Source organism: Notothenia rossii (genome assembly GCF_949606895.1).
Source record: "Notothenia rossii genome assembly, chromosome: 5".
NCBI lineage: Eukaryota > Metazoa > Chordata > Actinopteri > Perciformes > Nototheniidae > Notothenia > Notothenia rossii.
Window position 1 is genome coordinate 74,706,500 of NC_136903.1, and position 134,537 is coordinate 74,841,036.

Sequence of the window (134,537 nt, forward strand, 5' to 3'; positions counted from 1 at the left end):
CATATGCTTCTCTACCTTCTTTCCTCTCTGTTTTACCTCACAGTAGGCAATACATTTCTGTCGAACAACTGTTTTTTTCTCAGCCTCAAAGAAAAGATTGTGCCTATCCACCCAAACTCAGACCTCTCAAATGTAGCCTGTATGTCTGAATTCAATTCTCAGGAAACTTTCTTTAATTCAAAGACCGATGGTAACCCAAACCCAATAAAACATGTAATCATTCAATATGATGTTAAAGACCAAAAAGAAGTAGGAAAAATATATTGTTTACTGCCTTAATCACAGAAAATACTCATTCACTTTGCCATGTATACTATGCATAGATGCATTTTAGGACACACATTTTACTTTTACAGGGAATCAAAGCAACATTTTCACTCACCATGCAAATAGTCGGGGTAATGTAAAGCCAGCAATACTTCATTATTGGCCACGGACGATAGCCTACCATGTCCTCGATGTTGTCATAAAAACGATCTGCACCTGGTTATCAAAAGGGAAATATTAAGATATTAAACTTGAACTCTGTACATAACAAATGAACATAAACATATACATGATGTAACATGAATTGATGTGCTATGCTGATAACTAGAGATGTCCCGATCCGATCACGTGATCGGGGATCGGAGCCGATCACGTGATTTTCAAAAGATCGGAATCGGGAGGAAAAAAATCGGGGATCGGGATTTAAAAAAAAAAAAAAAAAAAAAATTATAAATACTTTTTTAAATTTTTTTATTCAATGTTACAAAACAAAAATTACCATGTTCAAGTCTTAAAGTCATCCTGAGGCCTTAGTTTTTGTTTCAAATTACACAACATCATGTATGTGTTGCTTCTTTGGGGCTTGTTTTCATAGACCTCGTTGCTTATTTCTCTCAAATCTGGCAACAGAGTGGGCAGGGCGCAGTGTCTAATTGTAGCAGTAAGCTAACGAGTACTGATAAGCTTTATTTGTTTTTGATCCAATGCTGCACAACTGAACTGATCCAATGCTGCTGTGAAAAAAAGAAGCTATATCCATGTTGGATAGAATATCCAATTTAAATAAAAAAATAACCTTAAGGGACAACTTGAATGCTTTTTTTCTTTTTTTTCTCTTAATGCATTGCATAAAGATCGGATCGGGAAAAATCGGTATCGGCAAATTGTCAAAATCAAATAATCGGAATCGGATCGGGAGCAAAAAAAGGTGATCGGGACATCCCTACTGATAACTCCTTTGACTTCATACCAGGCATGTGCGTAAATGGACACCGGTGGGATTTAAGAGTAAGTATTGTTGGTGCTAATGTTTCCATTCTAATATTTATCCTACTATAGGTGGCACCACATATATATTTTCTCACATTTATCCAAACAACTCTGAGGAAGCATTTAAATCCCTGTTGAGAAGGAGGCAGTGTGAAGGACTTGTTTTTCTAGAGTGAATGTATTGAGCTCTCTTACATCTTTTGTATTCATTCAAGAGGGCCAAAGAGATCAAACTCCCCTCCTCAGGGGGATCTAATGCCCATCAAGCTTAAACAAGATTAACAAGGAGTGAAAGCTGAATGTAGGGAGAACAAAGGAACGTAAATGTTGACAAAATCTAGTAAATCCACTGAAAAGCACCACACCTCATTTTTATGTTATACCATTTCCTATCAAAAACATAAATGCTAGTATATCTGTGATAAAATACCAGGCCAGTGTTTCTGCTGCTACAACCCAACAAAGACTACATATACTTGATTAATGTATATATATATTTATTATGGATTTGTAAGTGTTTTTTTTTTTTAAATATTGAACTAACAACACTTTCTATCACACAAATCTTTCTTTGAGACTTTTTGGGTTAGTTTTTTTGCCTTTATTAGATTGCAATAGCGGAGAGATGAAAGGAAATGAGGAGGATAGATTATCCAAATCCAACCTTTGAGATATCCTAACCCTTCAGATGCAGTGAAAACGTCCTTTTTGACACTAAGCAAAACTAAAGGTCTGATTGCGACGAACTGCCTCTCCAAAAAGAGGTTAATTTTAAATGAGAGAAGAAAACGGTCTCCTTTAGCCCACTACTTCAAATCATTTACAGGGAAATTTGATATTTTTTTGCAACCGGTCCTTCAAATGTAGATACCACACGATGTGGTCTAAGCCGTTTCAGTTAGCAATGTCCAAGGCACCATCCTATCCTAAATCAACCCCTTAGTCCAGTGCTCAACAGCTGAAGGTGCCAGCCTTCACACAGCTCATCTCTCTCCAGTTAGAAACAAGTCCAGGTACATTGCTCTGGTTGGGTAGACCAGTCCAAAAACATCACTAACCAAAGAATAAAACATACCACATTTATTTTTGTTTTTCATTAAAATGTTTGTTTTTTTACTTTACTTTAATTTACTTTACCGAGTCATAATGAAAAGCGACACAATGTTTTAAGACATACTATAATTAGGTAGAAGATCATTTAAATGGACATAAAACATCATCTGTTGTTTTGTTTAATTTAGTCAGGATAACCATAATGACTCACCATATATCCATCCGATTGCTATTGACTGAAACACTGAAAGAAGAAGAAGATTGCTGCCACTACAAACGTAATGGTCAAAAAGTTGAAGGAAATATAAGCCTCCCTGCAGGAAGAAAGAAGGTGGATTGTTAACGCACATTAAGCACAAAAATAACTTATCAAGCTTAATGTTCAGATCCCAAACATTTTTCTCTGATTAAATATATATGACTGATCCGAGTCAGTGTGCTACTGGTGTTGGGACTAACGCGTTACAAACTAACGCGTTACTGTAACGCAACTACCTTTTGTGGTAACTAATAACGTTACTAGTTACAAATTCCCATTCAGTAACGCCTTTATAGTTACTGTGATTTAAATAGGTGCGTTACTGCGTTACATTATGTGATCCAACCATCCAACTGAACCGAATCTCCCAATGGATGTAACTTACAGGCGAATACAGTGATGTTTTCTCACAGTGCCATGGAAAAGTGAGAGTGATGATTGGTTAACGCGGGGTAACATTTCAGGGTAAGCCAATCAGAGACAGAGTTGGGCGGCTCTTGCCTGATGGGGAAAATACATAGACACACAAACTATAGGTTACTTACGTAACCCCAGTTCTCAGAGTAACATGAAGTGAGATGTCTCACTATGGGATGCGCCTCAACGCATATGCAAACAGAAGCATCAATCTCATTACGCCAATCCTGATTGGCTGGTGATCTTGACGTCTACGTCAGGGAATCCACCCACTCTTTAAGTAGCTTGCGCTACGTCGCAGCGTCATTCAAAATAAGCACCTCTTCTCGCTTCGCCTTAGCAAGAAGGGCAGTCTGGTGAGACATCTCACTTCATGTTACTCTGAGAACTGGGGTTATGTAAGTAACCTATAGTTCTCATTCATAACACTCCGTTCGATGTCTCACTATGGGATATTGAAACTCCCGTATTGCTAGACATGCTTATCTCGAAAATCACCAAAACAACCAGAACTCAACAGGTAAAACCCTGTCTCAACACGGGGCCCAGCACTGCACGGGCCACACTTGGAGCCATGGGCGCGAGAAGGGGGGTGCTGAGGGCGCTGCAGCACCCCCTAGCGGCAGGCAGGGGGTGCGGAGCTCCCCTGTCTGAATTATTATTTGACGGTTATTTCTGCTTCCGCTGTGCATAATCTGTGTAATATGTAGCCAATAAATTCAACATTGTTGGTAAAATGATATTTTGGCCTGCCCCGAATGTTTTTTCTGTAGCCCCGGACAATTCTACCTCAATAATATAATACATTAACCGTGCTTTACCTGAACCTCATCAAGACACTAGAAAGGACGGCAGGACTGTGATTTCCCGTGTTCAGTGAATGCAACAGAGGCAAGACACCAGACCAATCAGAGAGTTGGATGGAAATAAAAGTGTGCTTGTGTCATTCAAGCTCGCGGCTTTGTGTGTGTGCGGAAATAGCGCATTTAGTGTGTGTGAGAGAGGGAGAGAGAGATAGGGACCGGTGCCAGCAGCAGGGACCGTGTTGTTAGCATCTGGTTAGCTAGCTGCACTAACGGACATACGGAGCTGTTTGTTCCACAACAAGCTGGAGGAGAGCTCTCCCCTCAGACTGAGAGGCTCAGGTGAGCTAAAGGACTCTGAGTGTTTAGATAGTTAACTTTAGTCTAAGTTATCTCAATGGGTCTCAAACGGTTTGGTCAAAAATTATTCAAAAGATTATTTCCGCGGCACACCTTCATATGATCATTATAGTTATAAAAAAAATTAAGAGAATAAAGGAAAAACAATTATGAAATACTATTATGGCAGTAAAACAAGAATACAGTTTGAAAGGGGAATGATTTGTAAAATATCCATAAAGAAAAAGAACATCTGCTTACAGTTTTGTTTCATCTGGGTGTTGAGAGATGTATCCATAGATCTCTTAATGTTGCTCTCAAAGTGCACCAGATTGATGCTTTTAACTTCAATATTTAAAAAAAATCTTCCCGGGGGAGCATCCCCCCGGACCCCCCTAGAGGAGGTGAGGTCCGTTCCCCACTCGTAAAAAATAGCACTTTACCCCTGCCTATATGCCGTGAGCTGATTATCGAGCCTTCATTGTAACAGTTGCGGGTTTACTGGGTGTTTGCGTGTGGGGATTTTTTTTTGTGCGTGCTCTATAGTGCCCGTAATAGTGTTCACTGGAGTCCAGCACCTCAGCACCCCCACTCAAAATACCTTCCCGTGCCTCTGCTTGGAGCAGAGACATCTAGCCTGTAAAGCGGACAAAAGTGAGCGGTGAGGACCAGCTCGCTGCTGCACAAATGTCTTGGATGGAAACACCCTTGAACAAAGCCCAGGATGTAGCCAGTCCATGAGTAGAATGAGCACGCAGGCCCGTTGGTGCCTGCAAACCCTGACTCGTATAAGCCAGAGCAATCGCTTCCACAATCCAGTGGGAGAGCCGTTGCCTGGTAACGGGCTTGCCCTTATGAGGGTTAGCCCAGGATACAAAGAGTTGGTCATTGCATCGAAACTCTTTTGACCTGTCCATATAGGTGCGTAAAGCACGGACTGGGCACAGCAAATTCGGCCGCTGTTCCTCAGAGGAACACAGTGGCGGAGGAAATGCCTCAATGTCAATGGGGGTACATGAGCCAACCACCTTAGGTACAAAGGCAGGGTTGGGCTTCAGCAACACTCTTGTTTGCCCCGGGGCAAACTGAGTGCATGAAGGATGTACAGAGAGCGCATGAATGTCACTGACTCGCTTCGCAGATGCCAGAGCCAGTAACAGCACTGTCTTCAGTGACAGGTGTTTCATGTCAGCTTCTTCCAGGGGTTCAAATGGAGGTCGAGTGAGCCCATCTAAAACCACTGCCGAGTCCCATAAGGGCACCAGTGACCTGGAAACAGGGAGGAGCCTGCGAGCCCCTTTCATAAAACGGCAGACCAAAGGATGTTGGCTAGCCGTCTTTCCCTCAAAGCCCACATGGCATGCAGCAATAGCAGCCAGGTACACTTTGATCGTAGAGAAAGCTCTGTGTTTATCAATTAGGTCCTGTAGAAATGATAGAATCACCTCGACAGGACATTGAAAATAGATGTGTCCCTCTTGAAGGCACCACTCCTCAAACACCCTCCACTTACAGTCATAGAGAGACCTGGTGGAGGAAGCTCTTGCACTCTGAATAGTGTTTATCACCTTCTGAGGGAGTCCCACGGTATACAGGTTATACCACTCACGGGCCAGGCCCATAGTACCAAGCGTTCTGGGTGTGGGTGAAAAATCGTCCCCCCCGCCTGAGACAGTATGTCCCTGCGTAGCGGGAGCTGCCACGGCTGCCCGCACAGCAGCTGATATATCTCCGCCAGCCAGTACATTGCAGGCCAGTGTGGAGCTATTAGGATCAGTGTGTGGCGTTGTTCTCTCACTCTGGCCAGAGTTGGGGGTATCAGAGCCAGGGGTGGGAACGCGTACAGAAGGACCGGAGGCCAAACGTGCGCGAGCGCGTCCACGCCTAACGGTGCGTTTAAATCGTGCATTGAAAAGAACAGCTGACATTGAGCGTTTTCTTTTGATGCGAACAGATCCACCGCGGCCCGGCCGTAACGCACCCACAGCTGACCCACAATTATTGGATGTAGAGTCCAGTCTGCATATAGTGGTGCACCTCTGGACAGCAGATCTGCCCCGAGGTTCATCACTCCTGGTACGTGCGTCGCTCTCAGAGAGAGGAGACGTCCGCAGCTCCATAAGATCAGTTTGCGTGCCAGTATGTGTAACTGGAGAGAACGCAAACCCCCTTGGTGGTTTATATACGATATTGTGGTCGTGTTGTCTGTCCTCACGAGGACATGATGTCCTCTGAGAAAAGGCAGAAAGCGTTTCAGGGTGAGGAACACCGCTAAAAGCTCCAGATAATTTATGTGTGACCGTTGGAGGTCTCTGCTCCAGAGACCCCTCACAGGTCGACCTTCGTATATACCCCCCCAGCCCGTCAGACATGCGTCTGTGGTGACCACCTTCCGCGATAGAACAGCACCCATAGGCACGCCCCGTACTAGAAAAGTCGGGTGCAGCCAGTGGCGCAGTGCCATTACGCATTTCATAGTGACCATCACTCTCCGCGCGCCATGACGCACGGGGTCCAGTCTGAGGGCAGCTACCCAGCGCTGAAACTCCCTCATGTGTAAGCATCCCAGTCGTACCACCAGGATGACTGACGCCATGAGCCCCAGTAACCGCAGACATGATCTGAAGAGAACATATTTGCGTGGCTGGAAATGAGCGAGGCAAGCCCTGAAGGCTTTCATTCTCTCTGCTGACAGGCGGGCTGTAAAGGGCACCGAATTCAGGCGTAGGCCCAGGAAGAGTACAGTCTGGGCTGGGGACAACATGCTCTTTTCTGTGTTTATTACGAAACCCAGGTCGAGCAGGTGTTTTACGAGGACATTCATCTGCGTAATAGCCTCTTGCTCCGACTGTGCGAGAAGCAGCCAATCGTCCAGATAAGTTGCCAGGCGAATACCCTGTTTTCTTAACGGGGCTATCGCGGCTTCTGTACACCGTACAAACACTTGTGGGTTGAGAGACAGACCGAAGGAAGTACTCTGTACTCGTAACAGACACCCTGAAAGGCGAACCTCAGATATTTCCTGTGTGGATAATATACTGGGATGTGGAAATACGCGTCTTTCAGGTCGACTGATGTGAACCAATCGTTTTGGCGCACGAGACGCAACAGAGATGTGTCAGTGAGCATTCTGAATTTGTACCTTTTGAGATATTTGTTCAGAGCCCTCAAATCTAGTATAGGCCGAATTCCGTTCCCTCCCCGTTTGGGAACGAGGAAATACTTGGAATAAAAGCCGCTCTGACTCTGTTCGGAGGGTATTATAGATATAGCCTTCTTTTCTAGTAGCGAGAGAATCTCTTGCTCCAGAATATGGGCCGACTCTCCCCGGGCTTGCGAATGCAGAATGCCCGAAAAGTGAGGGGGGGTGACAGTGAATTGGAGTCTGTAACCCCGTGCTATTGTCTTGAAAACCCAAGCAGAATCTGTGAGCATCCCCCACTTTTCGCTTCTCAGAGCGAGTGGAGATGTCACATCCCTGTCGTCTGCCCTCTGTGTCTTTATTTGTTGTGTTATGGGGCCCTCTAGTGTCTGAACACGGTGGTACCCCAGGTTGACAACCCCGGTCGACACTGCGCATGCGCGTGGCGGTGATGCCTTCACAGCCCCATCCATCGTCCGCCTTCTGAGAGAGGCAGCAGCCACTCTTAGAAGGGGGGTAGACGTCAGACTGTTTATTGTTTTTATTGTTTTTCTTTTCATTTTTATTGATTGCGCCCTTGGCTTTAAGCCTGGAAACAACAGTGGAAAATGATTTATTAAGAAACAATAGTGATGACATGTGTTTGTGTGACTTAAACGAGCAGCGGAGCTTGCTGTCTTTGATGTTAAGTCCATTTCCCTCATGGCGCGAACTGGAACGTGTTCTGGAGCTGGAGAACAGGGAACTTCCAGCTCTCTCGTCAAGGAGAGGAGAGGAGGCTGTCAGGCCGACCCGCTTCTTCTTCCTCGCCTGGTGGCTGAAAGTCTGGACCGGCTGTGCCTGAGCGGCTGTTGCCGGAACCGGAGACTTTCTTGGCCAGCTCGTCCTCGCCTCGTGTCTGGGCTGGAGACCCGGGGCGGGCTGTGGCCTCTGCTGTTTCGGGATCTTGAAACGGGCAGGACGTGAGGCAGCCTGAGCGAAGGACTGCCGTGGGGCCGTTGAAGGCGGCGGCTGGACCCTTCGGGGAAGACAAAGCTGGAGAGCCTCATCCTCCTTCTTTTTGGATTCACACCGCTGCTGCATCGAAGCTAGAGCGGAGCAAAATATGCCCTCGGGAACAATAGGCATGTGCAAGACGTCCTCTTTTTCCCGGTCTGGAAGGTTCGTCAGGTTAAGCCATCTGGCTCTCTCCTGTACCACCATTATCCCCAGTGTTTTGCCCGTGACTTGGACTGCACAGCGCAGCACACGGAGACAAATGTCCGTGATAGCTGCGATTTCGTCCCACACGGCAGGCTCAGGTTTGTTTGTCATGTCCTCGAAGAGCTCCGCCTGGTAGGCGGTCAGCAGCGAGGAGACGTTGAGTGCCCTGGCGGACAAAGCTGCGGCTTTATAGGCTCATTCGGTCATTGCTGACTGGAAGCGGTCTGCCTTTGCAGGTAGCATGGGGTTCCTGCTAGGTGCCGAAGCCAGCCGCGGTTGGAGGTGGGCTGCCACCGGCGGCTCCATGGGCGGCATGCGGAGCAGGCCGAGCTTCTCCATGCCGTCTCAGTCCAAAGAAGAAGCACCCTGGATTGGGGCCTTGTTGCTGAAAGGGCGGTCTCTCCACCAGCATCTCTGGAAAGACTGGGAGAAGCTGCCTCTTCATCCTCGCTGCTTGGGGCAAATTCTTCCCCTCATAGCGAGATCTGGAGGTCTCCTTGGCCACTTCAGGCCAGGGGATGTCCAGCCTGGACGCAGCGCGTTGGCACACAGCCTGCAAGTCCATACTGAGGCAGGGCGAAGCTGGTGTGCTTTCGCCCGGGGGAGCAGACATCGCCTCCAGCTTGGCAGCCTGGGCAGATGAAACGAAGATGTCATCTTCGTGCTCATCCGAGTCGGATAAGAGGAACTCAGAGGCATCCTCTTCATCCTCCTCCATATAATCCAGCTCTAGGACATCCTCCGCGGGTGGAACCACGGTGAGGTCCAGTTGGGAGCCCCAGCTTGACACAGCGCGGGGCTCCGCTCTCGCGGCTCTTGCCGCCACTGGGCCCCAGCCTGACACGGAGCGGGGCTCCGATTCCGCGGCTACCGCCGTTGTGGAGCCCCAGCCTGACACAGCGCGGGGCTCAATCTCCGCGGCGGTCGCCACCATGCCCCGATTGCCGGCCGGCGAATCAACGGACATGAAGGGGTCCTGTCCCGACAGGCTAGCTTGGCAGGCTAGCTTGGCGCGCTAGCCGTCGGCGGAGGCTCTTGATGGTGAAGCGGGCACAATGCCCGCACGAACCAGGGGTATCGATAGCTTCCTGGGCGTGTTCCAGCCCAAGGCAGGACGAGCAAACCTGGTGTGAGTCCGTGCCGAGCCTCCGAGCCGAGCCTCCGAGCCGAGTCTCCGAGCCTCCGAGCCTCCGACTCCTCTGGTGTAAGGGAGAGAAGGGTCCATCCTCGTTTGCCGGGGTGTCGGCGCGGAGGGACAAGCTTTTAACAGGTATGTTACCGAAAAGAATCCAACCTTATCGTTATTCTGAAAGGAAAAAACAACGGGGTAGATTTTTCTTTAAAAAATATTAACTGGTGTGTTAGTATCTTATCTCCGTCTCCTCTGGTGTGAGGGAGAGAAGAGTCCGTCCTCGCTCGCCGTGGTGTCGGCGCGGAGGGATAAACTAGCAACAGGTATGTTACTGTTTGAAGAAAAAAATCAAACCTTACCGTTATTTCGAAAGAAAAAAACGGCGGGGCAGATTACAATATTAACTGGTGTGTCAATATTTGTTCAATTCTTCTGCAAAGCAAAAAAGTAACCAGCAAGCGCCCGTCGACCGAATGTTAGCTTGGGTTCAGTCTGTGGACCATTAAGCTAGCCCAGCTACTGATATTCGAGATGTGCTCTGAAGCGAGAAGAGGTGTTTGAATGATGCTGCGATGTAGCGCAAGCTACTTAAAGGGTGGGTGGATTCCCTGACGTAGACGTCAAGATCACCAGCCAATCAGGATTGGCGTAATGAGATTGATGCTTCTGTTTGCATACGCGTTGAGACGCATCCCATAGTGAGACATCGAACGGAGTGTTATGAATGAGAACACTTGCTAACACACACACATACACGGCAATGCCCACCACCAGCACACACACACACACACACAATGGCAGATGCAAGTTTCAGCGAGAGCAGCAGCGCATTTACAACTTGAAGATATAACCACTATTTTCAATTTGTGGGGATAAAGGACGCAAAAAATATTACGGTTGAATGTAAACTGTGTGCAGGACAGAAAGCATTGTCCACATCGAATAACAGCAATGCCAATCTCCTGAAGCACCTAACAAATGTACATGTGGGGAGTTGTCTTTTCTCTTACGGTGCCACAGAACAACACAAAAACTTGTATTTGTATTGTTATTATTTTTAAAGTAAAGTAACGTGTTACTAGTTACTTTTATAATTTAGTAACTAATAAAGTAACTCGTTTTTTGAGAGCAGTAACTATAACTTACTACTTTTTAAAAGTAACTTGCCCAACACTGGCTACTGGTCCAGGAGGGTTTCATTTCGCCCATTTCTTTCCACTTTTATTCATTGTGAAGACACAGGTTCTCACCTCTGTCACGAGGAGGAGGCCGAGAAAGAAGCAAATGGTGCAGAGACAAAGCAGCAACAACTCTCGACGGTAAGCTCTTCGAAATACGGTGGGGAACATGTCTGTCACGGAGGTCATCAGGCACTCCAGACTCACAAACTAGAGACACAGAGCACACAAAAAGCTGAAACCAACAACTGTTTTAATAATAAAACGAATTAGAGGATTTAAAACTATCTCACCTGTGTGTCTGCGCCCAACAAGATGACCATGACGAAGAAACATATAGACCACAGCTGAGGGAACGGCATCATGGCCATTGCACGTGGATAAGCAATAAATGCCAAGCCAGGTCCTGTAATTGAGAACAAAGAGAGGAATTATTAATAAATTAAGAATGCTTTTACATAGACAATATTCCTCCTATTGTGTAATCACGCAGAAGATAAAATATGATCAGTTACTATTGTCTTCAAGCCTCCACTTGTGGAGTGTGGACCGCTATTTCCTGCTGATTTTGGCATCTTGTTAATTACAGCAAACTCAGATGTGAGGGAAAATGATGAAAAAAGCATCCATATGTTCCAAATGTTTTCATAAGCAACCTCTTAGATCTCAACCCTGTCTATATAACTCGTTGTAGATGGTGATGCATGTACCGTAACAGAGGGGCTGTATTGGGGATCTTACCAGAAGCTGCCACTTCAGATATTGGCACTCCTTGTTCGTAGGACATGAAGCCCAAAACTGAAAAGATTGCAAACCCTGCCACAAAGCTTGACGCGCCGTTCACCAAACACAGAACAAACGTGTCCCTGAGAAAAACAACAAAACAAAAAAGTATTTAGAATTTTAGATAATGATTGACTCTTTGGTAATTTAGTTTTCTGTTTTATAACTAATGGAATTGTGACATAATGTCACAATGAGAAGAAAACAATAGAGCATGATCTAAAAATCAACAGCGAGCTAAGACAATAAATATTGTTTGGGAAGAAAATGATTCTGTCTTTGTACGTTAATATAACAGATATTCAAATGCATTAATAGACAGGAGTGAAATGTAATCGGTTTACCGAGATGCCTTATATTTCTTCAAAGCAAAGGTATGCCAGCATTACAAATCACCTAACCTAGTACTACACTTAATGAAAAAACTGAAACGTTGACTTTAATTAACTCTATTATATAAACAAATGATAACATAATTGTATTAGGTTAGTTGAATTGTATTAAGTTTAACCTTATATTTTGATTTAAACTTAATGTTATTGCTTTTACCTAACCTAATACAATTATGTGTAGTTTGCTGACATAATACATTTAGTTAAAGTCAATGTTATGTCAATTTAGCAGACGTTTTTAAGTCATGATAGTAGATTTGACAAAAAAAAGAGTAAATATAACTGCTACAATCTCAGGCCTCAGGGATGCGTTAAAAAAATAAAAAGCAGGAGAAACACAGAGAACACTTACTTGTAACAATCATTGTTATACTGATTGTAACTGCCTAGAGCTGTCAAACTCCCCTGACAAATCCCAAAAGAGAAAAGAACTTGTGCACCTGCATCCATCCAAACCTGTAAAAATGGAAGCACAAGCTGTGAGATTGAAGTACTTTAAAGTATTTGTGGGAGGCCACTGAGCTTTCCTTAAAGGTGGGGTAGGTGAGTTTGAGAAACCGGCTCGAGATACACTTTTTGTTATATTCCATGGAATGCTCTTAACATCCCGATAGCAATGAATATCTTTGACAAAAGATCTGTGGAAGCCGTAGTACTGTAAAAAGCACGACCAAGGAAGTGGCAGATTTTTTCCTGCTGTGTATTTTCCAATTCTAGCGCACTCGAGCTGGTTTCTCCAAAATTACCCACCCCACCTTTAATTTTAATGCATGACTTGAAGTAATTACTTACTTGAGGGTCCACCAACCTTTTGGGGTCTGGATACAGGTAGAAAGAAATGCCATCAATAGCTCCTGGTAAAGTGAGTCCACGAGCCAACAAAACCACCAGCATCAGGTACGGAAAAGTGGCTGTGAAGTAGACTACCTGTCAACATGAGACAAAGGCAGGTTTATCATTTAAATAGCGTTTTTAATGACAATTGATTATTTGAAACAATCCAAAAGATGCAACAGGACAGCTACATAACAAACACGAGTCACATAAAAGAAACATGTAAAAGATCTAGGATACATTTGTCGGATATTGTTTCCTGAATGTGCAACGGACACACAATCTGACACACATGAAACCTCTCCCTGTTATAGCTTAAGTTTCAAACAAAGACACCAAACCACCACCAGTATGCTTTGTGTGTTTAATGTTTTTAAGGATTTGTCTTTTTGTTTGTAACCCGTACGCAGTTGAGATTGTTTCTGTGACATTTTGGGGCTTTCTGTCAGTGTTTTTTGGTAGTTCGTGGATAACATGGAGCAAATGTGGTTATATAGTTTGAAGCCTTTTCCACCTGTTCTCTCTATTTGTTTATGTTGTTAGTCAGAATGTAACTGTTAGTGGCTGACACAGCATAAGTGGTTAGGAAACACAACAATATGAAGAGAGATTTTTTGGTAATATACACTGAACAAAAATATAAATGCAACACTTTTGTTTTTGCTCCCATTTTTCATGAGATGAACTCAAAGATCTAAAACATTTTCTATATACACAAAATAACCATTTCTCTCAAATATTGTTCACAAATCTGAAAAAAATCTGTGATAGTGAGCACTTCTCCTTTGCCGAGATAATCCATCCCACCTCACAGGTGTGGCATATCAAGATGCTGATTAGACAGCATGATTATTGCACAGATGTGCCTTAGGCTGGCCACAATAAAAGGCCACTCTGAAACGTGCAGTTTTGCTTTATTGGGGGGGTCTGGGGGGGTCCGAAAACCAGTCAGTTTAACCCTAACCCTAACATGTCACTCATTGAGCATGTTTGGGATGCTCTGGATCGGCGTATACGACAGCGTGTTCCAGTTCCTGCCAATATCCAGCAACTTCGCACAGCCATTGAAGAGGAGTGGACCAACATTCCACAGGCCACAATCAACAACCTGATCAACTCTATGCGAAGGAGATGGGTGACATGTTAGGGTTAGGGTTAGGGTTTAACCCTAGGGTTTTCGGACCCCCCCAGACCCCCCCAATAGAGCAAAACTGCACGTTTCAGAGTGGCCTTTTATTGTGGCCAGCCTAAGGCACACCTGTGCAATAATCATGCTGTCTAATCAGCATCTTGATATGCCACAGCTGTGAGGTGGGATGGATTATCTCGGCAAAGGAGAAGTGCTCACTATCACAGATTTTTTCAGATTTGTGAACAATATTTGAGAGAAATGGTTATTTTGTGTATATAGAAAATGTTTTAGATCTTTGAGTTCATCTCATGAAAAATGGGAGCAAAAACCAAAGTGTTGCATTTATATTTTTGTTCAGTGTAGAATGGAGCTCCAGGGTCTGCTTTACATCCACACACGCGACCATGTTTGCTGTCCAAACGTATCCTCTGCTACAGGGTTGGTACAGTTCACATTTGAACCAATACCTTCACCTGATATCCTGTATCAGTAACAAACTGTAACTTTAAAGAAAAAAATCTGTTTGAAATCTAATATTCTCAATTTCAACGTACATTTTTTAGAGGACTTTAAAAGCCCGTCCATACTGTATCTCCCTCTCTTCTCGAGAAGCCTTCCTTACATCCTCCAGCCTGAGTCACGCGTGATATGACCTTACTAAGCTAAACAAACTAAACTCTCTGTACAGACAAGTCTTTGGGAGTTTCAGGTGTATTTGCCAACAATGTTATTGATGTAATTGGATTTAGTATATGTGAATAACTAGCTTCCTCATGTTCCGTTAAATCTCAAATCCCAGGTATGCGCTCCTCCTTAGGCAGAGGAATGTGAAAACAAACCGTCTGTAGTGACAAACCTTGCTACTAGTAGGTACATGTTGTTTAAATGGAAATACACATAACAACTTGTTTAAATGGAGGGGAACTTTACATTTGACACTAGGACAACCTACAAATATAAAGCCAAAAGATATAAATGAGGTTTGACAACATATGTGTCATTGTATTGGCATATTTGAGCATAACAGCTTACACATTTCAGTAGTGGGGGGGGGGCATTCTCTGTCCCCAAAGTGAAATGAGACCGCAGTCAGACCTGAACCCTGCTTCGGTATTTCTGTCAAAGTTTTGCCTTGCTCTGGTGACCTGCTGTGGCAGCTGTGATAATATGTTGTAATTGTTTCAAGGCCCCTAACACAACTTTCTTCTTCTGTTGTTCTTTTAAGTCATGTTTGACATTTTAGTCAATCAAATTCCCTTTTAAAAACAAATAAACTGCTGAGAAATTAGGGAAAAATAAATATATATGAATTCAGGTTCTGCTTAAGTATACTATTACCCCTGTTATATCTTTAAAAATGCTGAGCAGGTCCCATACTCTTCGATTTTGAATTTCCAATGTGTTTATCCACCATTATCATCACCAAATGAGGGTGTTTTGATACGTTGTATGGATTATTTTTCTTGTATCATTATTTTAAACATATAACCCATAAATGTGTAAAAGCTGCAACAGACGGAATGTGATCCCAAAGGTTTCAACAGAATTCTCACTCAAATCTAATAAACACACACAAAATCCAACATCATCTTCTAAAGAAAGGGTTTTCTTCACCTTCCCAGTAGATCTCACTCCTTTCCAAACACAGAAGTAGCACAGGGTCCACGCCAGTAAGAGACACAAGGCCAGATCCCATCTCAGGCTGCCAATCTCCTCAATCCCACTAGATATTCCCAGCACTCGTCTCCTGAAAAGAAACACATAATGTTAATGAAACAGGGCCCAGGAAAAACAGTTGTGGAGAACCTTTTTCAAGGCAAATAATAATGTTACGTAAGATAATGAAGTCTATACATTTGACTGATCAAACAGTGTTGTAACTATATTGCAAAAACATTCATATGAAAACAAGCAAATGTATTTAGTCATGGGGAAATGGAAATAAGTAGAGATGTTTCTGGAAACACTTAAAACAACAGTGATGCAACTTCACCTAAGTGATGCCTTGCAGACATAATATATTAACCCTGTACAAATGAATAAATGATTTGTTTGATTTTGTGTCACATTTTTAAATCTGGCTGGGGTGTGAATACATTTTTACATTCTTTAATTTTCAGCTCAACATGTGACATGAAAGAAAGACGGAAAAGGGTTTTATTGGCTCTGAAGCTGGCCAGCAAGTGTAGAGTGTCAAACAGAGTTTCAAACAGCATCACTCGACCTCATTAATCATGGATTTATTTCTGGGAAAACGTGAAAAACGTATAGCAAAACATTGTTCTCCCTTTGATGTATGCTTTGACATTAATTAAAAAATGTATCAACTCTGGAGAAATTGTTTTATAGTAAGTCAAAATGGCGCCTTTTTTATCGCCTGAACAACATTCATAGTGCATTGAATGTCCTACATCTTATCTATTTAGAAAGGTTGTCCATGACTTTGCAAAAACAATTCTTCACACCCTGTTTCTGTGTCTGCTGCCAAATTCATTTGTATGAAACAGCCAAATTCTTTGTGGAAAAAAAAGTCTGGTTATAGGTTGCAAATGACACACTAAAGAGAATATATTATAGCTTGGAAACTTGAAACTTTGTATAAAAATAATTAAAATATTGTTTCTTGAAATTTAAATTCAACATGACAGCCAAAAAACCCAATGTCGCGCCTGTCTTAACTTAAAAGAAGCTGACACAGTGAAAGAAAAGTTTGTTCTTGAAACATGAAGCAAGACTAAAGCCATGCCAGCCTCGCTGTGATGCTGTACTTTCAGCTTACACAATGTAAACATACTTTAATGCCAAGACACTTATACGCAAACCACATTTTGACGCTCAAAATGTTTCAAGTAGAAATGAACAGAAATTACAGAAGTGACTGATGGGAATGTAGTTTTTCTTGTAACAAGTCATCAATTGACGTACAGGATACAATCTAAATAGATATATGAAAAGTTAGGCACCACCGTTTTGAAATCTCATTCTGAGGGCATACACTTCTTATGCACACTCCTGTGTTTGATTTACAGTAAAATATTTGTTGATATTTTGACTAACCGCGACACTTAATTTATAAAATGTGCACAGTATGCTCATTTTAAGGTTCGCACTTGTATTTTTGGTGCATGTTTACATATATATATTTTTCTCATGCTATGTGTCTGAACATACCTGTATTCACCCACTGTCTGAAAGGCTTAGTTTTAGTGCCTGTCTCTTTAAGCCCCCTACTGAGAAGCTCATTACAGCCAGGCAATGAGCACAGCAGTGGCACTTTCTAGATTTTGTGAAGTTGTTACATAACCACTTTGGGGATGTTTGCATTTTCTCATTAGATTGGGCCTGTTTGATACTCTTACAATATTTAGATAGCACCTACGCATGCTTCATTCTAAAAAAAAATTGAGATTACAATAATTTGGGTCATTTTCATGTTGCAGCTTGCCTACGTTGGATGGACGTTTCTAAAAATATGAGGATAACAACAAGTGACCAATGTTTGTAACATGTGACCTGCTATAGACTCTCTTTACAAAAAGAGGAACAACAAAGAAAGACACAGAAACAGCAGGGTGCCAATGCACCTCTGGTTTTTGTGACTCCAATAAAAAGGGATATTAGTTAGTTAAAGACAGTTGTAAATTAAACTTACTCCCAGAATTCTGTTGCAGGCGTTGTTGCGTTTGCTGTCCAATTGGATGACGTGTTTGTTTTACCAAATTCGGCACAGGTCTCTGAGATAAAAACAGGAAAAAATGTAAAAGCGTAGATAAATATTTGAAAGCAAAGTACACAACATACAAAGTAAACATATATTAGACATTTGAGCAGTGATTGACCCTCAGCTGATCAATAATGCAAGCAGTTTTCAAGAAATTACCAACATCTCTGTATGCATTTCACATCAAGCTTGTGGACTTTTTTAAATCAATGCTGTTAAATGAAGATACAAGGTAAAGAAATAGGTATACAAAGACACACATGTCATGCACGCGGCTCATTTCTGTTGTGTCTCGGCAGATTTGTTAATATTATTTCTCTGTTTGGTTTATATTGTCAAGTCCGCGTCTGCTAACCCTTTTTGTTGTCTGCCATTTCCTGTTTTACTTTGTCATTTCCTTTCTCTTTTCATGTAGTTCGACTCCTACCTGGTCACTAGGCTCACTGACCTGATTACCTTATTAGTCCCTTATTTGTGTATATATTCTGTGTGTTCCCTGTGCCCAGTGCCAGATCGTTTTTGAACCTTGTCAATGTATTACCTTGCTTATCACCGCAAGTAAAAACCTTTTTTTTAAATCATCTTTTGTCTGGAGTCGTGCATTTGGATCCTATCAGTTTTTGCGTGCTCCAGTCATAACATTACGATCGGGCCAACAAATGGACTCAGCCAACTCTCAAACCCTGAGAGCAGCGCTCTTCTCTCAGACTCAACGCCTGCAGCAACAGGAGGAGGACATGAAGGCCTTAAACCAGGGAGTGATGACCCTGACTAACAGCCAGAGTGAGTTTCGTGGCGCGGTTACGATGCAAATCAATCACCTGGCTGAACGGGTCCATAATGTACTCGCACGTTTGGATAGTGTGCCCGCCACTCCTCCCGTCGTGGCTGCCCCAACCCCAGAGACTGCAGCTGATTTTCCCATGCCAACTTCCATGATTCGTCTTGCTCCTCCTGTGAAGTTTTCAGGCGAGTCTGGTAATTGCAGCTCTTTCCTAACGCAGTGTGACCTGCATTTTACCTGCCAGCCTGGTGCTTTCCCCAGCGATCCAGCCAAGGTAGCGTTCATTGTGTTCCACCTCAAGGGAAGAGCGGAAGCCTGGGCTACGGCGGAGTGGGCACGGAAGTCTCCGGTGTGTAAATCACTACAACTATTCACTGAGACTATAAAAGAAATCAGTGTCAGTGACAAAGCTGCCAGAGCCCTGACACAGACTCATAGAACCATGCCTCTTAAAATAGCTATTGATCATGAACACACAGAGCACATGACTTTCCATCTGTTTGAGTCTGCACAACATGCAGTCATTCTGGGCTATCCCTGGTTGTGTAAACATAACCCTCACATTGATTGGCGGACCGGTAAAGTTTTGGGGTGGGGAAGCGATTGTTCTCATTCGTGTTTTGTTTTTGTCTATCTTGATGATATTTTGATTTTTTCCTGTGATGAAGATTCACACGTTCCGCATGTTCGCCAAGTTTTAAGGAAGTTGTTGGACAATCAACTTTATGTAAAGGCTGAAAGATATGAGTTCCACGTCAGTTCCACTTCATTTCTGGGTTTCATCCTGGGTTCTGACCAGATAATGATGGATCCTGCTAAAGTAAGTGCTGTGGCTGATTGGCCCACACCCTCTTCCAGGAAAAAAGTCCAACAGTTCCTTGGATTTGCAAACTTCTACAGGAAGTTTGTTAGGAATTTTAGTGCTATTGCCGCACCTATGCATGTACTCACCTCTCCTTCTGTTCAGTTTGTGTGGACCCCACAGGCAGACCAAGCTTTCCAGAAGTTAAAAAAAGTGTTCACAACAGCTCGAATACTTACCATCCCGGATCCTCAACGGCAGTTCACGGTGGAGGTGGATGCCTCCAACGAGGGCATCAGGGCGGTCCTCTCACAGAGGGCAGAGAAAGACATTAAGCTCTATCCATGTGCCTACCTTTCACGTAAGTTGACTGCTGCTGAAAGAAACTTTGATGTAGGCAATAGAGAGTTATTAGCCGTGAAAGTAGCACTGGATGAGTGGAGGCACTGGCTAGAAGGGGCAAAACAGCCATTTATTGTGTGGACAGACCACAACAATTTGGAGTACATACGCAAGGCTAAGAGGTTAAACTCCAGACAGGCACGATGGACCTTATTTTTCAATAGGTTTAACTTCACTCTCTCCTACCGTCCTGGTTCACAGAACACCAAACCAGACGCGTTATCCAGGCTTTTTGACCCAGAGGCTCTTTCCAAGGAGACCGAATCCATTTTACCGCCCACTCAGATGATAGGAGGGGTGACATGGCCAATTGAGGCTAAGGTAAATCGAGCTTTAGAAGGAAAAACTGTACCCAACGGTGGTCCCCCTAACCGTCTCTTTGTCCCACCATCTGTCTGCTCTGACGTGATTCACTGGGCTCACACATCTGTACTAACATGTCATCCAGGTATCAAAAGAACTATGTACATAATAAAGCAAAGGTTTTGGTGGCCTAAAATGGAGAAGGAGGTTACTGAGTATGTGGCAGCCTGCACTACCTGTGCTCGGAATAAGACCTCTACCCAGTCTCCTATGGGTCTACTGCAACCTTTGTCCATTCCAAGCCGCCCATGGTCTGACATCTCGCTGGATTTTGTCACTGGTATGCCGCCCTCTGCAGGTAACACCACCATCTGCACTGTTGTTGACAGATTTACCAAAATGACTCACTTTAACCCCATGCCCAAATCGCCCTCTGCTAAAGAGACAGCAGAAGCGCTCTTATCTCATGTTTTCAGGCTGCATGGATTTTCTCGAGATGTGGTGTCAGACCGTGGGCCACAGTTCGTTTCCCAGTTTTGGAAGGAGTTCTGCAGCTTGATAGGAGCCACTCCCAGCCTCACATCTTGTTACCACCCACAGGCTAATGGTCAATCAGAGAGGATCAACCAGGAACTGGAGACGTGTTTAAGGTGTCTGGTGTCCCAGAAACCCACAACTTGGAGCAAGCAGCTGATATGGGTGGAGTATGCCCACAACTGCGCTTATGGTTACCAACCTCCTCTTTTTCCAGAAGTAGAGAAGGAAGTGACTGTACCATCAGTACATGCCCTGGTGAGGCGGTGTCGCAGAGTCTGGGCAGGAGCTCGCAAGATTCTCCTGAAGAGTGCTGCTCGCATGAAGAAGGCAGCAGATCGACATCGTCGTCCGGCACCTGCCTACAGACCCGTGCAGAAGGTTTGGCTATCTACAAGAGATCTACCCCTATGTGTGGCCTCCAGGAAGCTGGCTCCGAGGTTTGTGGGTCCGTTTCCTATAACTAAAGTTATTAAGCCGGTGGCTGTTCGCCTGCGCCTGCCCAGGTCCTTGAGAGTCCATCCTACCTTTCATGTTGCCAAAGTCAAACCGGTTCGGGAGAGTCGTTTGGTTCCTCCATCCAAGCCCCCTCCTCCCCCCCGGATGTTAGACGGTGGTCTGATCTACGACGTCAAGAAACTGCTAGCAGTCAGGAAGAGAGGACGCGGCCGACAGTTCCTTGTAGACTGGAAAGGATACGGTCCAGAACATCGGTCGTGGGTTCCCACAAGCTTTGTTGTGGATCAGAAGCTTATAAAGGACTTTTTTAGGCTTAATCCACAGGACTCTGGGCCGTCCGGAGTCGGCCGTAGAGGGGGGGGTTAGGTTGTGTCTCGGCAGATTTGTTAATATTATTTCTCCGTTTAGTTTATATTGTCAAGTCCGCGTCTGCTAACCCTTTTTGTTGTCCGCCATTTCCTGTTTTACTTTGTCATTTCCTTTCTCTTTTCAGGTAGTTTGACTCCTACCTTGTCACCATGCTCACTGACCTGACTACCTGCCACACCCTTATTGTTTGCACCTGTAGAGTCCATTGTTTGTGTATAGATTATGTGTGCTCCCTGTGCCCAGTGCCAGAACCTTGTGAATGTATTGCCTTGCTTATCACCGCAAGTAAAAACCTTTTTTTTTTAAATCATCTTTTGTCTGGAGTCGTGCATTTGGGTCCTATCAGTTTTTGTGTGCTCCAGTCGTAACAATTTCTCTCTGCAGGTCTACCTGTGTTCCAGAAGTTCCTGCAGCTTGCCCACGGGACCTCAACGCTGAAGGAGGAGAAGAGGTAGAAGAAAGCCCACGCCTGGATGACAATGTATGACACGGCCGCATATGCAATCACAACCTGGGTAGCATAGCCAATCCCTGAGAAGAAATAAAGAATGTGGTCAATGTAGATAATGGATAATTATAGGCAATAAAATACAAAATAAAGCAGAGATAACCTCTGAATCCTTAATAAAACTGGTGGTTGTTGTTCTGTCAGGGTTTTGGTGGTTGGTTATGTTACAATGTCAGTGGACCTTACCTTAGAGAGCGTTTAGAGTCCTAAAACCTGAAAATAAGTTCATAATTTCTGCTCTTCTGGTTCCAACATCTCAAAGCAAAAGGTTTTCCTGAATGAGGTTTTAGTGAGATGCTGGAAATAATCTCTTTATACATGTATAGCATTTTAATGTTTTGTTCTACAAAATTACACCACTAAAAACCCCAATTGTGAATTTTGAAGCTTTGACTTGGGACTACAGAGCTTTTCAGGGACATTGAACTCATCTACTCTGCAGTGGTGACGTTAAAGTCATGCAAAACTGCGACGTAGTTCCTTTTAAGCATAACGTTAGCTTTCTAATTGTCGTTGATTGATATATAATAAGTCGTCATTTGTGAATTATTTTCACGTATTTTCAAGTATTAAAGATTTGTGTGTGCCACAGAGTCTACTTTCTGCAGTTTTATTTTCCTAAAAATATGAAATAGATTAACCTTATGGATCAAAAAGCTTGGGACAACATCATTCCTATAACAATGCTGTTTAAATAATTCACGTATATTAATCAAGTGGTCCACTTACAGTGCTCAGATGGGATTAGATTTTATTAGAAATGTAGGCAGTTTATTTTCAGGCCAGTTAAAAATGCAGAATTTCCCGTAAACCACCTTATTAACCTTCTTACACTGACCTCATTGTAGTTCGTAAACAGGACTCTACTGTTTCAAATTAAAGCCCGATAATAACTTGCACCATATTTTACTTACAATAGTATTGGAAAAAAAAGGAAAATGTTTTTATGATAATCAACCACTAACATTAATCATATCGTTCCTGCAGTGAGCCGGAGTGTGTGCATAACAAAGTGCACAGAACAGGTGGGTGGGGATTCATATCATGAGTTACAGTATCTGACCCTCTTGGGATTTGTTTTTGGTAGGAATAAAGATTTCAACACTTTATAGCATGACCAATATACAGCCACCAATTGTGCAAGTTCTCCCACTTAAAAAGATGAGAGAGGCCTGTAATTTTCATCCTAGGTATACCTCAACTATGAGAGACAAAATGACAAACAAAAAAATCCAGAAAATCACATTGTCTGATTTTTAAAGAATCTATTTGCAAATTATGGTGGAAAATAAGTATTTGGTCACCTACAAACAAACAAGATTTCTGGCTCTCACAGACCTGTAACCTCTTCTTTAAGAGCCTCCTCTGTCCTCCACTCGTTAACTGTATTAATGGCACCTGTTTGAAGTCGTTATCAGTATAAAAGACACCTGTCCACAACCTCAAACAGTCACACTCCAAACTCCACTATGGCCAAGAACAAAGAGCTTTCAAAGGACACCAGAAACACAATTGTAGACCTGCACCAGGCTGGGAAGACTGAATCTGCAATAGGTAAGCAGCTTGGTGTGAAGAAATCAACTGTGGGAGCAATTATTAGAAAATGGAAGACATAAAAGACCACTGATAATCTCCCTCGATCTGGGGCTCCACGCAAGATCTCAACCCGTGGGGTCAAAATGATCACAAGAACGGTGGGCAAAAATCCCAGAACCACACGGGGGGACCTAATCAATGACCTGCAGAGAGCTGGGACCAAAGTAACAAAGGCTACCATCAGTAACACACTACGCCGCCAGGGACTCAAATCCTGCAGTGCCAGATGTGTCCCCCTGCTTAAGCCAGTACATGTCCAGGCCCGTCTGAAGTTTGCTAGAGAGCATTTAGGTGATCCAGAAGAGGATTGGGAGAATGTCATATGGTCAGATGAAACTAAAATATAACTTTTTGGTAAAAACTCAACTAGACTTGTTTGGAGGAGAAAGAATGCTGAGTTGCATCCAAAGAACACCATACCTACTGTGAAACATGGGGGTGGAAACATCATGCTTTGGGGCTGTTTTTCTGCAAAGGGACCAGGACGACTGATCCGTGTAAAGGAAAGAATTAATGGGGCCATGTATCGTGAGATTTTGAGTGACAACCTCCTTCCATCAGCAAGGGCATTGAAGATGAAACGTGGCTGGGTCTTTCAGCATAACAATGATCCCAAACACACCGCCCGGGCAACGAAGGAGTGGCTTCGTAAGAAGCATTTCAAGGTCCTGGAGTGGCCTAGCCAGTCTCCAGATCTCAACCCGATAGAAAATCTTTGGAGAGAGTTGAAAGTCTGTGTTGCCCAGCGACAGCCCCAAAACATCACTGCTCTAGAGGAGATCTGCATGGAGGAATGGGCCAAAATACCAGCAACAGTGTGTGAAAACCTTGTGAAGACTTACAGAAAACGTTTGACCTCTGTCATTGCCAACAAAGGGTATATAACAAAGTATTGAGATGAACTTTTGTTATTGACCAAATACTTATTTCCCACCATCATTTGCAAATAAATTCTTTAAAAATCAGACAATGTGATTTTCTGGATTCTTTCCCCCCATTCTGTCTCTCATAGTTGAAGTGTACCTAGGATGAAAATTACAGGCCTCTCTCATCTTTTTAAGTGGGAGAACTTCCACAATTGGTGGCTGACTAAATACTTTTTTGCCCCACTGTATCTCTATAGAGGACATTTTTTGGGTGCGTACCAGAGTTCCGGCTTATCTCTCACATACAGTGAGATCTAATATTGTGCAAACAAGCAGTGAGTGCCAAGCAGCAGCAGACACACCCCTGTGTGAAATGTATCATTCAGGTCATGAAACATTAAGTTGACACAGGCGTTAATTATTACAGCTGATTTTTGCACGGCTTATTTGCAACGAATTATATGTCTCTTGTTCTCAAGTAAACAACCACTTAATACCTGACTGGTTAATATACATCTGGTAAGGTTTGTTGTTCTTTTTTGTGTTTAAAATGTAATTTTGTTGGATGTGCTTAATGTTATATAACAGTTATAGAATAATCTGGTAAAATCAAAAGAAAAGAAGAAGAAAATAAGCCATTACTTATTTTTACTCACACATGTTTAACTGAACTATGTCTATACCGGGCCTAATGCCTGAACTTGACTCTTATTAATCCTAATGAAATGTTTTTTTTTGTTCCAGGTTTTTAAGGGATAGAGTTTTCACGAATTGTATACCTGATCTAAATCATTATTGAATGATCCAAATGTAGAAAAACAAGAACTTTTCAAACCTGCTCTTCTTCTTTAATGTTTTAGTATCTCGCATTTTCCAACAGTTTTCGAAAAAGGGAAGAAAAAAATTCAGACAAATGGGTGACACGACAAATACAAAAAACTTAGATGTATTGTGTGAGGATAAAAGGTTGAATCTTACACAATAAGTACTACTAAAAAAAAAATCTGTTCACTTTTATACACAGACCTTCAAACAAGGGGCAGAAGTGGCGCCAGCAGGTGATACATCCTTGAGATGTGTACTGTCCCATGGCCGTCTCCAGGAGGAACATGGGTATACCACATGAGAGCAGAAACAAGACGTATGGAACCAGAAATGCACCTGTTAAAAAACATGAAAAGCAAATACTGTTTCCCCTTTGAATCTGATAAAGAGCCACACTACACATGATCATCCCTGTTTTTGTTTATCCTTGTTTTGAAGCTCTGAGACTTTGATATCTTATGAAAGAGAGTGTTTACACAATCAATGTTTTAACATCAAGAATGTTATTCATGTCTTTTATAGTTTTGTCCTTTCCAGGGAAACATCTGGTAACCACTAGTGGGCCACGTGGGATCCTATAGTATTTATAACATAAATCTAAGAGGAACTAAAAGAAATTTGACACATATGTGGCTTTAAAAGATCCCACACTGCTGTAATGTGGCTGCAGAGTTTAAAGAGGCATAGCAAGAATTTCTAACCAATTACATTTATAATGCTGTTTATTTTATTGGCTATCTTCCAAAAAAGAACACAAACAATGGTGTCCTTGTTGTTGCCAGAGTTGCTTTCAGTTACAGGAAAAAAACAAGTTACTGACAACAAAAACCTGCTTTGAATATCGCCTGAGCAATTCCTTATCAGCAAAATCTATTTTAACGTCACAGCTCTTTTTCCTCATCCCTTGACATCACTTTGATTGGGTGCAGCAGTTCCACTTTGCGGGAACAGGAAAAGTATGTATAATTTTTGTAGTTTGGAAATCCTGCTTACCTCCCCCATTTTTGTAGCATAGATAGGGGAACCTCCAGAGGTTTCCCAGCCCAACAAGGGTCCCTGCTACGGCCAGAAGAAATTCCACCTTGTTTGCCCATTGACCTCGATCCAGAAGCTGAGCCTTCTTCAACTGACTGTTATCCTGCCCAGGCATGTCAATGCTGTTCACTTTGTGCAACTCTCTTGACATGTGCAAAAGAAGTAGGAGATTAAAATAAATGTCCCTCTTTCCTCCACATTAACAGGAAAAAGGACTGTCAAAGCTGTGTAGCTCTGGGTTATGCAGACACAAACCAACTCAGCTGTTTCCTCATGAACTTTGTTTTTTTTTATTTGTTGAAGTTAATCTTGTGGGATTATCATGAATGGAAAGTTTTCACAAGCAAGTGTTTATCAGAAAGCTGCACTTATCAGAAGACATTTTAGAATTAAAGTGATGCATTTAGCAGCCCAGTGCAAAACAAAAAAAGGTACTTACCGCTCCATCACAAAGCCCCCTCTCCAAATAGTTGCTTTCAGCAACAGCAAACTGATCAGTATTCTTCTCAGCTGGGTGCACCACAGGATCTCTACACAAACAACATGTCATGAGCAGAGCCAGAATGAGAAACAATGTAGCTATGGTTTCCTCTGGCCCCTCTATTACCTAATTATCCGTCGGATTGGTCTACCCACCATGCCGTCTCACTTGAAAAAGTGGTTGGCTCTGACAAAGGTCCAAGGTATACTACTTCCCTGCTGTATTTTTCCACTGAGACAGAGGCAGATTGAGTCATCAACATTAGCAGTTGCTAACAACTAAACCAAAGCAGCTGAGACTGTTATATTAGTGAAAAACAGGCTGCAGTTATTTGTAGCTTGAGCATATAGACAAAGAGACATGTTATAGATATTGTTGTTCAGGTCTTTCCCATGGATGGAATCCTATTACTGCTCAGCTTTGACATGTACATATGCATCTCTTGAACTCCTTCTATATCCTTGCAACATTTGCACATCTTTATTCTCAAACTACTAGGGCAAACTATTATTTATTTAGTTTAACAGTATTTTTTTTTTAAATATTACTTATTAACATTATTCCTATTTTTAGTTTTATGTTATTGACTTATTTGTAGTTTTTATAGTCATCCACTTTACTGTACTTCTCTTTCTACTGTACCTTGGCATCAATAAAGCTTCCCTTATCTCAGCGTCATAAATGACATCCAAAATAAAGACTGCGCTGTTGCGATAAGACTTTTTAACACTTTTACAGTAGTTGATTATAGGGAGACAGTAATGTGTTGCATTTAAACAAAGATAATAAATGGATGGATTTCATTTTTTGTTTGTTTATAATGCTTTAAATTACAATATACTGCATATGTTATCCAGTTTAAACATTTAAGCTAAAGTTACTCTTTGTGGATGGATGAAAAACAGCTTGTATATTTGAGTGAATGTGTTAGCTGCAGATGAGAGAGCAAATCTTGATACTCTTCTAGCTAGACGCACAGTGCGCTGTAATGGACATGATAAGAAATAGCTTGAACTCAATGATACCCTGACCTTTCCTCATCAGGTCATCATTTTTAGTGATCCAATACTTTGTTTTATGACCAAAAAAAATGCATTTTCAACCAGCCCTATTATAATTTGTGTTAATTGCTAATTATCAAAAGTAAGCATGCTAACAAACGCTAAACTATGGTAGTGTCCATTGTAACCAATATTACTTTGGCTAAATATCAGCAGGTTAACAATGACACTGATCAAGCCTACAAGCTTACATTAGGATTCATTTAGAGTTGTGTTTCTGGCCACCTTGTGAATTTAAGTATAATATTAACTTGCTGATAGCTCAGTTGTTGATCTCCAAATACTCCACCAGGGAAATATGTTCACTGCTTGTTGCTTAAGTGAACCAAAACAGCTATGTTTGGCTGAACCAATAGGCTGAAAGGCGCTGTGAATCTCAGACATTTGTATTTTCAATGTTTTCTAGTGTACGATACTGCAAGACAAGGATTTTAACCAATAAATCACTAGGAGCGTAATTACCATAATGGCTAGATAGGGCCATCAGCAAAGTTAGATTTCACAAATAACTACCGTTTATATCCTAGCTGTCTAATGTAAAATAGAGAAACTAAAGCATAACCTATTTGTTTTATATTAAATCTCTTCTCCTTTAAATGTACAGCCCCGCCCAAACTTCCTGTCACATGTATTTGCCCAGCCATTGTTTGTAGCCAAAACTCAAAGGGGGGAAACTGGAAATGTCAGATGATCATATTTCAGGGTACAGCGAGATTCATGACACCATATGCAGGCATTGTCTATCATCCTGTTTTATGTTACAACAAAATGAATTATTAAGGGCTCTAGTTAAGATAGGGTCCTTCAGACTTAACATTAGGGATGGCAAGTATAGAAACAATAAAAGCTCTGCTTTATTTGTGAGGCTTCTCCTTTGATACAATTACTCAATAACGATAAAACAAGACAGACATATGAACACAAGACAGCTACTATTTAAGGCATATATTTAGTTTGCTGTAAATCTCTCGAGCTAACCACGACCATGCTCTCTGTCAATTGTTTACACACCGGCAGACACTAATTACATGCTCAAAATAAGTTAATATTCAGCTTAAAAAACTATTGTGGAATAAAATCACAATTTAATTTCTGAGTTGAGCTCAAATGGAAAACATGATTACATCCACTTTGATTATAAGTAGTATATCCTGGGCAGGTAGTTGAGCTAGACAGCTGTAGACACTACTTTGAAAAGTGTTCACACAGTAACATAACTCCTCTCCTCAGGGTACAGTTATCCATCACAAAGCACTTTGTCTCAGCTGCTGGGCTGGAGGATGAATGACTGACCACAACGGTGTGGGTATGACACACATCTAAACAGGTCACGTCTGTCTTCAATGTTTCTTGAGATATTAATAAATACACCAGAGCAAACAAAGCGTTTCTGCTCTAAGTCATCAGGTTTGATCAGCCCGGAATGGACTGGTGTTCGCATATCTGTGTTGAACTGACCTGTGTGTTAAAGGATTAATAGTCTTGTTCTGTTCTGATTGTTAAACAGCCTGTTCTGGTATATTCTACAAAAATATTTAGCAAATACCTTAAAAAAAATAGCTTGTAAACCTTGTAATACATGTTACTGAAGAGGTGCATGATCCTGGAGGGGAAACCTTGGTTTTACTCAAATGCATCTATTGATTCTTTGAGGTTTGACCTAATGAACAAAAGAGACACTGTTTAGTGCGCAATAACATATTTTCATAGCTTCATTTTAATATTAGAATTACATTTACTTTTACATTTTGGACAAATCCACACTATAATTCAGGGTAAAATTCACCAAATGTCAGGCTCGCTTCGTTGTGGGACAGGGTGGGATGAAGAGTCAGATAACATATCTGTGAGGAATGATTCAAGAATGAAAATGATCCAAATGTTTCTTTTTGACACTCCAACAAATGAAGCAAATGTTTTATATTCACTGCATAATCATTTATAAGCAATGGGTAGAACCACAGAAACATACAACAAAAATGTTTCCCTCTTTCAGCAAAAATATTTAGCAAGATTCTACTTTCAGATGTGCATTCATATCACAAAAAGAGTCTACAACAGCAGCGAGACTCGCATCCTCGAGGTCAATGTTTTTATCATGCTTGAGCATATTTGGCACTCAATTTGAAAATTGATATAATAGTCACAAAGATAGGCCAATGCAGACTGTATGCAAATGCACAAACATGTACAGCTCAGACCTGGACATATGCATCACCCTCTGGTGGTGATCACATCCTCATACCAGACAAAAACAAACAAAATTTAAAAAAAACCTATACTAATAAAGAGATATTACAGTTTTCTGATACTTTCAGTATTTTAACAGAGATATATCTCAAAGCATGGGCAGGAAGTTGAGGTTTTACAATGTCACTAACGATGTTCTGTATTAAGAGAAGAAGATGGAGATGATAATGATGATGCTGATGAAGATGATGTGTAGCACTATGGTGCAAACCGAGTTGCTGGCCTTTGTTTCTGTCCTTACCATATTTTTGTCATCCGATTTATGCAAAAAAATTGGAGTTGTTGCAAATCAGAAAAAAAAGATCTGAAAGGAATTTTATTTTCACATACTTCAGCACTGAGAAGGCAGCTGATGAGGAATCATGCTGTGCACCACAGCCACGTGACTTTATAATGAAAAACACTCTGTAATGCACTCATCATTTATGTTATTTGCTACAGATCAAAGTGACTTAGCACCTTTTCAGTCACACTGAGTTTGGCTTTTTTCACTGTATCCCCTAAATCGATTGTACCAAAGACCTTGACGCATGTAATCTCCAAAAATTAGAACTCATTGCTACAAACCCTTAAGGAATAGATTAACATTTTTCTCCATCTTGCAAATACGAATGATAACACTGACATTTGGAATCAATCAAATTAAAAATGTTGTAAACGATTTGATGTAGAAGTAGGTCTTGATACATATTTGATCAGTATTGATATAAGTATTTGTAAGCCTTATTGTTGATTTAATCATTTGCTTATAGAGGAAAAACCTTTCTACCAAGACTGTCTTTTCTTTCTGTTAGCAGCGTGTTTCCTGCCGAGGAATTCTTAACGGTGACATTTCCATGTGAATGTGTACTTGGGGTGACAGAGAGTATAATACCAGATATAACATGATTTACGAAAAAGTCTTGCGAGACTGGCTGGCTAATGACCACAAGGTGCGCAATTCGAGGGTTAACACCCACCCTGACTTTTCCCCTAATTCCTGTCTTTAAGTTATCCCTCTGTGAGCTGAACCCTATATTTAGCAAAGAAACAGGAGTGACATTGATTTTATCTAATGCATCAAGAAAGCATGTTTCCGAAAATGTGCAAACATTAGTCTAAACTGACAACATTTTGAAAATACAGTATGGTGTAAAACAATCAGGAGTTGGCAATACAATTTAAAGTATGAAATACAGCTTGAAGCGTAAAACTACTTTGACTGAAGACTATTGGATTTGTCAATCTGGAGACGTTCAACAGGCGGTGTTTTTGTTCTTTTAAACGGGCCGCACTCACAACCAGCGATGAAATGTTTCTCGAGCTTGAATATGAAAGGCACAGTGAGACATTCCTTGATATGGACTACATAGCTTCATGTTTGTACAGTAGACACAGAGCAAGCCATTGTGTTCAGCAACCCATTCCATAAATTCAGTTTGAGGAACTTAATGACAGGAGTTGCCATCTCTACTTGTTGCTCCTTGCCCTGCGGATACCCATGAGCTCTGCTTAATGAATCTCAGAGAAAGCCGTTTGAATAACGCCTTGAGCATAAAAACTAAGGGTGTGAGATAGCATCAACCAAGCCAATCACAATGAGTTATGAGATGGGAGTGCACTTGATTTGAACTCAAGTGAAATGTCACATTTCTTTGAAAAACAATTATTTAACTATATATTTTGATTACTTTCAGTAAACATAGGAATCCGTTAATGATGCTGTGATCACTGTTAACATGTTTGGGACGTGGTGAGGCTACTGCGTTATAACAAAGATAGTTAGCACATTTCAACATGGAATTTTTATAAAAGACCATAAAACTACATGTAACAATATTCTGAGAAACTAGATGAAACACTTTCTGATTCTTGTAGGAAAGATTGCCACTGATTTCAAAGGTTTAATACAATAAAATGTAATTGGATGGCACTGTTAGTGTGAGTTTAAGCAAACACAGTGTCAGACAATCAAAGAAAAAAAACAAGCATCTTTTTTTTTTTACTTTCAAAGATGAAATTAAACGTAAAAGTAAACATCGTACCTGAAAAAAATATAAGACTGCTGACTCACAGAAGAACAGGCGATTCAATACATAAAGCCCACAGTTTTATAGACTACTATTTAAATGTCACACTTTACACATTGGTCTGATTTGAAATCCACAAAAAAATAATTCACTTATTATTGCAAAAATGTAAACATCCTTCGAATGTATAATGACAATATCTCTGCAAATACAGTCATAAATCTCTGCTTGAAAAAGGGCTTTTTCTTATTATAAGAGGCTTATTTCTTTAAATGTCATTTTAAAGTATGATGATCAAACCAAAATACAAATGATCAACCTTTGATTTGGGGTTATTTAAAGCTTCTGTGGGGAAGTGTCACATTGTTGTTGCCATTAAACAAGAACGGCTAAAATAAGTCAATACTCAATTGCCAATTTAGTTTTTTCGCTTGTCAATTACATTTAACATTCTTGTCAATAAAATATTTTTTGATTTTGGATTGTTTGTCACACAAAACAAGCAATTTCAAAGACATCACCTTGGGTTTAGGACCCAACATTTAACCAATAAATCCACAAAGAAATTATGAGGCTATTAATTAGCACATGAACATATTTGTAATATATTGGATAGTTTGAAAACCACCAAGCACAAACACCTGCTGGCTGCATCTTATTTATGAAGATTTCATACATTAAAAATGTACTATCTATAGATCAGGAAACTGCTGTGCATTATGGGACATTTGATTGACTGAAAAAGTCAACTGAGATTTTAACTTTTATACCGTATGTAATTTTTCTAAATAAATGATCGATCAGAAGCAAGAAATCCTCTTTGATTTGCACCTGATGTCCCACAGAAACCATAAAACCCTCCTTATCAGAAGTTGAGAATTTGTATTTGCGTCAACAATCTCTGCAAACTACAGCTTAATGCCACAATCTGAGAATCTAGAACATTTGGCCTTCCTCCGTCAGCTGAAAGTATCCCCTTGATATGAGCACTCGACAAAAAGATGACAGCATCAGTGCGCCTGAGCCCCTCCACTGCCACACAGCCAGTGTCAAGAAAACAATTGACAAAATTAAATATTGGCCAAAAGAAACATTTTCTGAAATGGTACATTAGATTTTTCTTCTGCTCAGAAGACAACAATGCTACCCCTATTAGCAATTAAACAACATGGTAAAATATCTGACATCGCATAGGTTCAAACACACAAGCTTTCATTTTGACGAGTCGCTGTAGCTTAAACGGGCTACTGTTAGTATGTACATGTAGCAGCATAAAACCACCCTGGCTGTGATTATCAGACTACAAGATTTCCATTCTTATATCTCGCACCCAAATGGCTGTCGATGTGGATGAGGTGGAATGTGCAGGTTTTGTAGTTTGAATTTATCCTTTAAAGTTGGATTTCTTTCTTCTTCTTTTTTTTAAGTGTGTCTCCCGACCTCTATAACCTCATCATGCCTCTCCGTCTTATTGTTTTCTATAAATCCTAATGGCACAATTGATTTTATTTATCATACAGTTTGAAAATAAGTTTTGGCACTTAAAATATAAATACAGTCTTCCTTTTTCTTTTATATATAATCAAGCACAGTTATTACAGCAATACACCAGAGCCCAGTGATAATTTGAGGTGAAACTTTGGTCTCTGTTTTACCAACTGGATTACAAAACGCTGGTCGTCACATGGATAACAAAATTATTACAATTGGAAATAAAAGAATGAATAAATAAATAAATATCTGACTATGGTTGATAAATAGCCTCACAAAAATCTTCACTGTAGACTTGATAACTCTTTAAAAAAACACACACCTGATAACTGACAAATTATAGATTCAGCTCTTTTTATGTGAGGTTACAGCTTAATGCCACTATTTGAGGTTGTTGATGTCTCCATCAAAACACGTAAATAATTCCCATCTACGATGCTGACTAAGAATGTCCATGAAATATTTGGCCCCATGCTTTTGGTAAAAAGGACACGATCGTTTTAGTGGCCTAGGGTCAAAAGTGCAACGTGACAAGCGTAAACCATGTGGACCCCCTGCAGGTCTGGGATGATGTGCGGGGGGGGGGGGGGGTGATTGAAGATGATATGCTACCTTTTTATTTGCTGCATGTGGATAGGAGGGAGCCAAAAGCTCGTTTAATCCATGTGTGCTACTTTTACCATAGTTTAGAATAATTCTGCAAATATCACCATCTCTTTTGTCCATTTAATCCAGTTTTTCTTGGACTGGACACATCCATTCCTTAAAATATGATAAAATACAATTCCATAGGATTGTGTGCAAAATGCTCTTTAGGCATATAGTATCAAATAATGGTCTCTTCTACTAGCCACAATGTAAGACTTAGATGCTTGTGATGAGGTATGAATATTGGCCAGTACCTTGGAGGAACCATTACCCTTTCCCTCATGCCAACAACTACTCTTCTTCTTCTGTGAAAAGAATCAAATTAGTGACTCATCATATTTAAGTAAAAACCACATGGATGTAGAATACTTAAATGATATAAACACTAATGTGTGTGAGTGGAGATGGGTTGATTAATTTAAATTTGCTAAAACAATATGGCAATGACTGCTTCTGCTGAAAACAGAGATCTCTGCTTTAAGTCATAGCCAAGCACAAAATCATATTTATGATTTTATGCTTATGTATAAATATCCAGCAAACCGTATTTGCAGTCAAAACTGCCAATTTCTTGAGAGAGCTTCACACCACATATCTAATAAATAACACAGAATAAAATGGCAAATTCTCCTCAGAGATTTCTCATTTCCTTTTATATTCACAGAAGTTTCTAATTAGGTACCTTTACTGTATTAGTCAGCCCGACAGTTGAATGGATGGATGACAGTGAAGGGTCCAGTGTGCTAAGATGAGGATAAGCCTTCATCCGTCTTCGTCGCTCCTCTTCAGTTTGAACACCGTTTACAGAGGCAGGTCTGTGCTGTTGTGGCGAGTCTTTCTGGAAGTCCCATCATCCCTGGGCAGAGCTTTCTGCAGGTTGGACATAGCAGCGGTCTTCTTTAGGTCAATGACTGCGTAGCATTCACTGCGCCGGGGTGCCTGTGGGCCACATTTTTTGGGTGGTAGGCGCTGGTGCTGTGGCTGTGGCTGTGGCTGGGCACCCCCACTGCTGAGGGCTTGGCAGGGAGGTTCTCCTTCTAGGTCCACCTGGATGTAATTCAACTGCCGCGATGGAGGCATGTGGCCGTGCTCACAGCCTCCAACCCCCGACCTTGACCGTCCGCGGAAATCAAAGCTAAATATTCGCCCCCCTCTGTCTGGCTGACACGACCGCGGATGCGGGGGGAAAGCGTGTCGAAGCCGGGGCGGCTGGACCTGCTCTGTGTTGACGTAGTTCTGTAGGGCGTCTCTATGGATGCCACGACCATCCTGGTGGTACCCATTGGGTGTCCCTGGGCCTTCTGAGAACTCATACTCATCAAAGTCTTCCTCTTCCTCCTCGTATTCCTCTTCATCCTGCTCATCATCTTCCTCTTCCTGTTCATCATCCCGTTGCAGAGCTCTGTACTCCCACACCGGTGGTAGAGAGGGAAGGTTCTCGTAGTTGAGCAGAGCTGTCCGACGATGACCTCCGCCCATGCCCCTCTCACAGGGGTATCCCTGGGGGGGAAGTGAAGAGGGGCCGAGGGCGTGTGGGTGCAGGAGGGAGTGGGTGTGACTGTCCCCGGTGCTGCTGCTGCTGCTCGAACCCACAGACTGCGACACGCTGCTGGGACTCAGCCGCTGCTTCCGGCCGCTCCTCAGCCCGTTGATGTTCTCGTAGGTGAGCTCGCCGCTCTGGCAGCTGTCCGTGTGCTCCAGGCCCGGGTGCCGGTGTGTGTGGTGATGGAAATGGGGATAGGAGTGAGAGTTGCACATGTGCATTGTGGGCTCGTCTCCCTCCGTCTCTGAGCCTGTGGCTCCCTCTGCTGGCTGAAGGCTGTGAGGATTGTGGCCATGCCTGTCCCTCTCTCTGTCCCTCTCTCTCTCCAGCAAATGACGCTGAGCCGGAGTAGGGCCCAGCATGAATTTGACCTCCTGCGAAGATGGCTGTAAGAACACCTGAGGGTCATTATGCTCCTCAAGGGGACAGCACCGCAGGTTGGGCTGCGGATTTCCTTGCACCCCGACAGGCATGGCTCCTCGGGGTGTTTCAGGGAAAGGGTTCGGCCGCACCTCAGGCAGAGAGTGCACACAGTGACGCATAGAGAGATCCCCCTCCATACTAACAGTATTTACATAGGTGTGGGTCTATTGAGGGAAATACAAACAGTAGTAAGTAAAGTTGTGAACTACCACAAATGCAGTGAACTTTAGGTAAGAAGAAGAGGCCTTACCTGGTCTTCCAACCCCATGAGACCATTTCCGTGGTCGTCAGCAAGAGAGGGTTGGGAGGATTCCCCTCTGATTGGATAACCAGGGTATCCATTAGGAAAAGCCTGAACAGGGAACGCTGGAGCTGAAAAGTATTAACATAAGTAAGTATAGCTTAATTTATGTAAGACTTCAATCAATTAATTAAGTAAAAATACAAAACAAAACACAGAACAATGAGACAAACCAAACAAGAACAAATAAAAACATAAAACAGGGATGAGATCTGAAAAAGACCTGTCTATAAAGACTGGTTTTAGAAGACACAGAGGGTCTAAAGAAGTGGTTCTCAAACTTTTTCTGTCAGGCCCCCCTTTGGAGGAAAAAAAAAGTCGGGCCCCCCCAACACAAATAGTCACGTAATGGGCCAAATTAACATTTATTAAAATACATCAATATGAACGTGAGCATTCCTTTGCTAGAACAGTGATAATAAAACAATGCTCCATAAGTCTGTGTGCTAAAAAAATACATAATACAATTGTGCAATCCCTTTGCTAGAACAATAAGTTATAATACTTTGCAATCTGTGCAAAAAAATGAAAAGAAAGAAAATGATGATATTTGGCAAAGAAGTGTGTCTTATCACAGCATTAGGGGCTGCAATGAGCCTGTTTTGCACTGCACATTTCTTCAGAACTGAGTTGCAGGCTCAGTGGCGGTGCCAGATTTATTTTGGGGGTGCTGTAGGGTAGCTTGACGTTGAGTTGAGTTTTGTATAACTATAATGATCATATAAACGTGTGCCTCGGAAATAATTGTTTACATTAGTGGTGACCAAAACGTTTGAGACCCGGCCATTAGCTCGCTAGCACCAGAAGCTAACAACAACGATTTCCGGTACCGGTGAGCTCTCTTTCTCTCTCTCGCTTGCGCACGCATACAAAATGGCTCGTTCCACACACACACAGAGCCGAGCTTGAGTGAAACACCGAGACCCAGACATACTTGTACTGTACTGTATCATATTATTTTCGAATCAATAATCTTTCAAATTAGTCTGAAGCAGATTGGGGCGCACCCCCCACTTTGAGAAACACTGGTCTAAAGCAACACAGAAGCAGGGGATGGATAAAAGGCCAATATCTGAGGATCAAGAGGCAGACAGAGTTACAAGGAGAACAGAAATGTGTCTTGGGGCAAAATCATTTAATGCCTTATATGTAATGAACAGGATCTCAGAGTTAATTTAGAATTTCCAGGAAGCCAGTGGAAGGATGCAAAAACAGACGGCTTGTTATTGTTAAAAACCTGGCAGCTGCATTTTGATTTAGAGCAGCTTGACTGACGCACATGTAGAGTGAATAACAATTACATAGACGGGAGAAAACCAAAGTGTGAATTCTTTCAGAGAAAATTTTCATCAGCTGCTATATGTTTTGCAATCCACCAGATGTCACTCTTTTTGCTGCATTTGAAGCCCTTAAGCTTCTAATCTCTTGCTGTACAAACAGAAAGAAAGTTCAGTGTTTTTCCAAAGCACTTGTGGACTAGAGTAGCTGGGGATCAAACCACCATCCCTAATAATACTCTCTACCTCCTGTGCCACAGCCGCTGGATAAAATTATACTTTTAAACAGGTAAGCTATAGGATCAAAAGAATCTCAAAATGAAACATTTTTACCCACACAGGGCGTCCAAGACCTTCTTGAACTTTAAATGAAAAGACTTTCTAAGCCCAATCTTCTCAAATTGAAGGATCTAACATGGCATAGTAACAGTTACAACACTGAAAACAGTGGCACAGAGAAATAAATAACACAAATGAAATGTCTATTTTTTTAAACTTTTAACAGTCAAGGATTGTTGCAAAGGATTGTGCATGGTTCCCCATGGGAATACAACCTTCCAGAAGGTATAATAGACATAGCTGCAACTTCCAAGCACTAACAGGCCATTTGAAGCGCCCATGGCCGTTTCTGCTTTACTTGGTGTTGAAGAAAACTTTTGTTCCTGTGACTCAGTATATTTTGTTTAGCTGTGTTGATGAACAACTTTACAAATTCTGCTAAATTGCTGCATTGCAAGCATGTCCTACAATTAATCTCAAGTTTATAATTAGCTTTTCTTGTTACTCGTGCATGTGCGTGTGGGATGTGCGCGTGTGTGTGTGTGTGTGTGTGTGTGTGTGTGTGTGTGTGTGTGTGTGTGTGTGTGTGTGTGTGTGTGTGTGTGTGTGTGTGTGTGTGTGTGTGTGTGTGTGTGTGTGTGTGTGTGTGTGTGTGTGTGTGTGTGTGTGTGTGTGTGAGTGACTCACTGTTGGGAGTCTGTGGTGTGCGAGACATTTCCATCTCTGGTGTGTGACCGCTGCGACTCATCATCATCGACTCTTCCACCACGTTGATGCTGTTACATTGCATCAGCTCCTGAAGCAGATTGAAGATCTCTTCTGCCCGGGAACACTTGAATGCAAATATTCCTAAAAGAAAACAGGATAAACGAGAGCATTGGTAGGCTTCACTTGACCACCAGTAACATTGAAAAAGACACGGGAAGCTATGGCTAAAGGATAGATGTTATAATAGTTCAAATAATTTCCTTAATGCTGATAACACATCATATTTGCTTTGTGTTTAGAGTTATGTTAGGGCCTTATACCCTAGAAAACAACATTCCTGTTGTGTCATTTAACATCTTAAATTAACATTAGGTTATTTTCAGCAACTAGCGGTCTCTCAATGAAAACAATAACAAAAGGATTTCTGTGGTGTGGTGGAGTAGCTCGGGATCATGAAATCTTTGCAGGGAACTCCTTCTTGTTAGAATTAAATTGTACATGTTAAAAATCTGAATTTCTCCAATGCTGTTGTGACCGTTTGCTCAGCTTGTTTCTCCAAAATCCTTTTCCTCTGTTAATTATATATGGGAAGCTGAACACCTGCTGGCAGACAACCACAACACTACTGCATGTGCAACTGATATGCACTGTTACCTTGATTAATAAGACTGAATTATCTACAAAGATATCAACAGACAAGCATAGCTGCTTACCCTGCCCAGTCTGACAGCGACGACCGCTCTCGAAAGAAAAGAGGTTGGAGTCGTAGCCGTAGCGGCGCAGGCAGAGATATGGCCACCGGATGGCGTCTCGTTTACGTGTGTGGAGAATGAGTTCTGTCTGGGTGAGCTCCATGATCCCAGATCCCAGCTCATTACCCTCATCGTCCACATTGGTGACCTAGGACATGGGAAGGGAATATAACATGGATCATAAGAGATTGTAAATGCAGATTATTGCATTACTATGTAAATTACAATGGGTATATTGATCTGGATTGATTAAGTGATTAACGATGCAATATCATTGACACAAAGTGAAAACATCAATACATCTCATTATCTTTGAGATACAACTTTATTTTTAAAAGGTCCATGGCACGTCTGTGTCACCATTTCTGCCCAAACTCATCTCCTACCTAAACATTCAAACAGTGTTAGCATCCAAGCACTAGCCAGATAATGAACAGCAGCTGTGAAAAAGACAAGGAGGATGTGTACTCCCCTCTTGGAGATAAATTAGCGGTGTGAAAAAAAATTGGGATTTCAGGGAAAGGGCGGCAAAGTACATGCCATATGCCAAAAATTGCCCTGTAAGATAAAATACTTAGGAACCATGATTAACCTGACCATTAAGATAAAACAGAAACATCTGTGCTCTAGTTATATAAACAGTTGTACTTAAACATTAGAAACGGTGGCAGTTTATATTAAACAACAAGGTGTCATTTGTACTCTCTTTGTTAAAAGGTAGATAGGTAGGTAACTTTCAGACCAACTTGTAGTTTGATAGCAGGCCCTTGAAATGAATTGATTCAAAAGCGCATAATATTTCCAAATATTTTATTGCTGTCCAAACATTATATGTGATAAAATGTGTTTTCACACCCCTATCTAAATGATTAGTTAATGACAGCATTCTCGCACATGAAAAGAAATGCTAAATGTAGCGGTGGTAAACAGGTGGGTGCCAGACCAATGATCACAATACATGATCACGCATCAGATCCAAATAAATGTGTTGAACTTAAAGTAGGATTGTTTACCTTAAATTTGGTAAGATGGTTGTCTCGGATGGGGTCTCTGTACAGACAGCTCCAACAGCTCCCCATAGCTTCAGCAGGCCAGCTGAAACCTGACACAGAGACAAAACTCATCATCAACTGCCACCATTATCAGCAACTTGATGCCAGTTATCCATCTCAGAAAGCACTGAATGTGCAGCTTCAGGGAACAGGCACACACAAACGTCTTACTTAGTCCAGGCCATCAGTTTAAAGGGATTTACGGATCAATCCCAGGATCTTCGACTGGGCATCGTCGTCACAAGCCAGTTAGATTGTTGGACAGACATCTTCAAGAGAAGCTTCATGTTATCCCCCCTAAAACCGTCAAAACAATTCTGCATTAGCCAAATGTACAAATATTAATGTGTATCTTATTTTGCAAGACTATATGTGGACACAGGGAATCCTGAACCTGTTGCATATCATCATTCCTCTTTCTCACCTATTTTACAATTTTCCTTAACTCTGTCCTATCTGATGTCAAAATGAAATCAAACAGGAAAACCAGCATTTAACAGATTACTTTTAGTGAGTATTGAACTGAGAATATTGGATCTCACATTTTATATTTAATCACAAATATTCAGAAAAATACGAAAAATGATAATTAGAACAATAGCCTATCGTTTTCTTTTTTTGAATAGCCTACAGTGACTTTTTTCACAAGTGATTTATGGCAATAACAAACTATGTGTTTGCATTTTTAAATGAATTAAACAAAAAAGAGCGGATTATCAGGACACATTTTCAAAACAATCTTACACACTGTGTTTTGATCTCTAAAAAACTAAACACACAACAACATCTCATGTATCCTTTGCCACACCAATGACTATCCTGTGATTTATAAATCTCCTGGACACTCGGCTCACAGAGCTATTCAAACTGATTTCAGATCAACACCGCCGCATTATATGTGCTCTAACCTGGGCCTCCCTCCACATCTGACTGGAGATGCCAGGCAGGACTCCACACCACCAATTCACAGCTACCTTCAATCAATGTAGAAAACAAAAATAAGAACGGGATAGTTTACAGTACACACACTTATCACACAGCCCAGTGATTAAATGGGCTTTCCCTCTATCTGGGCTATTTACAGCACGAAAATCACAGCGTTTGGCTCAATTAGCCAAGCCGACGCAGAGCCCCCCAAAACAATCCGCCAGCGAGGCTCCATCTGCGGCGTCAGAGTGCGGGGAGCCCGGCTCAGCCACCGTGGAAGCAGCACACTGACACTAAATGCACAACAACACGGTTCAATGACCATTTGTTCGCATTGGTGTAGGATACAATAGCGTGTGAGCACATAGCAGTCAGGACGACAGCGATGGTTTGCTACTCACATGTCTGGCACGGATTTTTTTATATTAGCCTAATGCGAAATAAGCATTGAGACTGCGATTAGGAATCGGCGGCGGCTGCTGCTGCTGCTGCTGCTGGTGGTATTGGGATGTGGCACTTGCACGGTAGAGACGCGGATAAAAGATGCAGTGAGAGCAGTACAAAAATGTTGTTATTTTTTCCTCCTATTACGCCCCCCTACTGCAGCACGGGCCTCTGCCTGTATGACATTTCCCAAGCAGCTGGGGTGAGAGTTCACCGCCAGACAACGAGGCTGAGAGCCGACAAGAAGGTAGGAAACGCTGGAGGACCAGAGAGGAAAGGTGTGCCTGGCTCACTGGAGGAGGGGCGAAACAGCAACAGAGAACTGTGGGGAAATAGCCCCTGTCTCTGCCCGTGGTTTAACTGTAAATATAATCCCCTCATGAGTGTGTGCATTATATTTTTGATTCAAAGCTTTCTCTCTTAATAAAAGTCTTTCCCACTTAAAATTAGGTTTTGCATATTTCTGACCTTCACTATAGGCCTATAAGTGTTTGATGTAAAAGGCTGGTTTCCCAAGGAAATGTTTTTTTTATCCAAAGCAACATCTGTCCCATATCAACACTATTTAAGTCAAACAACTCTGCCCACTTCTGGTTTAAAGTCATGAGAAAACTATGTGACATTTTATATTTGTTCCTCCCTGTATGAGTCATTATTGCACTGCTCAGAGACATCTCTGCTCTACAACTTTCCCTACACTTCAAAGCTTTCTCATTCAGTTAACAGATAAAATGTACAGGTTGTTTTTCTTTTACGAGACTAACGACAATATTCCTTAATTTCAAAAGCTTTCGTTAAAATAACCATATCAAGTTTATTTGTTTATTTGTTTATGTTCGTAAGGACTAGTGTCAGAATCAGAATTGTATTGCGGTGGGTTTCACGTGGTTGGGTGTATTGATGCCTAACTTAAACTAATTGAAAAAAATCAAGATACACAATCATGAAACAATGAATATGGATATAAAAAATGAATATGCAATGTACAGAAATATAGTATAGCAAACCGTACAATATGTTCCTCCATATTTCCTTAAAATGTACACTTAATTGTTGCTTTTATTTCTTTTAAATGGTCTATTGTTTTATGGCTGGTAATATTTTATTCACGATTACTTTTGTTTTTACCTTTTTTATTTGTATTTTTACTTATTTTACGGTTTGTGAATGGAGCAGTGTGGTTTTTGTCTTTTATTTCTTAATTTCTCTGTACAGCAATTTGGTCTTAAAGGTCCCATGTCATGCTTTTCCGGTTATTACCGGGTCTGTGTGTAGCCCGGTCCGAGCACACGCACAGACCCACAGTCAGGCTGCGGGCCTCGCCATGTCCTGCAGATCCCACGCAGCAACCAGGAAACAACACCAGCAAGCCAGCTCACACTGTCCGCTCCAGCAGCGAGCCCCGCAACGTCCCGCCAACACGGCACCCAGACCCCACGCAGCATCCTCATCTGTTTGTGATTACTGGTGTCATTTTCTGGTAACCATTGCCATTCGTGGTGGACTCATCAGAACAGAGTGGGCGAGCTGACCAATCAGAGCACACTGGGCTCACAAGGCTCTATACAGAGATGCTGTATGAGAAACCAATGTGAGTTTGGAACATTGCACAATATAAATCTATTCTAGTACCTCAACAATGGAATTATGATCAGTAGAAATGGCCATGACATGGGACCTTTAAAATGCTTTACAAATAAAGCTGTATTATATTGTATTGTAAAATAAAAAAACTCAAGTGAATTACAATTTATTTAAAGTTGAGCAGTACTTGAGTAAATGTTAGTTACTTCTTACAAATCGTCATCGGATGCATTGTTGAAATAAACATGTTTATGAGAGCAGCTTTAAGTGAAAGAAAAGATCCAAATTCAGTAGGAGCTTGGGCTGTGAGCCGTAGGGTCGCCGGTTCAAGTCCCCGAACAGACCTAAATATGGAGTGTGGACTGCTACTTGGAGAGGTTCACCTCCTGGGCCCTGCCGTGGTGCCCTTGAGCAAGGCACCGGCCAATGGTGGAACTGACTACATACAAATATCCAACTTAAGTATATGTATACTGTATATAAGATTGCATTCTAGGTTACCCAGCATACAAAGTTACTCAAATTCACCCCACACTAAAGTACTACCACAATAAAATGCCCTCATATCAGAATCAGAATCAGAAACGGGTTTATTGCCAGGTAGGTTCACACAGACGAGGAACTTGACTTGATGTCATGGTGCATACATAAAATATAAAACAAAGAATCTCCATATAAAACAAGAAATCTAATATAAAACCAAAAATCTTTAAGGACATTGTAATAAAATAATTAAATAGCAATAAAATAAAGCAGTAATTTACAGTGAAATGGAATACAATGAGTTATCGAACATAAATATGAAATAAGAATATGTGTAGCAGTGTTTCCCACAGAATTTGATTATATTTGTGGGGACACCGCACCGCACCAAGTAAAGGCCCCTCAACCTATTCGGGTGGCCCATGCATCCACCCCCCCCCCTCAAATAAGTAAATACATGCAAGTTCATGGCTACTGTAGACAATGTTCTTGTTGCTCTGTGTTGCGTTGTTAATGAGTGAGACACACCGGAGTTGAGGATCTGTGGGGTTTATTCTCCCAAAAATATAATTTACAATTTAGGCATTTAGCAGACGCCTTATTCCAAAGTGACTTACAATGACTGATTACATTCTCCCTGAGTAACTGAGGGCTAAGTGCCTTACTCAAGGGCACACTAGTAGTGGTGTTCCAGGCGGGATTTGAACTCGCTACCTTACCATCATCAGCCCACCTCACTATCCATTAGACCACCAACAAAATTTGAATAATAAATGTATGGGAAACGCTGAGTAGGCCTAAGCAGTATTTGAACATTGTGTGCATTAATGTAATGCATATAGAGTCTACGTTGTGTCAGTGGGGGGGCCGGGGCTTGTTTAAGAGGCCGGTAGCGGAGGGGAAGAAACTGTTCAGGTGGCGAGAGGTTTTTGGTCCTGATGGAGCGCAGCCTCCTGCCAGAGGGGAGGGGGGTGAACAGTTTGTGTCCAGGGTGGGAGGGGTCGGCCACTATCTTCCCTGCCCGCCTCAGGGTTCTGGAGGCGTGCAGGTCGTGGAGGCATGGCAGATTACAGCCGACCACCTTCTCTGCAGAGCGGATGACCCGCTGCAGCCTGCCCTTATCCTTGGCTGTGGCTGCAGCGTACCAGATGGTGATGGAGGAGGTTACGATGGACTCGATGATGGAGGTGTAGAAGTTCACCATCATTGTCTTTGGCAGGTTGAATTTCTTCATCTACCTCAGGAAGAACATCCTCTGCTGTGCTTTTTTGATGAGGGAGCAGATGTTCTGCTCCCATTTGAGGTCCTGGGCGATGATGGTGCCCAGGAATTGGAATGACTCCACAGCAGTTACTGCAGTCACACAGAGTGATGGAGCTCCAGGTGGTTGTCCCTACACCAGGTCACCAGATGGTCCATCTCCCACCTGTAGGCAGACTCATCCCCACCAGAGATGAGTCCGATGAGGGTGGTGTCGTCTGCGAACTTCAGGAGCTTGACAGACTGGGGACTGGAGGTGCAGCTGTTGGTGTATAGGGAGAAGAGCAGAGGGGAGAACGCAGCCTTGAGGGGAACCGGTGCTGATGGTCAGGGATCAGAGACGTGTTTCCCCAGCCTCACGTGCTGCTTCCATTCAGACAGGAAGTCTGTGATCCACCTATGTATTTGTTTGTGATAAAAAGAGAATACAAAATAACTATACAAGACATAACACATGACATATTGAAAATACTATGGCTACACCTAGTTTTTCATATAGTCTAGCTCTACTTGTGAAGCACTTGTGTAACACAAGTGGGGGAAACTGGAGGCTATTATGTATTCTACACAAATTGTGTAATACTGTGACGAAGGTAACTTCAGGCCTTGTAATATTACACATGTGGTTTGGTTTGGGGGTGTTCCCCAAACCCGTTTTGTCTGTTGTTCCTGATTGTGTTCATCTGGTGCCCTGTGTTGTCTCCTCCCCCCTCACCTGTGTCTTGTTGGGTTAATTAGTGTGGGTATTTAGGCTCTGTGTTTCCTGTTTTGTTTGGTGTGTGAGATCCTTGTGGCTGGTGACTGTGCTCACGTGAACAGCAAGATTGAGGCTGTGTCATGTGCCCGTGAGTAATAAATGCCCACACCGGGTTGTATTTTGGACGTTCTGCCTCTGCCTCCTTGCTTGGTCGGGCCGCTCAACGGTCAGCTTCACAAATACACTTACACAACTTTTGTTATAATTACAATTATACAAATAGTCTTGTCTATTTCTTTAGCAGGATAGGTCCAGTGTTTTTGTTCTAATTGTTATGTCCATTTTTTCTTTATAGAATATATAGGCCTACATTAAGAAATTCTAATTGAGTCAACTTCATGATACCTTTTCCACTATAGTTTTGTGAATAATTATCATTCTAGTGACCTCACATGTTTGTACGTTTGCTTACTATTTTAACATATTTGTAAATGTTACTAGCAAGAGGCATATTTTATTAAAGCTTTCCATAGTAACCTGAGATTTTTTGTTTTATATTAGATTTCTTGTTTTTTTATATTTGATGTATGCACGATGACAAGTCAAATTCCTAGTAGCCTATGTGCGAACCTACCTGGCAATAAACCTGTTTCTGATTCTGATAAACTTAGTACACACTGGAACAAAAAGCTACCAATGAAAAAAAACCCGGAACTATCTCGACGCTTTCATAATCTTTGCTGTCCATCCCGGTATCCAGACCAGTTGGGTGTGTGTTTTGTAATTTTTTTGTAATTGTGTAACTGCTCGAAGAGGAAGGACGGTAAGCTAGTGTGTTTTGTGACCTTATTGGGACTTTCTACTACTGAATTATTTAGCTACCAAAACACTTCACCACAAACCGTCAATCTCTATCTCGTCCTCTCGACCGACCAATACCACACTGTGACGTCACAGTGTTTGTCTTTGCACGGGGAGTGTCAGCAGCACTGACCCCACTGATAAGATAACACACAGCCCAGCCTGCTACACAAACTAATATCACAATACAGCAGCATGCATGAGGTGTTCACTGTCAGTGTATAGTATACGTCAACGTTAGTCCGATAAAAAAAAATACATTAGCCTTGCTGTGCTGAGGAGAAGGCAACTGAGTGAGAGGTGAGTAGCTTGTTATATCAACCTACAAACAAGACGACGTAAATGTCACTACAATCTTATTAAACTGCATATTTGACCTAACGTTAGCTAGAGCTTATCAGTCCTGTGACATTATGACTCCTACAAAGCGAAAACACTACAGATTTGCTTTAAACCTACGTTAGCATGTCTTGCTGTTGTTCTGAAACATTCGGATATGTTGTCGCATGTTGAACCTCAGTCGTGACTCGTAACTCTGAAAAGTGTTGCCAAACAACCATACATGTTAACTATTTGATTGAATCTAGGTTAATGGTTGCAGTTTTACACCTTAATTAGACAACGTTTTCCTTTAAGGCAGCATGAAAATAAACTTCAGGAAACACGAAACAAAATTCACAATTTGTTAACATCATGTGATTTTGAATCAAACAAAAAACGCGTTTGAAGGATGATGCTGAAATTGCTATGCATTCCACTGCACTGCTGCAAACACTGGCAGAATTAGAAGATGATCTGCTTAAAGTTACCTGAAGAAGCTTAGAGCTGAATTACATTGCTACTAAAGCTGGAAGATAGGTAATTTGAGTTTATACACACATTAATGTACTTAAAAGGCTTTTTTTATTGGGTAAACTGCCAGTCATGTAGCTCTGTCAAGTTTTGCTAAACTGCCATATCTGTACCTGTTGTATACGGCTTATAAACCTAGGTTTATGACTGCAATTGTACATGTTGTTATCTTTATATGCCATTGGACGTTATGTTTTTTAGGACAGGGATTTTTCAAGAAAGTCTGCTTGCAGTAATAACTGACAAAAAAATGACCTTAATCGTCCTAAAGGTACCTAATACCCTAAGCACCAATTTTGGATTACCGAGGCAGATACTGATATAGGTATTTGAGAGTTTAAAGCATCTGTAACATACATCTCTCATATTAACAATGGATCACGTAAACACTTGTATTATCATCTGACTCTGCAGTTCTCCTCAACTCTTTGGTGCTTTCAGTGTGTCCATAATGTTTTCCCGTTCTTATCACAGAACATGTGGCTGCCCATGCTTGGGATGACCGCCCTGCCGCACCTGGGGGGGCTTTACGGCGGTTTCATTACACGCAAAGAGGTGAAGAGCTGGTACCCAACCCTGAAGAAACCCTCATGGCGCCCACCAAATGCTGCATTCCCTGTAGTGTGGACCTGTCTGTACACAGGCATGGGGTAAGCATCGCGTTGACAGACTCCTACAGTCTCTCAGATCCACAGCTGCAGTCTTTCAAGCTCCTTTCCCACCAAAACCTGTCTTTGTACACTTTTCAAACTAGTCTTCCAGTAGTAGTCTGTGAAGTCGAAAGTGACTAACCTAATTAACATAGGGCATACTTGTCTATACTGGCAATGTTTAAGGAGTCAATCGCCTACTTTTCCCGTGTTTAAAAACCCTCAAATAACATTGTATCTTAAAGGTGGGGTATGCAATTTATTTCAGAATCACTTTTTGTTATATTCCATGGAATGCGATAGCAATGAATATATTAAATGCTTTGACAATAAATACATAAAAAAATGTCATCTGTGGAAGTCGTGGCGCTGTAAAAAGCACGACCAATCATTTTAGCCGGCCCAGCTAAAATAACTGCGTGGCCTACCTGCCTGTCAGCCTTCCATCTGTGCACAAACTTATCTCGTGCCCTCATTGGTCATGTGCACGTTCGTGTGTGTTGGAGGAGGGGCTCTGTAAGGAAGTCTGAAGGAAAAGGAAGATTTTCAAATTCTAGCACACTCAAGCTGGTTTTTCCAAAATTACATACCCCACCTTTAATAACCATTTTTACATGTTATGTAGGTATAGCTCCTACCTGGTGTGGAAGGAGCTGGGCGGTTTCACTGAGGAAGCGCTGGTTCCTCTAGGACTTTATGGGCTGCAGCTTGCTCTCAACTGGATCTGGACTCCCATCTTCTTTGGTGCACATAAGCTGAAATTGGTAAGCTTCACACATAAATGTGATTATTTCTTTACACTGCGAGATAACAGCTCAACGGCCCTCTCTCTGCCCATATAGGCACTCGTAGACATTGTGCTTCTCACTGGGACCGTGGGGGCCACCATGGTGTCTTGGTATCCTATCAGCAGAACGGCCACTCTGCTGATGGCCCCGTACCTGGCCTGGCTTTGCCTCGCCACCTGCCTCAACTACCGCATATGGAGGGACAACAGAGAGGAGAAGGAAGAGTAGCTTTTTTTTATTTGAAAAAAGGGCTTTTCTTTTGTATGCATTCATGATTAAGAGTTTTGTGTTGTAGTAACTGCTATAACTCAATTAAAAATAAAGATTTATATCCAATCCATCACTCTTGAATAAATTCTTTCTCGCACAACAGGCCAACAACTCAAGTTTTTTTTTTTTTTTTTTTAAAGCTTGGAGGCTTTAAATGCTGCTGTGTAATGTTTTGAGCACCAAGCCTTTCCTCAGACTTTAAAGGGGACCTATCATGCTAAATGCACTTTTTGACTTTTATACATAAACATGTGTCCCCGGTGTGTCAGGGAACTCACGCAGCGTCAGAAAATAAAACCCTCTCTCTTTTCCTCTGTACCCAAATCTCTAAAAACGGGGGTACAACGGAGCTGATCCAGATTTGTGTCCGATATTACGTCAAATCGGCCATGCAGACCCACAGCACTATCAGAAACAATGCCCGACTGTTATGGACGTAATATGGTCGGTGTTTACATTAGCATCGCTAACACTCAGAGCTAACCTGTACTGAAGAGAGCATGTGTGTGAATAAGCAGGAACTCACCTTGTGGTATAACTGGCAAGAGAGAAAGCCTTTGAGCTCCATACTGTTTCAGAAATAATCCTTGATAATCCATGATATGGCGTTTCATCACGGCAGTATCTGCCGGTAGAATCTCCCACATGAGCAGGCATAAGCTCCGCCCCTCTTATCATTTTTTTTAAAGCTTTATACCCAAAATCAGCACTTTTGAAACAGGAAGTGAAATAGAGGGATCTAAGGCATGGCTAGAATCTGTGATCTGTTTGGTATTTTGAGCAAAACACTTCATAGACATGTTTTTTATATATATATATATATTTGTATACATCTGAGACCTATTGCCTAAAAATAGCATGATAGGTGACCCTTAAATAACATACTTAGTCATTGGTGTTGAGACTTATGTTCCCAAATTTGTCACCCAGTCCACGACTACAAGTTGGAGACAATTATAGGATACATTTGAATTTTTTTTCCTTTAAGTGTATTCTGTCAGGCATGAGAACATAATGAAAAAAGCAAAGAACATCCTCAACAAGGCGGAAAAAACAACTATTTAGTTCAAGGGCCACAACTAATCAAAGCTTTTAAAAAACTGCTAACACATGTGAACAAAAAGAAAATGAACACAGACAAACTTTCTTGGTGAAAGTAGAAATTATGTATCTACTTGAAAGTATTTAGAATGTTATTTATGTTTTTGGAGAGACTTTCTTGTTGAAGTGTTTTGATCCCTTCAAATGTGAAACCATTACCATCTACATAGTTAAACGTTTGTAATAACGAACAACATGGTAGTAAAAACAACATAAGAATCCATAAAGATATGAACAATAAGCTTTATTTATTATACATGCATGAGACAAGAAAGGAACAGTCAGAAAAGATTAAGGGAAGTTATTTTTCAGGGGCTTTCTCTGGAACCTCTTCGGGGGATTTGGAAAATCTCTCCGATAGTTTCTTCCACAATCCCTTTTTCTCCTCATCCATCTGGTGCAGATTTCCTGTAAGTAAATATAAAGTTAACTGTAATGAAAATGTATTTCATAATTAGTTATAAAGATAAATGCGATATTGTGGATTCTTACCCGACAAAAGCAATTTACATTCTTCAACCGTAACGCCAGTAAAGCTTGTGTCTCTTACACGAGGAAACTGAGAAGATAAAAGACATGTTTGCATAAAATAAGGGTAGGTTGTATACATAAAGGTTTCACCCAGAAATACACACTTATAATGTAATAATCACAAATGTCTTTTTTGAAAGGAGTATCTTTTAATGTGACTATGGTCTATATCCAAGGTATTGGTAACACGTAACAACCTCTGGACTAATCATAAAGTATATTATTATCCGCATTAAAGAATAAATGCTAAAAGCCACAGATTTTTCTTTATAGTCTCGAAGATGACAAACATGTTTCCTCAGCTGATACACTTCATCCTACACACAGATGTTTTCAGGCAAGAACATTTTTTATTTATAGATGCTGTAAAGTGTGTTTAAGATTATGGAGTTTTTATGCTTGAAAATGATCATAAAGAGAACCTAAGACAAACGCAATACAAATTATGTTAGACTTGCACACAGAAACACTTTGTACTAAATGTTTTCAATTGGTTGTCAACTCTCCGTAATCCAAAGATGCCTGTTACAAAAATATATATTTTTTAGACCAGTTGTTTTATTTCTTAGAAACTTGCCAAAATAAAAATTGTTTACTAAACAACATTTAAAACTGGTAGATTATTGTGGGATTTGTAGATACATCAGTCAATAATTGTGGACACAACTTTGGAGTAATATAGTTTCTCAGTAGCAATATTTAGGTTATATTGTAGGGAAAAAAGCATTTTAAATAACCGTTTTTTGGAAGTTGTGAATCAATTATACTGTACTTACTCGTTGTCTGTAGTAGTTGCTGTTAATGCGCGCCAAACTTTCATACATCTGGTCACACTTCTCTGGATCTGAGATCTGGCGGGAAACATGGATAAATTGGACAAGTTTCAAATGCTAGGTACAAAACAATGTATTATTGATAACAATGAGAAGGCTGGTATAAATACATTTGAGAAGACAATTAACCAATAAATGATATTAAGTGCAAACCAATGAAATGTGGGTTATTTTGTACAATGTAAAACATTTTTTGGCAAAACACTAAATAAAAGCAGTGAATTGAAAATATAAAACCACTCTAGAAAATTATCAGCTGATCAATAATCTAAAATATGAGTTATTTGTAGTCCTAATACAAGTGTTAACTTAAAAGATCAGATATCAGTAGTATTATAATCAATTTGGTGAATACAAAGTATAAACATTTTTAATGAAATGAAATCAAGGATATACTTTAAAGTTACAACCAAACAGAACTAGTAGTATACTTTGAAATAGACCACAGTGAAGTTGGTTTTAGGTTGGATATTTGACAAACAGCTGTATTATTTTTAGGTCACATCAGAAATGTCAACAAAAAAAATGCTTAATCTCAATAACATTTATTAAAAAAAAAAATAGGAAAAGGACTACAATTCTAAAAATAAAAAGAGATGTCTTCAACTGGAGCCATTGGATCACATGACATGGAACATGATGAAAAAGAGGCATTTAATGTTCACAAAAGATCCTCCTTGTCCTGTGTGGTTACACAATTCTACATTGATATGGAGTAATTACATCACTAGATATGGAAGCTATTGAAAGGAAATATATTTTTCAATAAAGAAACGGCTGAATTGTCAAAGCAGTGTATTCATATCAAATGAAAAAAGCAGTGAAGTCCTATCTTCAGTCCTATCCGTCCTACTTGTTCAGTGTAGTTACTCAATTTCGCAGTGATTTGTCACTGGGTTACTTGCAATTGAAAACAATGAAATTATATTAAAATATGTTTTATAAACAAATTGATGACAGCAAAGGTTTGCCACATTATACACATTTAAGCATAATTATTTTACCATCATTTGAACCAATATGGGAAAGTTTACCAGGAGGACTCGTAAATAACATTTCTCATGAGTCTGTAATTTGGTGATGGTTCCTAAACCTCCGGGTTAAGAGCAGAACTTCACCACAAAGGGTACTTGTACCACTGATGCAACACGGTTTACATTACGACAGCTTTTCTAGCCGTCCTATAAAAGTTATGTGATGAGGTACAAACTTAAGCCCAGATAAACATTGCCTTGCAGAGCTGTATGTATAATGTTAAATAAAATAAAAAGAGGCTCAATCCACGATCTGTGCAGACAAGGTCGGCAGCGGTTAGCCTTGTTATCCAATTAGCTTAGCTTGCTGTATTTTTGTCAGTAAAACTAACCTGTGTGTTTTCACCCTCACGGAAGGCAGAAGCTACTTTCTGCCGCAGAAACGTTCCCAAATCCCGGGCCTTCTTGCCCTCGTCACGGGGCCATTCCTCACACAGCTTCAGGAACCGACGGTACCTGGTGGCAGACATCTTTGGATTTCAATGAATATCGCCTTTGGGAAGTTTGAGCTTTATCGCACTCCGTACTTCTTGTGTCACATCTAAAGTGTTCCCCCTGGTGTCGGTGTCCCTTGCTTTTTCTGCTTCTCTTGTTACGTTCCACCGCACTTTATCTGCAAGATGAGCGGAGCAGGCGCTAAAAAGGGTCCCACCGCCAGTGTGGTGGAGTGGGTCGGTTCAGCTTGTAAGTTCGCAACAGACAGAACCGACTTCAGAAGGTGAGATAATGTGGATATTCAAAAATGAGTTTAAATGTGTGGTGGTTAGCTGTGTTGCTAACGTTAGCACACGCTGCGTCCGTCAGGGAGATTTGCCCTTGCCTCGTCCAGTCATGCTTTCTGGTTTCTGGACCAGTCAACCCGCTTTATTTTTGCCTGTTTTGTACCGACCAAGGCTGGGTTGAAAAGTAAGCTTAGGTGGAAAAGCCCCAGCGACCAGTAGTACCATGGCCACCTAAAAGCTCCAGGCCTACTTTATGTAGACTGGTACTTCATGGATTTGAAAGGGAAAGCTGCACCACTAGGTGAACTACCACTCATTTGTTCAACATGATACAGATTCCCTATACAGTTGACAGCTTACAGAAATAACAATAACAAAAGATACAGTGGAAAATCACACTAGATAAAGATACTATAAAACAAACATATTTGTAAGTTGCTTGATAGCCTCATAGTTGAATTTGAAAGCAGTTTAACATATTGCTGGAGATCATTGTATTACATTTTATGAATACCTTGCCAACTCCTTTATCAATTTCAAAAATAACACGTATCTTCTTTTCATTTTGTTTTTGAATAAACCAATCACGAAATGTTCCCATAATAAGGTGATGTCATTATATATATGATACATTACAAGGTATTTGACATAATTTCTTTGTGGGAAGTATATTAAAATACTTTATTACTTCGATCTTAGGTACCCTGTTTCTATATCTACAGTGAGACATTATCAAATACCCAGTACTGTTCAAGCTATGGCATTTATAAATGAATGTGTTTTTAAAGCTTTAGTCTTGTAAGAATAAATTGTAACTCAGTGCATGTCTTATCATATTCATCTTTCAGGAATCTTCTGGTCAACCTGGGTCTGTTTGTGGCGGGTGTCTGGGTTGCGAGAAACCTCTCAGATTTCGACCTGCTGGTTCCTCAGCCCTTGGCATAATTTACATAACTTATAACCAGGATAATGGTGAGATCATCTTTATCAAAGACAGAGGAATGTGTTGATACGTTTACAAAATGATGTGTATTTAGGTGCACTTCTTCCATCATGAACATCTCTGCTTAAAGTTACAATTGTTATATTTCATATGCAAACTGATGTCACAAATAAATAGCTTCAAGAGATGCGTGTTTGTAATTAACATAATCTATATGTTCCTTTAGGCGCCTTGGACCAACAGAGAAGAAACAAGGGATTTAAATGACAGACTTTTCCATTACTAGTTTTATTTTTGAAAACAAATCATCTTGTCGAACCAAATCAGCTTCACCTTTATGTCGATTTTTTTGTTGTTATTGTTGAATCAGTACCTCCTTACTTTTTCCCATAGATTGTGAAATAGCTCTTATTTAACTTTCAAATTTGAATCTTGTGAGAGGTGATTTCAGCAGCTATGTCCACTCAGGAGCTCTTAGTTGCTGCTGCTCGTAAACATCTGTCTGCTGGTAGAAAATCTCTCTCCGTCCCTCAGAGTCTGGACCTGGCGGCTCAGGTCTTGGCTGTTGATCTGGGATTGAAGCCCGCTTTGTTGTATGACAGCAACGGCGCCGGTGCAGGTCAGCTGCAGCAGTATTTGAGCTCTTTGCAGTGTTCCCAGCTTGTTTCTAAATCACTTCTCACACTGGATTTAAATGGAAACACTCTCATTGTTAACCCTCTTACTGTCAGGGCGAAAGTAGAACAGATTATAAATGATCAAAACGTGGCTGTTATCGACGTCTGCCACTCCCTGGAGAAGCCCACCATCGCTGACCCGCTCAGAGGAGAGCTGAGGAGCCTGACACACGATGTACTGCTCCTCCTAAAGAGGTTAGAACAACTGAAGGAGGCTGAGAAACCGTGTTCTGTTGGAGAGAAGTCAGAGGAGTGGAACCTGTGCACAGTGTTTGGTATTTTATTGGGTTTCCCCGTCACTTACTGGTTTGATCAGACGAAGAGCTTTGAGAACTGCCTGTCTCTGACTCCCCTGATGGTGACTGCAGCGTCAGCAACATGGCAGGGCGACTCCTCCGGGCACAGATGTTGTCTTTACTCCTTCAGCGTCCCGGCTGCTCTGCTCCAAGCGGTGCAGTCCAGCCTGGAAAACTGGAAGCGGTCTTTACAAGAAAGATTTCAGCAGCAAAATGTCTTTAAGGATCTTACAGTTCGTCAATCTACAGTCACTCTGCCCTCTGTCTGTTTGTGATGCTACCATGATGTTTGTCTTAAAAATAAACAGTTAAAAAATGATGTGGGTTTTTACTTTATCACTGCATTAAACTATCAAAATAGCAAATTAGTTCTTAACGTCGGTGTTATTCAAACTTGGGTTAACCAATACCACTGGTCAAGACGGTACACAAACACAGCCTACATTCTGTGTGGGAAGATCGAAACATTTAGGGGGACACATTTACAAGATTTTTGATGGGTGCTATTAATAAAAACAATTGGTCTACTCTAGAGTGGTGCAGTGTCGCATCCTAAAACCCGGAAATAAGCTTCTTCCGGTTCGCTCTACAAAAAAGCAACGTAATTTCTCCATAGGATTTTGGAAAATAGCTAGAAATAAAGTCTGGTTGACACACATTTAAGAGACGGATCAAGTTTTGTTCCATCGGATAATCTCCACACGTCTACCCTACTTTTATAATTTTTTATAATCTGGGTTTTAGGACGTGTCACTGCACCACTCTATAACGATACCTTTTTTTAATATGAAAGTATCCCAGTGTTAGAAACATACAGGATACCTTGTGCCACATGAATACATAGACATATTTCGGGTGTCCCAAAGATAAGTGTTTGAGAAAGAAAGTCATGGCAATTTCAACTTTTTGAGAATAATTACAAAGACAATAGGCTCGATATATTGAACATTGCATTGTTGGTTAGTGGCCTGACTTTTCTGCCAGGTATCGTCACAACAGCAAAGTGTGAAGAACAGCGCTGTTTGAGTCAAATATATGTATTTTAAAATCTTTGCCCCTTTTACACAGTTTTTAGGAGCATTCCGATATTTATTTGAGCATTTTTGCCATACCACATTACTGACAGTTCATTTAGACTGAAGTAACAGTTGAAAGTGGCCAACTACATTTCAATCTCTTTCAATGTGTGAATTTAAGATACAATGCTTTATTTAAAAGGAACATTGTCTATTTTTGTAGTTACACAACACGTTACATTTGCATCAGTTGAAACATAAGCCTTGCATTATTAAACAAATTGATAAAAGGTCAATTCTATTGATTGTTAGTTTAAAATGTATACCTGTCAATGTTAGCACCATTATATAAAAAGAGTATAAATCATTCCAGGATAGCACAGATTACACCTTTTAAAATCAGCTGATTGCAGTACATTATGTATATTTTAAATATGTTTCCACTAAACCTTGTGGTTGGGTTTAATGCAAACCAGAAAGCATATTTAAATTGTTACGTTTAGATTATTTAATTTAAATCAAAACAGCATTAGGGTACAACAGAGCCTGGACTTCCAGATGTCACGACACATACTTTGTGATCTACTGCACGTTTTGTATTATGCCAAAACCCACAGCAGCAATACTCACTACAGACTTTCTGTTTATCTTGGTTGAGACATTGATCTTGTGATACCAATCTGAGGTGTGCAGAGAAATCGAATCTTAAAGACAACTTTCCTTTTACTTGTAAACTGCATAAAATAGGTGATTAGAAGTTTCAGGTTTTACTCTACTGATGTACTGATAATAGCAGCAATTTCCTTTGGAGGAGAAGTGGAAATGCCTCTTTCTCCTTTGACATTACAAAAAAAAATTCAAAACCGTTTATGAAGTAAATTATGTTGTTGACATGTTTAAGTCTGAGGTAGTTCTGACCAGCTGAAAGTAGCAACAGACAATGTGGTTACAGGGGGGTTGAAAAGTAGTCCATTTCCATTTTAACGTAGAATATCCAAACTGCATGTCCATGACAGTCAGACAGAATGAATAGCTGACAGCACTTCACCGCAGCGGCCGCTCACTTTCAGTTCAGCCAGGTGATCTGCCCTCGTAGGCCCGATGTTCAAGATGGCGACCGACATCTTCCGATCACCCGCTGCCAGTAAAAACCTGTATCCTGAATATACCTTAAACATAACAGAGAGGGTCACAATTAAATAAAAAAAGTTCAGAAGAATTGTGTAGTAAACTGGTGATATTTCAACCAAGTTTATTTTTAAATGTTCTAAAATCCTACCTGTAACGATGACCCTGCGACGAGCAGCGCATCTGACTCTGCCAGCCGGTCGCGCACAAACTGTACTGTTGCTTTGTTCACATTGTCTCCAAAAAAGGTGACCTCGGGCTTCAGTATCCCTCCACATGCCTCGCAGGAGGGGACTCTGAAATGGAGGACCTGCTCGTCCTCGATGAACACATCCCCGTCCGGAGCCACGCCGCTCGTCTGTACCCTCCATTCTGGGTTTAGTGCAATGAATCTCGCCTGCAACTCCTCCCTCTCTGAGACTGCCCCACAGCCAAGACACATCACCCTTTGGAGGAAGAATATCAACACAAAAGGTCAAACAATGGTAACAAAAACATCCATCCCAGTTACTGACAGTTTAGCACTATGTTTTTGTTTAAACAAAACCCTTAGATTTATATTGTAACTTAAAGTTACAATTATTCCTTTTCCACTTTCCTGGAGCAAATAGGAAGACCACAACCTTGATTATTATGTATGGAAGACTTTAAGGGCCCGGCACATAGTAAGGGGAAATAATGATGTTGTTGTTTTGATATAGAATTTGGAGGGTTAAGTCTTATGAATTCAACCTAGTAGTTCCACGTTTATTCTCAACATTTCTACCTATCCTCAAAAGTAAGAAACTAATCTTCCTCCCCTAATTGTTCCACTTATGCCTGACCCTAATACTCTTCCGTAACTCTCAGAGCAGGTTGACGATTAATGTGTCAGGTGTTTCCTCACCTGTGAGCACAGCCATGTAGCTCAGTCAGTCTTTTTTGTCCGGCCTTAGAATGAAGAGAATCCACATTCTGTGTCACCAGCCAGTGCAGCTTCCCCCTCTCCTCCCACCGCTGCAGGGCCCTATGTGCAGAATTTGGGAGATGTGAAGAGAACTGCGGCCACCCGACAAAGTTTCTGGCCCAGTAGCGTTGGCGGGCCTTTGCACTGCGGACAAACTCTGAATACTGCATGGGTCTTCTGTCAGTCCGAGCATACAGGCCCACACCCTCTGAGCGGTAATCAGGGATCCCCGACTCGGTGGACAGTCCTGCTCCGGTGATGACAAAAAGGCGTCTGGCTCGGGACACAAAGTCCTGCAGCAGCTCCAGGGAGTGGGCGTCAGCGGTGCTGCAGGCCGGGACAAAGCTCACCATCCCTGCAGGGACCGAGGAGGCCCTCCTCACAGAGTGCAATGTGAGGACCTGCAGTGGCAATCTCATCTGGACAGGCAAACAGATGATTAGAAATCAAAACAAACATGTTCTGTACACCTCCTGCTCCATTTTCCTCTGCTATAGGTGTTGCCAGAGCACACATCGAAAACTAAGACATTTAGAGACATCACCTTGGACATTGAGAAAATTGAAAGGATATTTTTCATTTTTTAAAAACATTTTACTAAACACACAATTTATAATGAATGTAATCAAAAAATAAATAACTATAATGACAACACAAAATCTACCGAAATGAAAATATGAAAGTAATAACATGAATGGATCTTAATATGATACAAGAAGACAGCCTATGATTAACAATATAAAAAAAAAGGTTACACTACAAGTGAACAACAGTCTGACAGCTACACAGCAAACGAACACTTTTTATGAGGGTCAATAACGAATAGTGCACTGTGTCACCGGTAAATTAGCATTAGCCGGTTTAAGTAACAGTCACTATGAAATATTGTTTTTCTATTATAATATTACCTTGTCTACCGGGAGTTACGGTGGTGGCCACAGTTTAACGGTGTTGTTAATAACTGGAACAACAACAAACAGTCGGCAGCTCAACGGCGTGGGTTAAATAACAGACTGATATAAGATGGGAACCTTTGTCAGAGGGACAGAAACAGGAAACACCATGTTTTACGTAACACCAAACACACACGCGCTGCAGTCTGGGAGTAGTAGTCAACAACTGAAATATCAGGATGGTTTTCAGCTTTATTTGCTTAAAATAAACTCATTTATTTTGACTTTTAAAAAAAAAAACATATAAGATATACCTGCAATTCTCATCGATACATCAGCTCTGGCTTGAATTATACCTTTAGTAAGTTGTTAATGTTCAGTTCTTGTTGACTTTGTCGGGATATAGTACATTATTGCTATTTCAATACAACTCCACCACTTTGACCACAGTGGTTTCACATTGTATTTGTTTTTAGGTAACACATTATTACAGTATAAGAAACACACATTGTAAGCATAATACAAGTAGATTCATTTATTTATGTGTTTTTTTTGTTGACATACTGTGGCACAAAGGAATCAATACCTTTACATTATCTATAAAAGTTTTACCTTAACAGCAGACACAGATACTATGGGACAAAAGATGACTGAATAACCTTGCACCACCTTAACTACATACACTGCATTACATGTTGGTACAAAACATAGATTGTGTTAACTAATTTTGTGCAAAAATGATGTATACATTTCTATATAAATATATTGCAGTAGTCTTAGATGTGTCAGCTGTTTTTATATTCTACACACACTGTTCTATCATATTATCTTAACTTCGTTGTTTGAGCCTTTATAATAGCAAGATGCTGTGTTGATGATTAGATGTGTGGGAACCACGTGTTACAACAGGAGGAGTACACACCTGTATGTTTATAATATATTTTTCACATTTTGGTAAGGTACATTTCGATTCTATATTTGTGTTCTCTACTTTTCTGTATATCCTATTTAAACCATATTTTGATTTTGATTATTTTCAGTCCTTAAAAGTGTTTTGTGTTTTTGAAAGACACAGATGATTCTCAACATTTGATGTTGAAATGGCATCTAAATGCTGAAATTCATCAGTTCAGTCAGGCAACAGTGTTTTGAAATTCATGTCGGCTGTCAACCAGGGATGGTTTTGTAGTTGAGATTCTGGATGAAGTATTGATCCACTGAGCAGCAGAGAGAAATGTGTCCTTTAGAATATGCTGCACACATCCTGATTACAAAACTCCAAGATATCTGTTGAAAGGGAAATGAATGTGAATACATTAGCATTATCAACAGGAATGAGGTTTAACATAATCTGGTGATTCATCAGAGTAGTACCAGAGTGTGTGCAGTTGAAAGCCGCTTCCGCCTGACTGTAAAACTCCTCTCCTAGGATGGAGCGGGGGTCCATGTGGCTCGTGTGGACGAAACACTGAGTAGCGTCTTTGAAAAGCAGATCACTTTCTCCATATTCCTGAGACTGAAAGAGCTTGAACTCTGCGTTTGGGTTGGCGGATAAAGTTTCCTATAAAGATACAAAAAAAGTAAATATGCAACTAAACACTTTTTCCTTTCTGCAATGCCAAAGACTATTATTTAAATTTCTCCTTAATCTCCTTAATTTTTCATCTGAAGCAAATACATTTTAATCCTGACTAGAGATGCTATTGGACCTGAACTATTTTTATTTATTTTTCAACAGTGTTGGAAAGTAAATATAAAAGTAAGCAAATATACTTAAATATAATTTTCGATACTTGTCCTATACTCAAGTAATACCATTTTATAAGTTTTAATCCTCTATATTTATGTGTCAGTCACTTGGATATTTCAAAATAAGGTCATTTTTTCAGTGTCTAAAATACATTTTCGGACACCCCTATACATAATAGTACATTGCTTTGCCCCCATGCAGTAACTTCGCTCTTCTTCTCCAAAATGCCATTTACTTTAGATTTTACCCTGACTATGAATGAGTATTTATTCCATTTCCACTTCAAACTATCCAAACTGTCCCTTTGAATGTTGGGGGTACTACTGAGCAATAATGTGATACAACTTGAAACCTACGTCTTCATGCAAAGTCCCATGTCTTCATTGTTTAAACGTAAAACCTGATTTAAAACAGTGTTCACAGAAGCTGACCTGTGACTTCATGAGGAAGTCGTACACTCGTGCTGTGAGCACCGGCCGCGTCATGACGCTGTTCGGGGGGATGACTCCCAGGTTGCAGCTCTCCCACTCTGCCAGCGGGGCCCGACGACCGTCCCCACACAGCAGCTCGTAGTCTGACAGCGTCCAGCCCTCTGCCCAACCGCTGGAGTTCAAACCTGAAGAACAACATGACGAACAATATAATGAAGAATACTAAACATAGAGTTCATGTCTGCGTGTGTGTGTGTGTGTGTGTGTGTGTGTGTGTGTGTGTGTGTGTGTGTGTGTGTGTGTGTGTGTGTGTGTGTGTGTGTGTGTGTGTGTGTGTGTGTGTGTGTGTGTGTGTGTGTGTGTGTGTGTGTGTGTGTGTGTGTGTGTGTGTGTGTGTGTGTCAAAACTTTATCTTATATATCTCACTGAGGATGTTGTCAAGAAGGGTGTGTTGCTCGAGGAAGGCCACGTCGCCATAGCTTTTCCCACTGGGATCTCCAACCAGACACCTTTAATAACAAGTCAAGATTAAAGATTAAAAATTTTACAATACAATGGAGGTGGAGGCGGGACAATTCATATTGAAACTACTTTATATGAAAAGAATAGTCCTATGGCATCATAGAACTATTGAATGAATGAACGTCAACATTCCTTCATTGAATACATGTTGAAGTTACTCTGATAGGCTGATTCTTTGCCTACTATTTATACAGTGTACTGTATACAAAGGATGTGAAAAAATGTCAAGTCCTGTGTGTACAGGTTCCCCAATGTTGCCAAAAAAAAAAGCTGGTATTTTGAATTTACATGCCATTTAATAAAGGCTCTGAGCACCAATCAAATTCCCTTTATATCATTTCTACTAGGCGGGTGTCATATATCAACAAAAATGTCTTACAACCAGGTTGAATAAACCAAAACGATCTTAATGTTCCCATTTTCTTGTACTTAACCTCTGACTACAGGCTGAGTTCAGCATCTGGCTGCCACCTGCAGACGATTCCTCACTCGTAAGTATTTCATATTGAGTTGCTCAAAAAAGAAGGGAAAATATAAGCTTTCCACTTCAGAAAACCCAGATGAACAGAAACTAGTTCAGGGGAGAGACTCCACTTACCTTAATGCCCCAGTGTTGCCATAGTAACGCTCATTGTGGTTGTCAGCGCAGCGTTTGGTGGTGGCCTCCCCCGTGCCTCCCAGACACACTTTACACAGATTCCCCTGAGAGCCCGGGAGGCAACCTTTCCAAAACACGTCGTTGTACACTGAGGAAACACGAAGCATGACACAGCAGCTGAGGCCTGTCAGAACAACCACTTTGTTGGATGATATATTGTCCAATTGGATAACTATCATGTTTTATTTAAGTACCATTATATTTCACTGATATAATGATACAATAATGGCATATTATTGCAAGTTAACTCTTTATAAAAAGCAATGGAGTTTTTAATCTTAAAAATATTTAGATATCGTAACGTTAAAAAAATCCTAAATAAAACCACACAGACAAAAAAATGAATAAAGTGGACTCTCAGAATCTGTTCAAACGGTGCAATAAGTGCACAATGCACATTTCCAAAAGATAGATATCATTATTTTAAAAAATTCAAATATATAACAAAAAGTTCTGCTTCACTCGATATTTGTTGTCGGCCTGCCCTTGTCCTTGCTGCACATAAAGGAAAGCATGCATTTATCCATTAAAGAAAGCTACTTTTGTTTTGTCATACCGGCTTGTGTCTGCTCTTTTACTTATATCTGACCCTGTTTTTTTTGTACCTGTCCTGAAATTAATATATCTCTCGATAAAAAGAAAGTTGATTTAATTAAAAAAGATTGATTAATTTAATTCAGTTAATCAATTTATTCATACATTCAAAACGTTATTCTAAAACCTCAGCAAAAGCTTTGAAAGTACGAAAGAAAAGGAGACGTTGGGCTCAGCATTAGTTCTGGTTTAGTAAAGTATATATATATATAGACATTTTTATTCATTGGGATGAACCATCTCGTTTTCAAGGGGGTCCAGACAATAGCAACAACTTACAGACAGACATACATAAACAAAAAGACAAAATGCCAAATATGACACACAAGACAAACCACATACAGTCTGTGCAGCCCTGCTTCCCGTGGTTGTCTGTACTGCACTGATCCTAACACTAGGAACCGGTCAATTGTATATTTCCCCTCTGTGGGACGATTAAGGTTAGCAAAAAAAAGTATATATGTGAGCAGTACCTCGGTCGGGGCCACAGGGGGCGCTGCTGTTGTGCTCCAGGCTCAGCGGGTGTCTGTAGGGCAGCAGCCAGCCGGCCGGGCTGTACATGTGTCCGTGACAGGAGCGCCGGCCCCCCAGGTTCCCCATGAAAACACTTCTGCTCGAGCGCCTCGCCACGGCCACGGCAACCACTGAGGGCAACACTGAGGGCAACAATGAGGGGGGAGAGGGGGAGAGGGGGGAGGTTTTAAAGACAACACTCACATCAGATACAAAGATTATTTCATGCAGTTTGTAAAATGTGCTGTGGTACCGTCCGTCTCCAAGTGGGTCGATCCCTCAGCAGGCTCACACCTTTCTCCTCCTGAGAGTCCAAGAGAACACACAGGAAACTGATCAATGTTTATTTTTAATTAATGAAGACTAGTACTGCAACAAATGCACTTTTAAATTATTTAATCAATTTATTTATAAAATGTCAGAGAATTGTAGAAAATCAAAAGTGAATACCGTATCATATCCTTATTGTGGATCTGAATGATTAACTATCTCTACAACAATGCAAGAGAAGAGTTTTCGTAAGGGACAAGTTGAGATACCTTTTGAAATTAAAAGAGAATACATTCAAATAAAACTGCAAAATATATTTGTATGGAGCACTCCACACACTAAATGATGCCTAACTAAATATATTTTTGTTACAATATTGTTATACTCCCAGACAACTTATTTTGATTGCTTTTCATTTATTCATATCTATTTTGTGGGTTTTATTTATATATATAATTGTTGTGTAAATGTTGTTGTGCTTGCTTATATCTCTTAGATCTCCTACTCGAAAAGCCTTAAATATGTTTTGAGAATGCTCAGAGTCTTACCATAATATTCTGTAACTACAGGAACAAGACCACATTTTCCTGCGATGAAAGAGTGAGTAGCATCCAGCGAGACGGCGTCCACCTCGTCCCTCTGTGGGAGACACAGGCGGGTACTTGCTGTCTTTAAGAGTGATGGAACTTTAATATTACTAACAGTCTGTAATTATACTTCTTGAATGACTTACCTTGATTTTCTCGATACAGTCACGCATTGAGACCGCTCTGACACACACCAGAGGGTCCGACTTTATATTGAGAGCCCACTGCTCACATTTCTTCTGCTCTGCGTGGCTAATACAGCACCATCGCACGACACTGTCCTCCAGGGAGCTTCCTGCACACAATCACGCTGTAAGAGGTCCCGCGTAATGAGGTCTGTTTCGAATATACAAAAATACAATGTGGGCGTAAGCACCTTCATGTCCAAGACCTTTGAGCAGCGCCACATAATCCAGCCCCAGCAGCTGGCTGACGTCCATGTCGTCTGGCAGAACGACCAGTTTATCCGTGGCGTCTTTGAAGAGAAGGTCGTTTTCTCCAAAAGAAGAGGAGTTGAAGAGTTGGAAACGCTGCCTCTCTTTTCCTCGTTTACCAAACAGCATCTAAACAACAATAAAGAATGCCTTACGAATCTTATATTCAGGCACTATGGGCACGTGAATCTGAAACAAAAAGAGTGATGTGTGCAGACAAATGTGGGAAATGATTGAACAAATGAATATAAAGCTACCTGCACCGTCGATAGGAATTTGCGAGCAGTCTTGCGCAAATTTAATCTGGTGACCATGCCGCCTCCTGGACCCCGGCCCAGGTTACAGATCCTGTAGTGGCTGAGAGGAGCCTGTGAGCCGTCTGCACACAGCAGCCTGAACTCATCTCTATCACTGTCTGAGAGAACAAATGGAATATTAGGAGGGAGCTGATGTTACAATTAGGGATATTTATTCTACTAAATGTTGCACAATGCACATTTCCAAAAGATAGATGTCATTATTTTAAAAAAATCCAAATATATAACAAAAAGTTCTGCTTCACTTGATATTTGTTGTATACTTAAAGTTCAGGGTAATCAACTGTTAAAAACATACTGTTCAACATTTTTTTCTCCAATAAATGGATGTTTTCAAAGTCAATGAATAATCGCAATTGCAATTATTGACCCAAATAATCGAGATTATGATGTTTGCCATAATCGAGCAGCCCTACAAGAAAGCTTACCTTCAATACTTTCAAGAGCTAAATGATCCACAAATGCAACATCCCCAGCCCCCCTCCTGAGACATCTGTGACAGGGCGAAAGATGTAATAGGAGAAATGAATGTCTATGCTGTTCAGACCGTGTACATATTGTAGAATAGGTTTAAAGTGAAGTTGTTGAGTTCGACCTGAGGGCCCCCTGGTTGTTGTAGAAGGGCTCATTATGGGATGTTTCGCAGTGGTAATTCTTCTGGCGAATATATGACTTCTGGCCTTGGCACAGAGCACACAGAGGGGGGGCAATGGCAGCAGCTCCGGGAACACAGCTGGCACTAAAAAAAGTACTGACGTCTGCTCGAGAGGGGAAAAAGAAATCAGGCACCTTAAAACCATTAGACCATAAACGCCAAAATATAAAACATTATGAAACACCTCTCCACACGGCTCGGTTTTCTCTGGGAGCTGATAATAATGCGGTTACCCTGACTGAGCGGCTGCTCCTTGGACCAGCTCAGATAGTTTCTGGAGAGCAGGAAGCCGAGGGGGAGACTCCAGCCGGCCGTCCACCGGACCCCGCTGTGGCAGCTCCTGAGGCCCTTCAGGGACCGGACGTCCAGACTGATGTTCCTCACCACAGCTACAGACAGAACACAGCCTCCTGCAGACACACACAGCTCACTGACACTCTGACACTCTGAAGTCTCTCAGAAAGCTGAAGGGAAACCTACCGTCGCTGTATATCTCCTTGGCGATGGCTCCAAGGCCAAACTGCTTCACAGCAGAATACACTTCTCCTGCATCCAACGTCACGATATCAGCACGGTTCGCCTGCAGTAAATATGGGACTTTATGAACAGGTGGTAGCCAGTGTGGGGAGGGTTACTTTTCAAATGTAATGGGTTACAGATGACCTGGTACTCTGTCAAATATGTGTTGAGGAATTTTATTTATTTTGAATTTCCTCATCAAAGTAATGTATTTATTACGTTTGATTATTTTTGATCAAGCAAAAAACTTCTAACCTAAACGTAGACCAGGCAGTGTTAACCTCAAAACACTGATTATTGTAAAAAGAAATAAAAATGTTTTTGCACCGTGCCTCATCCAAACAATCATTCGTGGTCTATTCAATCGATGAAAGTCTCTTTTTTATGCATTTGTTAAGCAATTTGTATTATTTATTTTATGAATATAAGCTCTATTTTACATTCAGTAACACACATTGACATGAGCTCATGTGAGTGCATTCTGCTAGTCAGTTGTTTTTGTTTGTTTTACAGCTTATAAACCAGAGCTAAAGTCATGACACTGCATTTAAGGTAAAGGTTGCTCGCCCTGATCCGATCGATGCAGTCGGTCGTGCTGGACGCTCGGATGCAGGAGAGTCTGGCGAAAGCTGCCACAGCCGCCGGCGGCAGCACGGCCACCAGAGCTTTAGCCAGCTCTGCACACTTCTTCTGCTCAGGATCTGACACTGTGCACCACCGCATCTTCTTAGCTAACATGGAAGACATCATTCAGAAGATCAGATGAGGAAGGAATATTTTCTATTGAATTTCATTTGTGAACATCTTAGTCAATGATTTAATGAATTTCTATTCACTCTTAACAATTAAGAACATCTAAAACCAACTTTGCATGTTGTTAAACTTTGAAAGGATTTTACAGTGCTTCAATTCTTTGTTTGAGTTTTAATAATGTCCACAAAAAGCTCCAGAAAGACAGCAGCAATATTTCCAACCACAACTAAAAAGGATAAAACACTCAACAACACAAACAGTCAGAATATGAACAGGAAATAACTTAACAATGGACATAAATAAAGTAACTCAGAAACATAACTCACCCCTGATGCAGTTGACTAAGAGGAAAAAGAGGAAAATGGCATAAACTCCACGCATTCTGATCTGATGTTGATCAAATATTTGGACACATCTATTGAATATAGCCTGCAGAGCTCAACAGACAGCTGTGCTTCCTTTGAGTCTGAATCCCTGAAACTCCTGAAGTATTGCAGCCACTGGTTCTAACGAATAAATAGAAAGACTCTTGTGCAAGGGCAGCCTCTCTGAAAACTGTAAAGTGACTATTTGCACACACATGGAAAATAATGATCACCATCTGTCTCAAGGACGACCCCTATCCAGTGTTTTCACAGATTTCAGGTGTGGAAGTAGCCGTGAAAGCTGCTGTAAGGAACTTTGCTTTAGTGCTTTAGGATTTGCTCTGTCAATTTGACAACCATTTACATGATAGTCAACAGGAATACAAATGAATATGTGTATTTAAGGATATCAGTCTTTTCCTCAAAGCTGAGGACAAGTTGGGTCCAAAATATGTATCGGCCGGTGAGCTGTTCTCTCATTCAATTCTGAGGTGAGTCTTAGTGTTGTTTTAAGAGATGGCAGATGACCGACAGTCCAGACATTCAGCAGGTTTAATCCGTTTTGAGTGTGAGGCTCTATTTCTTCAACACAGAGGGATCTGTTTCCATCTCGTCTGCTCTCCGACGGAGGAAAGAAACTCCTGAGTCCTGGAGGGCGGTCTTTAAATGGCGGATCCTCTCCGCATGCAGCCGCATCGAGGGTTTACGCTTTGCCAGTTCAGCGGACAGCCTGTCAATGCGTTCCTCCAACTGTTAACATCAAAAGCATCGACTGTGATACATGTCAAATTACTTTGAGTTGTATACTGCTTCCTCTCATGTGACCTCTGTATGCAGAATTGTTCACAGCCCATCACTTATCATTTAAACGAGACCTCCAAAGAATGTATGCCAAATCTAAGCCCCCTAAGTTACCTTTAAATAACTTTTATTTAAAGATCAGGACCGAGCCCTGTCTCTTTCCTTAATATAAGAAACATGTACTATTACAATTACTACAATCCATTGAGGCTCATCTCCTTTGTTTGGACACAACACGTATTTCTCTAATCTACTGTTATGTATTTGTTACTCAGTTGGTTGTAGTTATAAGTGGTCTAACACTTTACATAAACATGTTATAAATCATGCTTAGAGAACCGTAATAACCTGAGGAGATAATAGAGTAAAAAATAAACGTTTAAACAAAATGAAGACACACTTTATTGATGTTCTCTTTCTGGAGATTCAAGTTGTTGCACCTAAATCAGTACATCAATCATCAATACAGTATCTTCACTCAAGTGTTCATACTAACTTACCAGTTTACCATGTGAGTGCTGAGACGTTACGTTTTGATTTAATATAAATACAATGACATAATTCTCTTCACTTCTTACCTCCTTCAACTCTTCACAAACTGCATTTCTTTCCATTTGCTCACCCGCTCCACTGGTCTGCACCCAACTCTGTAATACCTCTTTCAGTTTCTGCCATGCCCTGAGTTCAAACACACAATCAAACATTATTTTAACGGAGGGCTGTGTTCAAGAACGGGAGAACAAATGGATACCACAGAATTTGTACCGGAGCTGTTTCCTGTCCCGTTGGTATGTCATCATGTCCAGCTGGATGCCGAGCAGCTCTTCAGTGAGAGCGGAAGCTGAATCTGTCGCTGCGTCTTCTAAAGATCCTCCACCGGATGATACGTCTTGATAAAGCAAAACAAATAAATATCTTGTCATTTGTTCGGAGTAATCCAAGCTGGACAGGCATCGTGTTTTAAGGTCAATTTGTACAATAACACATGCAGGTGAAGAAAAGTGCAGGTAACCTACCTGAATGAGCTGACGAGTGTTCAAACGGAGGAACAAACCGATGAAGGGAAGCATCTCCAAAACCTGAGCAGTTACTCTTCCCCAACTTTTGAAAAAAAAGAAGCCCAAGTCAAGTTATTAAATGTAGCTTTTATCACATTGCTGATATCTGGTGAAATGGAACAGGAGATTATTACCGTTTCTTTGGCCCCGGTAGTCATGAAGGCAGAGGGGGGTAGAAGAACGTCTTTATTTTGGGTTCGGTGTTCACAGGGTGACACATTAGATATGATGGTGCTCTGATGTGTGGAAGGAAAAGAGACGGTAGGAGGATGGAGGCGAGACAACGCAGTTTGATGGCCTTCTGGTGCAGGAAGGCTGAAAAGTGAGGGGTTTGGAGCTTTGGTGACGGCCGTCTGCTTCTGGGTGCTAGGAAAACAAGACAAACAGCTTCTGTGAGGGCTTCCTGCTGAGGGGGGAGGACTTTTTTTTTAAGCTTATTTCTCATTTGAAATACATGCTTACTTAAAAAAAAAAAATGAATGGTGTATTGATTATATTGAAAATGTACTTTATTGTTATTGTAGACTCAAACAGTTCCTTGCAGCGTCGTGGCTGACGTCGATGCCTGCGGCTGAGTGCAAACATAAAGAAACAATCTGTCAGACCGAGGCTCACTGAGGAACACAGATCCCCGGCCTGAGAGGGAGTCAGACTCACAGCTCGCTACGCCCTCCATCTTCAGCTTCCTGCCCCTCTGAGTCAGACGGGGAAACCCTCTTCCGCCCAGATGTAGTCAAACAGAAGCTAACACTCTTCTTCGGTGGTTGATCTTTGACCTCTTGCTCTCTTCGGGGTGTACACAGCGCCCGCTGCTTCCAACGCATCGCACAACGCCTCACCACTCTCTGGAGGTGGCGGGACCGCTGCAGGACGCAGGCAGACATGATGATCAGAATCAGAAACAGGTCTATTATCAGGTAGGTTGACACGCACGAGGAATTTGACTAGCTGTCGTGGTGCACACATGAAAGTAACCTTGGTCGGTTATTGGCTAATGGTAACACAAGCCAAACATCGTTATGGCATAAAGTGGCTAAAGTGGCCAAAATCAGGTTTTTATATAAATGGATCAGGACAAAAAGAGAGAGAATCTTTTTTCCTGAACGGTTCAGAATCTCTTTACACAGAGGGGACACATGTTGATGTATAAAATACATGGAAAAGTGGATTTTGCATAATAGGTGACCTTTAGGAAAACTATAATAACATTAAATAAATATAGTAAAATATAGCAGTATTTAACTTGAAATGGAATTGGAATAAAATATGTGCAGTAATAAAAAAACAAGATATTTGTAATGATACTCAATGTAATATCTGAACTAACACAAAATGAACACCCACCTGCTCTTGGCTGTGCTGTGTTAGGCTCGTTGTGAGGCTGTTCATGTGAGCAGCGTAAGTGAGGATACACGTCACGCCCTCCCTCAGCAGCTGGTCTCTGTACACCTCTGCAGCTCTGACCGCCTGCTCTTGTTTTCTGCGCTGCTCTGTCACCGTCTGCCTCCACCCGTACAACACCTATAGCAAGTTCACAAAATAACATCAAGACCATGAGGACCAAAGGTTTACTGTTCAAAGGTAGAAAAGGTTGCATAGACAAGTGTTACCTTGGCCTGAAGAGAAAGGGACCAGTGCCAGAGCGCTCGCTCCGTCTGCTTCGCCTCTCTCCGTCTGTGCTGCAGCTGTTTAGTGGGGAAAGGAAACCAGATTCATGGCCGGTTTAAACTGAACTAAATCAAAGCACATATATTGTACATTAGTTTTATCTCTATGTGTAGCAGCCATAAAGAGGCTGAAATGTTTAGGTGTTAAAAAGAGACAAACCTTTATTCTCCACTGCTCAAAGTACGTCTGATACATCTTCAATCTCAGCAGGAAGACTCCCTGTCTTCTCATTACCTATGAGGTAATTGCATTTTTTTTAAAGCACGACAAAACAGATTGGCTTTATATAACAGTTAAGGGATAATAAGTAACAACCTTATTTTTATGATGTTGATTGTGATGCTCATTCCAGGCTTTCAGTGCTTTAGAAAGGAGTTTGGATTCATGGTACCTCCTGGCTCTTTCCATGCATACCCTCTCTCTCCGAGCCTCCCTGGTCTGCGTCCTCCAGTGTCTGAAAGACCGCAGCAGCCGCACTAAACACAGAAAACATCAAGCTAACAGTCTAGAACAATTTAGCAACACGTGTCTAATCTTAACTGTATTTTTGACACAATATCTTAATTTCAAATCTGAGGTGTAATGCTATGACAGCAGTGCTACAATGGACACAAGTTGATGACTTTGACTGTCATTTGGTTTTTGGATACAAGAAAGAAATGAATAAAGAATTGAATTATTTAGAGAAAATAAAGACATTTTGTATTATATGTTTAAACCTTCAAGTTTCATTTGTAATACACTGTTTTAGGGGTCTTTATGATTTGAGTTTCCTTGTGTGAGAGTCTCTCTTAAATGTAACCTTGTGTTGTGTATTATTTTTCAGCTTTCGGCCAAAAAAGTAAGAGCAAATCAAATCGCTTAAAACTAACACTTTCCAACCGTCAAGCTGTAAGAAATATACATTTACGACCAATAATCTTATTAAACAGTAACATTCAGGGAACTGAAGGGACATTAACATAAAAACATGATCTGAAAACAGAAAATAAATGTTAAAAATGACCTGAAACAAACAGCATATGGAGTTTTGATGTTACCTTGATTGATGGACCTCTGAGCCTTGTTGACTGCTTCCCCCTGCTGGTGGCACTTGGACACTGAACATGCTGCTGCCTCCCTCCACCCCAGAAACACCTTAGAAGATTTAGTGAAGAGGCAGCAATGAGCAAAGTCTCTCACAAATGTAAAACTATGATATTTAGGGATATGAGGGAAATGGACTGCTGAACAACCTTAAGTAGAAGAAAACGCTGGAAGTGATTTTGTGCTTCTTGCTCCTGGAGCCTGACCTCTGTCAGCAGCACAGCGTTCTCCCTCCAAACACACAGGGCCGTCCTGGAGAGACAGCATTGAGACGGAGAAGAGAAAGGTGACACGGGTCATATGGAAGGAAAAAGTAAACAGGAACACTATGCAGATGGAAGAGAATGTCAGGGGGTTTCCAAAGAAATTCTTAAATCGACTTGCACATGTCAAATTGATTTTCTGTACAAAAAAAAATTTTTTTAACATGAAAGCATTTTCGGGGACTAAGACCATACCATTAGTCAACTAATTGACAAAGAGGGGGCAGTCATAGAGAATATAAACAACATTTTGTGTTTGTTACCTGAGAAAGTTCTGTTTTTGTTGTCTGTGAAGTCCCTCTGCGTGTCGATAGGTCTGACACATCTGCAGGTGGTGCTTCTGTGAATGCAGCATCAGCCTTATATGTATTACTCCTCATCTTAAGAAATCCTGCGATAACAAATGCTGACGTACCTTCCAGGCCAAAAACGTGCGGCTCAAAAGTTGAACTTCATAGATTTGCTGCATCTGCTTCAGTCTGCTTTTCTTCTCTCTCTGGCTCTGAACATACTGACCGAACACACATGTGATTATTTCATTATTTTCTTTGAGCTGTTTAACTGAGTATCTCGATATAGTTGGACATACACACCATTTGTATTTCAATAAATACAAAAATTGGATTATAAACCCATGTGAGCTGTGTTACAGTCCAGTAATGAGCTTTCAGATGAGCTGCATGTGTAGGTAATTTGACATTGGACCAACAAAAAGGAGAATGGTTTCAAGTCTACAAGTTTCCAGACCTAAACAGGTTTGTCCCTCTTTACACCTTGAAGCCAAAACAACAGACGCCTCAGATATTGTGTGAACAGATGTGAATAATAACCAGTTACCTTTTTCCAATTTTCCACAGCCCATCTCAAGCAGCGCATGTCACCCCGAAGATAAGCCTGCTGCTCACGATTTCTCCTGACATGCAAACAAACGTGTTCAGCAGTAAGTGTTAGCCAACAGATCGGCAGGTTACACCACTCTACTCAAACTTCTGTATCCTTTCACCTGTCTTGCATCTCAGTGCTGTTGTCCTTCAGCTGTTTCATCGTCTTGTCAAGAATTCTGTGTCTGTAGAGATGCTCTGAAGCTTTCCATTTCTGCTCTTCATCCATTTGCTGCTCTGTCCGCAGCTTCCAGCGACTCCAGGCTCTCTGCAGGAGGCAGCGCTCCTCGTGTAGGATAGCCTGACAACAGCAAGTTCCCAGTCAGTATGGGATACACAGCAGCCCTCCTCGTTAACAACATGCAGCAGTTTGTGTTTCTCTTTACAGCCGACATACCAAACGCTCAGAAAGCATCTGCCCTTTGTGTTTCTCCGATTCCCCCCACCAGGTGTAAAACACCAACGAGTACTGACGCTGCCTGAAAACACAGGAAGAGACGACACACAGTTCAGCTGTTGCTGGTTTGGAAATGACTAGCTGATTAAATGATAGTCACTCCACAGAATTATTTTTGCTAAAAATCCTATTTATATTAAAAAAATTCATAAAACACGAATATAAATATTTCTCTCTTTTTTACATTTTATAGAACTAATGACTAAAACAAAAAATAATCATCGGATTTTTTAATAATTAAAATATTTGTTATTTGCGGCCCAAAAGTCATGGGGTTGGTAACTCACCGATTATAGACTTCTGCCTTGTGTTTCCTCTGTTTATGGAGTCTTCTCTGCAGAGTAAACTCAACCCACGAGTTGAAACAGTGAGGCAACATGCGTTCAGCAAACCAAATGTCTGCACGGTGCTCCAGTACCTGCGGGAAAGCATGGAGCGTTTGAGTTGGCAATCAAACTGTGTTTTAAGAGATAGCATCACACAGATACAACCCATATTCTCACCTATTGTTTCCTACAGTTTGAACTGATTTATACGTTTTCACATTAGGTTTCGTTTTCTCTATTCTGTCATTGGATCCCAAAACAGTACCTGCATGCGTTGCTGTTTGGTAAGTTTCTCTCTCCAGTGTTGTAAACAGCTGCTTAACAGGGACGTGCTGTAGAGAGAAGTCCAAATGCATACACCAATCAGGTAACAGGAAAAGTCTTTACATCAAATAAGCAACTTGTTTGAACTACAAAGCATTTCATATCTGTTCCACTTATATGTAAATGTAAGCACCTGTATTTAGTCAACGCCATTTTTGTTAGTGGTTGAAAACTCTTGTCTTCTGCCTCCTCCTGATGGTCCCGCCACAGATTCCAATACCTACATGTCATCTAGGAAAAACAGAAGCATTACATCTTTGGAAACGTTAGTTAATGTTTGGCATTGACACTGTTGTTGTAGGGATGATTGTTTGTTTATTAGTTACAGTTTGACGGTAATGTTGGACGGCCATGTTGTTGTTCAGACGGTGTGTTCTGTTCCTGATGATGTTAACAGAAAGGCCCTGCAATCCAGCGCGCTGCAAAAAGAGCGCACGATGAACAAAACAATGAATGATTGCACGCTCTATTCACATGCAGTTGCTTAATGTACTCTTTTTCTTACCAGTAGCTGATGATAATGATGTTGACTTGCAGTCCTGTGTCTCTCAGCCTGTTCTCTACGCAACGACACATCTGCTGACAGGCTCAAGTATCAAACTACTTTACTGAGAATCATAAACACATACTAGTCTACTCATAATGCAGGAGCTGGATGAAAATGAAAGGTATGTTTATTTTAGGTTTGGACTAGGATACAAGCTCTCCAGCGCTCCAATGTTCTTCGCTGGGTGCTCCGTATGGCCAAGTGCTCTGCTGTTTGCAAACGTTCGTCCTCATTCCGTTTACGATCCAACGCACTGCTCCACTCACTCCAACATGTCATCATCAGGCGGAGATCAAAGGCACGCTGAGCCAAAGCTAACACAAAAAGAAAATGTAGTCATCACGTTTAAAAAAGACAAATGTGAACATGAGACATATAGATCGAATGTGCTTGTGGTTATTGTGAAATGAAGAAAGACCTTGTGATGTTTTCTTGGTTTGGAGACGCAACACATCACTCTTCCAACGAGCTAGTGTTTTTCTTTTCAGTCTGAGGATGAAGTGAAGTGCTGCTTTGGATTCTTTCTCTTTCTGGCAACAAGCAGCTCTTTGCATGTCTTTCCACTGAAGCCAAGTCTATAACAAAAAAGGCACATTGCCACATGAAACACAAAAGAAGGAGACCAGCCTCATCACAATGTTGAGAGTATGTGATTCATGGGTGTCTTGGATTATGCCTTTACCCTGCTCTGTAAAGTTAGTGCCCTCTGTTTCAGAGCTTGATCCTCTAAAGCGTGAAGGTCCTGATATCGTCGCAGCAGAGCCTGCCACAAGCTCCACGCTGAACTGAAGAGGTGAAAGACACACAAAAGCATTACAATCAATAATCCACAAAGAATTAAAAGTCTGAGTCAGGTTTGTAAATCAAATGATCTTACTGCAGGCTTGCGAGTCTGTGCCGCTCAACGGCCGATTCAAGCATCCTTCTCTTCTGTCGTCTCGTTTCTATGAAAACCTTCCATTGTTCCCAGACCAGACTCATTTGCTGCCGGTCAGCTAGTTAAGGAAATCATAATGATAAACAGCTGCTTCTGATATCTTACAAAACATAAATCTGTCATGATATGTCATTTTGCTGCATGGTATTAGGGAGTTATTAAAAGGACTCTCTGTTAACAACATTTGCAGATAAATACATAGTTTACATTTGGCCCATTTGGGTATAGAGAAACATTCATTCCTTAACAAACAATAAACTTCCATTCAAGTGAAATATTAGTTAGACATACAGTATGGTATCACTCCCATTTTTTTAAAACCGAAAATGTTCCCACAGCAGGACTGTGTATATAACAAAAGATTGAGGTCATGATCATATACTGCTGCCATAAGTCCAATAACATAATAATCGTGAGAGGCCTACTTTTAGAAATCCTTTCATTTTATGTGCATACCAAAAGATTGAGCTTTTTGGACTTTGCTTTTCTTTTCCCTCTGCAGCGACAAAAACCTTCGCCAGCCATGGAAAGCCAGGTTATACAGATAATACCTGAAACAAAAATGGCATGATTAGAAGACAAAACTACAATCTATATATCTGTGATCAGCAGACAGAGTGTACCTGTACCTGTAGTGACACTCAGCCCGCACTGAAAGACTCCACTCCCTCGTGGAGGTCCACCACTCATCTCTCCATCCCTCAAAGGCCCGTCGCAAAACCACGCTGTCACAGTGGGACCTGCAGCGTATCATAAAGAATATTATATTATATATATATATTACTTGGATTAGAGAACTCAGAGTCAGAAAGTACATTTGATATCAAAATAAGAATCTGGTTAGTTGCAAAGTAGCTTTTTACAACTTATGGAATGGCAAAACGTTATATTATAGATATTTAAAATGACAATTTAAACTAAAAATAATGCACAATCTAACTGTTTGGAAAGAAAATAGCAATACAACGAAAATAAAGTGGGAAACAGACTGTGCTCCTTTTGTTAAACAATACAATTATTTCTTATTTTAATGACGCTAGTTTGCTAAATGAATGTTACTTGGCTTTATTAGGAAGAATTCGGCCAAAGGTGTTCTGCATCCATATCCTTAGAAACTTCCTTGCCAAGTGCCTGCAATAAATGACAAATAATTGTTAATTATAACATAAGGAATGGATAATAATTAAATGTACTGTCTATGTATGTTTCAATTTGTATATGTGTTGTTATATAAGATTATATAAACATGTATTGATTGAGAAATGTAGTTGTAGCAGTGACAATACAACAAAGTTAGGTAAGATCACAAACCAAACAAAGAAATTGGAAATTACGATAAAGTTAAAACAGTGAGTAGCTGGTCCTAAATATAAGCACTATGTATTTAAAATGTAAATAAGTGAACACGTGTACAGTCCATCAAAACATAGCTGTAGGTTTCTGTCATGGACTAACAAACATTCCTCTGGAACAATGTATGTAATTGAATATAAGTGGTAATAAAGTAAATTGCACCTTATTCTCAGCTCTTTGAGTCTTCCGCCTTTGTTCCAGCTGTATCCCACTCTGTATGGTATCTTTCTGGTATGAACTTTGCGGACTTGTTTTCTTTCAGCACCAGAGCTGACACGGCTGCTCGTATCTCGCTTTCTGCCAACGGAACTCTGCATGATATTCACTCAGACCTGTGGCTTAAAGAACGAAATAAACCCGACATCACATCTGAAATAAAAGTTGGAATACTAACACATTGCGGAGTGATTATTATTTAGGTAACTGCCGCGCATTTGTTTTTCCTTGTCACATGACAGGGGGTGTGGCGTGTGGGTCGTCAACGGCAACAGGTGTACACTCAGCTGAGTTCACTTGGTGGTCGTTAAATGTGTGTGTTTTCACACTGTTTAATAATATTTCCCTCTGAATAGAAGGCAGTGGCTATATGAACTTATTCTATAAACAATACTATTTTAATTACGAGATATTTATATTGTCGCTGCCCCCGGGGTCCTTCCATAGTAAGGTCCACTCGTAATGTCAGTCCTGGACAGCTCGCGAGGGCGGGTTATCACAAATACACATTTATTTTTATTTATTATTTATTTGAGTTATAGAAAGCACAAATTAAAAGAAGTATGAAACAGATACATATATAGGCTACAGGGAAATAAAAATATATAAAACAAATTGTAATGTCTATTAAATTGAATGTAAAGCTTTTAAAAACATTTTTGTTTGTATTTTCTCTGTTGGCATATCATATGGTTCAATATATTTTCAGGTGAGACCCTACTTAAACAAATTAATATATAACAATGTAAACATTTTCAAACACTTAAATGTGGTTGATTAGAACGATTAGAACGTGGACTATTTATTTTTGTTGTTGTTGAACCTAGCTTAAAAAACAACCCATTTCTCAAAAACAAAACACAAAATGACAGACAGTAAATTCAAGATAAATGTGCAAGTCTGTTGCCTCAGCAAACAGGTAATGACTGTGTATATTTCCAGAGCAGACGGAACATTTTTTCACAAAGAATCACCGCAGACGGATATTACTGAGTAACAAATCGGGCAAACCCCAAGACAATGAGAGGCTGCCCAAAACAATGCCTTTTTCATGTTCTTACATTTAGTGTGAGTTGTACTCCTTCAAAGCAAGTCCGACTTATTTGACCAATGTTTATCAAGACTAGCACAATTATCTTACTCGTAACATACCATTTATATATCACAGTGTTAATATTAAAATACAACAAGGCCAATGCACACCACAGCATATACAATTCTACACAGGCGCGAAGGACACAATGTAATCTTTCCGAGGACCTTCTTAAAGCGGTGATCAGAGGAAAATTGGTGCTACGACTTAGAAAACATAGATAGAGCAGACAATACTTTGAGATTACACAGTCTCCGTGTAAATTAATTTGTTATTTTGACCTGTGTTGTTTTGTTTAGTTACCCCAGTTAAGTGTGCTTTTACTGAAATAACTGAAACAACTCGGCCGGCTTCGTATTTGGTACTCGCTGGGTGGGCTTTATCCCCATTTCCCAGCTAGTTAGCTAGCTAGCTGAAGGTGCTAGGTTAGCTAGCTAGCTAACTAACTAACCGTGAACTGCAGCTGCTCGACCGTTATCAGCCAGTATTCAACGCATCATTTGAACTGAGTGAGTTGACTGTGTTTTTATCAATATGTTTGCAAGCCAGTCGATTGTACACGGTTTATATCACGAATGATGTATAGAGTTAACTGTGTGGGACGCTAGCTTAGCTTTCCAATGTTGTAGCTAATTGTTAGCTCATATTTCCCTTGAACGGTAAACAAAATATTAATTTAGCAGAATTAACAATAACTGTCTGCAATTTTTCTAGCCGGAGATGTATCTCAAACGGTTTTATTCACAGCCTGGATATTAACTTTGCTTACAATTAATGCAAAGGCTAGGTAAATTATTTTAATTGACGTGTCACTTCTCTTGTCACCGGTTTCTGGCTGTTGTCAATTAACTCCCTAATTAGTATACAGCGTCCCAGTGTAAGTTAGCTCGACTTTATATAATTGTATTAATAATTTGTGTATAATTGTTTGCTTTTTGTTCACGTTTGAGGCATTAACTTATCCCCTTTGTTTTCATCTTTCCATGCAAAAATATCGGCTCTTTTTTTTCCGCAGCAAAACGTTGATTTAAATAAGACGTTCTGTTGTGTTATTTAAAGACTGCTTGTATTGAAGTATCCATTTGCGCTTTTAATGGCTTTATTCTAACACACTCCCAAAAAAGAAAGCCAGTGGAGCAATTGTATTAACCTAGAAACGTTGCATGTGTTTCCAACAGGAACAGAGTCATTGTTGGTCTGGAGAAAGTTTGTTCTGTGTCTGAAATCAGTCATGGAGAGCGATGCTGGCTTAGAACAGAAGAATGGAGATGTTGCCGTGGATAAAGTTGAACAGCCAGCAGCCACGACTCCTTTCAGATACTCCAAGGTGATGAGACATGAGTAAAATGACAGCAAAATAACCATGCAGAATTTTTCCGAACACAAATAAACCAATATTAATTATTATACAGGACGAGCTTTTGGAAATAAAAGAACTGCCAGTATCCAATGAACGGCCAGACTGTCTCTCTGATAAATATGACAGGTAAGAATTTATTTTCTGGATGCATTCCATATCATAAAAAATCCACACCGTGTTGTTTGGCTAATTATGTAAATGAGGCTGCCTCGATTTGCGTCAATGGCATATCATAGCGGTTTTTGTTTTTACAGTAAATGACTTAAATAGGTATGTGGTGAGCTGATTAGAATACAAACCCTACAGCATTCATTCAGAATGTACAACATCAGTATCTTTTCTTTATATGCTGGAAAGCCATATTGATGGACATTTAATCATTTGTAATTCTGGGACAAGTTTGATTATTAAAAACTAACACATTCCATTACAAGATTTATGTTGCTTTTTCTGGGGAAAATAGCCCATGTTTTCACATGCTGATGAGGTTCACTACGTCTCAGCATGGAGATCAAATTATGTATATGCAAGTAAAGATTTGTCTAGTTGTATATGCCTTTAGAAGTGTGTAAAGGGTATAGGATCAACATTTGTCTTATTCAATTAACTTTTAATCAATGGTTTTATGAGGTAAAGCTGTTTCTTACACACGTCCGAAATAATTAATACACAAAAAAAGGAATACCGTCAGGACCAGCTGTTTTAGTTTCATTAACTTCTTGAAACTTCTGAAAATATTGACCACGCAATGCTACAAGTAGTTAGACAAAGATGTGTTCTGATGTTAGCTGTTGTGATGTCTTTAAAATAATGTCACACACAAAGCAAGTCTTTGGTCGACATATCACTTGTATTAATGTAGTTAATGTGCTCTAAAAGCTGTTTAACATAAAAACATAATTTAACAAATGCTGTCTTTCACAATTTTTTATTTAAAGAAAGCATTGTGTAGCTTTCAGATATGGAGCAGATTTTCAGGACATCTGCTGATAAAATTCAATATTCTGACCTTCCAAGTCTAGCTGTTTGAAATGCCAAGCAAAGCTCTGCTTATGTGGCAATCTGAGAAGTACTTGTAGTCTTGTCTAAAACCTAATCATCACCCGATTTGTGTTTTCTACTGAAATGATTGTCCTTTCTGCAAAGAGCTTCTGTTTTTTGCATCTGAGTTATTCAGAAAGTGGTTTACTTTATAATTATTTTTTGAATGAGTGTTTGATTAACACATTAATAGTAGTAACACTTAAGTCAAATTCATATCAGAACTGCCTTCAATAGAATGATGCAGAACACAAGAAATGCAGCGTTAACTGTTTTATTTTGAACTTTGTTTTTTGAAATGGTCTTTTGATACAGTGAAGGTGTCTGGGATCCTGAGAAGTGGCATGCCTCCCTGTATCCCACGTCAGGGCGTAGCTCTCCAGTGGAAGGTTTTAAGAAGGACTATGTGGATGACAGAGTTCCTTTGAAACGAAGAATCCCAGGTAAAAGACCGAAAGCTAGAAACTTGACGATTAACGTTCAAAACCAAACATGGTGCATAAAATGATACCATTTTCCATTAGAGGAAGTTTGTCAGAAGTACTAATATGTTATGAAGCAGTACAATTATGAAGAAAAGGTTGCTGTTTTTTCAGACCTCCTAATCATTCAGCAGCCTCGAATCATACTTTAACACATATTTGAATAAGAAGACAATATAATAGAGGCAGGAATTAAATGAACAATTTCTCTTGAGAAAGTATTTTATGTAGGCTGACTTTGGATTGTTGGTTATGCGACTGAGTGTTAAACGAGTAAATCATCTAAAGCCGAGCCATTTTGCTGCCCTGTTTTCAGATCCTCGTGAGCGGTTAAAGGAGGATGATCTGGATGTCATACTGAGCCCACAGCGACGCAGCTTTGGAGGTGGATGTCAAGGCAACGCTGCACTTGCACCCCATGTCCGTCGCCCAATCAGCCCCCTTGAAAATAAGGAGAATGAGAGTCTCCGTCTAGGAGGAGCACGCAGGATCGGCAGCGGCCGCATAATTGCTGCACGCGCATTTGAGAGAGAAGCCCGGGTAGAGAAAGAGAGGGAACGAGAGAGAGACTTCAAAGATAAAAGATTCCGGGTTGGTGTTCTTTGCTTTTAGACAAACATTTGTTCCCAGTTGATTGAGATTAGCATTTCTTATAAATGTAAGTACGATTGCTCATAGATGTTTCAAGAGAAATTCACGTTTCAAAATGTGCTCTCTACTAGAGGAAGTCAACAGTCCTGCTTCATGACTGTGCTTGGTTCATGCAAAACGTTTATTTCAGGAGACGTCCCTATAACAAGCTTGTGAGGGTTTAACAGTCATGTTTCTCTTGTCTCATCCTTAGCAGAGGGATTTTGGGGACAAACGTGTGTTCAGTGAAAGGAGAAGGAATGACTCTTATGCAGAGGAGGAGCCCGAGTGGTTTTCAGCTGGTCCCACCAGCCAGTCTGAGACAATTGAGCTCATTGGATTTGACGACAAAATCCTTGAGGATGATAGGCGCAATAAGTCCAAGCGATCAAGAAAGCGGGCAGAGTCCATCAGAGAAGGCATGAGTTTTCAGAAGTTATTTAATTGCATTGTACTATTTGGATAACTAGCATACTTCAGGTGGATATTTAAGCTTTTGATTTTTGTTGTACAGCTGTGGAATGTAACGGTGGACAGTCAGAAGAGCAAGATTCAGGATTGCGTCCTACTGCCGATCAGGAGGTTCCCCACCCTGATGTCCTGCCTGAGCAGACCACTGGAGACTTTGACTTCAATGAGTTCTTCAATCTGGAGAAGACCATGCCAGGATTGGCCTCTGTAAGTACTGGGGTGCACTGTGTGGAATGTTGGGTGATTTTATATTCATTGTGAACATCACAGATGGGATGGCATTTATAACTCCTGTATCCTGTTGTAGTCTTCCAGTAAGTTGAACTTTAACAGTAGAGGTTTTCAAGCTACCCCCACACAAACCTGACCTCACAAATGACATGATCTTATAATACGGTCTTGTATAATTTTCAAATAAGTAATCGAAGTATTGCAGATTCTTGTGAGCACAGCATTACCTCTGCTGCACCGGCTTCAACTCACTAAACCTGATCTGTGGTGGTGGGTTATGTCACTTAAGGGTTAACTTTTCTAAATATTTTTGTCAGCAAACTATTGCATGGGGGTAAAGGGGTTTAAAAGGTATCATCAATCCAAATGTATGCCCATCATGATAGCTACATTAGACCTGCAAAAGAGCCAGTATAGAAACTAAATAAGAAAGGATTCGTGGCATTAAATCAACACAAGGCCAAACAGCAGTGTATTTAAAGTCTTCTATCTTCTGGCACATTTTGTGCTAAATCGATGAAAACCGCCCAAACGTAAGTGCCAGCTCTGTCCTTGTACCGTTCGGCCTTCAGTTATTTGTGTTTCTCACTCTGTTTCACAGGCGCCTTTTTCTGTCTTGCAGATGATCGAGGATGTTTTGGGGGATGGACCTGTATCGGCTAGCCGCTTCAGTCAGTGGTTCTCCAGCAGCCTGAGCCCTTCAGGAAGCCGGTCCAGCAGCCTGAGGTCCACTCCCCACGAGGAGCTGGAAAAACTTGCAGGTAAATGATTTGATTTTTGTCAAAGAAGCTAAATCTCATTATGTCGATTCCATCTCACTGTGTAGCTCAAAATGACTATTGGTTGAAACTAGAGCTGCTCAATTAATGATCATATTTTAATCGCAATTATGATTTTGGCTTGCAACGATTATGAAAACAACATAATCGAAATAAAACTATTATATATTCTTTACATAGGAAACGATTATATATTTTTTACTTTTTTTTTTTTTTTTCAGTTGAATTATACTTAAAGTTCAGGGTAATCAACTGTTTAAAACATACTGTTCCATTTTTATTTTTCAATAAATGGATGTTTTCAAAGTAAATGGATAATCGTTTTAATAATCGTGATATCAATTATTGACCCAAATAATCGAGATTATGATTTTTGCCATAATCGAGCAGCCCTAGTTGAAACTGTGTTTTGACATGCAAGTTATGAAAACATTAACATGAAAGACCCTGGTGACCCTGGTGACCCTGGTAACCCTAGTTAGATTTCAGGGGGCAGTAATGCTGCTTGCTACTCTACTTGCGTTTCTGAAACATTTTAATTTTAGAATGATGCAGTAACTTACTCACTGTTCATAATCTCAATCACCAGGGGGTCAAACTAAATGCCATTTCAAATCTTATTGTGTGGACACCAAACTCCAGTGCTATGTGATTACGGGCTTTTTGGACTCTTCCTTTGTAATGTTCATGCCCCCAAACCCTGTTTCTGTGAAATGTACTGAATGTTTGGACTATTTGCTCTCCTGAAGGGCTGGAGCCACGTGGCCCGTCCTCTAGCCAAGGCCCCGTCTCATACTTCACACCTATTCAATCATCGGAGTGCAAGGAGAAGGTGGACATCCTGGAGCTGCTGCACAAGGCCAAAATAGACCTGAAGCCTCTTCTTTCCACCCTGTCTGTGAACAAGGCTCGACTACGGGAAAGCAGTGAGTGAAACTTAACGTAAACATGTTCACAGTAGAGTTATACCCTCACAAAATTCAGCTAGAACGATAATGTGCACTAGACATCTTGTTCATGTATAGTTGGGTAGTATTGATATATGAGCATGCTTTCTCAAATTATCTTTAGTAGCAATACATGGCTAATATGCTACACAATTGTTAACACTTTTAGATGAATACAAAAAAAAGTGTTTAGCCGAAAACTGGACTAAGAAGACAATCACTTTGAATATTGTGTATTGCAATGCTGGCCAAGACACTGTCCTTTCTCTTGAAAGTGAAATGGTATATATGTGTCCCCAGCTAACTGTGGAGCGGTGCTCTCTCTGGAGGAAGTGGAGGGAGGGATGAAGGGGATGAAGCTGAGCTCAGAACCCCAGGTGCGAAAGGTGCCGCTTCCGCAGAGAGGAAACGGCACGCCCTTCATGGCGCAGCATCTAGAGGAGGCTTTAACAGGGCCCCCCAGCGTCCGGCCCCGCTCACGTGACACGGACATGTCAGCCTTTAATAATCTGGTCAGCAGCATGAAGGCAAGTGGAACTCTGCCAACTCACCCCAAAACCAACACAAACAACGTAAGTATTTGATTTATATGGTTTTATCTTAACACAGGCTTTCCCTGGATTCCTAACAGACAAATCTGTCTGAAGCTGCATGAAAGCTTTTACAACTCGGATAGGTCACATTTAAAAAGAACTGACAATCTACAGAGTGATGGGCATACATTTGTTTACATATCCTTTGTTTGAGTGATGTATACAAGCTGGAGGTTTCCTTCATCTCTAATCTAGTTTTGTCTTTATAATGTGACAAGAAGTGTCCGCTGTGTCATCGTGCAAAGATGAAAATATTGGGTATCCAAAGGCAGATCCGACTTGCCTGAGGGACATTTGGATTACAACTCTTGTGTACAAATCCATCGCAGTGGGTTTGCAGTTGAAAGGGTTTCACCAAATTCTGTAATTGATACAGTTCCACATTTTATCAGTTGATACCTGAAGGCCTCTATTCCAATTTTTGTTTTGACACTTCTAAATGTCTACCACAAGCTCTTACTGGGATGGATTTTTGCAGTGAAAGTGTTGTTTTGGCTTGCATTGAACGTGCCACTAATTGTTTCTCCCCTGTGTAAAGCAGCAACATTCAGACCCAGCTGTGGTTACACTGTCTGAAGCGCAGCAGCAGCAGCAGCAGCAGCAGCAGCAGCAGCAGCAGCAGCAGCAGCAGCAGCAGAAGAACATATTCCAGGTGTGTATGTTCACTATCCTGTCAGGCCAGGTCTGTTAAATGTTTAGTTTGCTAGAGGTGCTCAATGTCCAGTAGGTCACTATATACAAGAACAGAGCCAGGTGCAATTATATTCAGTCCAATCTGGTCTCAGTAGGGACACTGTATTTAAGGTCCCTTTTCCTGTGATTATTATTCCTGTTCCCAAACTAAATAGTTTTTGCAGTAGATGAAGTGTCAACTTGAATCCAGGGGGTAATGATGTGTGTTGTGGCCCTTTTCAACAGCGGCTGCTCAATGAATTGTGGCTCAATTATTCTGCTCCCAGTGTTTTTGTATTTGAAACTTCTGCATTTTGTATTGGGTCCTCATCTCCTCGAGACTATTTTCGAATTTCCAACCTTACTTCAGGCTGCCTAAAATGTCCCAATTGTTGTGCAGTTGAAATGATTGTATGTTCCCTGCTGGGAAGACGTCTATATGCACTGAGGAGGGCAGGTGTACTAGCCATTGGATGCTGCCACATTTTCTGAAGCACTCTGTAGACTCTCAAAACTTTGCATTACTTTTCTGTCAACTGCTGACAAAGTGTAAAAAGTCCTATAGCGGTCAGACTGAAACTCATTAATCCATGAATCCACCTTATTGCTGAATACAGTAATGGTCAGAAAAGAATGAATAAGAAACTATAAATGCACTTGTTCACTTTGTGTGCTGTATCTAAAAGGGTTCCTACGCCTGAGCTGTTGGGTGAAGGTTGGCACATAATATATAGGTTATATTTAATGTAGCTGTAATATAGCTCATAGTTTGGCTTTTGAAGCTCAATGCTGGATTAATCACATTAAAGTGAATTGTGACATTTTGAAATGTGTTTATATTGTAGGAGCTCCTGGGAGGGCCTCCTCGTAGTAACTCCCCTATACTGCTTGGACATCTATTGGGAAACTCTCAGGGCCCAACTGCACCGCCCTCTCTACATGGCCTGCTACACAAAGGCCCATCGCCCCCTCTTTTTCCACAGAGGGCCCCCTCACCTGAATACTACACCAGTCGCCTGCATCCTTCAGGAGGTAAGTGCATTGCATGTTGCAGCCTCTTTCTATCAATGGGCTTTAATCCATCCAACATGTGTTGCTCCAGTAGATAATATCTGTCAGACCAGCAGAGTGATTCTTTTTTTCCCCTCAAATCCAAGGCTTCTCTGTTAGTCATCAGCCCATGCTGCCAGAACACTTTGATGTACACAGGTCTATCAGTCCGGGATCTGCTGTACAGCAACAGGTAATTTTAACAATGGAAGTTGGTTGATAGTTACTGAAGCAGCCAATTAGAACTCATGATACAAAAGTAAGAACCACTGTTTGTTGACTCTAGTTCCGTAAACAGTTTTTGACCACATACACACATACGATGTGGTAAAGTTCGCCTACTGAAGTTATTGTGGTATTTTTTTTTGTATGATAGAAATCTGATTCAAGTTTAATGGACTAGTTAATGCCCAAACAATTTTCATTGGACTTTCATTCACCTAAAGCTTCCACATAGCAGCAACTTCTGTTCTTTGTTTTTGCTATAATAAAAATCAAACATTTTTGAGAAAAGTATCCCTTCAGCAGTGTTTTATTCGTTTGACCAGATGAGAGCGCTCTCCATGCCGGTGAATCAGGCGGATCTGGAAGCTCTGGCCTATCAACAGGACCTCGCTCTACATGGCCACCACTCCTTCCATCCTGGCTACAAGCAACAACAGGATAAATTATTTCGCAATAGGTATGTTTAAAAAATATATATATTTTGCACTCTATGTATTTAAAGTGAAATGATGAAGGTCTGAATATACAGTTTCTTTGTTTCCGTCAAGGAGATTTTAGTTTCTTCAACAGTGGAAATGTTTTTTTGTTTAAAGGCAAAATGGATTTTCATTTTAAACAAACTTATTTGTAATAGTGTGGCATTTTTATAAGTGTTGCAGTGCTCGCGGAGTCGATGAAGGGCAAGGTGGACTATTGCACTCATTCATTAATAACATAAATGAAGTTTAAACAAGTTGGTGAAGCCCTGAGCCACAAAACACCTTTCCAGCGAGGAAAAGGCCTTCAGATGAGGCAGTGTGGCTGAGGGTGAATAACTGGCACATGCTAATATCCTGAAGGAACACTGACTGGAGACGAGTACCGGGGTTTTACTTCAGACAATCTTTCTCCGGAATAGCAGACTTCAGCTTTACAATGCCTCCTTAGCTAATCAGTGATATTGATACTCTATAAAGAACTCACTCATATTGAGCCGTGTGTCTTGCTGGTTAATTTCAGCAACTGTTATGAATCGCAAATACAGCTTGGTGCATTTCATGATATTGCTGATGTGCTTGTCCTTCACAGACTGCAGCATGTCACTCGCTCCCCTGGTCCAGGCCCTCAGCCTGCTGGAAGAAACTCTCCAGGCAACCCTGTCACCAGCATGGTGAGCACACACTTTCTCTGTCCAGCTATCCTGGGAAGTTGGACTTTTCAAACTGTTTTTTTGTAACCTTTACACTGCTTGGCATTGCAAGTATTATTGTTTTTGTTCACTTATTTTTGTTTTTCTTACTACAGCTGTCTCCATCATTTACACCAACATCTGTGATCCGCAAAATGTACGCTACAAAAGAGAAAAACAGAGATGAACAATCGTGTCGTTCGGATAACAAGGAGGACCAGGCAGGACACCCTCAAGAAGGTACGAATAAACCATTTCCTGATTTGAACATGCTTCAAAGTTCTACAACACTAACGCTGATAATTGGTTCTATGATTACAGACTGCAGCTCCCCAAATCTATACCTGGAGGCGATGGACAGGAACAATTCCCATTCTGGGGATTCAAAGGTGGGCTCGCATAACATGCCAAGCAAGGACCAGGATTGTCTCAGGCCTGGCTCCGCTGGGCACCATCCTCACAGCATGGCTCCACCAGGACCCTCATCTTTCCCTCGTCCTATTTATTCGGTACCGCTGCTCCCCCATGTACCGATGGCGCGCCCTCCTCCACAGCTCCACCCAAACGTGGTTCAAAGGATGCTGGCACAAGGTATCCAGCCCCAGCAGCTTGGACCTGCTCTTGTTCAAGCAGGTAATTGTTTTGTATTTTTCCCTGTGCTTTATTCTTAATTGTAAATAAAATGGATGTTAAGACTCTTTTTGTTCACACAGGTATATTCCCACAACACATTGACCTTGCCCAACTCCAAGGCTTGCCTCCTGCCCTGCTTGGACAACAGCTGTACCCTCTAAGTGCAACAGGGCATCCCCTTCTACCTCCCAGAACCAATACTCAGATGCAGTTAGCAGCAATGCAGCAGCAGCTTCAGCAACAGAGACCAAGTGAGTGGAAGTCAATTGTTACGACTGAGTGTGGGCATGTATTTGTGGCGGCCTTACCTCCCCTCATAGGTTTAAGTCACTGAATACTGCCACAGGAGTAACCTAAAATAAAAGGTCCGGGAAAAAATAAAGAATGTTCCAGGACAAATATATAGATAGGCTAGAAAACGGCAGAAATGGGCAAGTTGGATGAGACGACTAATTTATTTTTCTTAACTTACTAATCTATGTTTTGTCTCATCTTGCAGTGCATCATGGTGTCCCAGGCTCTCAGACACAGAGCCATGGCCCTCACCGGACAAATGGCCCCCAGCAGCACGGAGGCCCTCCCCCTCCAGGCCTCGCCCAGTGGTTTGGGTCAGACATGCTGGAACAGCCACTCCCTTCCATGCCGGCCAAGGTCATAAGCGTAGATGAATTGGAGTTCCGGCCATAAGAAAATAAACACTGCTGGATAGCAAGATCTTTTTTTTCCTTTTTTCCCGTCTCCACCTCCTCGTTACCGTAAAAATGTGAACTTTAATTTGAATGACGGTGCACAGACCTAGACAGTCTAACCATGCCATGCTTTGTCTTCAACCTTGAAGTCACTGCTTTTTGAAGAAGCTTATCAGCAGGAAAGGGAAGACGAGTGATGGCCATTTGCTTTGCCGACTGAGTGAACATTTTTCTTTTGTATTAGGCTTTGCGCAGTAAATAATGTATAGGCCCAATTGTACAGACCATGGGAAAGAACCTTATTCTCCCTGTATATAGATTTTTTTTTTCTTGAAATGGGGAAGGTGAAACTGTCTCTCACAGCTTCCAATTGAACTGCAGGATAGAGTCCCCAAGAGTTGGTAGCATTCCTTTGTCTTTTCCAACTTGAACTTCCCTGCTGAACTGCACTGAGGAAGGGCTACTGCTTGTGAAACATGTTGGATTGATGAGTAACTCCAGTGTATACTCTTCCCCTTTTGTGGCATGGCTAGTGGCCCTTTTCTGTAGATGTGACTGGCTGGAGCATTTCAAAACAACTCCGCGGGATGCAGCGAGTGCAGGTTGTGCCTTTCTTTGTGGGTTTTTTTCTTCTGTTTAAACTGTATCCTCTCCCACCCATTCTGTCACTGAGGGGAGCAGCATTGCTCACATTGTCAATTTGTTGAGGGTGGTTGGGATTCAGTTTGTTTATGTGCTATTAAGTTATAAAAAGCACAAATAGAATTAATAAATAAATTCAGTAAACACAATTTGCTTTTTTCTTTTAAATTATTTTGAATTCCCCATATATGTACCCTCAGTGGCCACCTTGTTAGGTATCGTGTACAATCCAATATATAACAGCTCTCGCATACATTGGGACTTTCCCTTGTCGTGCTTGTTACAACATGTTTAGTAAAAATGTATTTTAGTACAAAATCAGACTACTGCTGCATTAATAACAAAGTGGCCACTTTGTGTTGATCTAAACTATGTACAAACTAGACGTGCTCGACAGTTGAAAATAGACTGGTCAAATGCACAGGAGAAATGCAAAAAAGTAGTCTTGCTCGCTTTCTAATATCAAAATGAACCAATTATTGCTTGAATGTAAAGGTACTCTGCACTTATCGTTGAGCTGCTCAAGACATTTAACAAAGTAAATTACTTGGTTGTTTGGAAATGTTTTATGTAGAGTGCGAAAAATGTATTTGGAAGCCAGTATTGGCTTGTTTGAGATTCTACAGCATCGGAACAAATTTGGGTCAAAAGGGCATGTCCGTGCAGTAATGTCAAAGATATGATTTGGGAAATATTGTCTTCTTAAAAAATGCACATATTCGTGATATGATTCGTGATCTGTTTTCGATTGGCATCTTCTTCAAAAACCTGTTTGATCAGGCAAGTCTTGAGCCGAAACAGTAAGTTGATAAATGGACAAAAAATATAATTGGCAACATAATTGGCAACTTTTGTGTATTTCAGTCTCTTTTATTTTTTTTGCAGTATTGGGACTTTTGGTCAAGCAAAACAGCATATTTGAAATGTCATGTTTGCCTCTGCACCTGTGGTGGTAATACCTATTTATTTATTTTTTTACTATAGGCTAAATTTTATATATTTTTTAATATGGATAATGAAAACAATTAGTTGTTGTAGCCTTAATCTAGTTCTGTACAATGGGCTGCAATAAGGCATATCTCAGTGAAGGTAGTTGTGTTCAGAATGTGTTGATACTGATAGGTGTTGATTCACTTATTTTCCAGCCTGTGTCACACCTCGGGTTAAGTTTATAATATTCTGCCCACCCCTTCCTTAGATGGGAATGGACAAAGTGTAATCTCAATATCTTTTATATTTATATATATATATATATATATATATATATATATATATATATATATATATATATATATATATATATATATATATATATATATATATATATATATATATATATATACACACACACTAGTAACAAGTGGATCTGAACCCTGTTCAAAAAGCCCAAAATCTCAATTTATTTAAGCATTATTTTAATGTTTACAATAATGCTGGATTGAGCGTTTGCATTGATTTTCTTGTCTTGTCAAACCACAACTTAATTCTAGTGACTTGTACAATACAATGATGCTTGCAGAATGCACTCGTACAGAGGAAGGTTTTTTTTCTCTTGGTATTACTGTTTGGTTGGGGGAGGGGATTTATAAACAGAGCAGACAGGAAGAGACCTGCGTGTTAACGTTTTGTAAAGAAGACGCGAGAGACCCCTGCTTTGCTGGGGCGCTACTCCTCTGACAGTCATTACAAAGAGAGAAATACAACAACAAAAAACATATTCAATATCAAACCCTAGGGAAATATTTTCCACCGAACAAGAGCGACCCCCACCCCTCAAGAAACCAGGGTCAAAGTTCACAGGAAGCTGGGGGGCTGCCATTTTCCCCCGCTGCTACTGCTAACGTTTAACGTTAGAAGCTAAAACGACGGGGAGGGGCGGTTGGTTTTGTATTTTGTAGCTAACTGCTCGAGACATCACACACGAATCTGCTGTTTCTCCGACCGTTGACGCTAACAACCATTGTTATTGGATGAATTCGGCATGGAGAAGGTAGCGGAGCCGTCTTGGACTTCTTCGTACACCTATCAGGTGAGCAAGCACAGTGCGGAGATGCTACACAACCTCAACGTTCAGAGGAAAGATGGAGGCAGGTTCTGCGATGTGATCCTACGCGTCGGCGAGGAGAGCTTCCCGGCACACAAAGCTGTGTTAGCGGCGTGCAGCGAGTATTTCGAGTCGGTGTTCAGTCGCCAGACGGAGGGCGAAGGCGACGCCAGAGAGCTGGAGATGCACACAATCAGCCCCAAAGTTTTTAAAGACGTTTTGGACTTCGCCTACACCTCCAGGATCGTGGTGCGACTCGAGTGCTTCCCGGAGTTGATGACAGCTGCCAAGTTCCTGCTGATGCGGTCCGTTATTGAGATATGTCAGGAGGTAATCAAACAATCAAACGTCCAGATCATGGTCCCCACGTCGCGGGGAGGAGACGCCAGCCTCTTCCAGGCCACAGCGGCCGCGGAGCTGGGTTTCCCGGTGGCGCAGCAGGATCTGGTGAACGGCACGGGGCTGCTGGTGAACGGTCAAAGCTTTGCTAACAATGCACAGATGCATGTGGACGGGAGTGAAGACCCCGGTATTGTGTTATTGGAGGACGGTGGCGATCCTTCGATGCCACTGTTGGAGCCTGTCGAAGGACTGTCCGTTTCCCCATCAACGGAAATACCGGGGAACACGTTTCAGCACGACGCTGCATCCCCAGGGTCGAAAAGAAACCGGGGGCGAGCAAAGAAAGCTAGCGGGGTTATGGAGGCTGTACACTTTAATCACAGCACTCCGAAAGACATTGGGCTGTTTCCATGTGGGACATGCGGTAAAGCGTTTACAGAGGCTTCCCGGTTAAAGAACCACGAAGCGCAACACGGAGCACACCTCGGTGTAAACAACGTCAGTGACAGCCTGTCAACAGCGGGCGACATTTCTTTAATGTCTCCGTCTGCTCTGGAGGAAAACGGCGTGCAGTTACACGGAGGGCTTGACAACGGTCGCAAACGGGAGAGGACCAGGCGGCATGTTGGCTGTGACATTTGCGGTAAAGTTTTCCGCGACGTTTACCACCTGAACCGACACAAGCTCTCCCATTCCGGGGAGAAGCCGTACGCATGCCATGTGTGCGGACTCCGGTTCAAACGTAAGGACAGGATGTCATACCATGTTCGCTCCCATGACGGCTCGGTCGGCAAACCTTATGTGTGCCAAAGCTGTGGTAAAGGTTTTTCAAGGTGAGTTTAACTTTATTCACATTGACAGCATGTCCTGTACTTAACAGTGTTGCTGTCACAATTATTAAATCCCCCTACCTGGACATTGTTTGTTACTATGCAGCTCTGTGTATCTGAATATAATACCTAAAGGACAGTACTAGCAGGTATAAATTGAGTACTCACAATCACACAACTGTAAAACCACATATTTGCAACAGAGCAGAAACTAATCAAAGCTGACAGCCTTGCTGTTCAGAAAGCGGTTAATCTACTTTATCTTTAGCAGAATAGATCCAGATCTTAGGTTCAAACACAGCAACATTAGTTCAGCAATAAGAAGTCATTGTGTGTTGATGCCAGTAAACAAAGAGAGGTTGGGGTTCAGTCTCTGAAAGGGTATGAGTGAAAGGCTGTATTATTAGCTAGTTTAAGGCCACTAACTGCAAACCTTGACACACTCTTAAGTGTTGTCATACATACACATTTTGGTTAGTGTTGTTAGAAAGCTGCTCATCCGTTACAGTGACCTGTCATCTGAGTCATTAGTCTTCAACCACACAAACCAGTTTCCCAGCTCTCAGGCCCTGCTTTAAACTCACTGTCACCACCTACTGATTAGGAGGTTCAAATGCATGCAGCTAATGGGCTAAATAATTCTCATTGTTATAATGATTTAGCAAAAAGTCCAAAAATGTGATGAGGGAGAGTTTCGAAATATACATTTATGACTATGTGGACATAATTCTATGCTCACAAAGCCGTATGCTTACTAACAATTGGTAATAGATGGGAGTTTTCACAAGATTATAAACTTGCACAAAAGTAGTGCATGAATACGTGCTTGCTAATGTTGAGTAATTAAGACTTATTTCCTACAATTTGAAAGGTGGGATGCTTATGATAAGACAGAGCCTGTTGAGCTGTGTAGAAATATCTTAGAAATGGTTAATATCTTGACAACACAGACATAACTTTTGTTCTTTTCTCTCCAGACCAGACCACCTGAATGGACATATCAAACAGGTTCACACAACAGAGAGACCCCACAAGTGCCAGGTAACAATCAGGATCTATATGTCAGTTCATGTCAAAGCTAGTGATGCTTTTTAAAAGATGATATTTGAGAAAGGTGTTAATGTCTTACCAATTTCTATATTACAGATTTGTAATGCCTCTTTTGCTACAAGAGATCGCCTCCGGTCACACCTTGCATGCCATGAGGACAAAATCCCCTGCAAGGTTTGCGGCAAGTTTCTGCGTGCTGCCTACATGACAGACCACCTCAAGAAACACAGCGAAGGGACGCATAACTACTGTGGCATTTGCAACAAAGGTAGTCATTTCAAATACTTCAACATACATCACAGTGTTAGAAGCCGTTGAACATTCAGAGGATACAAATGTGTAACATCCCGTTTTGGTATTTAACTGGCTTTGCTATGTCTCCTTAGACAAATAACAAAGGTGTCCTCTGTGTTGGCGCCTCAATTCTGTTTACTTTCTGCCGAACACAGGAGGAAGCCCCTGAGACTTACTAAAGCCTTGTCCAGGGTCTGTGTTGTCTCATTTCAGTGTCCTGTGCTACCTGATTTGATGGTGGCCCTCAAATCTATTGTTGTGTCTTTAAGGGATAGGTTGCATTGAGGTGTACAACATATTTATAATAAGTTGTTTGTTTGGTCTGTGGGAAAGTTGAAATGCACATGCTGAATGTGACAAATCCTTCAGAAAGATGGCTTTTACCTTGTACATACAGAGTCCAATACCGTTGGCTGGTGTTGACATCTTGTGGACCTGCACATGCCTCAAAAAGTACTATGATTGGTTCTTAAAGAACATGTCTTTAATGTGCACCTCCCTTTGTTTGCTTTAAACTGGAATTTAGATTGATGCTGTCTTGTCTATTAGAAAAGTAATGCTCTTCAATGTTGAGAAATAACACCCCCTACAGTAATCTCTAGTGTTCAAGACTTATTCTGATCATTAATAACAAGTAGCCAGGGTTCCCTTCGACATAGTCAAGGCCTTGAGTTTGTCAAACCACTGCCTTGTTCTTTGTTCTTCTGGTCCCAGGTTTCTCCAGTGCGTCCTACCTTAAGGTGCATATAAAGACACACCATGGCTCTCCACTGTTCCCCTCCGCCACAATGCACATCTTCCCTGAACCACGGGGGGAGCTGCAGATGCACAACGGCACCCCTTACCTCATGGGACGCCAGTGCTCGGTGGAAGGCAAGCAGCCGCCCGCCCCATCCCAAAACTTCATGTTTCAGGCTTTCATTTGCTCTGCTGCTATTTGGAGAAACATGCTGCTGCATCTTTGGTATATGTTCAAAGCACAAGCATATCACAACCTCTGCTGCCAAGCTTTGCGCTCAAACTATTGGTGCAATTTCATGTGCTTGTTGTCTTTCTGCTAGCTGTCAATGTCTTTCAGGTGGTGGCTGTATATACAGAACCTACCTTTGGTAATCACATAGAAGTGGAAGTATTCCTCACCTCTGAGGGCATTTTTCTAATTATTCTCGTAATCTGCAGATTTAGTTATATATCATAAGGCAGTTAATCCGTCTGTTGCTCCACACGCTAAAACATTTGGACTTATTGAACGAGAAATTTAAAATGTAATGCAGACAAATTCTTAGTGCCTATCTTCACGCACAGTATTTTAACACATAGACGTTGTCTGGAGACTTCAAAGTTGCCAGTTCTGCATGTAGGAACAGTAAAAAGTCCCTTTTATTTGGTGTGTGTCTGTCTAGCATGGCCATGGCGTCATATGGTGTCTGTTTCTGTTTGGCTGGTCCATCAGCAGTTGTTCAGCAATGCATAGTGCTGCATGAGTGTCATAGTGTGCTCCGTTTGCCCTGAATTAATCATCTTTGTAAAATCAGTACCATAAATACAGTGAGCCACAATTGATTTCATGGAAGACAATATTTAAATCTGTAGAATTGCTCTGGTACCTAAAATCCTGTTATCATAATAATAATAATCAGAAAAGCTCATGTGTACAGCGATTAAAACATATACTGTTTGGCTGATTCCCAAACTGACATTGACTATCAAAACAACTGAAATTAATCACTTTTTACATCCGCAATCCACAAAATATTAACAAATATAAATATTTAGTCGTTTTCCTTTTTTTATGTATTTAAAACAATCTACAAGCCTTTTTCTATGTAGTGGTAATATCATTTAATCAATAAGGATTTATAACCACCATATCTGGGATTAAGTTGAGAAATCACCTTTAGCTTTTGATGTTAAATGTTTCTCTGTGGTTTTTCTCTTACACAACAAATACATGAATACAAATAATGAGCCTTCTGGCCTTGCAGGTGAAAATAAATTAACTTTTTAGGAATCAGTACATTTCCTTTGAATTCAGGAATGTTAAAATCAATATTGTTTGCCAGCAGGGTTTTGATATGTCGTGTCACTAAGCAATGGCCCCCGGTCCTCTGGGCAGCATTTTGGTGTTATCTGCTTGCTCAGATTACGCCATGATGCAAGTATCTGCTTGTTGGGGGTTAGAGGACCTTTGATATTGGAGTCATTATCTGCTTATTCCCCCCAATCCTTCACTGGTATAAGTATCACTAAATGAGCACACCACTCTTTGCAGTGATATCAATTATTGTTCCATCAGCAATGCAACAGTTTAACTGATTGTCAAATGGCACGTCACACATATATATATGTATATGTGACGTGTTTGAAAAAGACGGAATATTTGTGTAGAAACAAGAGACACCAATAACTAATAAAAGTACATGTCGTTGTGAGCAAGCTTGCAAAGTAGCAGTTAATATACCCATATGTAATGGCAATAACTTAGTTGCTGTATGCTTGGTAAGTCGCTTTGGAGAAAAGCGTCAGCTAAATGCAATGTATTGTAATATTACATTTTTGCATCTCATCAAATACACCAAGTTGATAATAATAATAATAATAACAAACAAGACACATGAGTTTCTAAACTTAAAAAGTGGCTAATAGCTTAAATTATTTGTTATTGTCTGGACTTACTCTGTCCGCTGTGCACTTGTTTAAAATAAATTGATGTATCACGAAATAAATGTCCACAGGAAGTAATATAGAAATACTTAACTTTCTAAAAACAAAAAGCCGTTTATCTCAAATAGCTTTTTTGGCATTAGTCTTCCATAACCTTGCTCTTACAATCCAACACACAATTTATATATCTTTATAAAAGAAGATATTTAGTTATATGAAGGATTTTCTTCATATAGATTTTTGCAAATATCTAATAGCTGTTTCAGTAATTAATTACACCGCAAGCTAGTTGAATCAGAAATGTGGCATTTGCTAGAAGGGAAAGGAGAAAACCTGTCTAGGTTAGTTCACCAACAGCATTACAAGTACTATCAATGAAAATAAGGTAATTCTGTCCGTATGGTTTCCGCCGGCCTCTGATGTCCCCCCCCCTCCTTTCTCCCTGGCCGGGTGTTGTGTAGACCTGTGCGCCAGTCGCCAGCTGCTTCTCACCTCCACTGAGGCAGAGGGTCGCTTTCATGGGCTCTCTGGACCCCCAGTGCTCCCCCAGCCTGGCCCTCTGCAGCCTGAGCTCATGGGGAAGGCAGGTGGGGCTCCGTATTTCTGGGATTGTCGCTCTGGCGGGGTGCCTGGCTTCCCCGTCCATGGGCCTGCTGCAGGTCAGTATAGTCCAGCAGTAGGGTGGGTGGGTGGGTGGGGGCTTGGTGCTAGCGCGGCCCACTGGCTGGCTGATCTCGGCAGTCTGTGGACACTTTGCAAATGGACTGAGATGGATGATGGTATAGTTTAAAGCTGTGGCCACATTTTTGGTTTACAACTGATTGGTCAACTAATTGATGTAAACTGCCCTGCTTGTACCAGGTGCCTTCTCACTAAACTTCTCCAGTAAAATGTTTTAAATATTTCAGGTTCCAACAAACTACTGGATTAAAGTTGTATGTGACAAACCTGTTATATAATTCATTTGTCGTAATCCATTCCTTCCTTTCCTCCCATTTCCTTTTTTCTCTCTCTGTCTCACTCTCTCCTTTGCTATCCATGCTCTGTTTGCCACAGACGGGCAGGAGAACACTGGGAAGTGTCCTCATCTGGAATCAGAAGAATCCGATCCTTCATTTGGGGAATTGTCTAACGGTGACGAGCTTAAATCTCCTCAGAAACCTGACGAGCCGGAGCTGGAGATGCCCTCTTTGGCCTGTAATGGGGCCTCTACCGGGGCCCTCAGCTCCCCCGAGGGATCTAAAGCCAAGACGGACCCTGAGAAGAAGTTTATCTGCAGCATTTGCGGTCAGGCTTTCCGCACCAAGTCCTACCTCAACAAGCACCAGCACAGAGTTCACAAAGCCCAGAAGGCCCAGGGGACCTCAGGGCCGGCCTTAAACGAGCTAGGCCCCTCCCTGACCTCTCCCTTCTCCCCCCAACAGAACATGTCTCTGCTCGAGTCTTTTGGCTTTCAGATAGTCCAGTCTGCTTTTGCCTCTTCTCTGGTGGATGCTGAGGCGGGTCAGAGTGGAATTGACTTTGGAGCGAAGTGACTTATTTGCTAACGTTCATTTTAGGACAAAGAAGATGCTCTGTATTTGGGAATAACTTTTCCTCAAGGTAACTCTTTCAGTTTGTTACATCGCTTAATGTGTATCTTATATTTTTGTCACAGACTGCCATACGATTCCTACTTTTTCTACTTTTTCCAAGTATGAAAAGCGCGTGCACGGTGTTTAAAACGTTCTCTTAAAAGAAATGACATGAAGGTTTTATTTCCTTTATCTGATGTGGATCTGTTGAAGTCATGTTTGGTATTCTTATATTTGTTTCTTCGCTGGTGTGTTATTGAGCTTTCTTAGCTGCACAACATTTACTTGACATGAGATGTTTTATTTACTGCAAGCTTAAAACAAGTAATTGTCTGTATGCCCACTTTAACTGCTCTGATGTACTCGGTAAATTAACCTTTGGCCCTTACAGTGATTTTTATGTTTCATAATTCCTCTTTCTCTCGAAGGCTGTAAACAGATGTATTTACCTCAGATCAACCAGAGGGCTGAGTTATGTATCTATGTTGTTCTCTACTTCTTTTGACGAGGATTGTGATTTTCTTAAGGACAGGGATTTAATTGGTCCTCAATTTTGGTGGCAGATTTTCTTTAATCTATTAACTTTTCCCAAAAAAATCATAACAGGCCCACGGCATTTTTTATGACACGTTTATTCTAACCAACTCTCTTCAGCTTCATTCCCGAAAGTTTCCACACTTAAATTAATTACTAAAAGGGTTACAGTTAGAGCCGGAGATAAATGTACTTTTACTACAAATGCACATGCACAGTGTTTCCCCTAGGTTTTTTAGGGGGTGGCATTGGGATATATATATATTTTAAATCCTCTGGAGCAGAGAGAGGAGCTGTGGATTATTGTTATTGATTAATGCATCAGTGTTTCTTAGGGTCAAAAACACTAAACTCACAACTTAAAATGAAAGCGTTACGTAGTTTATTTAATAAAAGAGCACATGTTCAATGTGAAAAGTGACAGGAGATATAGATTAGTTGCTATTTGGTGCTATATATATAGATATATAGCGCAGCGCCCTTCCAAGACAATGGTAGGGGAAACACTGATCATGATAACTCGTTCACATTTTCTGTCTGTTTGCATTGTTGGTTGTGCCGGTCGTCAGAAATGAATGTGACGTATACCCTCTAGAATGCCTGGTTAAAAAGCAGGAAAGTGTCCGTCCTAAGAAGCACTTTTTTTCCCCACTGGATAAAATCCTTTTATTTTGTGATTTTTTACAACAAAATTATCTGCAGTGCAACATTATATATATATATATATAAAACAAAACATGTGCAATCATATAAACTTTTATTTAACATAACACTTTTTTTTCAAAAAAACAAAAGCAGTGATTTAAGTAAGAAACAGAAATAACAATAAAAACACACACACACTATAAACATCATCTGTGCAACCCATCATCAAAGGTACATCGAATTTGAGTTGCAGTGTTTTCACCACTCCAGCTTCATGAAGTCTGCTTTGCTCCACACATATTTCCCTCCTCTTTCTTTAAACATCTTTTCATCAAAGCCACTCAAACAAATGGCTTCCTTCACACCCACATCCAGGATGGACTTGGACGGGTCCTCCATTCCCTCTCGACAGTCCAGGAAACATATAGTCATCGAGGATTAAGTAGGAATTCCTCATCTTCTCATTGGACTCCGGACCAAGGCAGGGGAGGCTGCTGTGTCAATCCAGAAAATCCTGGAACATCTCATCGCTGATGACAAACCATTCTGCCTCTCTCAAGGCTTCATCTCCTGCATTTTCCCCGTCGATAAGCAGACACTGGAACACCTTCCAGCGGACTGGGTTGAGCTGGAGGATGTTCTCCTTCATGTCTTCGTCTATGTTGAAGTTGTTGATGACTGAGTTCATTTTGAATGCCACTTTGTACTGCTGGCACCAGTTTCGAATCTTGTGAAGGTTGTCAATGTGGCTTTTTCTGCCCTGAGTTCTGCCAATTCGCTGGTTTGTTGCTTCATCAAAGCTGTCACAGATGACGGCCAGGATGTCCAGATCTTCCCCATATTTCTGGAACCATTTTTCTTTGATCATGCTTCCATTGCTGACGATGCTGACACTTGGGAGCTGGAGGTCCTGTTTCCAGTACTGAACTAATTCCCCCAGAAAGTCTCCTTTATTGTGCAGGAATGGCTCTCCTCCAGAGAAGTTGATCTTTTCCATGCCTGATTCCTTCAGGAGTTTGAGCCCTCTTTTGGCTTCATCCAGTGTGGAAACAAAATCCACATTTGTAGTTACACTGTCTTGTAAAGTGATAATTTACACTTGTTGGAGCCATCGCATTTTTGTCTTTGCTTTGGTCCTCTTCTTTGTCAAGTTGTGAGACAGAGGATGTCGACGGGATGCAGACTCCGAGTGTCCAGCTAAAAACTTTAGAAAACCCATCTGACAGTGAAGGATAAGTTTCTCTGTTTAGCGGAGTTGACTTTCGTTTTCCCTTCAACGGCCATGATGCAATGCTACGCAGTTAGTATCCTTACCAAGAAGCACTTTTTAATCACGTCCTATTTGAACTCTTGCCGCACCCACACAAAGCTTATAATTTATTGTTAAACCATCATGAGATTTTAATAAAAAGCAAGAGCAAACCAACCCTTTGTACTGACAGAAAATTGAAATGACGAAATGCAAGGGGAACTAACTGATTTTAAAGATCTAATAGCACCTCATATTTCTTTCTTTTAGTTTGTATTTCTATCTCCAAGTCTTTAAAAAAGCTGGTAGAAGCATCTTTTTTCATTATTTGAAGCCTTTGGTGTTTCTATTCACTATTAACCTGAGCGATTATAAGTCTTAACCACAGAGCACAGTATATACCCTGATGCCATAGCTGATCCGAAGATATCTCTAATCTAAATGAATAAAATCTGCTAGCAGCTTGATATCAAAAGCTCTTAGTACGTTTCTGATTTGAACATTATTTATTTAAAAAAAGCTGGAGACAAAAGATAATGAAATACATTTTCCAAGGATAAAATTGGTTTAAACCTGCAAAATGTGTCTGGAAACATGCCTTGCGCTTGTTAGGGATGAGCTTTGTATCCCCCCCTACACTAACAATGTTTTAACGCTGTGGTGATTAGTCATTGATCAGCTGTGTACATTCAACAGGGACCAAGGTCAGGTATATATTTTCAGTATATATTTTGAGAAATGTAGATTATATTTTATTAACTTATTCATGCCCTGGTTTCGTGTACAGTTGTTTTTTTATTGTCAATCAAAAATCTTGTGATTTGCTTGTTTTGATAATTTTTCACTCTAAATTATGTTAAATAGAAATGTGTGGTGATGTGTGTTTTGCAACAGCTGGTGGGGTTAGGAGGAGCCTGATCCGCCAGCCTCTGGACCGACCAAACAAAATCCTAGTTTTATAGTCAAGTTATTAAGCTCACTTTCTTGTGTTCCTTCCTTTTCATCGCCTGCACTACTTGTATTGCTCACTCACATCCTGTCAGATACACTTGTGCTGTTAGAAGAAGACAAGTCTTGGGTTTGCACTAATGGCTACATCCAAGCTATCCATTTTTTGTAGTCAAATTGTGTTTCATTCAAAATGTTGGACAAAGACATTCCTGTAATGAGGACAGACTAGATTGGATGGTTCCTCAAATTGAAACGTCCCCTGTTTCTGCTTTGCTTTGTGTAATTAGAAATTTGACCCCACTGTAAAGAGGATATTTTTAGGCCGCTGAATTAGATTTGCATCTTAAGAAATCCGATTGGAGGTTACTGATAAGAAGAAACCAGGTCTGGAGATCAATTTCCTGTTAGTTAATATGAATATAGTTTTGGTTAAACAATCAGAATCGAAATTGCAGACCCTTTTCACTCATACTTCCTCTGTACATACTGAAACACAAAATAAGCCATCACAGTCCGAAAATCTAATCAGTGTCTTTTGTAAGAAGAGATCCAAACGAAAAGGATAAGATTGAGGAATACAATGCAATCATCTTTTATCTTATTGACCTCTCACAGAAATAACACATCAGGTGATTAACATGTATCCCAAATATCTGTTGTTTTTTTCTTATGTTGAAAAATCTGCATTACGACGCAAAACCCAATCAACAGTGCAGTAGCTAGAAGTGTCTGTGTGTGGTTAGAAAAGAGTACATACATGCGTGTCTTTTTCTGTTATATTCTGTGTTTCCTGCTTTGCTTAATTATTATTTGTGCATAATTTAGCCTCTTAAAATCCAGTACATTCCTATATTATTTATGGTTATTTTGTGATTGTAACAAGTGTATATACCATTCATATACACATTCTATAAATATATATATAAATATATATGAACCAACCAATATGAGCAGTGTTTGTCATGGTGGTCCTGTACATATATAGATTTTGTTTTTCTTGTCCATCATGTATGTGGAGGGATGTTAAGTTATGGCCATTTGATTGAAAGTGTAAACTGCATGTTCTAGCATGCGAGCCGAGCTTCGGACTGAATGTCAATCACTGGTTGGTGGCAGCGATGGTTTCCCTGCTCACCGCTCTGTCACTGGGCTCTGGTAGCGCTCACACTGCCAGTCGCACGATTCAAGTCTCTGACCAAGTGTTTTTTCTCCTTTTTTGATCCACTCTGCACTAGTATTTACTCCTTTAAAAGTTGATAAGGGTTGTTTTTATTATTGATTAAAAAGAAGTGGAAGATGCTGTAAGGAAATAATGTTCCTTTGTTGGTGTTCTCTACTGGGATTGTATGATTTTTTTTTTTTTTTTCACTCATGTTGGTACTCGAGTGTAAAAGGTGTTTTCATTGAGTATTTAGACCTAAATGTTTTTGCTTTTCTGCTTTTGGTCTGTTGCTAAGTGCCTTCCAAATACTGATTGTGCACAGCAGTGGATTAAAAAAAGGTCCTCTTTTCTAAAGGTTAGGAATTGTACAGAGTGACTTGCATTGACACTTTTGTATAAAAACACACAGAAAATGTACAATATGTTAACTTGGTATTTTATCATCGTACGCAACAGGATAGCTCTTATGATGTGTGAGCTACTTGATTTGTTATTTGGACATATTTCAATATACGCATAATTTTCTATAGATATCTGTTTTTGTACTCTGTTATTGAGTCTCATCTCTCTTGTTGGTACAGAGATGAGCAACAAATAAATTGCAATTGAAAAAGAGCCTAATTTTTGTCTTGTAGTTTTTCATGTTAAATAATGAATCAACCAATCCATTCATGCAATTTTACAACTAATCAATCAAATATTATTTATCTAGCCCAATATCACAAATTACAAACGTGTCTCTGGGGGTTTACAGTTTTTACAGGATATGACCCTTAGGTCCTTTTACCCTTGCATGGAACAAGGAAAAACACACGATTAATGTGGAAAAAACTGAAGAAGCCTTGTGAAGAGCAACAAATAGCATTCCCTCTCCCAGGATGGAAAGATGTGCAGTATAGGTCTCGTGAGTATAAATTACATTTATAATACACTTAGACGGTCCAAATGATAATGTGTGTATACACTAAAGTTAGTTGTGCTGCAATTCCGTTGTTGTGGTAAACAGGTTGACAAATATTTCAACTACTAATCGAGCAAGTACCGGTAATGTGATGTGAATCATTAATTGGGTAAAACCTGGGGTTTACAATTGTGGCCATAGACAACGTTTTAGCCCTTCACTTAAAGTATATGCTGCTCATAGAATAATGACACCGTATTTTCGGGATTGTTTACCAATAAACCTTGCTTTAAAATGTTGTTTGCGATTCCCTTTTACAATAAAAGCCCTATTGCATCACTGCTTTTACCAGAGATAATTGTGCTAAGATGCAAGTCAACAGAATAGCTTCCCTTTGCTATCCAGGTACCACAAGAGTATGTTTAACTGTGGATACCCTGTAAAAGATTCCCGTTAAAGGAGGAGGCAAGAAGGTGAAAAAGGAGTAATACAAAACTTACTTTTGGTGATTTCATATATAGAAGTGCAATTGAGATGTCAAAGGCAAATCTAAATATGATATCCTTGAAGATTTGGTGAGGCTTTGATTCATGTTGGATGAATGAGGTGCTGCAATTATTTCTAGCTGTAAATACAATTTATTTATACGTTTAAAACTGCTATTTCCCATATTATAGGGCAGGAGAACATATAACGCAAACAACCAAAACAAAAAGGTAATTTGATATTTTTTATACATCCAAAAATATATTTACAGATTTCACATTCAGCTCTCTGTATATAATGTGTCTTTGTGTTTAATAATCTGTCACTAGAGGTAATATGATTGTGTTGATGACATGGTTTATTCTTAAAATACAGTTTCACATTTGAACTTTAAAGTGAATGTTCAAAGCTTTATGCAGAACAATTTGCAGCTGATAAATAAAGTATAAAAAAACATGTTAAAATTTAGTAGCAAGATCAATGTCAGTCCTTTCAGTGTCAGCGCCCCTGTTCTTGTAATTCAGTTTGTTGAAATCCTCCATAATCTCTACCATTGTCTTTCCTTTGGTCTCTGGGACAAAATATAACAGGAACGCTGCACTGCAAATGCTGTAAGCAACGAAAATCAGGAAGCAGAACTGTCCAAGTGCATCCTGTTGGATACACAGAAAACATAGTCAAAATAGAGATATAATATATATGAATTATTTGAAATAATGATACATAGTAGGTTTCTCACCACAATGTAGCCGAACAACATCGCCACGAGGAACATGCTAATCCAGTTGACAGTCCCACTGATCACATAAGCAGAAGGACGCCATGCTTGTAGGAAGAGGTCAGCAGGAAGAGCCATAGACACTCCAGCTTAAATAAGATAAAAGAAAAATGTATAAAAACAAATGTAAAAGCTTTTTGTCAGGAGGAGAACTGGTAACAGGAAACTTACATGGTCCAAGTCCATAAATGCAGATGACACAGAATATCAGGCTAATGTTCACATAGGGGATCCAGGGATTCAGATCCTGTAGGATAAGAGAAAGAAATATACATTTGATGTTCTACAAAACATTTAATTTGGAGAAATGTGCACTATTAGAGTGCTTGTACCTTGATGGACAGCATGACAGTGAGTACACACATGGTGATACCCATCAGTAGATAGCCGTAGCCCATCAGCTTCTTTCTGCCGGCACGGTCTATCAAGAAAGACTGAGACACAACAGAAATGTCAATAAAGTATTGTATTTCTACAGTTAATATAATACTTTCTAACTTATGTAGTTTTCCAAGTGATGTACACATGTGGAACCTCAACATACAGAAAGAAAAGGCCCAAAAATAATGCACAGAATATTTTTCCTCCAGTAGAAATTAATATTTATTTTCTCCATTATCCTCTTGTCAGATCATGTGTACAATACATTATAGGAAACGTTCATAATCTAAAAACGTTTTTCGCGTGTCCATATTAAAACCTGGATTATTTTAACATCCTTCATGTGTCAGTGCATTTTCACGAGTCAGTTTCATTCTCCTTTGAAGAGATACTCACACACAGCGTCACTGTGAAAAGCTCTGTGGCTCCAAGGCCAATGGCCAAGTAATGCATCTGGTTCTCAGGCACTCCAGACTCACGGAAGAGGTCAAAGGCGTAAAAATACAGCTGGAGGAGAGAAAGAAAATATGAGAGGCCATTAACCGGATCAAGCTGTGTGTGAAAAAGAGATGCCAATGTATTTTTTAGGGGGAAAGCTGAGCTGAACATACAGCGTTGATGCCGCAGAACTGAACCCCGGCACAGGGGATGATGAGAGTCAGAAGCTGCCATCTCACACAGCGAGAGCAGAGGACATCCTTCACAGTCTTCGCCTTCTCTCCCTGAGTGCTCTCTCTCTCTTTCTTCATGTCGTCCAGCTCCAGTTTTAAGTCGTCCTCCTGCCACAGCCACTGCAAAGCTTTCACATAAACACACATCACGCATCATGCTAGAGTTTTAATACTGCGTTAAACCTGTCTGTGCTTGAAATGTTGGACAGTTCACCCAAAGAAAAGACACATTTTCACACATCTGACCTGGGGTGCTACTTATTAATGTAGATAGAACTAGTGCAAGTGGCTAGTTGTAGTAGTTGGGATATCTACTATAGTAATAATGGAAATAAGAAGCACTTGTTTGTGGTGGTCAAAGTGCAAAAACAGTTCATTTGAAAAACACAGCAGCAATATCTCTTTCCAGGATTCATGACCCAAGATTATTAACAGACCTTGTTTTGAGCTGTTTCATGTAGGAAGAGTTTGCAAATATTATTAGCAACATTCATTCATGCCATGATTTTTTTTTGCTACCATGGTTTCAACTCTATCACAGCGTTCAACAACACATCCTTGAATGCAACAGGATGTGTTTGTGACTGTTTTTTGTTTATTTGGATGAGGCAATGGATGAAAGCTCAGTGTCTAAACTTTAAAGGGTATCGATAAACTTTAGAATCCAGAATGGACACAGAGTCCACTCACCTTTTATGCTGCCTTCAGTGTCTCCTTTGTCAATGTAAAGGTATCTGGGTGACTCAGGGAAGAAAAGCAGCGTCACAAGCTGCAGGATGGCTGGAATACCACTGACAGCTAAGAGGTATGGCCACATGTCTTCTGTTCCCATTATCTCCCTAAACAGTGAAGAACAAAGAAAATCTGTTAAGTAGCAGGAAAAAGGAAATACTGTAGATATTCGAATTGGCCCTTACGTTACAGAAATTAAGATAGCTTACTACGTCACTTTTGCTGCTCTAATGCTGACTAATTATTAAAACAAAGTTGAAAGGTTATTGCGCTTTAGTCCGTTAATGAACAACTAGTATCATGGCATTTGACTGCGTAGGCAAATTTGTTATATATATATAGTTATTCATTTTCTTTCTTTCTTGAAAATGTGTTTTTCTCATAAATATTAGAGTGCCATAAATCAGTTCTTACTTGATGCCAATTATTTGACCAATGACCTTTCCAAATCCAATAAATATTGAGCCTGTGAGAGTCATGAAACCCCTGAGTTTCTTTGGAGAACTCTCTCCGAGGTACATGAGGTGCACACTCAAGCCAAGACCTGTGGGGAGAGACAAGGAGAAAAGAGCTATAAAACAATCTGACCAAAAATGCCAACTATACTTTTGATTAAATGAAAAGAGTAGGTCAAAAATAAATGAAAACTCTTGTAATAATTTGTCCCATTATGCCTGACACTCTTTCTCATAATCATAACATACCAACATTATATCCGTAGAGGAATCTGCCCAGCAAGATCATCTCAAAAGACTTGGCCATTCGACTGAAGAGCATGAGAATGGCAGCCACAATCGCCACTACATTGTTGAACAAGAGAGCTTTTTTCCTGCAAAAACAAAAGAAACAATAAAGATGTTTACACTGCTGACATAAGTTACCTTATGTGTTTTACCCACTTGTTGGCCAAATCTGGTCTGGTTAGCATATTCATTTAGCTTTTGCACAGAGCAAACTATTACATTTTCAACTTTTGTAGCTGAAGAAGGGGGATTTTGGGCAATTGTATTGTGTATAAATAGATTCAGTGGAAGAACAATCCAGAACTTTTATTAAGACTGCCACTCAGTCACTTTAAGATGCAATTTCTTTTTTGTTTGTATGGATTGTATGTTGTACTGTGTATTGTGAGTGTTGTTTTATTTAATTTGTCAGTACCAAACACACATTTCTGAATCTAATTGTCTTATTAAACATGAACATGAATGTTGGCCAACTCTTTTTTTTTGGCTCTCTGAGTCAGAGAGGTTTAAAAACCAAACATTTTAGCAAACATTCTGACGATATATCTCACCAAACAGATGTCTTTCAGATAATATAATTGGTTAAAAGTGTGTATCTCTATACCTGCCGTAAGTGACGGGAATGCTGCCGCTGTGAAGGGCCCCGGCCAAGGCCCCAAGACTCAACACGGCCACGATGAAGGACCAGATGAGCTGGTTGGAGGAGTCATCCACTGGAGATCCGTACCTCCACAACCAGGTGTGGTTCACAAAACTCTGAACATGCTGCAGAAAGGTCAAAGAGGTCAGGGGACAAGGTGATCTACTGATCAACCCTGTTTAAAAAAAATGCAATTTACAGTAAAAATAAGATTTTAAAATACCATCATTTTTCTAATACAATTGCAACACATGAGTTAACGTTTCCGTAACCACAACAACAACAAAAAGACAAAAACGAATAGAAATCTTACCACTGCTGGAGAAGCGATGACAGAAACTTGAATCCCATACTGAAACGAGCCCCCAATTCCCAACACCATCGACAGCAGATAAAGTCTCCAGTACTGAAGCTAAAATGGTAAATGGAAAATCATATATACAAATTAACCTCCTCTGTTTTTCAACTCGACAACTATAACTGTATTGATTTATCAAGACATATACATGATTTATGAAATGTAATGAGTGGGTAGATTAAAATACTCAAACTTTATTTAAAATGTTAAGGTCACTTTCACCTTGACCAACAAGTAGTGTCTTATGTGATATGTAAATGAAAACTAAGAGAGATCAAATGTACTCTTTCATGATTTGTTTACTGTTGATAATTCAAGTAAATGTTTGCTTATAGTACTAGGTAAAATATTAGGACTTTAACTATTATTTTGCAGTGTTATTACTTTTACTTTATTAAATAATCTGAATGCTTCCTTCACCACTGCATGTAAGTGCACACTATGTATTGCTATATACATTATTGTAATGAATGATTAAAAAAACAAATTCAATTGCATTTATTTAGTAATACTGTGGATTACAGGCAAAGATAATCTTATTTCAGAAACAGCACTGAAATCTAAGAAAATGCACCTACCTTTCCTGATGCATCTTCCATCTTTGGTGCTGGCTCCCTGGATGTTGGCTATAGGACAGAGCACGAGAGGACCAGCTGATTATATGCAGTATGGAAGTCAAGTTACACATAAACTCTGGTTGTCCATTCAGGATGTTAGATCAACATTGTCTTGTTCATGACGTGCGCGATAGGGATGAGCAGACGCTGAACTAGTTCCTCCTGGCATGTCTGGTTGATTGTTATAAGAAATATTTTCTCAAAGGTTTAGGCTTTAGTGGGAGGGGATTTTGTTGGAGGACAGAAGTCCAAGTCTGGGCCAGATTATAGGTGTGGGTCTATATAACAAATCCTGACCTCTGCACCAAGATGAATTCCTTAAACTCAGTTAAGCAGCAATTGATGTCATCACACACATTTCTTTGACGTCCTAATCTCTGACCCATAACAACAACTTAATTTCTATTCTAAATGCATGCTCGAACACAATTATGTCCTTAAAATAAGAAATAATACTCTTGTTAAAGAAGGCCCTATTGTGCTTTTGGGGGTTTTCCGTTTACTGGTGAGTGTGCGAAAAAGCACGTCCGATCGCCCGGGACGTGTTATTTACAATATCGGACAAGTACATATTTCCATTGACTTGTCCGACGGAAAAGTGACGTTTTTAGCTCATATTTATTGACAAATTATTAATAAATTCAGCTTACAAAAGGCAGAACTCATTCGGAAATTGTCCGTGTCCGCGCGGACCGCAGCTCTCTCCCTCTATGCTCCGGATCAGCTGATCTGTGTCCTCGCACTGTCCTCACAACCCCGGACCCCCAGACTCGGAGGAGCATAGGGATGTCAGTATTGTTTATTTATTGTTTTAAATTGAAGTTGTCTGAAGTCCTTACCACCAGCTGCTCTTGCAGTAATAAGTAGTGTACCTTTCTTACAAATGTGCATAATGTAGTGACGGCTTTTTCGTCTTTTGTTTTCTGTTCTCTGTCATTTATATGTTTGTGTTATGTGTTATGTGTAACGTTGCTGCCTTCTTGGCCAGGTCAGCATTGTAAATTAGATTTGATCTCAATGCTTTTTTATCTGGTTAAATAAAGGTTACATAAATTAAATAAATTATGAAGCAGGGTAAAGTACATTATTGAAATGAAAATACTATTTATTTACTTTTACAAACAGTGAGCAGCTGGGCAGCTGTAGCATGTATTGCAGGACATGTGTTGGATAGTCTGTATGGTTGGACTCTGTCTCACAGGCAAGATGCAGTATAACATCAGAGGAGACTGGGTCAGTTGTACATTCTCAAACTGCACCACTTAGAACTAACTAAACAATGCAGAGATCATTTTCATATAATTTTATTCAATAACCGTAACAACATTAAACAGTATGAAGTGATTTATAAATAGGAATACAGATTTGACTTAATGTTTTCATATATATTTTCTCCCTGTGAAATTGGCATGGGACTTATTTTTAACCTCTCCAAGAACCGGAATCAAGAACCGAAAAGAACCGTAATCGAAAAGCATAACCGGAATAGTTAAAATCCAAACGATACCCAACCATGGATGTATAATAAGAACCCAACCCTATGTGTGATGCTGTAAAATCTTAAAACCGTGGGAAAATGTAAAATACGATGCGAAGAAGAAGATTCCAGTGGCCCCAATGTTTCTCTTGTCCAGATTGGACAAGTGAAAAATGTATTCGGACAAGTAAATGGACAAGTACTCTCTAAAAACTTTTTCCTACACTGTGTGTTATATAGGGCTTTGTGCATGTATAATTGTTTGCAAAGGCAACAATCACAAAGTGCAGTGCTCCAACAGTATACATCAGGGGTCACCAACTACATTTGTCCAAGGGCCAAAATGTATCCAATAGACACTATCGCGGGCCAGCGGTTTTTATATAGTCCACAAGCACGCTCAGGTACTGCGGACCGCATAACTAGCAGACTCTTCACGCTAACGAAGGATCACTTCTAGGCAGGGTTGGGAGGGTTACTTTGTAAATGTAATCAGTTACTGAATACTGAATACATGCTCTGAAAGTAATCAGAATACAGTTAGTTACGTATTCAGATTACTTTTAGAATACTTTTGGAATACTTTCTTTTTCCATAACAGAAGGGTATGTTTTGGTGTACAGGAGACACTTATTTTACTGTTTTTATCAAGAGCACAAACACAACATCTTGGTGTCATTCTGGACAGCTCCCTCTCATCTGCACCCCACATAAAAAACATCACCCGGACTGCATTCTTTGTACTGTCTTAAAACATTTCCTAGGAATATGTTATGAATTGTAAGGTGTCCTTGGGTGCTTTGAAAGGCGCCACTAAATAGAATGAATTATCATTATTATTATCTGAAACGATGTAATAACTTTTAAAACTGTTTTCAGTCACTTGCCCCATGCATTCAGCAGCAGCAGGCCATTCACTTTGATTTGATCCCGTTATGAAATGTCATCATTTCGACAATAAATAAATGCTACATAAACGTTATCTTGCACATTTTATCTAACCATGTCCGTTTCTAACTTTCAATATATTTTAAACAACTCTCTTCAGTCTGCGTACAAATGACACGACTACATTGGAAAATGCGTGCAATAGATACGCTAAAGTCCGATTTTGCGTGCCGATCATACGCCAACTATTCCCATTGAATTCTGAGTCCGAGTTTTGCGTGCATATGAGACGCATGGATACGGTCGTGTCTGAGAAGACCGGAAGCTGTGTGGTCCATAAAACATGTTATTACTCAATATAAAGCCACGATTATTGATTTGATTTGTAATCGTATAATGTCGGACTTTTTTTTGCCGTCCGTGAGGAAAATAAATGGGGCTCAGAGCCTCAAAATACTGAAATCTGTATTGTTTTTAATCTTTTTTTCCTTCGAATTTGTTATCCTTTTCTAAATAACACACTGTTATTTACTCAACAATAACACACTATTATCCTTGTTTTTATTTATTCATTTAATTCTATAATATTGAGCCGTCCGTCAGGAACTGATTTTCAAAATAAAGTCACCGGAAACAGACGTAGGCCCGGTTCAAGCTCGATGATTTGTATGTTGTAGCCGCAATGCACGCTGGGATATGGTGTTTCCCACATAGCACGTTTCGTTAAAGGTCCACTGGACGCAGCGCAGTCCAATTCGAGAAGGCGAATCGCCATTAAAAGAAGAAGAAGAAGAAGAAGAAGAAGAAGAAGAAGAAGAACCTTCCTTGACACGAAGTTCCTCGAGGTAAACCCGTTTTCTGTAATGTAATAAAGACATTTACAGTGTTTTTTAAATGATTTCAGCTTTTGCATCACTTTACATAGCACCATGTGTCGACATACAAGCTTACGCGTGCGAATTATTTGCTAGTTAAACCGTGAACTGCTTAGCATCATTGAGTTAGCCTTAGCTAACGTCTGTCGTTTTACGGAGCTGTTGCAGTTTAAAATCAATCGATAGTAACATAGTTGATCATGTTTTAAATATAATGGGGCTTCTTCAGTTTTTTGACAGTATTTTGGGTTTTAAAGCTTAAATTCACTCTTCGAGCCGATCTGAGATCTGCTCAGATATTTGTCCCGTTGATATTGAAACAGACATTACTAGCCGCTAGCCGATACATGATCCAGTATATTCTGTGCATTAACCAAAAGTAAAAACGCATTAGCAGGTACAGGTTACCAAAAAACATGCATCTGAAGATGATATGTTAAACATTAGGAATTCATAATAACTGAATTATTGTTAAAACCAGGGGTGGGGTTTCAAAGGAGATCTACATACTCTTGTTCCTCCATTGCTAATAGAATAACATCAATGCCCTATACCAAAACATTTTAATCATACCTTTCCCTCATAATGCTGATGTTGATCTAAACTTTAATTCACTTAATATTAGCCTAGTTTAAATTACAGCTACATCTATGATCTAACTAACACCTTCTTTTTTTGTTTCAGCACAATGTCGAAAGAAACTGAAAAAACCAACAAACTAGAAGCTCTTCTTCTGCTTGGGGATGCATATGTTGAGGACACACAGGCAATTTTCTTGTTTTTTTTATACCCAAAGTGTCATTATTTAAATCCAGTTAGTTAATGCCCATTTTTTCTCCCTCTGTGTTTCATTACATTCCATGTCCATAAAGAAACTCAACAAGGACACTCAACAAGGAGACGCAAAAAGAAGACGCAAAAAGAAGACGAACCACTTCCAAAAGTGACCTGGTGGAAGAGAGACCAAGATGGGCAACGTGTGGCCAGCAGCAAACGAAGGAAAAAAAGTTCTTCTAATGGTTAGTCTACATTTTATGAATTTAATCGAAGTCAGTATATGTGATTTAAAGTAGCCACTGGTTTAATAATGCTGTTGATACTTCATATTTCTATATATTTGTACATCGATTTTGTCAGAGGACTAAAGACTAAAACCAATAAGCGGATGTAAATGACATGATAATGCAAAAAAAAATACATTGAGCTTTGATATTTTTCATGTTTGCTGAAGGTTGGTGTTTTTGTAACATTTCTTTAAATCTGTCAATTAGCTAAAATAATCTGTTTAATGGGTTTGAATAATTTCCCCCCCAAACAGATGGTACTCCTCCATGCAGTAGTTCCACCATAACAACACCATGTCTAAGCTACCAAGATCCTGGTAAGAATAAAGCTACTTTTGAAGACTTTTTCTAGATAAAGTATGTTTCATATGAAATGTTTTGCTCATGGTATGTATTTATATTTCTGTATTTAAAGATTTTAATATGCAGAGACTAGAAGACCTTCTACGGGACTCTGAGACCATTAAGGAGCAAGATGTTGGCGATGTGCCACCATTGTCATCTTGGACTCAAAGGCAGAAAGAGTTTCAACAGTGTTGGCAACAGGCGAGGCCACAGAACGTTGACAACTTATTAATAACTAAGAATATCGTCAAGATGAATTGCAATCACTGTCTCCTGGAAGAAGCTGTCATCCGTTGTGAGGAATGTATGCCATCAGAGTGGTTTTGTGCAGAGTGTGATATCTTGGTTCATACAAAACACACTCTGCACAGTAGGCAAACCACCTGTAATGGATTTTACAAGTACATTCCTCCAACAGATTCTGTGAAACTCCAGGATGGCAAATACATCATTTCTAAACAAGGTTAGTCTCCCATCTTTTAAAATTGATCAGCCTTTTCCCCCCCTCACAAAAAAACTCATTTTAATCTCAAATTGCATTCTGTTATCATAGTGCTTGCTTACAACATTGTTAAATCTCATCCTGATTGTACTTTGACCTTGCAGACCGTTTGCTTCCAACATCCTTTCCTTCAAGGATATGTTCTTGTGAAGTTTTCGATGTTGCAGTCTCTGTTGGTAGACCTATCATATTGGTGTGCATAAATGGTAGGTTTTGGTGAAATAGTTTTTTTTAAAGTATTTTTTAACTAATACATTACTCTAATTCATTGTTATTGTTTTTTTCTTTATGTGTTCTTAGGCCGTTACGATCTTAATGTTCCAGATCTAACATGCAAACATTGCACTAAGAAATGGGGTCCAGAATTCAATGACTTGGTTAGGAGTGGATATTGGCCAGCTACCATGCAAGCACAGACCCTGTTCCACCAAGATCTGTTCCATTCCCTTGAGGCTATGAAGACGGCAGCTCCAGGAATGTCTAGACAAGCCTTTACTGCAATGTTGGACCAGAGAACAAAGTAGTTTGGAAGAGTAAGTACAAATGTGAAGCTGAAAGACAAATACATGTATTATCATAACAAATATATTTATGGCCAAATATGGATGAGCGAGATATGATACAAAATATGATAACATATATAATGTATTTTTATTTCAGACTGGCAAGGTGAATGCAGATGCTTTTCAGAGAAGCTTTCTGCAGTATGTGCACTGCACATTTGAAGAGAATAAACTTCTGGGTAAAGAGCCATTTGTCTGTCCAGCCTGTAGCCCTGAAATGGTGGCTGTTTCAGTAGATGGCATTAGGAAACTTTACAGGTTCCAGAAAACAAACCAGTAAGTTTTTTTCATTGACACAGCAATTTTCCTTAGTCCTTGTATTTTAATTTGACATTGGGATTGCTATTTTTATTTATTTTTTACATGTATGTAAGTCGCTTTTATCCAAAGCGACTTACATACATTCAGTACAGTGGACAATCCCCACAGGAGCAATTAGTAGCTATAGTTCTTTCCTGTTATATAGCTGTTAAAACTACAGCTGTTGAATCTAAAATATTTCTGTTAGACTTTATAACCTTGTTTTGAAAGATGTTCTTTAAATATAATTATTATTATTACTATGTTCAATTTGTAACTAGAGTGGTTATCTATAATTCCTTTTTCTTATAGGAGTGAAGAGCCAGGCTTCTTTGACGGAGTGTTTTTAGACTAAGACTCTGAGGTTTCCACTTTTGTGGAGGATGTTCGAGGGGCTGTCAAAAGTGTGAGTTCTAAATTAAGCAGAGCAAAATGTATCTCACCTTTCTTAATAACTAATAGAAGTTAAAATGGTAGTAACAAAGTTGCCTTCATATTTTTTTGGAGATGGGATAGAAGTGTTGAGACCAGATGACAGGGTGATGAGGTTAGCAATGCGGTCAAACTGTCACTAACATTATTGCTGTAAAACTGGATTGAAAAAACAGCTAAATTCTAATCCAGAATATATTACACATTTGGAGCCTTCCAATTATCCAAAAACAGGTTTGTTATTATCCAGGGAGTTGCGTATCCGGGTGAATCTGGCAGTCGAGCACAAAACACTTGTGTGTAATAGTTTACATGTTTGCTAATACCGTCAGTTGGTCCCACTATCCAGTGTTTTGAAATAACTTCTGATAATGATTCTCTAAAAACGATTTACTTTGGTAGACTGCAGGAAAAGCAACGTGTGGTGAATCTCACTGGACAGCAGCAAGGGAGACCTCTAAGCGAGCCAACAAGTTGGATGAAGAAGGTGTTGAAATTGCTGTGTGTAGGCATGGATTTGTTCTCAAAGGTTGGTAGTTGCCTTGATCATTTTCAATTAAAATATTTGTAGATAATCTGAAGCCTTACCTTCAATCTGCTTTGTACTCACTATATATATATATATATTTAAAAAAAAAGCTTTAAATATGTATAGAGGAGAAATCTTTGCCTATCCGATGTTTCTCCAAAAAGAGTTCCAGAGTGCCTCATTTTTGGCAATGGACGTGACGTGTCGGTATGTACCATATCTTGACAAAGTGTCAGAAGCCTTGCCTCATCTTCAGCCCCTAAAGGAAATGAGACATTGCTTGTCTGTGATGCATGCCAAAGCCCACAACACCAAATGCGAGGTGAGGATTTGAATTACTTAAACAACAATTAATGGTAAATCTGACCACTACACATGAGTCTGTACTGATCCAACAGAATGTTTTAAGTTATGAGTTTTTGAATTGAGATTTGCATCAACATTGATTACCTCATGCTTTAGATTATTTGGAATGCACGGAACCAGGAGGGTGCTGGCACCACTCTTGGTGAAGAAGTGGAACAAGTTAACAGCTTCTTATCCAGATGTGGCCTAACAACTAAATACATGGCCAAGTCAGGTTTGTGAACTTGTTTGGGCCCTGCCTTCCTGTAAATGTACACATTTATATTTTATAACATTGTAATGAGATGTATTCTTCTTCACAGCAAGAACTGACATGCTCACAGCAGAGTCCTGCACGGGTCTGATTTTCAAGACCCGCTCCCGCCCCGCACCCGCGACGTGCAATACCGAACCCGCCCCGCTACCCGCACATATTGCCAATAGTTCCGCAACCCGACCCGACCCGCCGGCACAAGACCCGCAACCCGACCCGAACCCGCATATATATAAGCAGTGAAAACGTGCAATTATTAACACACGCAGTTGCATATTTGGCTCAAAAAGCCTGGGATGTTGGTTATTTTCTGCATCTAGGATGACACCAAAAGCCTCCCAGACGTTGGATTTCGCTCTTGAGGAAAAGTTATTGAAAATGCTGTATTCTCAGAGAGCTTCACCTCAGCCATTCAGAATGTGGCGCGCTCAGCAGCAGATAGATGCGCTGCAGAGGTTATGAATATGCTCGGTCCCGCGGCGGAGAGGTCTGAGGATTTAAACATTAAACTAAATTATTATTATTTAAATATATTTATTATGCAACACCCGCAACCCGACCCGCATCATCTTTGTTTTACCCAGAACCGAACCCGGAAAAAAGCGTTTGAAAAAATACCACCCGCAAATCACCTTTTTTGCGGGTCACCCGTCGGGTACCCGCGGATACCCGACCCGATGCAGGACTCTGGCTCACAGTCCATGCTATGGGCTGGAATCATCGCAAAGAGAATGGCCTACACATTGCCATGTCCTCTAGATTCAAAAAAGTATGTTTGTGTATTGAAATGGAGATAACTATTTTAAGCTGTAAAATTTGCAATTTAAGTCCACCTAATATATATAAAAATTACACCCCCATATAGATATTGCAGTGGTGCAGGACTAGAGCTACGAAATTCATTAAATATGTTATTGTGTTAATTTCCTCCTTAAAATGCATACTTTTGGTTTATTTTCATTGAATTATTTTATAAAATGGCATGATTCTGTTTTGCTATTTTGCAGACAGCAGAAAAGACAGAGGCTGTACCTGAGAGCCTGAAGAAAATGCAGGACCAGTTGAATTGCTCTGATGACATGCTAGAACTGTGGGTTGATGATGTCAAACAGTGGGCCAGTAAAGGTAAGAACAATGCTGTTTTGACGTATACATAGATGGAGTCGGTTCATAAAAACTAAATAATGCTGTCCAAATTAAACTTTGTCCTTTAGTGTGCCTGTTAGTGTGCGATGTGCAAATAACAGACCTTGATTTGTTTGAAACTTCTTCTTTTTATCTTATTCATTTAGGAAGTGCATCAGCCAGTCCTGCAGATGCTGGTTGTTTGCAAATCGAAATAGAAGCACTCTTTGTGAGCAATTGCCAGAAAAAGCACTACCTTTACAGACAAAATGGTAAGCATTTTGGAATATTTATTGGTTGTGTTGATTAAATCTTGTCAGCTCTTTTGTAATCTATGTTTTACTCTCATTACAGATCGTAACAAAAGGCGTCAAAAGATCGCCCAAAAGGTTGCCCAAGAAAAGAAAAGGTTGCTAGAGGACATCCACAAGTACAACCAGCAACCTGATGGTGACCTTATTGACACCAACTCGGTTGTGGAGAAACTCTCAACCAAATCTGCAGAGAGCATTATCTGGCCTTGGCAGGAACCCAACAGAGGTGCTGTGTAAAGATTTTACTTCTAATCTACAAAACTGTAGTAATAAAATGTGTTCATTAATGTGAAATGTTTATATTCATTCTCAGACGGTGTGGACATTCACACTAAGAAGGGGCTGTTTGACCAAAAAATGCTTCTGTCACGACTGACAGAAGAAAAGCAGATCCTTGTGAAGGAGATGATGCAGCACTCTCAGTACCTCAAGGACTCTGTATCAAAGGTCCAGACACTGAGGGCCCCAGTTTCATTGATCACACAGACAGGAAGTAAGTGAACCACATGGATTTATTCACTTTAAAATACATAAGCCAATGTTTTTCAAACCAGCAAAGGCAAACACACTTTAAAGAAGATTTTATCCATCTGTTTGTTTTTATTTGAGTCTGACTGCATTCTAGTCTTTCTTGACCTAAATACTTTTTCTCTGAATAATTTTCACAATTTATATGTTTGCTATATAACTTGTAGGTTATCCGAATGGAATCACAGAGGAGGGGTACAAGAGCCTTATGTGTCTTCTAAGGAGAAATCTGCATGACCTCAGACTCAAACAGCAGACAGTAGCAGGCGCCTACAGAGGAATTCTGGAACCCAGTCCTAGGCCGGTGGAGGAGGAGGACGAGGACATGGAAGAAGAAAAAGAAAAAGACTGGCAAAGTGACAACAGCTCAGATGATGAAGATGACGCAGAAGAAGGGACTTGACTCGTGGAAAGTTACTTGGTGCCCTTATGCAGTTCTATAGTTAAAGCGGACATATTATGCTTATTTTCAGGTTCATATTGTGTCCATATATCTGCCTTTACTGTTCTTCATTTTCACAGCTCCCTTCAGCCATTCTGACTTAATAATCAGATTTCAGCCAGCTGACTGTTTTAAGTGAATAAAAAGGTAGTAAAGTGACACCAAACACAAAGCAGTCTAACAACTAACCCGTGGTGTTTAGCTAGCTAACAGGCACAACACTAGCACGCTAACACAGCGAGCTAACATGTAGATGTTTCCGTCTGGATTTGATTAAGTGTGCAGTTTTTACATTAAAGCGGACATATTAAGCTTATTTGAGTTGGAAATGAGTGCTTCTACTGTGACATATTTCCATGCTTTAATGTTGAAAAATTACTTTTTTTCTCATATTACCTGTACTGCAGCACCTCTTTTCTATACTTTGTCATGTGCATGATCATATATTGTAACCTGTGTTTTGCTACATATGCTTTTTTATCTTACCAAAATAGTAATAAACTTGATTTTGTACATAACTGATGTCTGTAAATATTTACTGATACCCACTTGATATGTTATTACATTATAGATTTGTCTTCACACATCAAATAATTAGCTTGAACTGAGGTTACAATCATTTATAACAGAGATTGATATTGGATGTGTAACATAATTCATAACTAACTAGAACCTATGTTGAGGATCGGGAGAGGGACAACAGTTCTTCCAAAAAGCACTGGTAGTGTAAGGGACATCTTAAAGGGTCAGATAATAAAGACAGACATTGGCATTGTAACGTTGTTGTTGTAATTTGTAAAGCCATAACACTGAGTACATCAAAGTAACAATTCAACAATATTAACCACATAGTCACCACTTGTCATAGGCTACTATCGGCTATAAAGTGTAATACAAATATTACCAAAAATGTACCCAATACCCATTAAAACATCCAAGTTGGATCATTATTTTAAAAAGCTTACTAATCTGAGGCCATGCATAGGAAATATCTCCCATAGTAAAAACTCATCCACCAGTGGTAAACAAATGTAAATGTATTAAATCGATGTGTGTGGTTGTGGAAATACTGGACGTGACGTTGTCCGATTGCGTTGCCATGCAACAGCTTTGGTTCATGTTAATTTACAAACTCTTCAACTACAACCCTAGTTATATTTAAAACATTTTTAGATGGCCTCGCGAAATACTTTAATGTAAATTGAAATGTGAAGGAATGTGTGTATAACAAAATACATCCGTCATAAACACAATACCGGAAACAGACGTAGTGATGTGACGTGTAATCCTCAGCTGATGGGATGTTTTAGCCGCAAAGCATGTTGGGATATGGTGTTTATGCGATATGAAATCTGAAAACATGTTTTAAAAATAAAATAATACTTTATTCCGAGTGTGCTTGCTTTTCTCTTTGGAAGTCATCACATAAATGCATTATAATACACGGTTCGGCTGCATTAAATATTAAACATCTGCCGTTGTTCTCTCTTTATAGAGCCCTGATGAGAAGACTTCTGGACAAACTGAAGAACTGCCGCCGAAACATACGTGACGTGGATCATAAATATATCAGCAATTAAACAACATCTTCAATTTATTTTAACACAATGCGTCTCTTAGCAGTATCAACACTAATTCGGCTGACTTTTATATTTGATCCAATCGGTAGATAGACTGTATTTACACCATAATGGTGCACAGCTGACAGACAGGGACTTGTATTTTTATTTTTTTATATTTTTATATAATAATGTAATTACTGAGTTGAGAGAATATTCAGGGGTTTTGGGTGATGGGAGACACATCTATGGAATCAGAATTTCAATAGCTTACCGTTAAATGACGGATATACCTTTCTGTCTGCAAATCAGATATTAATGTGAAATATTATAGCAATATCCTGTAAAATTATGTGAAAACTTGAATAAAACTACACATATTCAGATGTTATACATGCATACGTGTCCTACACTAATAATACAAATTATGTTATTATGGCATTGTATGCTGTGTATTTATTTCACAATAAAGTTAATAGTAATATTATGTTTGATATTATGTTTTATTAACTAGACCACATTCTGATTAATGATGTGAAATATAAACAACCCTTAAATCAGACTTCAGTTACACCTGAGTACAATTCAGGGAAGGTGATTGTCAAGTGCCAACAATCAGGCGAGATATTTGATAGTTGGTGCTTGAAAAGACATTTATCTGCAGATCCCTATAAAGTATATTCATTACTTGTTATTCTCTACTAATAGTTCATTAAAGACTGTATATAATGGCTATTTTGCACATCCCTTTCAGGATTTCGGTTTATTGACGTACAGTATCATATACACAACTACATAAAAAACGTTGTGCAATGAATGAAAAGCTTGGGTTGCAGGTTCCTCAACAGTAAACTGTCATATTCTGCACATTCATTATACTATCTACCTACATCTTATAAGAGTAAAATACATATAGTGCCTTATTAGTTTGTCTGTTTTGCACATCCTCCTATTAATATCTGTGTATATCTGGCACTAAACAGTTTTATTGTAGAGATCACTTACAGCATCTTCTTGATTTTTTCTATTCTTTCTATATTTCTATCATTTCTACTTTCCCCCTAAAATATTCAATAGCGTGCTTTAACCACGAGGTGTCCTTTTCTATCTATCTACAGTAGCTGTGCACCATTATGGGGTAAATAAAGCCTATCTACCAAATATATATCAAATATAAAATTCAGCCGAATTAGTATTTATACTGCAAGGAGAGGTATTTTGTGAAAATAAATGTAAGATGTTGTTTAATTGTTGATATATTTATGATCCACGTCACGTATTCAGTTTCGGCGGCAGTTATTCAGTTTGTCCAGAAGTCTTCTCGTCAGGGCTCTATAAATAAAGAACTATGGCAGATGTGTAATATTTAATGCAGCCGAACCGTGTATTACAATGCATTTATGTTATTGTAATGGAAACTTCTGTAGCAAGGGAGAGTCAGGACTCAGAGAGACATGAGGAGAGCAGGAGCTTTGATGTCAAACACTGATGGTTTATTTAGGAGTAGGCTATCGCCCGGAGAATTCACATCACATGATGTCACAGCAGCCAGAGGTTCTGAGTTCACAGCAGAATTGCCACGTCAATTCTGAAGAACTCTACCCTAGACCCATGTATTTAGCTAGTTCAGAGAGAATAATCAACATTGTGCATAACAAGATATAATCATGATCCTCTATCAGCTGATCCAACAGGCAGGAACAGGGAGACAGAACACTGAGAGCACAGAAGCCAAGGTTACAGGTGCGTGTGCTCAGTCAGGACAGTTTTAACTGATAAACTGGGTCAAAGTTATGGACCTTGGAAAATATTTCCCCAACAGTGATGACTTCCAAAGAGAAAAGCAAGCACACTCGGAATAAAGTATTATTTTATTTGCTTTGGCACTTCCGGGTATTTCTCCATGTTCACAATACCGTGTAACTGTCACGTTTGAAGGGACGAAATCGTGACATCTTCACGTCTCCCAGCATGGTAAATCGTCACATGTTCACGTCTTGCCCTGATACCGGGTTGAATACAGCAGTGTTATCTAATCCTGACCCTCAGTGTATATTTTTGTGTATTTTGTAGTTATATAGTAGTATATAATAGTTGTAGGTATAAAGCCCACATCTGAAGGCATAAAATGTTTTTATACCTTAAAGATCTCCTACCATCAAACAATCAATTATTCAAAATACTTGAGGCTGGAGTCCCAAATGGTCTCAGAATCTACACCTGAAAGAGGCTTCTGCCGGACAGAGGTGAGCAATAAACTTTGTCCTATAAGATCTGTCGTTTTTGGAAAGTTCCTGACCCTGACCAGCTATGGTTGTCCCTATAAGTTAATTTCTTAATTGATATCAATAGCAATGAGGAAGAAAAACAGCCTACAAAGTTGGGTTGTTGTCTTCGGGTCAAATCTGACAGATTTACTAGTTTTATCAATCATAACTTGTGTCAATCACGACTGTATTGAACAATATGGTGAGTGCCTTGCTAACACTGTAAATGATGAAACAGATGTTTATAAACAAATACTTTTATTTTGATTTCAAATATATTTATATATGATTTATTTATGGGATTTTTTAAATGAACTAGTTCGTCAACAGAACTTCATAATTTACAACACAACAACGAACATTTAGGACACTGTCATGTTTATATTCATGTGCGGTTCCGAGGATGGTGGCCAGGTCTTTTTGTTGAAAGAAAAACAAGGCAAAAAAAAACAGTTAGACATTCTTTTTCAATTTCTGAAATACGTTGAGTATACAAAATCCTTTCAAATGTCTTCTCAACCCTAAGAAGGGCCATACACATAACGGTCTGTTTTCAAATCCTGGATGCTAGGCCTGTCGGTCGGGCCTTTAGTGCCTACTCTTGTTCCGACTTTCCAAGGAAACTGAGGGTGATCCTTATGCTGCTAAGCTTCCAACCACCGAAACGTATTCAGCGTGTTTTTTTTTTTTAATGTTGTCTGTGGGACAGCAGTGTTTTAAACGTTGTTTACCCCAAACCATACTGCATTATTTTAATTCTATGATAAGCAGTTCACCTGATTCCTTCAACAATAATGATGACCATAACTGCATATTGGACATTGTTGACATTCAAGCTGCTCACAATTTAGCATGTCATTTAAGTCTTCGTAACTATTATTAGTAAAAACACACTTAACAGTAGATTTAGGTGTTGACAAAGCTACATCTCTCTTTAGGCTATCACCAATGCCACATATTAAAAAGGACCCAATAGTGCTTTTTGGGTTTTTCCATTTCCAGTAGTGTGTTGATTACGTAATTGTGAATGTAAAGGGACTGCAAAAGCTTAATAGAAAAAGTTCCCCCAGAGTTTCTCTCCAACACACCTGACTGAAACTAATTCCTACATTAAACGTAATAGACTAAGGGGCGGGACGTATCCAAGCGGTTGGCTCTGGTTTCAGACAGAGGGTGAAAAGAGGTGCAGCAGCACAGGCAGTATGAGAACAATAAAGAGCTTTTTGAACATTTAAGCAGGAAAAACGTAATACTAATGAACCTGGAAATTAACAGACTATGTCCTCTTTAAGTTCTCTCAGTCTATAATTACAAAGCAACCCTGATTTCTCGGATTTCTGAACTTAAAATGGTGCAGGTGCTTATTACATGAACTTAAATAACTCACAATTCATGGCAAAACTGACTTCTTAAATAGATAGATAGAGATTTATTGTCTCCCTTGTGAGAGATTTGCCTTGGGCAGTCGAGAGAATACACATAAACACAGGTATACATATAGAACAACCAGAGTCAAAGATACACTACAAAGATCACATGGCATACATAAGGTATAAAAACATACAGGTGTACCTGTTACACTCCATTATTAATTAGGCCGAACTGTCAATTTATTGACAATTGAGTTAAACAAGAACTCTGAATTTACCATGCAGGGCAGGGCAACCAATGGACCAGCACTTCATTACAGCCCTTTGAAACAGAAGAGAGGACAAAAACTAAATATGAATTATTTTAATTTATAATTCAATACTTCATTGCATTTCATCCCCCAGGATTTTAAAATGGTAAATGTTTGGATTAATGTAAGACCTCCCAGAGAACAGCTCAACATGTAATTGTTGAATTTCTGACAAAATTCAACAATTTGAAAACTATTATGTTTGTTGTGTTGAAGGTCCATACCTGTTGTGTACTTCATGCAAACAATATAGCTACTAACCTTACTTTCACGTGTCTTTGACACAGATTGCACTGGAAATGCGTCCAGTTTGCTGTGATATTCACACACTATAAAGAAACATGAAATTAAATTGTCCATAAATCCAAAACTTGATATCATGTATGGTCTTGCGAACTTTTAAGTTGGATTTTCAAATTGAAAAACACCATTTGTAAGGCCTCAAACAAATGCATGTCATAATTTCCCCATACTTTATATGACATAATGCACCACAGATTATCTCCATGTGCCACAAAGCTTTTTTTAGGAATCAAAATAACTACTATTATGTCAAAAGTTGTATATCTTTTTTATTACAGATCCGTAATGCCTGTATTTTTTTTCATACCTTCCTCCTTGTTTTGTTTTTTCTTGCCTCGCTTCTTTTTTGCTGATATTTTAACAGCTCTCTTTCTATAAAGAGAAACAGAAAACAAGTGTTAATTGCAATAGTCATGTGGTGTGTGCTTTGCAAACCAGGGAAGTACTTGCGAGAACACTTACATTTTAAGAAAAAGTTGGAAAAGCAAAGAGTGAAAAATCTTCTGGCTTAGAGGCCAGTTGGTGGTACTACTTTTTTTTTTACACTGGCACTTTTTTTTAACCGTTCTGTATCTCATATTGTATAGAGTCAAGATTACCCTCATTGTTCTACATCATATATTCTATATTGATACCTACCTGTCGATTGCTTCTTTCTCTGCCTCAAACTCTTCTTTCTCCACTTCCACCACCTGTTCTTTCTCCTTGCCTGCCTCCATCTCTCCTGCCACCACCGGTCCAAACTCTTCCTCTGAGTCTTTCTGTCCCTCCAGCTCTCCTCTCTCCAGTCCTTCACTCGTTAATCTGTCTGTCTGTGTCTCTGTGTCCCCTTCTGTCTCCATCTCCTGCATCTCAGTAGTTCCCTCAGTCTCATTCATTTCACCTCCCTCCCCCTGTTCTGTCTGGTCATCTTCTTCTCCAGTCCTTTCATGCTGCCCTAGACCCTCTGCCTCAGGATCCCATGCTTTGAAGTTAAACAAAGCAGACAAACAAGACATTAAAGATGTAGTGCAGGGTTGAAAATATGATTAACCAAAAAATATTAAAGTTTAACAAAGAAAAAGGAATAAATGAATTGCCCAAAACCAATTTAGGTTCTCTAAAATATTATCTGACTGACATTTCTATCTGATCCATCTGGATAGGTACACAATACAGGATTAAACTTAATAAAGAATCATGAATGTGCTGTGAACTACCTTCTAAAAAGCCTTCAAAAAGGCAAACCATTTTTTCCAGGACCGCATGGGCTACCAGTGGCCGCTCGAAGGGGCACTGGAGCTGGGCCGTCCACTTCTTATTTTTATTGTGGTACTTCCCCCAGAAGAGGAGAGGAAAGTACCCAAGGGCCTTCAGTTTTTCGACCTTAAAAACAAAGAAAAACATATACACAAACATCACACAAATAGATACAGACAGAGATAGATTTTCCAGGCAGTGTTAAAAAGGCAAGACTTTAAAAAAAGAGAGTTGGCAGTCCACTCTCTATAGTGTGTCTTAATCAGAGAGAACCATCAGAGCAACACCACTACTATTTTCTAAAGAAACAATTGTGTTCCTGTTCTGTTTTGCCATTCATTAGCATCTGCCATGAAGTTATATTCACTCTACCACATTACAAGTGAACCAAAGGAGACACCTCTTAACCACACCGCATTGGCCGTCGGCCATGTTTTTGTGGTGTGTCCCGCATCATTGGCATTTTTTGCCATTCCCAACAACCGTTGCTGATGATTCAACATGTTGAATTGGCAGCAGAGCTGTCTGCAAAATAAACTAGCTTAAGGAAATCTGTGCACAAGAAGAAAAACGGACTTGAGGAAAACTAACTACTACAGTCCAAAGGCTGCACCTTACTCACGAGACGTTGTAAAAAAAAAACTGGGCGGGGGGCAAACGCTGTAACCACTCCGCCAACACCACAGTCACCCAAGTCGCGCGGGCCGGATGAGAATGTCTGGCGGGCCGGATGTGGCCCGCGGGCCGCCAGTTGGTGGTCACTGGTGTACATGATAGGCTAAGGCGTGGGACATCTCTAAGTGGTTGACCAATCACAACAGAGCCGGACAGCTAACCAATAAGAGCAGACTGGGCTCTGTTTCAGACAGATGGTGAAAAGACGTGCTGCAGCACAGGTGCAAATAAAGGACGTTTTCAAAATTAAATCATGTCAACATGTCATTGTAAAGGCACAAAATAAAAATATGAACCTGAAAATGAGCACAATATGTCCTCTTTAAACTGAATTTTATGATTCGGAGATAATCTTTAAAGAAAGCTATTAACAGTGTCTTAAAAAGTATTAAGCAAAAATGTAATGATGTTTTGTTTTCCATTTTAAACACTTTGCTAAAAAAAAAAAAAATCAGCATTACCTTTTAAAACTTTAAAACTTCAAGACCTTGACTATATTTGTTGAAATACTATGACATAAAAAAAGTTTCTGTGAGTTAGCCTGAACTCAGCCTGAGCAACATGGACGTGGGAATGGGGGGTGTTGAGGGGGCTGCAGCACCCCCATCTGCGAGGCTCCACTCGCACCCCCAAACGCGGCGCACCTACAGTGTAAGCGTGCCACAGTTTTGCCGTTGCAAGGCTCCACTAGCCCCCCCCCGCCCCAGCGCGTCACATTTTTGCCGCTGAGAGTGTGTGTGCGTGTGAGGAGCTCCACGGATTGGTCCATTGGGTCGTCGTTACGTCACTTGCGTTCTGGGGCAGCATAGACAGCTATTTTCTGTGTTAGAGTTTTACTCCCTACAGGGTGTACTTTGAGGGTTTGTGACTTTGCAGACCGTTTACATGCATAAAAACCTTCATAACACACAAGGGGACGGGTAATAACCGGAAAAGCATGACATGGGACCTTTAATACAAGACTTTAATTGGCTCAGGGTTAGATCATGAAAACATAATGTCGACATTCAACATAAACTATTGCACATATGTCAGTCATGTAAATACAGTAGATATCAGTACAAACTAAATGCATGAACGCTTTACATTATTACATTGTTTTTTTGAATGAGGTACACTGATGCATTCAGTTTATAATAAAAATGTTGAACTTAACTCTTTATTCTTATTTTAAGAGATTTATTTTGTTCTAGATTGATGTGCTGCTTTATTTAGCTAGAAGGCCTGATGTGCAACTCAGTCTGACCTTTGACCCATGAAAAGAGAAAAAAGGTCTGCCATGGTTGTTTATAGCTCTAAATATATTGGTGTTAATTAATTAAAAAACAAGAAACAACTAAAGAAAAGGCTTTATTTGTTAACTAAAAACAAGTGTTTTGTCTTCAGAAGAAGCAGATTACTTATATTCTGTGGATATACAGTGATTTGAATTACAATAAACAATAAAGAAATCAAAGAGCAGCACAGGATACTAGGATAGACACTATCTAGTCTTATTGATTTAGATGTAATAGATAGATGGTGTCTATCCTAGCTTTCAGGTACTGCTTTGTATGCAGTGTCTTCATGTTCAGTGGTTTTTGAGTAGCTTTTTTAACGTCATCAATGAGTGAACCATGCGAAGATATGATAGAAAAATCCTTTGGAATAGAACATACATTCAAGATAAAGGAGTAATAATTGCTCCAAGTTGTTTGTGGGGATGTGATAGTTCAGACATTCATGGGTTCTCCCAGCTCAAGCAGCTCGAGTCTCACAGTGGGCCATTTGTGTTTGATTTTCAGCAGTCAGTCTACAAGGCCGTTGAGAGACTCACTTCACCCAACTGATACTGAGTCGTAGTTTGCGACAAACACTTTTCGTCCTGGCCTTTGAAGTTGAGCTTGTGAAATTCACTTGTGATGGCTGACAGAGACTTCCCCTTTGTCTCAGGCAGGAAGAGGCCGACAAACAGCGCAGACAGCAGGCAGACGGCTCCGAAAGGCACAAAGCAGAACTCGCTCAACTCACTCTGTAAAATAAAGTAACAGAGAGCCATCAGACTGATGTGAAGATATATAAATGACTGAAAGGTCTGATGATGTGCTACAATTTGAAACAAGTTTGCCTGTTCTTTTGTTGTTTATGTACACAATTACAAAACATTATATTATTGGGAATGTTTGAACTAAAAGCTTAACTTCAAATTCCATATCAAGAAGGATCAGTAGGGGATAAAGCCTCAGTTTTAGACTATGAACTCTGGGTGGCGCTATACGATGACTTTTGGTATTTATAAGAAGTTAATCATTGGGCATTTTACCCTGCTTGTAGTCTTAAGTCACTTAATAATTAGATAAATCAACCCCCCCATCTCAAAAAAGGCAATTAAAGAGGTGATGTTTCATTTAATACTATAATAAATAGATTAACCATAAACCCTTTTTTTTTTTAAGCATGTTTGCTTGTTATTTTATATGGAAGTTATAATTACATTTGGTCTAACAATGACAATATTACAAAATGATATTAAAAAAAAACAACAACAATGAAGCATTCAATTTAAAGGAAACAACCAAGAAAAAATTTACCAAAAAAGGACTAGACTGAAAGTACAGCATACAATATCTTAATAATCTTTCACTACTAGGTGTTATGTGTTTACCACCTTATTTGCTCATTTTAATTTAATCATTTTTGTATTTGTTAATGGACCTACACACTCATCGTCTATCACATTCCAGCAGTAAACTCCTTTGACAGATATTGTTCATGTAAATATAGCAGAGTTGGAGATGGGAAACAAACAAGGAGCATGTTTAAAATAATGCTTTAATTTTCTCTTTTGATAATTTTGCACTCTACTTTTTAATTTCCTCAACGTGTGCGTATTTATTCATTGTCTTTACATGTGATGTGGATGTGAAGTGGCAGACTGACCATTAGAAAGGGAAAGATCATCCCCATGATGAAGAGGTTGAGCCACATCATGGAGCCCGCGATCATGTAGGCGGCCGGCCGAGCCGTCTGATCGAAGAGCTCCGTCGGCAGAATGCCAGTCACTCCAGCTAAGGAAAAACAAAAACACATAGAACAGAGCTTCATACCACATCTATATTATTAACAATATAAATATAATCTGTCTTTTATAGCCTGACCCGTACTGGTTTTTGATAACGCATAATAGTGATAAGTTGCTTCATTACAGTAAAACTCGAAATTGTCATTGTCAAAAAATTGTATTCAAAACATAATACGGAAATTTCTTATATAGTATTAGTAGTTAATTTATTTATCTGGAAGGCTGTGAGTATTTTAATTTCATGAATGCATCTTGATGTGAAATTGTATTTATTTATTTGTTTATTCCACACATGGCAGTTATTTTAAAACAAAACATGTACAACTTTACAACACATGTACACTTATACTGGTTTATTTTTATAGCGCATGATGGAAAGGAGCAGGGAGAAGAAAATCTTATTTTACCTACCCCTTCTTACAACAAAATAACAACAAAAAGAAAATGAAATAACCATTAAAAAGTCAAATAAAAGCAATATTCTTTCAGTCGCTTACAAATACTGAAACATAAAACCCGAAGACAATCAAAAGTCAACTTCATACTTTCTAATTGTGTTTGTATGTTTTAGATTTTACCATAGTATATAAAAAAAGGCTTCAAACAGACCTGGTCCCATGCCAAAGCTGAGGATGTATGTGAATATGCAGGCCATGCTCAGGTACGGCATCCAGGATGTATAGTGCTGTTTGCATGTGTACAGAAAAGAGAAAAATAAACAGTGAGCCTCTCAGAAAAAGAAACCAGCTCCCTTTCAAATTTCATTAATTAATGATAGACTTGTGATGCTCAGTTCACTGACGAAACCTCATATAATAATCACAACTATGAATTAGCATTGGACTAGTATAACATAGGTTATATGTGGGTAGGTTAAGTGATGTTAAATACCTCAAATGACAGAGCAATTGTGAATACCACAGCCCAGATTGTCATGAAGATGTAACCTCCCATCAGCATGAACCTGCGACCTTTACGCTCAATCAGCAGGTTCTGAAAAACATCAAAGAATGGACATCAGACTCTGCCCTTCACATACAAAATAAATCATATTTAAGATTTTAAAACACTAAAAACACTTGTTCAGCAACCAATTAACTTTTGGAAGAACATACATAACATTCATCTGTTTGCAACTCATATCAATATTCCAATTACTGTATAGTTTAAGAAACTTGTAATCCAAATCCTTGCTAGTCTTTGCCACACAGCAAACAAAGTTTGCACTGTTTCTATTATATTCTATTTTATTTACTTGCACTATTTTATCTGTGTTATTGTGTTGCACTGTTGGAGGAGCCTGTGACCAGAGATTTTCATCGTCATAAATACACTCAAGCTATGAACGAATGACAATAAAAGCCTTCAATCTTGAAAAAAAAATCATACTCTAATCAATATACATATATGGCAAACATTGTCTGAATATTAGAATACATATTTGTTTATTGCTTATGTAATTTATGAAAGTATGGTAACTTTTGCAGGAAAAACATAGAAGATGCTTGTCAGTTTTTATGTAATTCTCGTACAAATCATTATTCTCTAGACACTGCTTTTATTTATTGAACGAGTAGTTATATATATTAGACCAGTGGTTCTCAACCTGTGGTACGCCAGCTCCCGCTGGTGGTACGCGGGGGAATCTGAAATATAAAAAATATATATCTTTTTAAAAAAAAATGTATTTAACCTTTATTTAACCAGATGAAAACATTGAGACAACATCTCATTTAAAATGCTGACCTGGCCAAGACGGCAGCAACTTTACACGTTCTTACACATAACACAGACATGAAAAATACAAAAAACATAACTAAGTAAAGAAAAAGGTAAGAAAGGTACACTACTTATTAATGCAAGAGCAGCTGGTGGTAAGGACCTCAGACAACTTCAATTTAAAACTATAGGGACAAGTGCCATCAGTTTGAGGCTTGATTGAATAACATTAATTACAAAATAAATCATACTATCAAAATACTACAACGAATGAAAATAAGCTTGAAATAATTGAAACTGTGTTTTAAATAAGTTATAATAGGCTATTGTTGTTTTTAGATTTAAACACAGATTTAGATTAAACACATACAAAAAAATATTTTATTTCTGGCATTGCTAATGACGACCATTACCCGCGAACGATTAGCGAACGTTGCAAGCAAGCTAAAGAAAGAAGAAAGCTGAATGATGTTAAAAACGTGGCTCAAAACGGGGGGTATTCGGAAGAGAGGTACAGAGGAGAATATTACCTATATAATATATATAATATTATATAATATTATATAATTATATAATATAATATAACCTTATTGAATATTAATTATTATATTGATTGCATGTACAGTTGTCATTTGTTGTGTGAGAACAAGTTATTATTTTGCTCTTTATCGTGTGTCTGTGGGCACGTGCGTGCGTGTGCGTGCGTGAGTGAGAGAGAGAGACTGCTCTTTGTACATGTAGCTGTGGCTGACAATAAATAATGTTATTATGAATACATTTGCCTCTGAGTCCTGCATGAACTGTGCATGGACTGTATTTGAACATTGGTCATATGGTGGTACTTGGAGAGCCAACTATTTTCTCAGGTGGTACTTGGTGTAAAAAGGTTGAGAACCACTGTATTAGAGATTAGACAATATGCTTTCTTGGATAGCGTTGGAATAAAGGATTGACTTAAGTCTCGGAAGTAAATATGTAACTTGAGCATCATAAATGACAAACAGGGAAACAGTGACACTGTCTAAGAGTAACACATTTGGCTTTGTTGACACATTACTGTTATACATTATTTATGTTTTGTACGAATAAACTAAATCTGCAAAGTATTTGAAACTGTCAGAACAATTTAGTAGACTACAAGAACATGTAAAAAGCCCTTTAATAAAAAAAAAATCTCCATGGTCTATTTAAATATATCCACTACTTTTTTTCTATTCTCTACTTAGTTTAAGATCCTAACATTTCTTATTTCCTTGGTACTAAAGCTAATCTAGGAATTACTACTAAAAAAGCCAAACATCATATGTGTAAGTGTGGTCAACTGTTAAATAATATGTAACGCCTGTTGTTGTCACAGTACGCTACATGGGGCTGTTCTTAGTCCTTAGTCAGCATTAAAGCTTTAAGAGTAAACAAAAGTCTCTGGTTGCCTTTGGCGACTTAATCTGTTCTTGTTACTGATACTTACACACAATATACATGCTGTGAGTTCACATGTACCAGTGCCAATAGTGATATATTGGATTTTATCAGGAGATACTCCAGCCTCTTTAAAAACATATGATGCATAGAAGTAAATCTGAAAGAGAAAGAACATGAGAAAATGTAAGAGTGCTGCAGAGCTTCACTACAACTGCTTCAACTGTTACAGTAATAAGCGGATTAAGCCAGCCTTTTGTAAAATTACTAACTATGTTAATACCCTGCCTGCTCCATAGAACTGTTAAGCATGTGGTTAAAAGCTTTAAAACAAAGCAGTACTTGCTCAGCATTTTCTGATGAGAACAGACTTGTAGCTGCTCTGTAGGGTTAGACATTTCATCAATACTTAGTGAAAATGACAGACAAGACAAAGCCTTATAGTCAAAACAATAATTGGTTTTCCCACATTATTCAGTGCACATTAAAGCTTCATCATCAACATACATTATTAATACAACCTGCGGGAACACAAAGAGACACACACACAAGTCATCTCACATTTCTAGTCAACCTTCAACAGAGAACATCTGATACCTAACTGCAGCTCGGTACCGATTACACAGATCCCTGTG

General features: G+C 40.1%; 16 protein-coding genes across 39 annotated transcripts in view; 6 read left to right on the forward strand and 10 right to left on the reverse strand.

Annotated features, from left to right (window-relative positions):
- The window catches only part of LOC307042033 (sodium- and chloride-dependent GABA transporter 2-like), a 37,363-nt gene extending 2,594 nt beyond the window's left edge, over positions 1–34,769 (reverse strand). The window contains exons 1-14 of one of the 6 annotated variants that reach the window (XM_079685709.1): positions 26,736–26,987; positions 26,568–26,658; positions 26,087–26,231; positions 25,295–25,429; positions 21,689–21,829; positions 17,577–17,658; positions 15,539–15,671; positions 12,751–12,885; positions 12,311–12,414; positions 11,525–11,649; positions 11,077–11,189; positions 10,856–10,993; positions 2,522–2,624; positions 383–483 (exon numbers count right to left, since the gene is read on the reverse strand). In XM_079685709.1, coding sequence (XP_079541835.1) covers positions 383–483; positions 2,522–2,624; positions 10,856–10,993; positions 11,077–11,189; positions 11,525–11,649; positions 12,311–12,414; positions 12,751–12,885; positions 15,539–15,671; positions 17,577–17,658; positions 21,689–21,829; positions 25,295–25,429; positions 26,087–26,231; positions 26,568–26,658; positions 26,736–26,767 — 1,578 coding nt within the window. In that variant the 5' untranslated portion in view covers positions 26,768–26,987. The other 5 variants (XM_079685713.1, XM_079685712.1, XM_079685711.1 and 2 more) reach the window with 5 other exon arrangements.
- Positions 29,365–42,043, reverse strand: frs3 (fibroblast growth factor receptor substrate 3). 3 transcript variants are annotated; one of them, XM_079685716.1, is made up of 8 exons: positions 41,732–42,043; positions 41,312–41,373; positions 40,575–40,700; positions 40,365–40,453; positions 39,313–39,499; positions 38,579–38,740; positions 36,285–36,406; positions 29,365–36,198 (listed from the first exon to the last, which is right to left on the reverse strand). In XM_079685716.1, the coding sequence occupies exons 4-8, from the start codon at positions 40,428–40,430 to the stop codon at positions 34,870–34,872; spliced, it is 1,866 nt and encodes a 621-aa protein (XP_079541842.1). In that variant the 5' UTR covers positions 40,431–40,453; positions 40,575–40,700; positions 41,312–41,373; positions 41,732–42,043; the 3' UTR covers positions 29,365–34,869. The 3 variants fall into 3 exon arrangements, with proteins under 3 accessions (XP_079541842.1, XP_079541841.1, XP_079541843.1); XM_079685715.1 differs by having other exon boundaries at positions 41,312–41,377; XM_079685717.1 differs by lacking the exon at positions 41,312–41,373.
- A 3,829-nt stretch (positions 42,044–45,872) lies between these two features.
- On the forward strand, positions 45,873–49,285 carry tspo (translocator protein). 4 transcript variants are annotated; one of them, XM_079685745.1, is made up of 4 exons: positions 45,873–45,946; positions 47,986–48,161; positions 48,787–48,925; positions 49,004–49,285. In XM_079685745.1, the coding sequence occupies exons 2-4, from the start codon at positions 47,989–47,991 to the stop codon at positions 49,175–49,177; spliced, it is 486 nt and encodes a 161-aa protein (XP_079541871.1). In that variant the 5' UTR covers positions 45,873–45,946; positions 47,986–47,988; the 3' UTR covers positions 49,178–49,285. The 4 variants fall into 4 exon arrangements, with proteins under 4 accessions (XP_079541871.1, XP_079541872.1, XP_079541873.1 ...); XM_079685746.1 differs by having other exon boundaries at positions 45,886–46,024; XM_079685747.1 differs by lacking the exon at positions 45,873–45,946 and adding an exon at positions 46,507–46,621.
- A 1,258-nt stretch (positions 49,286–50,543) lies between these two features.
- On the reverse strand, positions 50,544–53,277 carry uqcc2 (ubiquinol-cytochrome c reductase complex assembly factor 2). Its single transcript, XM_079685748.1, has 4 exons — positions 53,051–53,277; positions 51,628–51,702; positions 50,813–50,879; positions 50,544–50,728 (listed from the first exon to the last, which is right to left on the reverse strand). The coding sequence occupies exons 1-4, from the start codon at positions 53,186–53,188 to the stop codon at positions 50,622–50,624; spliced, it is 387 nt and encodes a 128-aa protein (XP_079541874.1). The 5' UTR covers positions 53,189–53,277; the 3' UTR covers positions 50,544–50,621.
- tomm6 (translocase of outer mitochondrial membrane 6 homolog (yeast)) lies at positions 53,252–54,750 on the forward strand. Its single transcript, XM_079685749.1, has 3 exons — positions 53,252–53,436; positions 54,289–54,412; positions 54,610–54,750. The coding sequence occupies exons 1-2, from the start codon at positions 53,339–53,341 to the stop codon at positions 54,383–54,385; spliced, it is 195 nt and encodes a 64-aa protein (XP_079541875.1). The 5' UTR covers positions 53,252–53,338; the 3' UTR covers positions 54,386–54,412; positions 54,610–54,750.
- Positions 54,751–54,839: 89 nt separating this feature from the next.
- cUnh1orf74 (chromosome Un C1orf74 homolog) lies at positions 54,840–55,675 on the forward strand (the record flags this gene model as incomplete). The annotated part of the gene is made up of 1 exon (XM_079685739.1): positions 54,840–55,675. The coding sequence occupies one exon, from the start codon at positions 54,840–54,842 to the stop codon at positions 55,629–55,631; it is 792 nt and encodes a 263-aa protein (XP_079541865.1). The 3' UTR covers positions 55,632–55,675.
- Positions 55,676–56,543: 868 nt separating this feature from the next.
- Positions 56,544–59,501, reverse strand: sirt4 (sirtuin 4). The gene is made up of 4 exons (XM_079685727.1): positions 59,355–59,501; positions 58,387–58,865; positions 57,652–57,946; positions 56,544–57,541 (listed from the first exon to the last, which is right to left on the reverse strand). The coding sequence occupies exons 2-4, from the start codon at positions 58,863–58,865 to the stop codon at positions 57,389–57,391; spliced, it is 927 nt and encodes a 308-aa protein (XP_079541853.1). The 5' UTR covers positions 59,355–59,501; the 3' UTR covers positions 56,544–57,388.
- A 358-nt stretch (positions 59,502–59,859) lies between these two features.
- Positions 59,860–67,807, reverse strand: sxph (saxiphilin). The gene is made up of 17 exons (XM_079685708.1): positions 67,669–67,807; positions 67,157–67,320; positions 66,551–66,650; positions 66,304–66,480; positions 66,011–66,173; positions 65,844–65,908; positions 65,356–65,513; positions 65,041–65,227; positions 64,811–64,959; positions 64,626–64,716; positions 64,061–64,111; positions 63,768–63,950; positions 62,641–62,788; positions 61,947–62,029; positions 61,521–61,705; positions 60,714–60,900; positions 59,860–60,626 (listed from the first exon to the last, which is right to left on the reverse strand). The coding sequence occupies exons 1-17, from the start codon at positions 67,721–67,723 to the stop codon at positions 60,583–60,585; spliced, it is 2,190 nt and encodes a 729-aa protein (XP_079541834.1). The 5' UTR covers positions 67,724–67,807; the 3' UTR covers positions 59,860–60,582.
- sfi1 (SFI1 centrin binding protein) lies at positions 67,499–78,011 on the reverse strand. Its single transcript, XM_079685697.1, has 31 exons — positions 77,571–78,011; positions 77,115–77,186; positions 76,685–76,795; positions 76,512–76,606; positions 75,996–76,113; positions 75,801–75,903; positions 75,537–75,693; positions 75,271–75,432; positions 75,077–75,147; positions 74,898–74,990; positions 74,705–74,802; positions 74,513–74,579; positions 74,209–74,339; positions 73,862–73,943; positions 73,587–73,765; positions 73,421–73,496; positions 72,999–73,094; positions 72,847–72,923; positions 72,470–72,572; positions 72,275–72,371; positions 71,550–71,710; positions 71,394–71,468; positions 71,177–71,251; positions 70,911–71,087; positions 70,224–70,429; positions 70,075–70,137; positions 69,701–69,932; positions 69,525–69,609; positions 69,274–69,397; positions 69,087–69,186; positions 67,499–68,457 (listed from the first exon to the last, which is right to left on the reverse strand). Exons 1-31 carry the CDS (start codon positions 77,723–77,725, stop codon positions 68,284–68,286), a joined length of 3,615 nt encoding a protein of 1,204 aa, XP_079541823.1. The 5' UTR covers positions 77,726–78,011; the 3' UTR covers positions 67,499–68,283.
- An 869-nt stretch (positions 78,012–78,880) lies between these two features.
- eif4enif1 (eukaryotic translation initiation factor 4E nuclear import factor 1) lies at positions 78,881–90,479 on the forward strand. Of its 6 annotated transcripts, none has more exons than XM_079685698.1 (19): positions 78,881–79,226; positions 79,896–80,044; positions 80,130–80,203; positions 81,434–81,561; positions 81,917–82,191; positions 82,445–82,649; positions 82,745–82,908; positions 83,534–83,693; positions 84,461–84,637; positions 84,959–85,230; positions 85,790–85,903; positions 86,769–86,955; positions 87,081–87,166; positions 87,522–87,655; positions 88,267–88,348; positions 88,483–88,606; positions 88,688–88,999; positions 89,080–89,250; positions 89,499–90,479. In XM_079685698.1, the coding sequence occupies exons 2-19, from the start codon at positions 79,949–79,951 to the stop codon at positions 89,684–89,686; spliced, it is 2,949 nt and encodes a 982-aa protein (XP_079541824.1). In that variant the 5' UTR covers positions 78,881–79,226; positions 79,896–79,948; the 3' UTR covers positions 89,687–90,479. The 6 variants fall into 6 exon arrangements, with proteins under 6 accessions (XP_079541824.1, XP_079541828.1, XP_079541829.1 ...); XM_079685702.1 differs by having other exon boundaries at positions 84,959–85,185; XM_079685703.1 differs by having other exon boundaries at positions 84,959–85,185; positions 85,793–85,903.
- A 1,278-nt stretch (positions 90,480–91,757) lies between these two features.
- patz1 (POZ/BTB and AT hook containing zinc finger 1) lies at positions 91,758–104,284 on the forward strand. 4 transcript variants are annotated; one of them, XM_079685704.1, is made up of 6 exons: positions 91,758–93,549; positions 94,524–94,587; positions 94,693–94,864; positions 95,605–95,763; positions 98,016–98,213; positions 98,611–104,284. In XM_079685704.1, exons 1-6 carry the CDS (start codon positions 92,312–92,314, stop codon positions 99,087–99,089), a joined length of 2,310 nt encoding a protein of 769 aa, XP_079541830.1. In that variant the 5' UTR covers positions 91,758–92,311; the 3' UTR covers positions 99,090–104,284. The 4 variants fall into 4 exon arrangements, with proteins under 4 accessions (XP_079541830.1, XP_079541832.1, XP_079541831.1 ...); XM_079685706.1 differs by lacking the exon at positions 98,016–98,213; XM_079685705.1 differs by lacking the exon at positions 95,605–95,763.
- Positions 99,158–101,419, reverse strand: LOC307042044 (S-adenosylmethionine-dependent nucleotide dehydratase RSAD2-like; the record flags this gene model as incomplete). The annotated part of the gene is given in 4 exon segments (XM_079685734.1): positions 99,158–100,728; positions 100,730–100,806; positions 100,810–101,347; positions 101,349–101,419. Coding segments are annotated over 4 exon segments (849 nt in total). The 3' UTR covers positions 99,158–100,565.
- A 1,009-nt stretch (positions 104,285–105,293) lies between the features above and the next one.
- LOC307042037 (solute carrier family 2, facilitated glucose transporter member 11-like) lies at positions 105,294–110,642 on the reverse strand. Its single transcript, XM_079685720.1, has 13 exons — positions 110,627–110,642; positions 109,938–109,985; positions 109,315–109,413; positions 108,966–109,126; positions 108,323–108,447; positions 108,033–108,162; positions 107,577–107,725; positions 106,827–107,014; positions 106,612–106,722; positions 106,167–106,268; positions 106,006–106,081; positions 105,796–105,923; positions 105,294–105,709 (listed from the first exon to the last, which is right to left on the reverse strand). The coding sequence occupies exons 2-13, from the start codon at positions 109,956–109,958 to the stop codon at positions 105,515–105,517; spliced, it is 1,485 nt and encodes a 494-aa protein (XP_079541846.1). The 5' UTR covers positions 109,959–109,985; positions 110,627–110,642; the 3' UTR covers positions 105,294–105,514.
- Positions 110,643–113,054: 2,412 nt separating this feature from the next.
- Positions 113,055–120,295, forward strand: LOC307042042 (uncharacterized protein). Of its 4 annotated transcripts, XM_079685729.1 has the most exons (17): positions 113,055–113,186; positions 113,901–113,982; positions 114,089–114,235; positions 114,535–114,597; positions 114,696–115,088; positions 115,232–115,333; positions 115,428–115,660; positions 115,788–115,966; positions 116,303–116,396; positions 116,825–116,951; positions 117,116–117,273; positions 117,414–117,531; positions 118,578–118,695; positions 118,863–118,967; positions 119,050–119,235; positions 119,323–119,502; positions 119,705–120,295. In XM_079685729.1, the coding sequence occupies exons 13-17, from the start codon at positions 118,620–118,622 to the stop codon at positions 119,938–119,940; spliced, it is 783 nt and encodes a 260-aa protein (XP_079541855.1). In that variant the 5' UTR covers positions 113,055–113,186; positions 113,901–113,982; positions 114,089–114,235; positions 114,535–114,597; positions 114,696–115,088; positions 115,232–115,333; positions 115,428–115,660; positions 115,788–115,966; positions 116,303–116,396; positions 116,825–116,951; positions 117,116–117,273; positions 117,414–117,531; positions 118,578–118,619; the 3' UTR covers positions 119,941–120,295. The 4 variants fall into 4 exon arrangements, 3 of the variants coding, with proteins under 3 accessions (XP_079541855.1, XP_079541856.1, XP_079541854.1); XR_013808976.1 differs by lacking the exons at positions 118,578–118,695; positions 118,863–118,967; positions 119,050–119,235; positions 119,323–119,502; positions 119,705–120,295 and adding an exon at positions 117,620–117,641 and having other exon boundaries at positions 113,901–114,235; XM_079685730.1 differs by lacking the exons at positions 113,055–113,186; positions 113,901–113,982; positions 114,089–114,235; ... (4 more) ...; positions 115,788–115,966; positions 116,303–116,396 and having other exon boundaries at positions 116,487–116,951.
- A 3,765-nt stretch (positions 120,296–124,060) lies between these two features.
- Positions 124,061–127,821, reverse strand: LOC307042043 (uncharacterized protein). 3 transcript variants are annotated; one of them, XM_079685731.1, is made up of 7 exons: positions 127,651–127,821; positions 126,989–127,154; positions 126,429–126,753; positions 126,097–126,161; positions 125,748–125,815; positions 125,454–125,497; positions 124,061–124,228 (listed from the first exon to the last, which is right to left on the reverse strand). In XM_079685731.1, exons 1-7 carry the CDS (start codon positions 127,798–127,800, stop codon positions 124,168–124,170), a joined length of 879 nt encoding a protein of 292 aa, XP_079541857.1. In that variant the 5' UTR covers positions 127,801–127,821; the 3' UTR covers positions 124,061–124,167. The 3 variants fall into 3 exon arrangements, with proteins under 3 accessions (XP_079541857.1, XP_079541858.1, XP_079541859.1); XM_079685732.1 differs by having other exon boundaries at positions 124,103–124,221; XM_079685733.1 differs by having other exon boundaries at positions 124,132–124,221; positions 125,753–125,815.
- An 806-nt stretch (positions 127,822–128,627) lies between these two features.
- Positions 128,628–134,537, reverse strand: part of LOC307038889 (solute carrier family 2, facilitated glucose transporter member 11-like) — a 9,499-nt gene continuing 3,589 nt past the window's right edge. Inside the window, exons 7-11 of the mRNA XM_079680563.1 lie at positions 133,952–134,097; positions 131,656–131,757; positions 131,374–131,449; positions 130,623–130,750; positions 128,628–129,714 (exon numbers count right to left, since the gene is read on the reverse strand). Of these exons, the coding sequence (XP_079536689.1) occupies positions 129,496–129,714; positions 130,623–130,750; positions 131,374–131,449; positions 131,656–131,757; positions 133,952–134,097 (671 nt within the window). The 3' untranslated portion in view covers positions 128,628–129,495. The remainder of the gene's footprint in view (positions 129,715–130,622; positions 130,751–131,373; positions 131,450–131,655; positions 131,758–133,951; positions 134,098–134,537) is intronic.

Excerpts from the sequence above, each read along its gene's own strand:
- frs3 (XM_079685717.1), bottom strand. The coding sequence starts at position 40,430 with ATGGGGAGCTGTTGGAGCTGTCTGTACAGAGACCCCATCCGAGACAAC. Across the intron at positions 38,741-39,312 it reads TCGCTGTCAGACTGGGCAGG|GAATATTTGCATTCAAGTGT; the intron begins GTAAGCAGCTAT and ends GTTTTCTTTTAG. Across the intron at positions 36,199-36,284 it reads TCATGGGGTTGGAAGACCAG|ACCCACACCTATGTAAATAC; the intron begins GTAAGGCCTCTT and ends TTCCCTCAATAG.
- tspo (XM_079685745.1), top strand. The coding sequence starts at position 47,989 with ATGTGGCTGCCCATGCTTGGGATGACCGCCCTGCCGCACCTGGGGGGG. Across the intron at positions 48,162-48,786 it reads TGTCTGTACACAGGCATGGG|GTATAGCTCCTACCTGGTGT; the intron begins GTAAGCATCGCG and ends CATGTTATGTAG. Across the intron at positions 48,926-49,003 it reads GTGCACATAAGCTGAAATTG|GCACTCGTAGACATTGTGCT; the intron begins GTAAGCTTCACA and ends CTGCCCATATAG.
- uqcc2 (XM_079685748.1), bottom strand. The coding sequence starts at position 53,188 with ATGTCTGCCACCAGGTACCGTCGGTTCCTGAAGCTGTGTGAGGAATGG. Across the intron at positions 50,880-51,627 it reads GCAACTACTACAGACAACGA|TTTCCTCGTGTAAGAGACAC; the intron begins GTAAGTACAGTA and ends TTATCTTCTCAG. Across the intron at positions 50,729-50,812 it reads ATGTAAATTGCTTTTGTCGG|GAAATCTGCACCAGATGGAT; the intron begins GTAAGAATCCAC and ends ATTTACTTACAG.
- tomm6 (XM_079685749.1), top strand. The coding sequence starts at position 53,339 with ATGAGCGGAGCAGGCGCTAAAAAGGGTCCCACCGCCAGTGTGGTGGAG. Across the intron at positions 53,437-54,288 it reads GACAGAACCGACTTCAGAAG|GAATCTTCTGGTCAACCTGG; the intron begins GTGAGATAATGT and ends TTCATCTTTCAG.
- sirt4 (XM_079685727.1), bottom strand. The coding sequence starts at position 58,865 with ATGAGATTGCCACTGCAGGTCCTCACATTGCACTCTGTGAGGAGGGCC. Across the intron at positions 57,947-58,386 it reads CTACATGGCTGTGCTCACAG|GGTGATGTGTCTTGGCTGTG; the intron begins GTGAGGAAACAC and ends CTTCCTCCAAAG. Across the intron at positions 57,542-57,651 it reads TCGCAGGGTCATCGTTACAG|GTATATTCAGGATACAGGTT; the intron begins GTAGGATTTTAG and ends GTTATGTTTAAG.
- sxph (XM_079685708.1), bottom strand. The coding sequence starts at position 67,723 with ATGCGTGGAGTTTATGCCATTTTCCTCTTTTTCCTCTTAGTCAACTGC. Across the intron at positions 67,321-67,668 it reads CTTAGTCAACTGCATCAGGG|CTAAGAAGATGCGGTGGTGC; the intron begins GTGAGTTATGTT and ends CTTCCATGTTAG. Across the intron at positions 66,651-67,156 it reads ACTGCATCGATCGGATCAGG|GCGAACCGTGCTGATATCGT; the intron begins GCGAGCAACCTT and ends TATTTACTGCAG.
- sfi1 (XM_079685697.1), bottom strand. The coding sequence starts at position 77,725 with ATGCAGAGTTCCGTTGGCAGAAAGCGAGATACGAGCAGCCGTGTCAGC. Across the intron at positions 69,933-70,074 it reads GAGTCTACAATAACAATAAA|CACCCAGAAGCAGACGGCCG; the intron begins GTACATTTTCAA and ends TTGTTTTCCTAG. Across the intron at positions 69,398-69,524 it reads ACACTCGTCAGCTCATTCAG|ACGTATCATCCGGTGGAGGA; the intron begins GTAGGTTACCTG and ends TGCTTTATCAAG.
- eif4enif1 (XM_079685698.1), top strand. The coding sequence starts at position 79,949 with ATGGAGAGCGATGCTGGCTTAGAACAGAAGAATGGAGATGTTGCCGTG. Across the intron at positions 80,204-81,433 it reads CTCTCTGATAAATATGACAG|TGAAGGTGTCTGGGATCCTG; the intron begins GTAAGAATTTAT and ends CTTTTGATACAG. Across the intron at positions 85,231-85,789 it reads CCAAAACCAACACAAACAAC|CAGCAACATTCAGACCCAGC; the intron begins GTAAGTATTTGA and ends CCCTGTGTAAAG.
- patz1 (XM_079685704.1), top strand. The coding sequence starts at position 92,312 with ATGGAGAAGGTAGCGGAGCCGTCTTGGACTTCTTCGTACACCTATCAG. Across the intron at positions 94,865-95,604 it reads CTGTGGCATTTGCAACAAAG|GTTTCTCCAGTGCGTCCTAC; the intron begins GTAGTCATTTCA and ends TTCTGGTCCCAG. Across the intron at positions 95,764-98,015 it reads ACGCCAGTGCTCGGTGGAAG|ACCTGTGCGCCAGTCGCCAG; the intron begins GCAAGCAGCCGC and ends GGTGTTGTGTAG.
- LOC307042037 (XM_079685720.1), bottom strand. The coding sequence starts at position 109,958 with ATGGAAGATGCATCAGGAAAG. Across the intron at positions 107,015-107,576 it reads CACTGAAGGCAGCATAAAAG|CTTTGCAGTGGCTGTGGCAG; the intron begins GTGAGTGGACTC and ends TTTATGTGAAAG. Across the intron at positions 106,269-106,611 it reads TTTTCACAGTGACGCTGTGT|TCTTTCTTGATAGACCGTGC; the intron begins GTGAGTATCTCT and ends GTTGTGTCTCAG.
- LOC307042042 (XM_079685728.1), top strand. The coding sequence starts at position 118,277 with ATGGGCTGGAATCATCGCAAAGAGAATGGCCTACACATTGCCATGTCC. Across the intron at positions 118,696-118,862 it reads CAAACAGTGGGCCAGTAAAG|GAAGTGCATCAGCCAGTCCT; the intron begins GTAAGAACAATG and ends TTATTCATTTAG. Across the intron at positions 118,968-119,049 it reads CTACCTTTACAGACAAAATG|ATCGTAACAAAAGGCGTCAA; the intron begins GTAAGCATTTTG and ends CTCTCATTACAG.
- LOC307042043 (XM_079685731.1), bottom strand. The coding sequence starts at position 127,800 with ATGTACACCAGTGACCACCAACTGGCGGCCCGCGGGCCACATCCGGCC. Across the intron at positions 125,816-126,096 it reads AAAACAAAACAAGGAGGAAG|TGTGTGAATATCACAGCAAA; the intron begins GTATGAAAAAAA and ends GTTTCTTTATAG. Across the intron at positions 125,498-125,747 it reads CAAAGACACGTGAAAGTAAG|GGCTGTAATGAAGTGCTGGT; the intron begins GTTAGTAGCTAT and ends TCTGTTTCAAAG.